Source organism: Megascapheus bottae, chromosome X, assembly GCF_031878675.1.
Source record: "Megascapheus bottae isolate mThoBot1 chromosome X, mThoBot2.hap1, whole genome shotgun sequence".
NCBI lineage: Eukaryota > Metazoa > Chordata > Mammalia > Rodentia > Geomyidae > Megascapheus > Megascapheus bottae.
In genome coordinates this window covers 105,693,624-105,837,240 of record NC_143547.1, presented here as the reverse complement: position 1 = coordinate 105,837,240, position 143,617 = coordinate 105,693,624, and the positions used below count along the sequence as shown (strand labels likewise).

The following is a 143,617-nucleotide window of genomic DNA, read 5'->3' as shown; positions in this document are numbered from 1 at the left end:
CATTTATGAGAAAAGAATTTAGATACCTGCATTTTCTATATCTAGTTAGCCATAATCTATCCACTGATATTTTTAAAGATCTTCACTTTTGTACTTTATCTTCTTTAGTCCTATGGCAAACCACTGCAATATTGAATAGCATGGAATGCATCAAGATCTTTTGCCCTTTACTTGGGTTTCCAGAATGCATAATGTTTGAGTTAAACTATGCCTGATGTTACAAATGATGTAGGTAGACTCACAATCTCAGGCTACCATTTGAAATTATTCCTATTCCATCTACCTGGGTACTGTGGCTCACGCCTGTCATCCTAACTACTCAGGAGGCTGAGATCTGAGGATCAAGGTTCAAAGCCAGCCTGGGCACAAAAGGACCTGAGACTCTTATCTCCAATTAACCCCTAGAAAACAGGAAGTGGGGCTTGGCTCAAGGGTAGGACGGTAGCCTTGAGCTGCAGAGCTCAGGTTGTTGCCCAGGCTCAGGGGTAGGGTGGTAGCCTTGAGCTGAAGAGCTCAAGGACAGCACCTAGGCCAAATTCAAGCCCCATGACCCACATAAAAAGGAAATTATTCCATCTAAATCATAATAATATATTTTGTTAACTGAATATATAGAGATATATACATACATCTATTTCTGAAATCATGAAATCAGACTGAATATCAGAGAGGCAAATCCTAAAATGATTAGAGATTAAGAACAACATTCAATGCTTTAAAATATGGTTACATCATAGTTAGAGATGATAGTATTGACTTTCTGACAGAATTATATTGTTAGTAAGTATTCATAATATAAAAGCCAAAATTAGAAGCAAATGCACAGCAAAGCTGTAAAATCAATTGGATCTTTACTCATAGAATAAGAAGGAAACGGTGTTAGCTAATCAAAAGATCTTATTGCTGCCTATGAAATTAGAAGGTACTGAACCCTGGGATTTACAGCATGCTCAGAAAGTTTTCCATAGAATTAAAAGTACACCATATGTATTGGGATCCATGGATGTACTATATGTACCCTCAAAGCACTCAAAACTAAAAACAAAGGTTGAAATTGCTTTTGCTCCTTCAAAGGAGAAACCTACAAGGCAGCTTCAAAAAAAACCCCACAGGTTTAAATCAGGGTGGAATTTAAGTTTAGATCAAATTTAAATGAAACAATTGTGGGGGGTTTTTTTGTTTGTTTTTGTTTGTTTGTTTTTTGGTTTTTTGCCAGTCCTGGGCTTGGGCTCAGAGCCTGAGCACTGTCCTTGGACTTTCTCAAGGCTTAGCACTCTACCACTTGAGCCTCAGCACCACTTCCAGCTTTTTTTGTATGTATGTGGTACCGAGGAATCGAACCCGGGTCTTTGTGCATGCTAGGCAAGCACTCTACCACTAGGCCAAACTCCCGGCCCAAATGAAACAATGTTTTAATAGATTGACAGAAAAGACAATGAATAAAGAGTTAATATCAAGCGTAGGCATACAAATAGCCCTTGAATTATGAATATGAAATGTGGGTGTCTAATTTCATATTCCTATGTACTGTAATACCCTGATCTGACAGATTGCATCTGGTCTCGATGCTGGTGTCATAGCTTCTCTAAACAGCTCAACTCTGTATCTTCATTGATAAGATTTGCAAAAGCAAAATTGTTTAAGATCTATAATTTTAAAGTACAAAATTTCTTAGTAATATGACCCAGATGCTGGTGTCATAGCTTCTCTAAACAGCTCAACTCTGTATCTTCATTAATATGATTCGCAAAAGTAAAATTGTTTAAGATTTATAATTTTAAAGTACAAAATTTCTTAGTAATATGATGCAATTTTTATTCCAGTCCTAGGGCTTGAACTCAGGGCCTAAGCACTGTCCTTGGACTTTCTCAAGGATAGAGCTCTACCACTTGAGCCACTATACCACTTCTGGATTTTTCTATGTATGTGGTACCGAGGAATCGAACCTGGGTCTTCATGCATACTAGGCAAGTACCCTACCATTAGGCCACACTCTCTGCCCCATAACCCAAAATTTATAAACCAAAACACCAGCATGTGACAAGATAGGCATTTATGAGGAGTAGGTGATTACCCAATTTCACATGTATTAACTGAGAATTATCTTTAAAAAATAATTATCTTTTTTGAGTCTGAATGTGGCTGCTAGGGACAGAGGAAAGAAACCATAGGAGTATCTCAGTCTCACTTCATATTACCTTCTTGGCTAACATTATTGCAGTTCAATTTAGTAGCTACTTATTGAAATGCTATATCACTTATTAATTACTATTTGGTCATTTAATTGTTACAACTCTATTAAGTACTAATAACAATTCTGTTTTTACTTATTTATGTATTTACTACATTATGCTATTATTTTATTTTTAAATTAGTATATAATAATTGCATAAGAGAATGTTTTCATTATGATACTTTCATATACATATATATATATATATAATGTATGCTGATTCATTCACATTCATCTTCCCATTACCTCCCTTGTCCTGCCTCATCTTCCTATTGGTCCTCTTTCTTTCCAAATGGTACTTTCCCAGTACATGCTGTTGGAAATGTAGCTCTTGCTGGTTAATTGAAGATGGAGTCTCATGGACCATTCTACCTGAGATAGCTTCAAACATTGATCCTCTGATTTCAACCTATGTAGCTAAGATTTAGGCATAAGCCACCAGTACCAGGATAGGCTTAGTTTTTTTTCAGAGACATTGGAATTACAAGTCTGAAACTTATTTTTTGCTTTTGTTTAATTGTAAAGGGAGAGCACCTTATACTGATGAGCAAATTTCAAATTGGTCACAGTACTTGCCAAAGGAAACATAGATACAAACATGTTGCACTACATTTTCCAAAGATGAAAAACTAATGATTTCTTAGCTCAGATTTTAACCTTTAGAATATTTGACATGAAGATTTATTGATCATAGAAGGTCTAACTTCCTCAGTCATTGTTGATTACAGTGTGGCTAATAAACTCATTAAAAAGATACTCCTAGAGCCTGGTAGTAATTCATGCATGTAATCTTAGTTACTCAGGGGATTGAGTTCCAGATGATTGTAATTTAAAGCCAACCCTGGCAGGAAAAAAAAACACTTTAAGACTCCATCTCCAAAATAACATGCAAAAAGGGGGGAAAAAAACCAAGGTGTGGCTCAAGTGGTGGAATACCAGCCAAGCAAGCAAGCTGAGCAAGTGCAAGAACCTAATACCAGAAAAAAATGTATTCTTAGAATGCATGGTCCATGTCTGTGAAGGAAAAGAATATACAAAGTACAGGTTCAGTATTCCAAGAATATTTACTGAATAAGTGAATGAATGGATGGATGGATGGACGGAAAACATAGAATAATAGTCTTAATAAATGGGATATGACTTATTTAATAAAATATAGAACAGCTGGTTATCTATCTGAAAAATAATGTTATACTCCCTTCTCACAAAAAATGAAAAAATAAAATATATGGGTTAACTATAAAAAGCATATCCACAAGTAAAGGAAATAAAAATACTTTTATTCAAATAAAGTAGAATTAGGTCTGAGGATGTCGATCAGTGGTAGGGTTTGCCTAGCATGCATGAAGCCTTAGCTTCCATCTCAGGACCACTAGAAAAAAAGAAAAGAGAAGGAAAGGAATAAATTAAGAAAAGAAGCAAAGGAAGGACAGAAAAAAGAGAGGAATGAAAGAAGGAAAGGGAAAGGAAGGGGAGAAAAGGAAAGAAAAGAAACGAGTTAGCAAATTCTTCCTCAGCAAGTAAAATTGGAACGATAAAAAGAAGATTAGCATGCCCCTTCATGCAAATTTCTGAAGTGTTCCATATTTTTTAGAAAGATGACTAAATAAAATATAATTCACAGTAAAAAAAGGGGAGAAGCATAAAGCTCACATTTAGCTAAGAAAACTTTAAAGGTTTTGGTTATATTTAAACAAACCATTACTGAAAGGTTTTTTTTAAAGCTGAATTATAAAGAAAATATTTGAGGCCCATGGAACACACAAATGGCAAGTCTTCTCTTGTGTGCACAGGACTAGAGCAAGGTAAACTTCTAGCAGAACAGCAGAATCACTTTGTTGACCTATCACTCTATTGAAACTGATGAAAATTACCTTTAAAAATAACCATTTGCCCAGGGAGTGGTGGCTCACACCTATAATCCTAGCTACTCAGAAGGATGAAATCTGAGGATCAGGTTCAAAGCCAGCCAGGCACTAAAGTCCATGAGACTCTTATCTCCAATTAATCACTAGAAAACCAGAAGTGACATTGTGACTCAAGGGGTAGGATGGTAGCCTCGAGCCAAAGAGCTCAAGAACAGCAGCCAGAATTTGATTGGAAGCCCCAGGACTCACACACACAAACACACACACACACACACACACACACACACACACACACACACACACACGACAAACACCCACAACAGCAAAAACAAAAACATTTAGCAGTATTTAACTCTCATTTTCTGTATGGGGAGAAGAAAAATGTTTCTTTCTTCTCCATTTTTCCCTACCTTAAACTTATTATAATAAAAATAAATTTTTAAGTAGTGGGGGTGCGGGGGAGGGAAATGGGGACCATGACATGAGAAAGGGTATCAATGTATGTGAATTAATGCACCTTCTATCTGGCAAATATAATGTAACCCTTCTATTAATTACAATAAAATATATGAAAAAAATAAAAAAAATTACTGATTTTTGTTTGGTTTTGGTATTGGAGCTTAAACTCAGGGCCTGGGGTGTTGTCCCTGAGCTTCTTTTGCTCAAAGCTAGTGCTCTACCTTTCGAGCCACACATCTGGCTTTTGTTTTTTAAGTAGTTTATTGAAGCCTCACAACTTTCCTGCCTGGGGCTGGCTTCAAACAGCAATTCTTCATATCTCAGTCTCCTGAGTAAATAGGATTATAGGTTTGAGACATATGTCTGGCTTCAAGTGCATTACATGAGATCAGAATTACCTAGGCAATAAAACCAATAACATCATAATATAAGAAAACTACAGGGGCTGGGAGTTTGGCCTGGGGTTAGAGTGCTTACCCAAAATGCACAAAGACTGGGTTTTGATTCCTCGGTACCAAATACATAGAAGAACCTGGAAGTGGTGCTGTGGCTCAAGTGGTAGAGCTGTAGTCTTGAGGAAAAGCCCAAGGACAATGTTCAGGCCCTGAGTTCAAGCCCTAGGACCGGCAAAAAAAGAAAAAAACTACAGAGTAATGAATCTTTTTATGTAGAAGTAGAAATTATAAAAAACAAATCTAAATCAGAAACATTATATAGCATGACCAAGTGAGATTTATCCTACTAAAGGCTGTTTCAATATTTAAAAATCAAGTAATATAAATGTCACATTAATATAATGAAAAACAAACTAAAGTACATAATATTCACAGTATATCCAGGAAAGTATTTTTACAAAACCATAAAGAATATACACAAAAACTATTAGGCTAAATTAACAAGTTAAGCAGTGTTGGAGGATATATAGACACAGTACACAAAGTCAGTTGCATTTAGATGCTTGCATTTTGCTAGCTCTGAAAAACACCAGAATTCAGTTTGCAGCATGGATTCTATTAAAGGTGGATTGCTTTTGCATCATCAATATGAAAACTGTAAATTGTGCCATTGTGAAATTGAAAACCATATGTAGATAAATTGTACTTCATTAAAATTCAAAACTTTGGAATTCAAAAGATAGCTTCAAGGGGCCAGGAGGCCTTGTGGTAGAGTGCTTGCCTAGCATGCATGAAGACCAGGGTTCGATTCCTCAGTACTACATGCATAGAAAAAGCCAGAAGTGGTGCTGTGGCTCTAGTGGTAGAGCTCTAGCTTTGAGAAAGCCCAAGGATAGTGCTCAGGCCCTGAGTTCAAGTCCCAGAACTGGAAAAAATGCTTGCCTAGAATATAGAAAGAGCTTACAACTCAGTAATATACAGACTAATAATCTACAAACAAGCAAATAATGTAGGTCAATATATCTGTAAGGAAAAAGTATAAATGCCCAATAAGAATTGAAAACATGCTTGACATTATCAATCATTAGGGAAATGTAAATCAAACTAGAATTAGATTCTAATTCTAGCCACTAAGATGAATAGATTCAGTCAGATAATAAAAATTCAAAAATCAGATGTAATACATATATAATATTTCAGAAGAAATTACAGCCCTCATATAACTGCAAGTGGGAATTCAAAATAGCAAAACCACTGTGGAAAACAGTCCAGGATTTCCTCAGCATCCAAAAGAAATTAGAACAGATGTTCAAAACAAAACTTGTGCATGAATGGACATAGCAGACCTATTTACAAAAACCATGAGGTGGAAAAATTCAAATACTCATTGATGAAAAATTAAAAATGATGTCTATCTGGATTTTTCAGCCATATAAATAATGAAGTACCATTCATTTGCCGGAGGGATTAGCTCCAGAGTCCCCTTCAAATGCTATCATCAGTGATAGTATTTTATACTCATTTGTATGGGTATTGTCATGTCTACAATATGTTTAATGCCTAATACAATATAAATGCTAGGTAGTTTGTTATACTATATTGAAAAGGGAATAATAATAAGAAAAAAAGTCTTTCCAAAAATGATGCAGTATTTTTCAAGTGTTTTTGCATGCTGCAATATATTTGTACCTGCTACAAGATACATAGACTTGGAAATATTATACTAAGCAGTTAATCACAAAATACACGCATTTTATATTCTTACCTACACAAAATGGTTGCAAAAGCTGGAAAGATTTAGGGGGAGGAGATGGAGAGAGAGGGGATGATGATGATAGTCAACCGATAAGGATTGTATGCACATGTAACTATAGTAAACCCACTGAGCTGTTATATGAGCAAATAGTGTGGTATTTGAATTTGTATGGTAAGAAAGCTATTTCTAGAAAATAAAAAAATTGAATGAAACAAAGAGGAAATATCAAATATAAAAAATTATGAAGGGTAGGGCGGGGAGTTTGGCCTAGTGGTAGAGTGCTTGCCTAGCATGCAGGAAGACCCAGGTTCGATTCCTCAGTACCACATACATAGAAAAAAGCCGAAAGTGGTGCTGAGGCTCAAGTGGTAGAGCTCTAGCCTTGAGAAAGTCCAAGGACAGTGCTCAGGCCCTGAGCTCAAGCCCAGGACTGGCAAAAAAAATTATGAAGGGTAAAACCAAGCACTGCTGCTGCTGTCTAAAATCCTACTTACTCAAGAGGGTGAGATGGGAAGACCTTGTTTCAAAGACAGCTTGGGCAGTCTGCCAGACTCCCTGTGCATTTACCTGTAAGATGCAGGCTGGAGGTGCGGCTCAGGTGGTAGAGTGTCAGGCACGAAAGGGAAGTGCTGACTTGAAAAGGCGGAATGAAGAACAAAACAAAACAAAGGAAAAGACGTCAGCACGAGGAAATACCAATAATACCTGTAATCCTAACTACTCAGAAGGTTGAGGTCTGAGGGTCACCTTTAAGAGCCCACCCAGGTAGGAAAATTTGTGAGACTCTTATCTCCATTTTTAAAAGAGCCAGAAGTGGCACTGTGGCTGAAGTGGTGGAGCAGTAGCCTTGAGCAAAAAAGCTCAGAGACAGTGCCCAGACCCTGAGTTCAAGCCCCAGAACTGTCATGAAACCAACCAAGAATGTAAGTATCAGGAAAGAGAGAAAGAAAGAAAGAAAGAAAGAAAGAAACAAAGAAAGAAACAAAGAAAGAAACAAAGAAAGAAACAAAGAAAGAAACAAAGAAAGAAACAAAGAGAGAGAGAGAGAAACAAGAGAAGGAAGGAAGAAGGGGAAGGGGAGGGAAGGAAGAAAGAAAGGAGAATGATGGAAAGAAAGAAGAAAAGATAAAACAATGAACTGAAATAGTCTTTTGTGAATTTCTGGCTGGAATTTAAGGTAAATATGTTTGGAAAACATAGTATCTATGTCTATTAAGATTATCTCATATTTTGATTTTCTAGCCTCTATTGTAAGAATGTAGCTGATAGAAAATACGAGTGGCTGCACTGAAAGAATCTTTATTGTGGGTGGGGGGAGGGAAATGGGGACAAAAACAGAGAAGAGTATCATGTGTGAGAAGTATTGCAAGTATTACCTGATGAATGTAACTGCTACCCCTGTAAACATTACTGTCACAATAAAAAAAGAAAGAAATTTTTATACATTCAATTTCTTGCCCTTAAATTCAACTTTGTAGTTAGTGTGAACAATGTAGCTTTGTTTCTATTACTAATATTTATCATATACTAATATTGCCTAATCTGAATTTTCAATGTTTCCCCCCCCCCAGTCCTGGGGCTTGAGCTCAGGGCCTGGGCACTGTCCTTGGACTTTCTCAAGGCTAGAACTCCACCGCTTGAGCCACAGCACCACTTCTGCCTTTTTTGTATGTATGTAGTACCAAGGACTCGAACCCGGGTCTTCGGTGCATGCTAGGCAACCACTCTACCACTAGGCCAAACTCCTAGCCTCAATCTCTTCTTAATATCATAAACACTTTCATAAACAATGGGAGCTTAGTTCTAACAATATATATTACTCTTTAAACTGTAACCTTGAACCATTTAAATCTGACCCTATAAAAGTATTGTCAACATTTTCGTTCCGTTATGTTCTTGGAATATTCTGATTTCTCACTTGTGCATTCTTTCTTTTGTACTTACAATCTCAATAACGTATATTTGGTTTGTGTTAAAAAAAAAGAATGTATTGTAATATGGTTATGGAAAAAAGAAAAATGTTTGGAAATGGAGATATGACTATGAAGCTTTCATTGCAAGAAGCAACTTTCAAATCAGAGTCTGGTTTGAAGCAATTTTCATAGAAACAAACAGCAATGAATGCATATGGGTATGCATAGATGATCTTTGCACGTTTATGCGAGTATGGAAACACATCACATGTAAACAAATGTGCACTTTATGGAGCTTTTGCATATATTCTCTGATTTTAATGAAAAGGAATTTTATTTGCAGTTTCAACAACAGAACAAAATTTAAGTGCATGGGTGAGTTGAGGTGATTAGGAAGCCCGGGTCTCCCATTCTTTTCGTGTGCGCTACTCTTAGAGACAGTGTGGTGCCACCCCCAGGGTCGCTTCTAAGCAGAGAATTACAGTAACCCGGTTTTCAGTGATGAGTCAGAGTGCGTGGTGCTGAAGCTGCTGCCATTTCATCACCTTTGCGAGCACAGCATCCCTCCCTTACCGCTCCCAGCGCCTGGGCCTACCTTGCTTAGTGGTCCCAGGACAGTGATGCACCCTCGGCCGAGCTAGATTAGGGCTAAGCCACGCTCTCCTAGGCCTTGTTGGGGCGCCCCCTCCCGCCTCCCCAGACGTGGGCCAAGGAGACTTGTCTAGCTGCGGCCATGGAAGCCATCTGGCTGTACCAGTTCCGGCTCATTGTCATCGGGGATTCCACGGTGGGCAAGTCCTGCCTGATCCGCCGCTTCACAGAGGGCCGCTTTGCTCCGGTTTCAGACCCCACCGTGGGGGTAGATTTTTTCTCCCGCTTGGTGGAGATCGAGCCAGGAAAACGCATCAAGCTCCAGATCTGGGATACTGCGGGTCAAGAGAGGTTCAGGTGGGAGCGCAGCCCGGGCCCGAGAGCAGCGGGAGGGTCCTTCGGGGTGTGCACAGCCCCTGCAAATCCCTGGGGAAAGAGTACTTTTTGGTTCCAATCGCATTACGGGGGTGACCACCAAGGGTCTGGGCTTCTGCTCAAGCTCACATTGAGTTTAGTGTAGGGGAAGAAGCGCCCTGTCAGGGAAGGCCATTAATGAACACACATTGCCTGCACTACAACTCCATCAACCCGACCATACAGGAAGAATAAACTAACTAGAACTGATTGCTGCACAATTCATCTATCTCAGACCCTGTGTTACATACTTTCCAAAACCCTTCCGAGCTGTCCCAACATAACCGACAGCCAGAGATAGGTCGGTAGGCAGGCAGGTCAGTGGGTAGTATATTGTCATTTCTGTATCTTCCTGTATATGTGTTCTAGCATAAAAGAGCTAGTCAGATAGTGAAAAATAAATGGATTCCTTCTTCTAATCACCATTATCTTCAGTGGTTATCTTCTATGTACCAGACACTGAACTTGTTTCTGGGTACAGTGACAAGACATATACAAGAGAATGCCTTGTAATCAAATAAGAGTCCCTCTCCTCTTGGAACTCTGGCATGGGGGAATCAATATAATGACACCAGACTGTCGTGTTTGTATTTGTATGCCACTCCCTGCTGTGACACTTGCCACATAATGGGTAGTCAATAATATGTATTTTTTTCTGACAACCCTTTCCTTTGTAGCATGTTTTGCTTGGAATTTCATGTGTGAATAGGAAGGAGGACAGAGGTTTAACTGGACAGAGACCCAAGCAAAGACAGGAAATATCTCCATCTAGGCAGAAAACTTTCCATACAGCAATCTGAACTAATGTCAGATCAGCAAGAACTATATCAAAAGGACTCAATGTCCTTTTAGGATGCTTATGATAATTTACCCACTTATTTATTGAACACTAGTTCAGTGAGTAATAGAACAGTAGTAGGAAGAAGAGATAATAACAAACAAGTTTTCTACAGACAAAGTTTCATCACTTATCTTTGTGCTAACATTCAATACGATCTTGGAATTGCACAAGTGAACAAAGGAATCTGTGCACATTTGTTAGAATCGGTATGAATATCCTCTTCATACTCATTATCATATTTATTATGCAATGTTGATTTGTAAGACTTGCTTACACATTAAGAATATTGACCACATCACTAGGCAGAGTAACACATACCTCCCAGTACTCAATACAAAAGGGACAAGCAAAAATAGAATGTAAACCTTCTTCTGACTGTATGTTCTATGATATTTTCCCAGTTTGTCATGTAGCTATTCACTTTAAAATTTATTTAAGGAAAATAAGTTTTCATAGCATTATTTTTACTTTAAAAATTATTTATGCCAGTACTATGACTTTGAACTTATGGCCTGTGTGCTGTCCCTTAGCTTTTTCATTGATAAATCTGTACTTTTATACAGATTAATTTTTGTACTTAGAAAGGGCTTTGAAAAATACAAACCACTGGTGCAATAATTTATTCAACATCTATAGCTTGCTCAATTGATTTCTTGAATCATTTTTAATTACTTGAGTAAAGGGGGTAGATCCTGTAATCTCAGTTATTTAAGAGTTAGAGGTAGACAGGATCACAGTATGAAGCCAGGCCAGCAAAAACCTAGTGAGAAACCATGGCAACGAATCAATTGGCATAGTGTTTTCAGATCTGTCTTCCCAGCTACATAAAAGAATTGAAGTCCAAGTTGGCCTCGGCAAAACCTCAAGACCCTATTCAAAAAAAATAACTAAAGCACAAAAGGTCAAATAGTGGCAAAGTACTAGCAATGTGCATTTCTTTGATCTTCAATCAGTACCCCACATACACACACACACACACACACACACACACACACACACACACACACACACACACACACACACAAACATTTTCATGGGCCAGGAATATGGCTTAGTGGTAGACTACTTGCCTAGCATGCATGAAGCCCTGGGTTCAATTCCTCAGTACCACAAAAACAGAAAATAGCACAAATGGTGCTGTGGTTCAGGTGGTAGAGTGCTAGCTTTGACCAAAAGAAGCTCAGAGACAGCATTCAGGCCCTGAGTTCAAGCCCCAGGATTGGCAAAAAAAATTCCACAAGTCAGAATCTTTGTTCATGTTTAATTTTCTGTTACACCTCCACAATTTTCCATTCCCTAGGGCTGATTTGTCTTGTTCTTGAGATTTAGACTCATTTGTAAAGTCTGCCCTTACCATCACCTAGCATGAACTACAATTCTCTGTAGAATGATTTTCTATTAACATTTGAGCATTTTTCCTACGTCATTCATCATCTTATTCATCTAAGACAGATGTGTATTCTAAAAAATACACATAACTAAGAAATAGAATAGGCTAAAAGAAAACAATTACAGAGTCATTTTGTGGTATACTTGTAATAAGCTCTTATACTCTGAGCAAACAGGAAGCTGATAGGTGAGGTTTTTTCTATTTGAGAAGTACAAAACTTATACATATGTGTGTGTGTGTGTGTGTATATATAAAGACAAAAAAGTATATTTCTCTTTATGAAAAGATTAACAATCAAGGCCGGGAGTTTGGCCTAGTGGTTAAAGTGCTTGCCTAGCATGCACTAAGACCCGGGTTTGATTCCTCGGTACCACATACATAGAAAAAAGCCGGAAGTGGTGCTGAGGCTCAAGTGGTAGAGCTCTAGCCTTGAGAAAGTCCAAGGACAGTGCTCAGGCCCTGAGCTTAAGACCAGGACTGGCAAAAAAAAAAAAAGAAAAGATTAACAATCATTGTTAGATAATAAATAGAAGCAAAGGCATAGGGTAATGAAAAACAAAGTATGTTGCATGATACCTATATAGGTATCAATAGTTTAACTATCCAATTCATTTATTTATGAAATATTGTTTCAACTACTAGCATTTGTAATGAATTTTCCATGTCATAGAACACTTTAGCACCTGTTATTTCATTTTACTTCATGACAACTGTTGTGACTTAGGTATGTAATTTTGAAGAAGAGGAATCCTGTCAGTTTTTTTTAGATTTGGGAATGGAAGAGTAAGTTCTGATTCTGCCTTAAAGCAGGAAATAGAACACAGTCATCTCCCAGGATCGCTGTCCAATGCTGAATCAAACAGAAATGCCTGAAGGTTCATAAAAAATCATTTCTACAAAGTGCTATCTCAAAATTTTACTTAATGGAAAACTCATACATCCTCATTATTATTGAATGGCATGTGTACTCTCTTCTTTAAACAGAAAACAGTTTTGTTCCAGGACTGTATCACTAACCAAGAACTCTAGAATACACTGGATTCATTGGTGCACAGAAGTTTGGGCATGACCTTTATTCTTTACTTTTTTCTTGTGTTTTAGATCCATCACTCGCGCCTACTACAGGAACTCAGTAGGTGGTCTTCTCCTATTTGACATTACCAACCGCAGGTCCTTCCAGAATGTCCATGAATGGTTAGAAGAGACCAAAGTACATGTTCAGCCCTACCAAATTGTATTTGTTCTGGTGGGTCACAAGTGTGACCTGGATACACAGAGGCAAGTGACTCGCCACGAGGCCGAGAAACTGGCTGCTGCATATGGCATGAAGTACATTGAGACGTCAGCCCGAGATGCCATAAATGTGGAGAAAGCTTTCACAGATCTGACGAGAGACATATATGAGCTGGTTAAAAGGGGGGAGATTACCATCCAGGAGGGCTGGGAAGGCGTCAAGAGTGGATTTGTACCAAACGTGGTTCACTCTTCAGAAGAGGTTGTCAAATCAGAGAGGAGATGTTTGTGCTAGTCAGCCCTTTTATTTCAAAAACACGCTCTCCCACTTACACTTCAACGTTCCCGAAACAAATAGAACCCTTATGTGACTGAAGAGAACTCAACCTGTGGATATCAAGTGAGTCTCCTTCCTGGGGTGGGGTGGGGGGCTGGCTCTGACAGGCTCAGGTGCAGGTGGAAGGGGGAGACTGGGTACTGTGACTAGGGAACTGAATTGCTGGCATGAAGTGGATCAGACACTGTTTTGCAGCCCAGGCGTGGCAGAGGCTGCTCCATGTACCCTTTATGGACTACATGTTAATGGTCTGGTGTTTGAGAAGCTAGGTTCCAGGAAAACATACCTACAAATAGGACAACTGTTCCCTGGTATTTCAGATTACTCGGGTCATGAACATAGACAAATGTATAACGGGGGATAAGTACCTTACTGGGAAAACTACCAGTACTAAAAAGAAAAGGAGATCAACATATTTAATGACCATGTCCTAAGAAGTTAAATGTTTGGCCCCTAACAGCTCACCTGTAAACAAGGGGCATGCTCAGCTAGCTCCTAAAGCTCTCTCCAGGTCACAATGTGAAAATGGGAGGACATTCCCACACTGTTCTCACATTTGAAAGTATACGCCTTTATGAAAGAGCTGCCAGCTGCAAGGAAGAAATTATCCCATGCAAATTACCATAGGAATAGAAGAAACAGTGTAACCCAAATGCTAAACCCTTTTCCCTTTGACTATCCCTGGGGTTTCTCTGCCTCTGGAAGTAAGCATCATGCCTGTTCATTGACAATAGAGACAGGGATTGTTTCTGAAAACAGTCCTGTGAAAAACCCTTGCTCATCTGTCCTGTATTCATTGTTTGCCCACCAGGAGGCACTGTGACCCTTAAAAACACATCCCACTTGCTTGCTCTACTTATCTGATCATATTTATTAGGCCTGTGAAGTTTTTGTCTTTATTTTACAGACTAGTAAACTAAAAGCCAGGACACTCATTTGGTCAAGGTCAAGGATTCCTGCCTGATTATGAGTTCTTGTCACCGTGTCATCATGCTGTCAGATCAGTAAACTATTTTGTTAATATTGGAAGTCACATGCCCATAAATAAATGTTCTTTACATGCTAGGATATGCTTTCTTTATTGATTATAAGTCCACTATAATCCTGAAGGAACTTGAGGATGAATCAAACGAAGAACTTATTCAGGTATTACTGACAAAAGGGCGTCACACAGGCGATTCATCACACAACTAAAAACACATTAAAATTGTGTGAGCTCTACGAGTTCTTATCACTGAAATGCAATGGACATTTTTATTGAAACGAACTAAATTGTAGAAATGGGAATAGAATACAAACACCACGATGACCTTGGCCACTTTTCTGCCATGTACCAAACCCTAGGTTCCTGTCTACCCTAGAGAGTCAGCTCTTAATTCTCAGGTGAACAGGCAGCTAACCAAGTACAAGAAAATTGAAATGACTGGCTCAAAGGTTCTACTATCTTCTTAAAGAGAAGAGATGCTTAAAACTAATTTTTTGGACTGCAGCCAGGTCATTTAGGCAAAAGCCATACTTTTCACAGTAAGAAAATACTCTGATTTAGTCAGATTTGTCATATCCATTGAGGTAAGATAACGTGCCAGACTTCAGCATCAATGTGACTAAATCTGCCTCGACCAGAATAAGAAAGCAAAATAACAAAAATATGAAGGACTATTCTGCCACCTGTGTCCCAGACTGGATGAGCAAACCACCTTGGACCAATTTATAGCATCAACTACAAATGATCTGATCACTTTCTCTATATTCACTTCCCACAACCTGGCTTGGGTGAAATAATTAAATTGCCAGCCGCTTGTTTATAAAAGGTAAATATAAAATGGTTAATTGCGTCAACACAAACTTTCAACTAGAATAATTGTAGAAGATTTTCGAAGCAGGATTAGTATATAAATGAAAGTTGAGTAGATTCTTATCCATTAAAAAAAGACAGACACAAAATCTCTATAGTTTTCTTGATTAAAATACATTATATACTTTCCTATTTCTGGCATTTTTAAAGCAGGTTTAAAACTATTTCAGCAAAGATACAGCAGAGGTGGCTGAACTTAATTGTTTGAATAAATTCTACAAATTTTAAGTCATTTTAGTAGAATTCAGTGACGTCACTGCATTAAGTGGGTTTTAGAAAATAAGTGAAAAAATCAGGTATTAATACTAAGGATAAAATTTAGAAGTTATTTTACTACCTAGGTAAAGAAAAGATTAACTTGTAACAAAGACCACAACTGCATGGATTAGATTGTCTTATCTTCCTGAACAAACTGTACTATATACTTTTCCTCATTGTCATGCACTGTAATGAAATGTGAAAATTCTTTATTTAGTTGTATGTGAATGAAAATATGCTTGTATTTAGTAAAATGGTTGATTATGTGGACTGTGATACTCAGTGTGTGTTGTAGCTATTTTCAGAATCTACCCTTTCTGGCACTGGTTATTTCTGAGATGAGGTGCCTGTGTATTAATCCATCTATTTTAGGTTTCCTGCCACAGCAAAGATGACAGGTGTTTGCTGCCACATCCAGCTTCTATTGATTAGACTCCTGAGGACTTTTCTGCCAAGGCTGGCCTGGAATTGCAGTCCTCCCAATTGCAGGCTACCAAGTAGCTAGTATGGCATGTGTGACCCACAGGTGCCAGGGGTCAAGTTAAGTGTCACAATTTAACATATCCCAGATCAAACTCCCATTTTTTCTCTCCAGTCTGTTCCTCCTATAGCCCATCTTTCCCACTAAATTACAACTTTATCATTCTATATATTTCTGCCAAAACACTTGCATTCTTCATCCTTGACTATCTTTTATAGTCCACATATAATCTGAATATATGCTGAAGTCACCTTAAAAGTATAATCAAAACCTGAATTTTTCCACATTCTCACTGTAAATACACCAGTGTTGGCTACCTATCACTTGTTACTGGATTATTTGATAGCTAATGTCCCTGCAGCTGCTCTGATGCACCTACCTCCCTATCAGTCTGTTCTCCATCCAGCAGCCTGAAAGAGCTCAATAAAGCATTAGTTATATGCAATTATCTACTCACAGTTCTCCAGGCTAAAACACGAAGTCCTTCTAGTGGACACTGCTTCATTTCATCACCTCTATAACTTAATTTGTTACTACTAACCACTTGTTCATTTTACTCCAGCTATAGTTTCCTTTCCTATTTTTCAAATACATCAAGCATGTTCTCACTTCTGGGTCTTGATACTTGCTCTTCCCACTGTCTATTATACTTTTGTGATAGCTGCATGGATGGTTTCTTCACATCCATTAAGTTCTACGGCCAACATTCAAACTCTGTGAGCAGCTTCTAGATACTAGAAAAGAAATGGTCCTAGAAGTCATGGCTGGCAGATTAACAGAGTCTTCTTGAGTCTTTACTGAGAAACAATGAAGTTTGCAGCACACAATAAAGGGAAAAGTAAATCTTAGGAGGGAATAGGAATTCTGGAGAGTAGCTTCACAAAAGGAAGTGAGCGGCTGTATCACATTGCTACAGTGAGTTCAGATTTATTGGTGAAGTATTTCTGTCACTAATCCTATCAGACAGTTGACACTCCTGGTTCTGTTTACAGAACTCTTATCATTTGCTCTGCTTCATTACCCCTTGTCTGAACAATCTCACGTAATCCATGACTTCAGTTACTGCAAGGACTTCAGTCCACTCTTCTGAGCATAATATCAATACAACCAATGTCTGCAACATACAACCACAAATTTTCCAATACTAAAATTATCAGCTATCAAATGTGCTCCATCCAATGCAATCTTACTCTCAAGTTCTTTCTTCCACCACCCACAGCCTTGCTTTAACAGAAATGTACAAGTTATACTTAATTCCTTACTTCTTCTCATTCTTCATCTCAAGTTCATTAAGAACTGTTAGTTAACTCTATCTTCAAAATCTGTCTACAATTTTTCTCCATCTTCATTGCTATCACTTTTGTCAGTCACTGTCAATTCTTATCCAAACTACTTCAACACTTTACTAACCCATCTCCTATTTCTGCTCAACCCTATATTCATGAAAAATTCCAAACATAATATCCAATAGGATCCTTTCACAATATATCAAATAAAGTCAATACAACTCTTAAATTCCACCCATGGTTTCCTATAACATTTCTTTCGTTCTTTCTTTTGTGTGTGTCCTGGGGCTTGAACATGGCCTGAGCACTGTCCCTCATGTCTTCAGCTCAAGGCTACCGTCCTACCCCTGGGCCAAGCCCTGCTTCCTGTTTTCTAGAGGTTAATTGGAGATAAGAGTCTCCGGTCCTTTTGTGCCAGGGCTGGCTTTGAACCTTAATCCTTAGATCTCAGTCTCCTGAGTAGCTAGGATTACAGGTGTGAGCCACCCGCACCAGTTTTTCATAACATGTCTTAAGATTAAAAGGCCCTGAATAATCTGGTGTAATCTCTAATTTTGAGTTTTACAAAAGTATAAATTGTACTCATCTTATTCACAGTATTACTCCAATCTACATCACACACATGGGGCCTTAAATAACAGAAAAATGTTCAAATGAATGATTTTATGCCCTACTTTAATCTGAAAATCTGATTCTCAATTCAGTAAAATATATATTATCTTGAAGCACTACTATTTTTTTTTACTAATGTTTATAACAGGGTCTAGAATCCTGTGATTAAAAGAATTAGTTGTCTACATGAGTACCCATGGAAAGAGACATGAACCCTGTTTTAAACTTATATAGGAACAGTATGTAATCAACTACTGTCCAATTACAGTCCTATACAAACCCAGAATTTTATTTTGTCATCTTCCTTTCTTCTGGCTCTTGTTAAGGTTAACAGAATGAGAAAGAGTATGAATCTTGCCAGGCACTGGTGACTCATGACTGTAATCTTACATATTCAGGAGGCTAAGATTTGAGAATCACAGTTTGAAACTAGTCTGGGCAGGAAAATCTTTAAGACTTATCTCCAATTAACCAACAAAAAGCTAGAGGTGGAGGAGGTGTGGCTTGAATGATAGAGCAACAGCCTTGTTATGAACAGTGTCCAGGTCCCCAGCTGAAACCCCACTACCAGCACAGATAAAAAGTGTATGAATCTTGGAGTAAGATACAAACAGGTTCAAATGCTGACTATATAAGTAGTTTTATAGATTCAATGCCTATGAGAACTTTTTTATCTAGATATAAAATTGGATAGTATTTAACTCACAGGGTTATTATGAGGATGAAATAAAACATAAAAGGCATTTGGTCAAAATACTCACAAAATATTGTCAGCAGGTGTATTGTCTCACACCTGTAATCCTAGCTACTCAGGAGGCTGAGATCTGAGGCTCAAGATTCAAAGCCAGGCAGAGCACAAAAGAACCAGAGACTCTTATCTCCAATTAACATCTAGAAAAGTGGGAAGTGGGGCTTGGCTCAAGGGTAGGGCAGTAGCCTGGAACTGAAGAGCTCAGGGACAATGCCCAGGCCCAGATATAGGGCGGTAGCCTCGAGTTGAAGAGCTCAGGGACAGTGCCCAGGCCAAGTTCAACTCCCATGACCCACAAAAAAAAATGTCATGTTATGTGTGCACTGAAATCAAAATTTCATAAATAGGGGCCCAGAGTTTGACCTAGTGGTAGAGTGCTTGCCTAGTATGCACGAAGACACGGGTTCGATTCCTGGAACATAGAAAAAAGCTGGAAGTGGTGCTGAGGCTCAAGTGGTAGAGCTCTGGCCTTGAGAAAGTCCAAGGACAGCGCTCAGCCCTCAGCTCAAGCCCAGGACTGGCAAAAAAAATTTCCTAAATAATATCATGTACATGATACTGGAGCAGTCTAAGCTACATAGAAACACCATGTCTCAAAAAAACAAGGGCTGCCAAGCACAGGTGGCTCACATCTTCAATCCTAGCTATTGAGGAGATCGGAGGCTCACAGTTTGAAGCCAGCCTTGGCAAGAAAGCATGTAAAATTCTCATCTCCAATTAACCACAAAAAAGGTGCAAGTAGAGCATAAAAGCTTAGGGACAGAGTCCAGGCCCTGGGTTCAAACTCCAATACTGGCAAAACTGAGTGTCACAGCCAGGCATGGTGGCTCACGCCAATAATCCTAGCTATACAGGAGGCTGAGATCTGAGGATTGTGGTTCAAATCCAGCCCAGGGATAGGAGTTTGGCTTAGTGGTAGAGTGCTTGCCTGGCATGCACAAAGACCTGGGTTCTATCCCTCGGTGCCACATACACAGAGAAAGCCAGAAGTTGTACTGAGGCTCAAGTGGTACCTCACTAGCCTTGAGAAAGCCCAAGGATAGTGCTCAGGCCCTAAGTTTAAGTCCCAGGACTGGCCAAAAAGAAAAAGCCAGCCCAGGTATTCAAGTCTGTGAGATTCTTATCTTCAATTAACCACTAGAAAACCAGAAGTGGCGCTGTGGCTCAAGGGGTAGGGCAGTAGGCTTGAGCTGAAGAGCTCAGGGATAGTGCCCAGGCCCAACGTTCAAGCCCAACCACCACCACCACTAACAACAACAAAAAATGAGTGTCATGGACTTTACTGCCCAGGGTGGCTTCAAACCATGACCTCAGATCTCAGCACCCAGAATAGCTAGGATTAAAGGCATAAGCCATTGGCACCAAGAAGATCTGAAATTCTAAGGTATGTAAGTTTAAGCTGGACACAAAAATTTGGGACTCATAAGTGACGTGAAATTGCGTGTGCTCTTCAAATATACAAAGTAGTCGAATGAACTATAAGGATCAGCAGAATTTAGAAGAATGAAGACGACTCAGCTGGGAGTATAGCCTAATGGTAGAGTGCTTGTCTCGCATGCCTGAAGCCCTGATTCCATTCCTGTGGCTGAAGTGGTAGAGCACTAACCTTGAGAAAGCTCAAGGGCAGTGCCCAGGCCCTGAGTTCAAGCCTCAGGACTGGCAAAAAAAAAAAGAATGCAGAACACACAGAACACACATGTAAAGCTGATGAACAGACAAGGTGCTGAAAGGAAAACCAGCTAAATATTGCAGTCAATAAAGGAGGAAGAGGAGGAGGAGGAGGAAGATGACAACATGTGTGGCCTACTGGTAGAGTGCTTGACTAGTATGTACAAAGCCCTGGGTTCCATTCCTAGGCACCAAACACATAGAAAAAAGCTTGAAGTGGTACTGTGGTTCAAATGGTAGAGTAGCTAGCCTTGAGCAAAAAAGCCTAAGGACAGCACCCAGGCCCTGAGTTCAAGTCCAAGGATTAACACCCCCTGCCAAAAAAAAGATGAAAGCTTATGTCAAATGTTACTGATAAAATAATCAAATGTAACATAAAATAAAAATGAAGACTTGTCCATTGGTTCTTACAACACATACATCTGAAGACTCTGACCAAAGTGTTAACATTAAAAATCTGATTAAGGGCCAGGAGTTTGGCCTTGTGGCAGAGTGCTTGCCTAGCACGAACCTGGGTTCGATTCCTCGGTACCACATACATAGAAAAAAGCCAGAAATGGTGCTGAGGCTCAAGTGCTGGAGCTCTAGCCTTGAGAAAGTCCAAGGACAGTGCTCAGGTCCTGAGCTCAAGTCTATGACTGACAAAAAAAATCTGATAAAATACAAGGAAAAATAATTGTACAAGTAACACTTTCAATAAATTTTCTCTGAAAAAGAGAAATGAGAATGACAACCCAACAAAATGTCAGAATATATATATATATGTATATATACATACGGGTATATATATATATACATATACACATACATACACATTCACATTCATCCCACCTCTAATGATCTACTCACTTTGTACTAGAGGATATTTCTTTTTTTTTTGGTTGGTGGGGGGGGGGGAGGTATGAGTCTTGAACTATGCCTGGGCATGTCCCTGAGCTCTTCAGCTCAAGGCTACCACCCTACCCCTGGGCCTGGGTGTTGTCCTTGAGCTGCTTCACACTACACCCGGGTAGAGGGTACTCCTTAAAAGATCTGTTACTTCTCATACTTCTCAGCACTATCATACTGAGCACCAAACATCTAACGTATGGGAACACACTCATATCACGGCATTCCAAAAGGCAGAATTGTCACACACAAGAATGTAATGTTCAAAAATCATGGATAAGAGGCATAATCTTTTACAAATTGCTAAATACACCACATACACCAGGTCTATCCTTGTTTGTTAATACCGATATAACAAATGTAAAAAGTCCCAGATGACATAAATTTTTTTAAAAAATGTTCTCTAATTGAATTTTAGAGCACAATCTATGGTTTGTTTTTTGTGGTACTGAGATTTGAAAACTTAATGTTTGCTAGACAGGCACTTCACCACCATGCCTAGGGTCTCACTTCCTGTACAGAAACTTAGACTGTAGTCCACCTATTTTAGGATTTCTGTCATAATTGAAATAACAGGCACATACCACCATGTCCAGCTTCTTTCTATTGGGATAGAGTCTCACGGACTTTTCTGCATAAATTGGCCTAGAACTATGATTCTTCTAATCTCAGCTGTCCATTAGTATGACAGGCTTATATTATCAAACCTACTTTTCTGTTGAGAAGTGTGCTCACAAATTTTGCTACTGAAGCTGGCCTCAAATCGGCATTCATACTGATAAAAAGCTTTGTTTCTTCACATGTTTTACATTACCTAAAAATTCATATTTAAATCTCTGTGGTAAAACTAGATATTCAATGAAGAGAAAAATCATTCCTGCTCAAATACTACTAACAAGGATATTTTGTACCAATATGTTTGCCAAAATATGCAAAAACTAGAATACTTCAAAATGCTTAAAACCCTTAAATTCTAAAAATACTGGCATCGGGACCTTTACAATATAGATGGACTATGCCCTCATGAATGGGATTTGTGTCCTTATAAAAGAGGCCCAAGGATGTTTCCTCATCCCCTTCAACTCATATGAGCATAGAGTGCTAGAAGTAGCCTTCCCCAAGTACGGAATCTGCCTAGCACCTGCTCATAGGACTTCTCAGCCTCCAAAACTATGACAAATATCTACTATTTATAAGCCATGTCTATGGCATTCTGTCACAGCATCCCAAACAGATTAAAGACAAACACAAAGAATAACATGAAAGTGTCATACCACAGTTTCAATACCATTGCTTTAATAACAGGAAATACAAGTACAAAAATATTGTACTAGTATACTTTTTATTACATGGAGATGTAATAAACACATTTGTGTTTTCACTATAACTGATATCATCTAATACTTTTGCCACAGTATCAAGTTTTTTCACAGAATTTTTATTCCTATGCAGTTTTATGAATGAAAAAGCTCAAAATGTTTTAACCATTTCAGATTTACATTTATCCAAATATTCCTGTTCAAGATGCTTTGTAGAACTGTTTTTATGTAAATACAGAATCAGCTATGCATTTCAAATGTGTAATATTATCTCCCATTGGCCAAGATCTCCTTTATATTGGCATCACAAAGACATTATGAACTTATATGGGGTTAAAAGTGTCTCAATAGTACAGAACAATAGTAGTTATTATTAGGTGGTAACTCATGAAACCCCATTTATAAAATTGACACCACAACAGAGAGCAGCATAATGGTCCTATAAGTATTAAAGAAAAACAAGTTTACAAATAACGAAACTGTACTTCTTAATGCTAAAATAGCTAACCATATCAAATGAGAGTTAACACAAACTATTAAAGAAAGAGTAAACCGCTAGTGCCCGGCATTCAGACTTCCATAGCATACTTCACAGTTCCGGCCATTTCAGTTGAGTTGTCGTTTGATTGACCAAAAAAAAAAAAGATAAAAAACAGCATTAATTTTGTTGGCAAGTATGAAATAATTTTCTGTAGTATTTGAAAGAAATGTCTTTAGAAATAAATAAAATGGATGTTTATCTTAAATTTTAATCATTCTTATTAAAAAATAAAACTGTCGACCTTTAAAAGGAAAACACTGGTATATTTAAAATAACATGTTTGGAAAACTGAATCACATTTTTCGTTGTCAGCTTTATGCTTTGCTCTTGGTAGAATCATCTTTGTTTCTTCTTTTTACATCCCAATTATAAACCCTGGCCATATCTGTAAGAATTGTCAAAGGAAACACAAATGTAATTCTCAGAGTAATAAATGAAATGATTGTTTATTATACCATTTGTTTACTGAATCAAAGATACAGAAAACACACATATACAAATACAGGCAAAAAAACCTAAAAAACAAAAAACTAGTGTTAACAGCCACACTGCTATACTACTGTATTAATTGCTATGAAAATATATGAATTATAATGTGATTGTTTTTCTTAATCTACTATGTTATTTCTCACCTCTTTTGTTGTCCCTTGGTTATCTCATATTGTTACAGTATCTTACCTTATTATCTGGTATACTGTATACATATTTATTTATCTGAAATAGGATAGGGAAGGGGGAAAACAAGATGAGGGGAGGGATGGGAGGAGGGAAATGGGGACAAAAACATGAGAAGGGGTATCAATTCTTGTGAAGTAATGCACATTCTATCTGGCAAATAGAATGTAACCCTTCTATTAATTACAATAAAAAAGAATATTAAAAAATAAATCAATAAATAAAGAAAATATATGAATTAAATTCTACCAAAACCAAGACAAGACCTCTAATCCACAGTTGATTATCATATCTAGTCAACTAGAGTATTATTACATCTAATAAATGTCTTAGATACTGTCAACATTCTTTAGTATCAGAATCTTACTCTGCTGTCTAGACTTGCCTTGTATTCCTGGACTCAAGTGATCCTCCTGTCTCAGCTTCCTAACTAGCTAGAACTACAGGTTTATGCCACTGTGCTAAGCAAAGTTTTAAAGAATAGGTACTCATCCAAGAAATCGATACCTCAACTAACATACTGCAATATAATATTTAAATTAGTATATCAATAATTTTATCTCTTATCCTCCCTTTCTACAAAGCTTTAAGACAAGTATGGTCTTCATGTAACTTAGATTACAGAACTCCCTCCCCCATGTCTGTACACCAGCCTACCTTTCCTATCACTAATAATGAATGGCATTTCTCTAAGCTTGGAGAATTCAGATGGTTTCTTTTCTTTGGGTTCTTATAACTAAGTCACTGGATTTTGTTTTTCTCTCATATTTAGCATCTTTTGCTTTCCATAAGTAACAGTCTTTCTAAATCTTTGTCATTTCACAGCTGAATAAAGTCACCAATTAACAGACCTGCTTGCCTTCCCTCATTCAAACACTAGCCATGTCATGGAGAAAAGTACAGCTCCTATACTTAAAGAGCTCACAGTTGGGGGAAAAATACAACGTACTTTGTTTAAGAGCAGTAAGTACAGAGAAACAAAGTACCCTGAAAGGATCAGAAACTTTAAACTGCCTGGTGTTGTATACATAAACATACTATTTGGTATAGAGTTATCATTTAGCTGTTTTACTTGTATACCTGTAACAGAGAAACACTTGGCCATTCTTTTTCCTCTCTTTAATTTACATACCTCATATGCAGGAATAAAAAAGACTCAATAAATGCTGTGAAATTAAATGAATTAGCTATACAAGAGTCTTGGGAAAATATTTGAAAAAACCACTTCATTACCAATGTGAAAATGTAGTTTCTATATCTCTGCATTTCAAATTCATTAATCTATCCATAAACCACTTAAGTACTTCTTTCAAATATTTATTAACCAATGCACACTGGTATACTCCATACTCTGAGTACTCAGGAGCACTGAGGCATGAGGATTGCAAGTTCAAGGGCAAAATAGTAAGTAAGTTCTTGGCCAGCTATGGCACAAAGTAACAAACCTTCTCTCAAAAAATATTATTTAACATCTTATAAAACTTATGAAGCCAGGCATGATGGCTCATGCCTGTAATCCTAGCTATTCAGGAGGGTGAGATCTGAGGATCATGGTTCAAAGCCAGCCCAGGCACAAAAAGTCCACGAGACCCTTATCTCCAATTAACCAGCAGAAAACTAGAAATGGCACTGTGGTTCAAGGGGTAGGCCAGTAGCCTTGAGCTGATGAGCTCAGGAACAATTCCCAGGCCCAGAGTTCAAGATCCACAACTGACAAAAAAAAACACTTATGAAACCGAAGAGTAAAAGTAAAGTCCTTCTTTCCATTAGACAATAAAATCTCTTAGGCTTAAAAATATTTCTCCTCTCTTCTTTTTTTGTTTTTAAAGGATACTGACTTCGGTAGTAGTAAACTGATCTCGAAGAAAGTCAAGGTCTTCCTCAAGAGAATCAAGATTCTTTGTAGCAGTAGATAAATTCTTTTCCAACAATGCCTGAGCTTCATCAATATCATATTCAAGCATTACATTAGCCTGAAGAAGAGAGAAAGTCATGAGAATTACTCATTTAGACAGTGCTTTATAAGTTACAAAGTGTCTACAAACTACAGCCCTCAGGATAAATCCAGCCTTCTGCTTTATTCTTTCCTGATACAGTGACAAGAGAAGATAGGTGGAAAAAATACCACATGGTCTGCAAAATGAAAAATAGTTACTATTTGGCCTTTTACAGAAAATTTGCTGCCTCCTAGGTCAGAGATATAATATGTACATTACATATAATTTAATCCTCCTAATAACCCTAGAAAGTCAAAAGTTACCTTCTTTACAGTTAAGAGAACAGAGATGAGGTTGCCTATACTCATACAGCTGGAAAATAAATTAAAGAATCAGACAAAAATAAGAAATTAGATAAACAATATGTGTAAACCCTACTTTTCTACTATAACCATCATACTACATAGTATACATGAATGAACTTAATTATTTCTGAGCTTTAGATACATTATTAATTTTTAAAACTTTTAAGATATTTTTATTATATATATATATATTATTAGGTAAAAAAGAAAAAATAGTTAACTTACTCCTTTTACTACATTCCACAGGGGCAAAGACAAGGTGATATGTGTGGAATTCTAAAGATTTGCAGTTAATAGCCTATATTCAGGGATGGAGAAAAAAACAGACCAACAATACCAGGCACAAAGGGAGTGCCAAATAAATATTTGCTGACTGAATTACCTAATCTGTAATAAATAGAAAGCCAAATAAAAGTTCAGATAGGACAAAAATTAGTCAAAAATATATGTCTGTCCAATTCTGGGCCCCCAATCACATTCCTGGGATCAATTGTTGTTGTTTTTTATGATTTATTTTCCAGACATTTCTCTACACTTTGGATAGTTTTACAAGTAAAATACAGAATACACTTAAAGATATTTCATTGATGATGAATTCTAAATTGATGATATTAACATAAAAAGAATGACATCAGCAAAATACTGGGCCAAGGCACAAATCAATTACTTTGTAACACTGGAATAAAAATGATTTTTCTAGAACATAAATCCCTGAACAAAGTTAGAAGATAAACTATGATTAGGAAAAATGAAATTACTTTCCATAATATGTAAAACACCACAAAATTTTAAGCAAAAGGCCAGTAGTCTGTATTCCAGTAGAAAACTAAGCACAGGGTATGAGCGGAGTTGACAGTGAAGAAATGTAAGGTCTAAGAATGTGGCTCAGTGGTGGAACACTTGCCTAGCACATTCACAACCCCAGGTTCCATTCGTACAAAGGGAAACACAAATAGTTCACAAGCATTAGAAAATGTTTACCTTCAGTCACAAAGTAATAACACAAATTGAAAATAAAAAAACATATGACATATGATTAAAAAATACATTATCGTGCCATGTTCCTGAGTAACTAGGATTACAGGCATGAGCCACAAGTACTGGATCATTCTATACCTTTTTTTTTTTTTTTTTTTTTTGCCCCCTTCTCTTTCTGGCCATGCTCGCTCCGGCCCCGCTCGCTCCGACCCCGCTCGCTCCGGCCCCGCTCGCTCCGGCCCCGCTCGCTCCGGCCCCGCTCGCTCCGGCCCCGCTCGCATTCTATACCTTTTTAATTACACAGATATGTGTTCTCTCGGGGCTGGGAGTTTGACTAATGGTACAATGCTTGCCTAGCATACATGAAGGTTGGATTCTTGGTACCACATACATAGAAAAAGCCAAGAGTGGTGCTCTGGCTCAAATGGTAGAACTCTAGCCTTGAGAAAGCCCAAGGACAGTGCCCCGGGAATGGCAAAAAATAGGAAAGAAAGAAGAAAGAGAGAAAGAGGGAAAGGGGGAAAGGGGGAAAGGGGGGAAGGAAAAGGAAAAGGAAAAGGAAAGGAAAGGAGAAAATGTGTTCGCTAGTCAAAAAGATGTATTAACTCAGCACTAAGGAGGCTGTGGCAAAAATAATACAGGTTCAAGGCTGACCTCAGCTACACAGTGAGACTTTGTCTCAATCAAGGGCTGGGAACATACAGCAGTGGTATATATGCAAGGATCAGAGTTCCATTCCCATCACCACTAAAAAAAAAAAGCAAAACAAAAATATCAACCAAAAAATTCATTAAAGACAATAACAAAAACATGACATATTCTATTCCCAAGAAGAAAACAGCTAATCTAAAGGTGATTTATCCAACCACATATATACTATATATAGCACTCAAAATTGTATATAAAACCAGCTAAAGTTCCTGACAGTCTTTTCTAAAACCCTTCATAAGACTACTGTATTTATCATTAAACCCTAATTCCACTAGTATCACTCACTTTTTATTTTACTGTCTACCATTCTTAGCCTACATTGCAGTACCAAAACCACATTGAACTGGCCTTCTTTCCATTGCTTCAAGCTAGGTCTTTCTTCATGGGCCTAGAAAAGCATCTTGTATAAGCTGTTCCTTTGATCCCTGTGATATCAGTCAGGAATAGACAAAGACAAGGAAGGAAAAAAAGAGAACCCCAAACTGCGTCCAGACAGACAAGGAAACTCAATCTGTAAGGAAATGATGCTGGGACCACCTACTTGAGGAAAAAATCAACCTTCCTTCAGAGTGCTCATTAATTTCCAGATTAATTAGAGCTCTAAATTAAAATAAAACCAAGCAAAACTACAAGGTTGTAGGAAAATGTTGGCAGCAGTGGTATCTGGTTAATCTCAAATCACTCTTAAAAAAAACCCACAGAAACTAACACTAAAAATCACCATATAATGACTGGGGGCAGGTAGTCATACCTGTAATCCTATGTACTCAAGAGGCTGAGATCTGAGGATGGTGGTTCAAAGCCAGCCTGTGCAAGACAGTCTGAAAGATCATTAGCCCCAACCGCAAGAAAACTGGAAGTGATGATGTGGCTCAAGGTGGTAGTCTAGCTTTGAGCACTAAAACTGAGGGACATTGCTTGTACAGATTCCCAGAAAGAACACAGTCACAGACAGGCAAGTGCACATATGCAGGCAGGCGTGTGCGCGCGTGCGCAGGTGCACACATGCACACACGCACACACGCACACGCACACGCACACACACACACACACCCTAATTCTTGGGAAGCAGAGACAATAGGGTCTCACTTCACTTGTGGCCAGCCCAGGCAAAACAACTCAAGAAAATTCCACCTCAACCAATGACTGATTATGATGGCATGTGCCTCTCATGTCAGCAATGCAAGGAAGCTTAACTATGAAGATCATGGTCTAGGATGACTTGTGCATAAAGTGAGACTCTACCTGAAAACAACCAACAGTAAAAAGGGCCCAGTGCCTCAGGTGCAACTGGTGTAGAATATTTCTAACAAGTATGAAGCCCTGAGCTCAAACCCCAGTACTTAAAAAAACAAAAAACAGTAAACATATACCTGACATCTGTCTTAAAAACTTGGTGACAAACTGGGTATGGTGGCTCATGCCTGTAATCCTAGCTACTAGGAGGCTGAGATCTGAGGATTGCAGTGCAAAGCCAGCCCGGGCAGGAAAGTCCATGAGACTCTTATCTCCAATTAACTACCAGAAAACTAGAAGAGGTGCTGTGGCTACAGGGGTAGGGCAGTAGCCTTGACCTGAAGAGCTCAAGACAGCGCCAGACCCAGAGTTCAAGTCCCAATGACTAACCAAAAAAATACCCTTGGTCATCGCAATATGTTATTCACAGTAGCTAAAAGGTCAAAATACACTAAATATCTAACATGAATAAACAAAATGTGTTCATATATAAACGCAGTATTTGAGAGGCAATAAAGTAATGAAGCTGCATAAGCTATTATAACTTTCAAAATATTAGCTCAGTGAAAGAAATCAGACTACAAGATTAGATACTATATGATTAAACTCATATGAAATATCCAACACTGGTAAATCCATACAGAAAGAAACTAAATGAGTAGTTTGCAGAATATGTGAAGTAGGGACCGGGAGTTTGGCCTAGTGGTTAAAGTGCTTGCCTAGTATGCACGAAGACCCGGGTTCGATTCCTCGGTAACACATACACAGAAAAAAGCCAGAAGTGGTGCTGAGGCTCAAGTGGTAGAGCTCTAGCCTTGAGAAAGTCCAAGGATAGTGCTCAGGCCCTGAGCCGAAGCCCAGGACTGGCCAAAAAAAAAAAAAAAGAATATGTGAAGTAGGAGAAGGAATACAGTCAATACTAATGTGTGGGAAGTTTCTTGGGAGGAGTGACTAAAATGTTCTAAACTTAGAGGTAATGATTGTATAACTATGAATACACTAAAAACATGTACTGTATACTTTAAAATGATGAACGTTTATGGTATGTGAGTGTCTTAGTAAAAGCATTAAGAAGAAAAATAAGAAAACTAGACAATGTTTCCAAATGAATGACCAAGTTCTCTCTAAATACTGTAATATAAGCATGAGAAGACAGGCCACTGATAGCTTATAAGATCTGTATGGTAAAGCATTCGTGCAGATAAGCAGAAGGAAGCAATAAAGCATCCAGAAAACATGGAATTTCAAAGTAACCAAATGGTAGTTATATAAAATATCAATTCTGGGGCTAGGAGTGTGGCCTAGTGGTAGAGAGCTTGCCTAGCATGCATGAAGCCCCAGGTTCGATTCCTTAGTAACACATACACAGAAAAAGCCAGAAATGGTGCTGTGGATCAAGTGGTAGAACACTAGCCTTAAACAAAAACTGCACAAGGACAGTGCCCAGGCCCTGAGTTCAGGTCCCAGGACTGGCATAAAATATATATATATATATGTATATGTGTGTATGTGTGTATATATATATTCCAATAAACGTATATGTATATATGAAAATAAAACAGTGAAACCTGTTAAAATTATTTTTTGTTTTTTTTTTTTGCCAGTCCTGGGGCTTGAACTCAGGACCTGGGCACTGTCCTTGGGCTTTTTCAAAGTTAACACTCTACCACTTGAGTCACAATACCACTTCTGGCTTTTTCTATGTATGTGGTATCAAGGAATCAAACCCAGGGCTTCATGCATGCGAGGCAAGCAGTCTACCACTTGGCAATGCTCCCAGCCTAAAACTATTTTTTTAAAGGCAAGAAAAGAGGGATAAGAAAACCTAACAGAGGGGATGGACTTGGTAAAAAGTATATTGTATGTATGCATGAAAGTATCACAAGCTTCTTGGCATAACTCACATATATTAATACAAATGTCAAAAAAGATCAATAAGCTAATTAGATAACTAAAAGCTAACAATTTTAAGGCATGCACAGAAAAGACAATTTACAAGCATATTGTTTTCGATAAATGAACGCTAAAACAAAGTTGAATATAAATGTAGACTAGTTAATGAGGAAGGCTGTGACAAGGAAAAAAGGGAGGTGGGACCCTGAGTTTGGTACCAGAACTATAATAAAAATAATTACTATTATTAACTACTAATTACAACTTTAACAGGCTTAAAAGGGCTTGCATGTTCGCAGGGCAGATTGGTATAGGGTAAAGTCTGAAGAGATGGAGAAATCTAGTTATTATGAACTCTCAAACCAGCCTTAAAATTCCATATACATAGGGCCATATGCTAAAGAGAATATGCTGTGAATTGCATTAAAATAGAGGCAGAGACAGCAAGACAAAAATATTGAATACTGAATAATGACAGCAAGTAAGGGAGGGGGGCGGTCAAGGAGTGAACAATAACAAGGATCCCAGCTGCTGTGTTTTTAATACTTTCTATAAACCATAAAAAGGAACTTGAACCTCATTCCTACCTTCTAAAATGACAGGAAAAGTTAATTTTACATAAAAATGTTGACAGAAGGCCAGGAGTATAGCCTCGGGTCAGTTTCTATGTACCGCATACCCAGAAAAATCCAGAAGTGGTGCTGTGGCTCAAGTGGTAGAGAGCTAGCCTTAAGAAAGCCCAAGGACAGTGCTCAGGCCCTAGGACTGGCAAAAAAATGTCCATAGAAATGAATCAAAGTCAAATAGAATGTCAAGTTTTATAGCTCAGTGATAGAGTACTTCCTTAGCATAAAGCCCTAGGCACCACAAAAAAGAGAGGAAGAAAGAGGGGGAAAGGGCAGGAAAGAAGTGGAAAAGGGAAGGTGAAAGAGGAAGGAACAGAAAAACATCTATCTTTACAAACAAAACACATGCCAAAAGCCAAAAATAAAAGATAATTATGTTTTTCTAATACTAAAAATGATATAACATATGAAAGAACAAACATAAAACAAATTAAAATCCATATTCATAAAGGATGACAACTGGACACAGACAAGTAATTACAAACCATAATACCTTAAAATATACAGATTATGAGTACTTAATTATTGCCAGTCCTGGGGCTTGAACTGAGAGCTTATAACTGCCCTTGAGATTTCTCATGGATAGAACTCTACCACTTGAGCCACAGGACCACTTTCGGCTTTTTCTGTGTATGTAGTAACCAAGGAATCAAACCCTGGTCTTTGTACATGCTATGCAAGCACTCTACCAGTATGCCATGCTCCCATCCCAATTGTTTTTAAAATACAAAAAGAAATTCAGAAAAATGGATTAAGCAGAAAGTGATAAGCAACGAATAAAATAAGAATCCCCCATGGCCAGAATTTGGCCTAGTGGTAGAGTGCTTGCCTAGCATGCATGAAGACTCGGGTTCAATTCCTCAGTACCACATATATAGAAAAAGCTGGAAGCTGTGGCTCAAGTGGTAGAGCACCAGCGTTGAGAAATCCCAAGGACAGTGCTCAGGACCTGAGTTCAAGCCCCAGGAATATCAAAAAAAAAAAAAAAAAAGAATCCCCAAAAGGGGGAAAAAAAGCCAAAGCTAGAAATCAAAGAAATCTAACACTGTATACCTGAGGAAGTGAGCCCAGAAGTCTTTTGAGTATGGAGTAAAAAGAATAAGTCATTTATAAAGGAGAGAAAAATCAGTTAATCAGAGAAATATATAAAGTCCTGAAGGAAATAAATACAAGTTAGGGTTTTATATCCAGTAAACCATTTTTCAAGTATAAAGGCAATAGACAAGGTGTCAGAAACACCCAGAACTCATGGAATATTGTTTCTATAAATCCTAAATGAGCTGCTAGAGACAGAATACCAGATCATCAAAAGAAAAAGATACCAACAGGAAGACAGTGATGTGCTTTCAAATACCTCTTTACACAGAGAATAAGAATGAAGTGGGGCTGAGAGTTTTGTCTAGTGGTAGAGTGCTTGCCTGGCATGCACAAAGACTGTGGTTCGATTCCTTGGTACCACATACATAGAAAAAGCCAGAAGTGGTGCTGTGGCTCAAGTGGTAGAGCTCTAGCCTTGAGAAATCCCAAGGACAATGCTCAGACCCTGAGTTCAAGCCCCAGGACTGGCAAAAAAAAAAGAATGAAGTGTGAGCTAGGCACCAATTGCTCACATCTAATCCTAGCTACTCAGGAGGCTTTCACTGCAGTTCTAAGCCAGCCCAGGCCAGAAAGTCTATGAGACTCTCATTTCCAATTAACCACAAAAAAAATCCCGGAAGTGGAAATGTGGCTCAAGCGGTAGAACACTAGCCTTGAGCATAGAAGCTCAGAGACAGTATCTAGGATCTGAGTTCAAGTCCCAGGACTAGCACATGCACGCGCACACACGCGCACACACGCACTCGCACACACACAGACATATACACACACGCACACGCACACAAGCACACACACGAATAAAAATTGTACATGTGAGAAAGAGAACACAAACATGCTGACTTTGTGCCCCAACAATATCACCAAAACTTTGTTAAAGAATGGAAAAGAGGATGAATCTAGAGAGCAAATCATGTTGAGTGAGACAAGTCAAGACCAAAGGAACAAAAGGCGCATGGTATCCTTACTATGTGGCTATTAATTCCAAACAGTACAAGGGCAAGGACTCAATATTTACATACCCAATGTTATGGACATGGTATTGGAGATATAAACATAACTACATAGACATAAAAATCTATGAATCTATAGACATAATGCTTTATTTCACAAATTTATATGTATCTATGATATACAAACCCTTAACCTAATTTTGCTTATGTTCTAAAAACTAAGTGATTATATAGAGATTCCCTTCTTGAACACTTGTTTGTTAAACATGTCATTTGAAATATGATGTAAAAATCAATGTTAATAAATTAATAAAAAAAACTAAAGAAATGTAAAAAAAAAGAATGGAAAAGACAGAAAGAATATATTAAAAATGTCAGTGGAGCTGGGTGTGGTGGCTCCCACCATAATCCTAGCTACTCAGGAGGCTGAGATCTGAAGATTAAGATTCAAAGCCAGACCAGGCACAAAAGAACCAGAGACTCTTATCTTCAATTAACCTCTAAAAAATGGGAAGTGGGGCTTTGCTCAAGAGTAGGGACGTAGCCTTCAGCTGAAGAGCTCAGTGACAACGCCCAAGCCCAGGGGTAGGGTAGTAACCTTGAGCTAAAGAGCTCAGGAACAGCACCTATGCTGAGTTCAAGCCCGATGACACCCCCAAAAAAATGTCAGTGGATATACAAATGGGTACTGTCATTCTAAGAACATTTTATGTGTAATAAATGTGTAATAATTCCCGGGTTCAGGAATTTGGCCTAGTGGTAAAGTGTTTGCCTAGCATGTATGAAGACCTGGGTTCGATTCTTTGGTACCACATACACAGAAAAAAGCTGGAAGTGATGCTGTGACTCAAGTGATAGAGCACTAGCCTTGAGAAAGCCCAAGGACAATGCTTAGACCCTGAGTTCAAGCCCCAGGGGTGCCAAAATTTAAAAAAAAAAAGAAGAAATAAAGCAAATGAGTAATGCTGGCCAGTCTAATTCTATCTCTTCTGGTATCACATGGACCACTTAATGCTAACCCTTCATTCCTTTGACAGTCAAAGGAAGGTGAACATTTTATACATCTCAAGTAATACTAGTTGTTACATAAAATGTACTGGTTTAGAAGTATGCAAGCCGTGGCTACATATACTTACCCCCAACCACAGACACACTTTATCAGTAGGAGGAACCGAAGCTTTGCAGTACAGGTTATCTGCCAATAAAAATCTGGTCTCCATTGAGTTGGGGGACTCCTTTGAAAACAAAATGACAGTAATAAACCGGAAAAACGATATCCCACCGCTAAACCTAAGGCATTTAAAATTGTACCATCGTGTAAACTAAGTAGAGTTGTTCAAACAAATAGGGGCAGGTGCTGGTAGCTCTATAATCCTAGCTACTAAGGAGGCTGAGAATTACAGTTCAAAGCCAGCTACTTAACTGTGTAAAATCTGGCATCTCCCTTAATCTGTCTATAAAACAACATTCCTGCATCTGCAAAAAACAGGGTAAGTACCAAACATATAAACACACACACACACACACACACACACACACACACACACACACACAGAGTACTTGGTATTCAGTATGCTAAATACATATCACATAAGTGCTATATACAAATTAGTTATTATCATTTTTATTTAAATAATGCTTCATTTGTCCAATTTCTGAACTCTCTTAAAAGTTCACCACGTATGCTATACTCAAAGTATAAAATATACTTCCTGTAAAATAATAAATCCTGTGTGTATACAATCTTTTCAATATAATATACTTATGGAAGTTAATCTTTATAGACTTTTTATTTAATGCATACTAGACTAACACTAGACTAATACACAGCAGACTCAAATTTAGACCTTAATGTAAGTAACTATGTGACACTGGTTACATAACTTAATTGTGAATTGAAAAACTGAAAAAGGTAGTCACAAAGATTTTTTTCTAGTTGTATACATCTTAGTTTTACTCATTCTTAGTGATGACAGAAACAGAAAGAAATTTTTTTTATGCCTAAAACAATTTTTAATTGCATTTAAATTCTGCTAACACTACATATAAAGTAAGCCAAGTATGAGCCTTAAAATTAAACTGGATATTTAGGGAAAAGCCATAAAACCACATGCTTCATAAAAAGTATACCATCTATAATAGTTATAGAGAAAGCAGAGTAGATCCCATAGCAGAAATTAAATACCAGTGAACACGTACTCAGAAAAGACAGGCAGCGGCCAAAGCATCTTGGTTCCCTCATATTTACAAACAAAAATGTAACTTACTTTTTTCTTCTGCATGTATTTTAGAATTTCTAAAGTCTGCTTTATTTCAGGAATCTGACTTTTCAGTCTGTGGACAAGAATAAAGGTTAACTTAGTATTTTGCAGGTAAAAATAAACTATTAGCTTTACATTTTCTATTTTCCAATGTCAAAAATAATGGATACTCAAACATATTCTTAATTTGAAACCACTGCTCTCTATTCAATGCTACATACAACTGCTCCTGGTGAGTGTACTCAGTACACAAACATCATCGCTAAATGTCAGGTAAAGCACAGTGATATTTTCTCAGTATATACTTCTGTCACATTGTTAAAAAAAATAATATAAGATCATCTGCCTGTCCTCTGAATTGTCTTGGCTGAATCATTACCTACCCAAATAACGGTTACGAGGTAGAAAAAGAACAAAATTGACCAGAGTCAGGGAGAGAGCTGAGCTGTGAAAGTAAAAATAACAAGTACCGCCATAAATAACTTTCTTTACCCCACTGCCTGATGACAGTAAAGAGTCAAGAGTAGAGCAACGGAAAGAATCCCCCAAGTAAGAGTATATATTTGATTGCTATGTCCTAGACTATAAAACCAGCACAATTTCTCCACGCCTAGCCATTAGGAAGAACTTATGTCTCCAGGTATATTACTGGTCAAAGCATACAACATCCCTGAGGGAATATATGCTGATAGCGGGGGGCGGGGGGAGATAGTCTAATAAACTAAACTACAACCAAACAAGGGAAGCAAACTCAGCATCTCATATATCATGAAACAAAAAGAGAGGCTGATACAGGAGAATTCTGAGTTTGAGACCAACCTGGGCTACAAAAAGAGTTACACACCAGCTTAGCTTACATAGACCCTGTCTCTAAGTAAATGGCCCAACAATTTGCTTTTTCCAAGAAATGTACCTCCTGGTAAAGAAATGCAGACACAGACACTCATACACACAATAACACTCATCTCAAAAGATGCAAAGATAGCCTTCAGTAAAACACAACATACTGCTGATATACCCTATAGGTTCAACACTCAGAAAACTGAGATAGGAGGATCCTAAATTGGAGACCAGATTAGGTTACATAGTGAGACCTTGTCTCAAAAAAAAAAAAAAAAACAAACAATGTCTTCACACTAAAAGCTTTAAAAAAAAGTAGGCAAGGCTATACATAACAAATTATACATAACAAATTATAGCCAGCATAACACTGATGGGGAAGGGAAATATAAAACCATTTCCTCTAAAATCAGGAACAATACAAGGGTTTCAATTCTCATTGCTTTTACTCAATATAGTACTGAATAAGAGCAATTAACTGAGAAAGATAGCAGGGGAATCGAGGAGAAGGGAAAAAATAAAAGGGATTCAAATTGAAAAGAAACCAGTCATTCCTTTTTGAAGGTTATTTGATTCTATACCTAGAAAAATATTCTAAATACTCAAAGACTTAAGAAATGATCAATTTAGTCAAGTGCTGGGTGCTAGTAGTTCACGCCTGTAATCCTAGCTACTCAGAAGGCCAAGATCTGTGGATTGCAATTCAAAACCAGCATAAAAGTCCTTGAAACTCTTATCTCCAATTAATCACCAGAAAACCAGAAGTGGCTCTGTGCCTCAAAGTGGTAGAGCACTAGCCTTAACTGAACAGCTCAGGGACAGTGCCTAAGCCCAGAGTTCAAGTCCCACGACCAACAAAAAAAAATTAGTAGCAAGATAAAAAAAATCAACATGACATAATGAACTCACTCAGAAATAAATCATGAGTGAATCTAATTCACAATAACTGTAAAGAAATAAAAGTAGGAAAAAAAGGCAGATCAAGGAGGTTCAAGGCTTCTTAAATAAAAACTATAAAACACCGAAAGTGAAGAAAATTCTAGAAAATGAAAGGTCTCTCATCCCTTACATTTATGTACTGGCAGAATGTTAAAATGTTAATGTTCAAATAGTCAAGCCCTGAGATTGTCACGCACACACACAAAGAAATCCAAAACCCTAAGGTCAAAGCCCAATACCACCCAAATAAATAATAGTTTGTTTTTAATCTAAAAAAACTATAGAACAAATGAAATGAAATAGAACAAAAAGGCAACCTACAAGATAGAATAAAATCTTTGCCAGTTATTAATTAAACAAGGGATTACTATCCAGACTATACACAAATGATTAAAAATATTAGACCAAACAAGTTAATCAATAAACGAGCCAATAGTATGAAAATACCTATCAAACCTAGTTCAAATGGCCAACAAGTTCAAGAACAAATGCCCAACTTCCATAGCCATCAAGGAAATGCAAATCAAAATAACACATTCTTATTCTTGTCAGAATGGCTATTATTAAAAAAACAATACTGTGAAACTGCCTTGTACTATTAATGTATACTAGTAAAAACAAAAGAAAAACTGAGCACTACTACCAAGAATGTGGGGATGTAGGACCCCTTATGCACTAGTGATAGGAGTGTAAATGAGTATATTAAACCTTAGTACAGAAAAATATAGTGTCTTCAGCAAAGTAAAAACAGAACTACCCCATGATTCACTGCTAAGTATATACCAGGAAGAAATGAAGTCAGTATACCCATTTCACTAATTTACTGATACACACAATACCATAGGTGACTTGCAAAGAATGTACCACAGAACAGAAGTTACTATGTGCTTCCATTTTTATAAAGTTCAAGAACAGACAAAAACAATTTATAATGAAAAAAAGCTGTTGTCTTTTGTTTTAATAACTAGGAAGTAACTCAAGTTGAGTTCCTGGGATGAAAGAATATACAGAACTGGGAAAGAACCAATTCTGGGTAGACTTAAGATATCTTTTTCAAATTCATAAAACTGAGTACCTGCCACTAGGACATTTTTATTATATGTAAATTATATCTAAACATAAAAAATGTGGGCCGGGCCAGGCCAGGCGTGGTAGCTCACGCCTATAATCCTAGCTACTCAGAAGGATGAGATCTGAGGATCAAGGTTCAAAGCCAGCCCAGGCTCAAAAGGACCAGAGACTCTTATCTCAAACTAACCTCTAGAAAATGGAAAGTGAGGCTTGGCTCAAGGGTAGGGCGGCAGTCCTGAGCAGAAGAGCTCAAGAACAATGCCCAGGCTTCAAGTCCCATGACCTGCAAAAAAAAGATGTGGGCCAGGGGAGCTGGGAACTTGGCCTAGTGGTAGAGTGCTTGCTTAGCATGTACGAAGAACAGGGTTCGATTCCTGACATAGAAAAATGTCAGAAGTAGTGCTGTGGCTCAAATGGTAGAGCTCTAGCCTTGAAAGCCCAAGGACAGTGCTCAGGCCTTGAGTTCAAGCCCCAGGACTGGCAAAAAAAGGTTCAAGCCATTTAAGATTTTTAACTTAGAAATTTTTATTTACCTTCTTTTCTTTTGAGCAAGGTTGAGTTCCATAAATTTATACTTCTGATATTGTTCATCCAGCTTCTTAAGTACTGTATCTGCAGTCTCATTCCCAGGCTGTTTCATGAAGGAATCTACATCTTCCTTAATAATCAAAAATAAATAACAGATTACAAAGTTTAAAATTCATACCACAAATATGATTTTTTTATCTTTTCTTTTTTGGTACTGGGGACTGAACTCAGGATGTTGCTCTTGTTAGGCAAGCATTTTACCATTGAGCTATATCCCAGCACCACAAATATGATTTACTTTTATCACTTTAAAGCCTAAAAGAAAAATGCTAAGCCAGGTACCAGTGGCTCATACCTGTAATCCTAGCTACTCAACTGGCTAACATGCCAGGATCATTGAAGCCAGCCTAGAAGCAAATTCTGTGAGATGCATCTTCAATTAACCATCAAAAAAGCCAGAAATGAACTGTGGCTCAAGTAGAGCACTAGCCTTGAACACAAAAGCTCAGGAACAGTGCCTAGGCCCTGAGTTCAAGCTCCAGGACCAGAAACTCCTTCCCCCCCACACACACATGGAAAACAAGTGCTAGATTTTCAAACAAAAAGATCATTTGAAAAGTTACAGATCATTTCCGACAGTACACATGGTATTTAACTATTTTCTTTTTTCTCTTACTTTCCTATAAATGCTTTATCCATGCCCTACATGGTCCCAGTAGTAAATATGAAAATTACCAGACTCAATCACATTGCCTAATCATATGCCCCGGTCACAGAACAATTCAACAAGTTGCCAAAACTATCAGTTTCATTTCTAAACTTTCAAATTTAACAAATTCTGCCACAGAAAATGGATGGGGAAAATTAGGGCTCCTAGGCTTTATAAAGCCAGAAAAATCATCTGGTACATAACTGATCAGACTCAGGCTACTTTCCTTGGCTTCCTGGGCAATCTACCTGAAAGGATAATTTTGTATGGCCCATGAATGACGTTATAAATATCCAAATGGCCCTTAGCAGATAAAAGGTTCCTCACCTCTTCTATACGATCTTTAGATCCCCAACATAAACAACAAAAACTTCCAGTAATTGAAATAAAGTAAATCCAAAACACCAACACGATCATTTTTTTAAACAAACTGAAGAAAAGCAGTAACAGTGGCTAAATGTAGTGGCATTGTAATCTTAGCACTTGGGAGGTTGGGGCAGGACAAATGTGAGCAGGTCAGCCTGGGTTACATAGTGAGACCCTATCTCAGAAAGAAAAAAAAAAGTACTGCAGTCTGGTGAAGAGATACCACCTTCAGAGAAAGGACAATGCATGGATGAGAATGAACTCAGTTTCTAGTACATGGTACAGGTTATTAGGAGGAAGTCCAATGGAATTAATTACAGCAGCATAGGATGTTGCTAAAAAGACAAGATCTGCCAAGTTTCAATACTAGCTTCACTACATAGATTGGTCTGAGGAAAGTTATTAATCTCTCTTTGTCTCAATTTCCTCATCTTAAAATGAAGTAAATGTGCCTTTTCTCACAGGAAATCATGAAGTTAGTATGTGTGAAATGCTTAGAAAAATGTGTACCACCTATTAAGTGTTCAGACATAACAATGTGCTGTGGGGATACAGATAAATGTGCCAAGAATTTTGTTCTCTGGTAGAGGTCAAGAAAAATTACAAGGGAGTAATATGTGAACCAGCTGTTAAAGCTAAAGATGACAACAGACAAGGCTGAAAGCAGAGAAACAGAAAAAGAAGAAAAGATTTCTGAACCTATGGGGGGGGTGGAAAAAATACCAGGTCTGAGTTCTAAACACCATAGTACACTACCTCCTATTATTTCAGAAACTAGCATTTACTAAGTGCCTACTATATTGGCATATTGACAGCATGTTTTGTTTCTCATAAGTTCTCTAAGTACTGTCATGCCTAATTAGGAGAAAAAACAGGCTGAAATCACAAGTCAAGGGTAAGCAGCAATTGGAGAGCAAAAGCAGGTTTCATACACCCAACTACTTAGAATCTTCCTACAATATGATGTGAGTCCGTTTGGAAACAAAAAATTTTAGGGGAAAAACATTTTTAAGACTTTTATGAAGCCATAATGTACCAAATTTATCTTTCTGAATTAGATCTCATGACATTCATATATGGATGCTATAGTTAATGCACTATAGAAATCAGTTATGGGGGCCTAGTGGTAGAGTGTTTGCATGGCATATACAAAGTCTGGATTTGATAACTCAGACCACATACATAGAAAAAGCGGGAAGTGGTGCAGTGGCTCAAGTGGTAGAGCTCTAGCCTTCAGAAAGCCAAAGAGCAGTGCTCAGTCATGGAGTTCATGCCCCAAGACTTGAAAGAAAAAAATAAATCAATTATGCACTTATGTATCAAGCACTGTGCTAGGACCAGGAGAAATAGCACAGAGGAGAAGTATCTTACTTTGCTCCCAAGTAGCAGAGCCAAGAGGGGTTAAGCATAGATTTGAAGCCCTACAGATTGTCCAAGTTCAAATTCTGGCTATCTCATTTATATTCTGACCACAGACAAACTACTCAAGGGTACTGTTTAGTTTCATCATCAGTAAAATGAGAATGACAATAGTAATTACCCTGTGGAGTTTTGTAAAATCCTTAAATTAGTAATAAAATAAGGTCTGAATAACTGAAAATTTCATTTCTGTAAAAAAAAATCACTTGAGAAATAAATGGAATAACTCAGAGAGAAAACAAGAAATAAGGAAAACAATCACTTGGTACAATTATGAAATGCAAATATAATGTACAGTCTATAAACATGGTCTTTTGAAGGATGGGCTACATATCAAAAAGATGGGGTATGCCTTTTGGCTCAAAACTATATTAACAGTCTATAGTAGCTCAACACAGTTAAATAAGGAATGACAAACGATGCTGACCTGGAAGGCCACAACGAAAGTTTTGGCCCATTATTCAAATGGTTTTTCCGAATGATTTCTGGAATAGCTTCATAAACGGATGGGGGCTGATAGCTTCTACCCGGTTCTCTGTGACCTTAGTTTGCTCTCCCTGTTCTATGAAAACTCTGAATTGAATTCCTGCCTCGTCAGTCAAGTGCATACAACTCATTCTCAATTAAGCTGTTAGAATGATGCTCGTAAAACCAAGTGTGGTTGCACAGTGACATCCTGTAGCCAGCTCTGCCCACTGCAGAATCTCCAATCCTTCCAAGCCTCCCACGACTTCCCACTCAAGTCTATGAGGCGGTTTTCCCCTCAGTGCTTTTGCACTCACTTCCCAGCAAACAGAGCACTGCACTCCTCAAGCTGACCGACCAGGTGTCACTCCGCATTCACACTTGCCACCAGCCGCACGGCGTACTCCTGCTAGTCCTCTAAGTGCCCACATCTATCTTCCCAGCACAGGCGGAGTCGCCAGCTCCTCCAAGCCTCTCGTGGCTGGCGACCGCTGAGGGCCGGAGAAGAAATCCGGCGGTGCCGGGGCGGGACGCGCCGCCAACTCGCGCCCCGGAACTCTCCCTCCTCACCTCATCCCTTCTAAGACCCTTTCACGCTGCGTTTCTTCAAGGCAATACACCCGGCAGGCCAGTCTGCCCACAGACGGAGGCTGACGGACGGACGGGAGCGAAGCGGACCGACCGCTCCCCTCCCGGAACCTTTTTACCTCAGCCCCGACTCCCAAGAACCCACACTGAGGTGGTTCTCCACCTGGAGCCAAGAACCCAGAAAACAACGCAACACTTACCACAAACACGGCTTCAGGAATCCCCAAGTGAAGCCGCCGCCCGGCCACTGGAGCCACTTCTTCAACGGCACCACCGTCCTTAGCAGCCGCCATCTTAGGAAAGCGAGCTCGCGATTAACTGCTTCCAGAGCCGTTGGTACCTGGAGTCAGTGATTGGCTCCCTTGACCCGAGGGCCCGCCCCTTTCCTCTAGACGGTGATTGGCTAGGAGCAAGTGAGTGACAAACGTACTAGGAACTTACCGGGGATAGCGGGAGCGGCTCGGAAGACTAAGTAGGCTCCATGGAAATAAGAACGAGGAGGGTCCGCACATCTAAAGCCCTGGGAATTTGAGCCACGCCAGACCCCAACCCAACCCAACAACACTCCAGTCTCCTCTAGCATTCCAGCAAATCTGGCATATACATAACGGGGTGGGGGAGGGCGCTCCACCTTTTCAGTCCAGCCATTCAGGGGAATTTCTTACCCCTTGAAAGGGAAATTGTTTTGTGCATGTTTCCTGTGGAGCCACTACACTGTTCTAAGAAATACCCAGCTCTAAGTACCAACCTTTCTCAACCTCAGCCCTAAAAATTCCAAAACATTCAAAATTGTAAAATTCTGCCTAAGCAAAATAATTTCCCAATATTAGCCTCCGTTACACTTTAAAAGCAACTTGAAGCCAGGCATGGTGGTTCACGCCTGTAATCCTAGCTACTCAGGAAGCTGAGATCGGACGATCAAGGTTCAAAGCCAGCCTGGGCACAAAAGGACCTGAGACTCTTACCTCCAATTAACCTCTAGAAAATGGGAAGTGGGGCTGTGGGTCAAGGGTAAGGCGGTAGCCTGGAGCTGAAGACCTCAGGGACAGCACCCAGGCCCAGAGTTCAAGCCCCAGGACCGACAAAAAAAATAAAAAAAGAAAGAAAACAAAAACAAATTGAAGTCCTGGCACTGGTGATTGACACCTATAATCTTACCTATCTCAGAAGTACACATATGAGGATCCCATTGAAAGCCAGCCAGGGCAGGAAACTAACTCTCTGAATCTGTTACCCTCAACTAACCACCAAAAAGCCACAAATGCAAGCATGGATCAAATGGTAGGGTACGAAGAGCAAAAGCTACACAACAGTGCACCAAAGCCCTGAGTTTAAGCCCTAATACCTGCATACACACAATAAAAAGAGTGCCCATAGCTTCCAAAATTCCAAATCTCAACAGTATGGAATGCCAAAGTCACTATTTTATTTTGAAGATGTGGATGGTTCAGTTCAGCGTGCAGGAAGATCACCAACGTTTTCGACCTCTGAATCTGAATCCTTTTGCTCTTGTACTTCTACTCAGACTGCATCTGAGTGAAAGAAAGATAATTATGTATCAAGATTTTGCTCTATTGCAGATCTCTGCTAGTAGAGCCCAAGGTTTCTACTGATTATGACAAATGAGGGAAACCATTGAGCCTAAGTACCTTTGAGTCTGGCTTACTTCACTTAATATGATTTTTTCTAAGTCTTTCCATTTCCTAACAAATGGGGTGATGTCATTCTTTCTGACAGCAGCATAGAATTCCATTGTGTACAAATACCACAACTTGTTGATCCACTCATATTGTTATAGTATCTCACTTTGTTATCTGATATATTGAATTTATTTGTATTTGGTTATTTGAAATTTGATAGGGAAGGGGGGAAAACCAAGACGGGTGGGGGGTGTGGGGGGGAGGGTAATGGGTACCAAGACATGTGAAAGGGTATCAATGTATGTGAATTAATGCACCTTCTATCTGGCAAATATCATGTAACCCTTTTACTAATTACAATAAAAAATAAAATAAAATTAAAAAAAGATAATTATATAAATATTTAATCATTTTTAAATATTTTTTTCTTTGGGGTTATAAAATTATGAATCTTTTCATATAGAACTCTGGTCACTTTTCTTACTATCTAATATATGAAGACTTACTCCTTCTAAAAGAGATTTCAGGAACCTGAGAACTCAACACGTCAATTGCAGAAAACAATATTCTAAAGCAAGGAATATTGCCTGTAATGCTAAATTTCCATGCATTATACATTAAATACTGGAAAGCCCCACCATCCAATATTTACTGAACAGAAACCTTACATCTCCAAATGTACTATTCCCTCCCTTGAGTGCCTGTGGTGCTTTATCCTCATCTAATTTATCATTTACATATTTATCTGAAACATTCAATCCCCATTCGTGATTGGCTGTCTACCTTTACCATTCAAACTGAGCTACCAGTTTTCTGGGGAGTCTTCTCCAAAATGTCCAGATTGAACTAATAACCTTCTACAATAATTAAATTTAGAATTATTCGATAAAAAATGAATTAATAAAAAGGACTGCTGAATCCAGTTGAGTTTAGCAATACAAACTTTTAAACGTCTCTACCAGGTCTACATAGTCCTGTGTCACTCCTGGGGCTTGAACTCAGAGCCTAGACACTGTCCCTGAGCTTCTTTTGATCAAGGCTACTGTTCTACCACTTGAGCCATAGTGCCACTTCCTGCTTTTTCTGAGTGTTTATAGGAGTTGAGTGTCAGGTGCGCTGGGAGTTTGGCCTAGTAATAGACTGCTTGCTTGCCTAGCATGCACAAAGCCCTGGGTTTGATTCCTTAATACCACAGACATAGACAAAGCCAGAAGTGGTGCTGAGGCTCAAGTGGAAGATCTCTAGCCTTGAGAAAGCAAAGAACAGTGCTCAAGCCCTGAATTCAAGCCCAGGGACCACATAAACAAACAAAAGAGTGTCAGGACCTTCTCTGCCCAAGCTGTCTTCAAACTGCAGTCCTCCCATCTCAGCCTCCTGAGTAGCGACAATTACAGGCATGAACCACCAGCACCTGGCCTCTGTCATTTTTGATGCACTAAATGCTTTCACTAGGTTTTCTTCTATGAAAGACCAACATTATACAAAAGATGTATATGTTCTAAAACTTCATTACAACATTAGGTCCTATCTTCAAGGACTTTTCTTATCTATCAAGGCCCTAAGCAATAACAGGTCACATACCTGAGGTCCTGGGGATGAGATGGAAAGACTACTGGAATTTAAGCCTTGTTGGGTATAAACCATGGGTTGAGATACTATTAGGGATGGAGATCCCATGGGAGTTTGAACCTATGTATTTGAATAGAAAAGAGAAAAGTAAAAATGCAATTAGTTTTGGAAGTGGCGCTGTGGCTCAAAGGGTAGGGTGGTAGACTTGAGCTGAAGAGTTGCTTTCCTAGTAATCATAATGAGAGGACTTTTCCTCTGTAGAGTGAATATTACATTTAATGATTATCACCTGAAAGAAATGTTAAATATAAAGTACAAAGGAAAAGGGAAAAATACATCTAAGAAGGAGCTAGAAGTAATGAAGTGTAAAGGGAAAGATCTAAGGAATATTTCTTAAAATTTAAGTATGAATTAACTACAAAGTAGCCCCTAAAAACAAACCTTTACAAAGGACTTTTCATGCCGAACGTTATATGGACACTGGTGGCTCATGCCTGCAACACTAGTTCCTCAGGCGGCTGAGGTCTGAAGAACACGGTTGGAAGCCAGTCCAGGCAGGAATGTCTGTGAGACTTTTATCTCCAATGCACTACTCAGAAAACTGGACATGGCTCTATGGCTCAAGTGGTAGTGTGCTAGTCTTGAGCACAAAGAGGCTTGCAACAGTACCTAGGACCTGAGTTCAAGCCCCAAGAATAGGAAAAAAAAAGAAGGAAGGAAGGAAGGAAAGAAAAAGGACTTTTTATTTCAGGCCTGTGATGGTTTCAAACCGCAGTCGTCACATCTCAGCCTCCTGAGTAGCTACAATTACAGATGTCAACCATCAATGCCTAGCCTGTGTCTTTTTATGATATACATACTGTGTGTGTATGTGTGTGTGATGAAATGTTTTAGTATATGACTTGATAGAGCCAATTAAATGTTAAATATGAAGGATGTATAGTATTTGTGAAGTGAAAAGAGTAAGAAATGGGCAGACCCCTCACGTGAAATACAGTTAGGTCTGAAAATTAGTGCCTAACAATTCTTACTTTGACATCTATTATTTGTATCACCAGAGGATTATTGAACTCAGATTTTACAATACATCCACAAAATGAAAGGATATTTAATGAAGCAAACATAAAAAGATAGACTCATTAATAAAAGACTGACCGTTAAATGGATTATTACTGAGTATGTAATCTCTAGGTATGGTTTACCAAGCCCACTGCTATCTTTTCATCTATAGACATTTTTTTGTTGAAGCAATATGGGCTTACTCAAGATCTAGATAAATAAGAAAAACAATCAAATTGACTCATAAACAAAGTTCATGACCTGCAAGGCAGTGTCTGGTGATATACTGCAAGGCTATATTCTTGGTGTTCTGTTTTAAGTCCAAGAGGTTGAGAAAGGGTCTCGTTATGAGCCCAGGCTGGCCTCAGACTTGTGATATTCCTGCCTCAGACTCCTGAGAGCTTGTAATACAAGCTACAAATGAAAATGGTGTAAAGTGCATGTTCATTGAACATGTCAATAACATATTTACATATTGGAAAAGATAATAAATTAAGGGGCCGGAAGTTTGGCCTAGTGGTACAGTGCTTGCCTAGCATTCATGAAGACCCAGGTTCAATTGCTCAGTACCACATACATACAAAAAGCCAGAAGTGGTCCTGTGAATCAAGTGGTAGAGTGCTAGCCTTGAAAAAGCCCAAGGACAGGGGGAGGGAGATGGGGACAAAAACACAAGAGAGGTATCAATGTGTGAGAAGTAATGCACTTACTACCTGATGAATATAACTGTAACCCTTCTATACATTATCCCAACAATTGAAAAAAGTAAGACCTGTAAACAAAAAAAAGAAAGAAAAGAAAAAGCCCCAAAACAGTGCTCAGGCCCTGTGCTCAAGCCCCAGGACTGGCAAAAAAAATAAAGATAACACATTAAATATAATCAGTAACATTGTTCTTGATAATCGAAGAATAGGATCCCAATTGAATAATAAGAATAGTAGCAGAGTCTTAAAAATACACACGGTATGTAGAATTGTGGACAAGGATGCTATATAGAGAATCTAGGTATATATATCTCACTCAATCCTTCTAGGTCTATAGTTATTTTTGACTAAGGACTGGGATTTCTGTAGCTTAGCCAGTGCTGGAACCTACTTTGTGCCTGGTTCCTATCAGCTCCATTCACCATTCATGCTTACTTGGGAAAACATTCTGGGAAATAATCTGGCTTTCATCTGGCCTTTCACAGTTTTCATTCTTCAATCCATACTTTTTTTGCCTCAAACTCTGTTATTCTAATGTAGGTGTTGGATTACTGATGGCTAACTTGAAATCTGCCACCCTCCTTTTGGCACTTGGACCCTGACCAGCTATCAGCATAAATCATAAAGAGTTTTAACCATATTTCATACCTTGATATCTTAGGGATTTTTTTGCTGGTCCTGGGCCTTGAACTCAGGGCCTGAGCACTGTTCTTGGGCTTTCTCAAGGCTACAGCCCTACCACTTGTGCCACAGCACCACTTCCAGATTTTTCTATGTATGTGGTACTGAGGAATTGAACCCTGGTCTGTGTGCATGCTAGGCAAGCACTCTACCATTAGGCCAAACTCCCGGACCTTCTTAAAAGGTTTTTAAAAATATTTTATTCTGGGCCAGGAGGTTAGCTTAGTGGTAGAGTGTTTGCCTAGCAAACACGAAGACCTGGGTTCAATTCCTTGGTACCACATACATAGAAAAAGCCAGGTCCTGAGTACATGCTCCAGGACTGGTAAAACTACATATATATATATATATATATATATATATATATATATATATATATATATTTCTCCGTTTTCCCTTCCCTTCCTTTCTTTCCTCTTCCTCCTTCTCTTCCTTCCTCCGTCCATTCCTTTCCCCTTCTTCTACTTCTATCTTGGAGGTTTTAAGCCACTCCCTTGAAGTCCCCAAATAAGGCACTAGAAGTAGTATCTTGAAGCACAGTCCCAATTATTATATAGCATAACTTCTGCTAGTATCTAATGAGAATTATACTACACACTGGATCATGACATTCATTCAGTGAAGGACTAAATCTACAATAGGGGTCAAGCCCACAAGATTATCTTATTTAGTGACATCACAATTACTTCATTTTGTGTAAGTATACCTATTCTAGGATGTCTAGTGCCATGTTTTTCAAAGTCACAGAACTGAGTCCTTTACAGTCAAGTTAATAATCTTTCCTTGCATGTGGAAGGCTTAAACTATTTAAAGAGTTTGAGCGGCCGGGAGTTTGGCCTAGTGGTAGAGTGCTTCCCAAGCATGAACAAAGACCTGAGTTCAGTTTCTTAATACTACATACATAGAAAAAGCCAGAAGTGGGCTACGGCTCAAGTCGTTGAGCTCTAGCCTTGAGAACAGCCCAAGTACAGTGCTCAGGCCCTGAGTTCAAGCACTAGGACTGGCAAAAAAAAGTGAGTTGTTGGTATATTGTCTTAGATGCCAAAGCATATAGTTCATATTAGATTTTTCTGAGAAATAGAAATCTGCTTGGGAAATATTCCACATACAGGAAAAATGTGAGTTTAGCTAAGAAAGAGCTCTGAGCCTTCATTTTATAGTGTAAATATAAAATAATAGGTAGATTAAAGAAAAATTTGAGCCCTGATATGACTACCTCCAGCAAATAAATCTTAATTTTTTAGTCTTTAGTTACAACTTTTAGATCTGTGTGACAGTGAAACGTTTCACAAGGTAATTTGCCTTGTACCATGGCAGGCAAAAGTCAGTAATATGAAAATAACATCAAATTATTTGTGGCTCAACTATGATTTAGTACTCTTACCAATACTAGTCAAAACGTCAATCCCTGCCTTAGTTTCACTGTTACATTCACTATTAGGCAATATAACATGAGATACAACAGCTTCTGATATGTGACATACCCTACCATATGAAGGATTGACCAGACACACTTGAATATGGAGGCAAATGTACGGTTTCTCTGACTTACTCAAAGTATTGCTATTCTTACACTCTTAACTTCACTGTTCACAGTTTCTTCAGTCCTGACATGTGTTGTTGGAGACAAAATTGAATATGGGGCTGGGAGTTTGGCCTAGTGGTAGAGTACTTGCCTAGCATACACGAAGACCCACGTTCAATTCCTCAGTACCACATACATAGAAAAAAGCTGGAAGTGGTGCTGTGGCTCAGGTGGTAGAGCTCTAGTCCTGAGAAAGCCCAAGGACAGTGCCCAGGCCCTGAGCTCAAGGACCATGACTGGCAAATAAAATTGAATAGATAGTGTCTATTTTTTATGTTGGTCCTCTATGACTATTACCAACTACTTTTCATTAGGCTTTGCTAGTCAAATTCTGATACATAGACCAAAAGCACTAAAATCACCTGAAGGGTTTATAGAAATGTAGATTCTGAACCCATAACCAGCATCTGCTGAATTTTTTCTTTTGCCAATCCGGGCAAAATTTTTTTCATTCCCAGGCAAATTGTGTTTTTGCCAGTCAAAGCCTAGGCACTGTCCTAGAGCCACAGCAGCACTTCTGGCTTTTTTCTATGTATGTGGTGCTGAGGAATTGAACCCACATCTTCATGCATGCTAGGCAAGCACTCTATCACTAGGCCACACTCCCAGGCCCAGCATCTGCTGAATTTTAACCGATGAATCATGCAAATTAAAGCTCAACATATTAAAGCAATGTGAAGCTCTAGAAAATTCTATAATGCCCCATGTGTTCATAATATTCCTAGAATATTTTCATCGTTGTTACCTGGGGCGATTCTCATTCTCCTTGCTTTCTTATATCTACAATCTTACCTGAGAGTTGAGGAGATTCAATTTAATGGTTCATGTCTCACATACTAGTAGGTAAGAGTACTGTGACAAAAAATTGCTATCATCTAGCATTATCATTATCACCACCATCACTACATTACTAGTTAATATTTAAAGTACTTCTGTGACCAAGAAACTATTCTGAGTATTTTACCTACATTATTTTATTTAATCCTTATAATAACTCTCCATAAGTGCTATTTTATCCTTATCTTACAGGTAAAAAAACCCTGAGACATGGGGAGTTCCAAACCTTACTCAAGGACATACAGATATTAAAGAGATTCACCTAGTTTCAAACTCAAGCTGTCTAGCACAATAGCCTATACTCGGTTATTTTTTGTGTGTCAGCCTTGGGGCTTGAACTCAGGCCTGGGTGATATTCCTGAGCTTTTCTGCTCAAGATTAGCAATTTACCAGATGCGCCACAACTCCACTTCTGGCTTTTTTGATGGTTGATTGAAGATAAGAGTTTCCAGGATGTTCCTGCTCAGGCTGGCTTCGAATCATGATCCTTAGTATCTTGAGTATAGCTAGGGTTATAGGCATGAGCACAGGCATCCAGCTCACACAGCCTGTACACTCAAGCATTATATACAACATGACATAAATTACTCCTGGTCTCAGGTCTCCAGCCAGTGTACTATTAATACATCTTCCTACAGTGCTAAATAACAGATTTTAAAAATATTTTCATCACAAAAAATCAAGGAGATGAGGTAACAGATATAGTAGCCTTATTTTTAGTCTTTTTATAGTACATTGTACTTCATAAAAATGGTACAATTATTATTTGTCCATTAAATAGTTGTTTTGTTTTTGTTGTTGTTTTTGAAAGTGCTGGGCATGGACTCAGAGCCTGAGCACTGTCCTTGAGCTTTCTCAAGGCTAGGGTTCTACCACTTGAGCCACAGCACCACTTCTGGCTTTTTCTATGTATGTGGTACCAAGGAATCGACCCCGGTCTTCATGCATGCTAGGCAAGCACTCTACCACTAGGCCACATTCCTGGCTCCAAATGGATGAATAGTTTTAAAGGAGGAATTATGTTCTGACACATGTTGTAAAATGGGTAAACCTTAAAGATATTGTATTGAGTAAAATAAACAAGACAAAAAGTACAAATATTTTTATATGAGCTATATATCTAAGAGAGAAGTGTTTCTTTTACTTTTTCATTAGGTACGGGTACAGGTCCCATGAAAACAGGGACACCAAAAAAAGGGGACACTGTTTCTTTTCACTTGTTCTTTTTTCTTTTCCTTCCTTCCTTCCTTCTTTCCTCCCTTCCTTCCTCCCACCCTCTCTTTCTTTTTGCCAGTCCTGGGGTTTGAACTCAGTGCCTGAGCACCGTTCTTGAGCTTTCTCAAGGCTTGCACTCTACCACTTGAGCCACAGCCCCACTTTTTCTGTGTATGTGATACTGAGGAATTGAACTAAGGTCTTTGTGCATGTTAGGCAAGCACTCTTCCACTAGGCCACATCCCCAGACCAAAGGTTTTCTATTAAATTTTATTTTATCATCATTTAAGATCTTGACCTATCAGTCACAGAATTGATGGTGTAAAGTTATGGCCAGGAAACTGGAAAACACCAGAGGGAACATATTTATGAGTTTCTTACTTGACTTACTAGGTATAACAGGGCATAGACTAAACAATCTAATATAGAAGGTAAACCAAAGGAAATTATCTAGTATGAAGAACAGAAAAATAAAAATAGTTTTAAGAATCAAAAAGGCTCAAGAATCAGTGGGGCAATGTTTAATGATGTGATGTTTGAATTATTGAACTAGAGAGAATAAGTATAATTTTTAAAGCATTTGAAGTATAATTTTAAAGCATTTGAAGAAATATTGGCAGGAAATTTCCCTAATCATTCTCAAGTTAGGCATAAAACATAGATTTGATGAATGAACCCAAAACAGGATAAACGCCCCCCCAATTTATTCTAAGGTATATCACAATCAAACTCTCATAAGTGTAAAATACAGAAAAATATCTTTTTTACCAAAAAGTTAAGATATATTTACATATTCTTTTTTCCATATATTTTTATTGCAATTAATAGAAGGGTTACATTACCTTCATAAGATAGAAGGTGCATTACTTGGCAAACGTTGATACCCTTTCTCATGTCTTGGTGCCCAGACACAGGAGAATAACACAATGCCACTTTGGGAATAATGATTCAAATGACAATACATTTCATCAAAAACCAAAAGGCCAGAATGAATTGGCACATTTTATAGGTGCTGATTAAAGGAAAGCTAATATGGAATTCTATATTGAGAGAAAATTTACTTTAGAATCTAGGGGAAAGAAAGCCGTTCTCAAATGAAAAAAAAAAGCCAGGTGCTGATGGCTCACACCTGTAATCCTAACTACTCAGGAGGCTGAGATCTGAGGATTGCAGTTTAACGTCAGCCCGGGCACTGAAGTTCGTGAGACTCTTATTTCCAATTAACTACCAGAGAACAGGACGTGGAGCTGTGGCTCAAGGGGTAGGGCAGTAGCCTTGGGCTGAAGAGCTCAGGGACAGGGCCCAGGCCCAGAGTTCAAGCCTTACAACCGACAAAAAGTTATATATATAATTTCTATATCACGTTTTAAAAAATGAAAGCAAGTGTACAGCCTATGTTTTTTTACCATGCTAGGAGCAGAAATGGAATCCCAGATGTTTGATGTGCATGTGCAGGGGTTTAACTGCCAGATCATCCCATCACTCGTTTCCTTCTCTGAAGCCTGATGCTGATTCATGTCACTTCTAACAGAAAAGGAAAAAAGTTTTAATAAATGATGTTGGGGACTGGGAGCCTGGCCTAGTGGTAGGCCAAGCACGCCTAGCATACACGAAGCCCTGGGCTTGATTCCTTGGTACCACATACATAGAAAAAGCCAGAAGTGGTGCTGAGGCTCAAGTGGTAGAGCTCTAGCCTTGAGAAAGCCCAAAGACAGTGCTCAGGCCCTGAGTTCAAGCCTCAGGACTGGCAAAAACAAAGTACATAAATTATGTTGGTAAAACTAGATATTCAAATGCCAAAAAAAACCCAAAACACTAAATTTAGACCTGGCTCTCACAACTCAAAAGGCGTAAACTCAAAATGAATTAGACTTAAATGTAAGACTTACAGTATTATAAAATTACTAATTGGTCAGGCACCAGTGGTTCGCACCTGTAATTCTAGCTACTCAGAAGCCTGAGATACAAGGATCCTGGTTCAAGCCAGACCAGGCAAGAAAATCTGAGACTCACTTCCAATTAACTACAAAAAACAAACAAACAAAAACTGGAAGTAGAGCTGTAGCCCAAGTGGTAGAACGGTAGGCCTTGACCACAAAAGCTCACAGACAGCTCACAGGCCCTCAGTTCAAGCCCCAGGACCAGCCACATACAAGCATACACACACACACACACACACACACACACACACCACACACACACACACACACACACACACACACACAACTACTACTACTACTACATGTATGTATTTTGGATTATTTTTTGTCAGTTGTGGAGCTTGAACTCTGGGCCTGGGCACTGTCCCTGAGCTTTTCAACTCAAGGCTACTGCCCTACTCATAATCCCAGCCCCAGATCCCCTTTTCTAGACTTTAATTGGAAATAAGAGTCTCAGGTCCTTTTGTGCCCCAGACGGCTTTGAACCTTGATCCTCAGATCTCAGCCTCCTGAGTAGCTAGGATTACGGGCATGAGCCACCATGCCCAGCAAAAAGTATCTGTTCTTTAAGGATTAAAATATTTAATCATGAGCATGTTTGGTCTTTAATTATCTTTTCAAAGCTTTATGTAGTAATTGGTCCATACCTGCTTCTCTCTCTACTTGGATAGATTTTAGTTGATATAACATTTGCTTGGAAATCATCTTTTTCCTTTAGATTCAGATATCTTATTGCCAAGGACTTACCTAGATGATTTAACTCATTTTAATGTTCGTTGCATTTCTGATTATGCCGGCTATTTTATTCCTAATCTTGCATCTGTTTTTATTCTCTAGTCAAAGATATTACCTTATTAGATTTTACAGAAAATAACATTTTTGTGTATTTTTAAATTTTCAATTTCATTTATTTAAGCTTTTTTCATTTATATAAAAATTGGAGGAGGGGGCGGGAGTTTGGCCTACTGGTAAAGTGCTTACCTAGCATGTATGAAGACCCAGGTTCAATTCCTCAGTACCACATACATAGAAAAAAGCTGGAAGTGGCACTGTGTAGTAGAGATCTAGTCTTGAGAAAGTCCAAGGACAGTGCTCAGGCCCTGAGTTCAAGCCCCAGGACTGGCAAAAAAGAAAATTGGGAGGGGGAGTCAGGCGCGATGGCTCACATGTATAATCCTAGTTTCTTGAGCAGTACAAAAGAGAATCATGGTTCAAGGCCACTTGAGACAAAGATGTTTAAAAAAAAAACTCTTATCTTCAAATAAATAGCATGATGTTGTATCTGTCATCCAAGCTAACAGCTACATGGAAAACATAAATAGGAGGACTGTGGTCCAGACGGATGTGGGTATAATGCAAAAAGTAGCCAAAGCAAAATGATTGGGTGCATGGCTCCAGCACTAATTTGAATTCCCAGGTACAAATCCTAGTATCCACAGAGAACACTTTGAGGGAAGATGGGTCTCAATGTCGCATTCAAGATGGTCTGGAACTCACCTATAATTCATGCTAGCCTCAAACCCACAAAAATCATCCTGTTTCTTCCTAAGTATTGGGATAATAAGCATGTGCCACCATTCCTGGCTGCAAATTTTATCTTCTAAATATGTTTTGGTAATTTCCTATTTTTCCATTTAAGTATATTTTATTTACTTTTTTTTGCCAGTCCTGGCTTGACCTCAGGCCCTGAGCACTGTCCTTGGACTTTCTCAAGGCTAGAGCCCTACCACTTGAGCCTCAGCACCACTTCCAGCTTTTTTTTCTATGTATGAGGAATCGAACCTGTGTTGTCGTGCATGCTAGGCAAGCACTCTACCACTAGGACAAACTCCCGGCCCCCAGTATATTTTATTTTTATTTTTGAATTATTCTGAGCTTTTTGAAGTCAAAATTGTAAACAAAATTACATGTAAAATTAAGACAAAAACACTTACAGAAAACAATTTTCACAGTATTAAGTCCAAATAAGTTCACCACTAAGAAACTAAAACATGCAGCCGGGTGCAGTGGCTCATGCCTGTAATCCTAGCTCCTCAAGAGACTGAGATCTGAGGATTGAGATTCAAAGCCAGCTGGTGTACTAAAGACTGTGAGACTTTTATCTCCAGTTAACTATCAGAAAACCAGAGGTGGCTGTGGCTCAAGGGGTGGGACAGTATCCTTGAGCTGAAGCGGTGAAGGACAGTAACCAGGCCCAGAGTTCAAACCCCATGATCCACAAAAAAAAGAAAGAAATTAAAACATGCAAATGTTCAATAAATAAGTAGAATTCTACTTAATTTTTAATTGTCTTCAGATAAAAATAGTATTCTTTTTTTTTTTTTTTTGGTGCCACAGTGCCACTTCTGGTTTTCTGATGGTTAATTGAAAGTAAGAGTCTCAGAGAAAGAAAAGAGACTCAGAGACTTTAGTGCCTGGGCTGGCTTTGAACCTTGATCCTCAGATCTCAGCCTCCTGAGTAGCTAGGATTACAGGTGTGAGCCACGGCACCTGGAGACTTTTATCTTCTTATACAGCAAAATGATCAAAGCTATAACTTGTCCTCTAATTTTCTTTTTTCAAGTCCTGGGGCTTGAACTTAGGGCCTGCACTGTCCTTGGGCTTTCCCAAAGCTAGAGCTCTACTACTTGAGCCACAGCACCACTTCCTGCCTTTTCTATATATGTAATACCAAGGAATCTGAACCTGAGTCTTCACATATGCCAGGCAAGCACTATACCACTAGGCCAAACTCCCGGCCCCATAATATAGTATATTTTAACAAAGAATTTTAGTTTAAGGAGACAATATATAACAAATTTTGCACTTTAAATAAAAATCCACATATTATAAATTTATAAGAAGTAATTACTATACCAAATTTAGAATTATTTTCTAGTTGTAACTCTTATGAGTTCCTTCCTCTGATACAAATCTGGTATCTTTTTTAAGAAAGAAAAATAACTGCTGGGCATGGTGGCTCACACCTGTAATCCTAGCTACTCAGGAGGCTGAGTTCTGATTATCATGTTCAAAACCAGCCCAGGGGGCAGGGAGTTTGGCCTAGGGTAGAGTGCATGCCTAACATGCATGAAGACCCAGGTTTGATTCAGAGAGAGAGAGAGAGAGAGAGAGAGAGAGAGAGAGAGAGAGAGAGAGAGAGAGAGAAAAGATGAACTTACTCATTTACAGGGCTTTCTCCAAAGTTAAGATCTGTTTCAAAAAACAAACACAAAGTTTATGTTATTTTTATGCTAATACTGTTGCTTTTCAAATATGTCTAAAAGACTGATTGCAAAAGTAGATGATTACTTTCTGTGAGGACAGCAAGTGAGTCATCCAAATTTCTTATTCTGCTTGTTTCCACTTGTCTGTCTCCAAGAGATTCATGAGCTAGAGAAGATAATGCCACGTAGCATGTAGGAGAAATTAATCTGTAAACAGAGAATGAAATAAAAACATAAGCCAAATCTATATAAATACCTACTCATATCAAACTAATAGGAGTTCAAATGATTAGCTAAAAGAGTATAGAATGTTAAGTTAGTCATTCAGTTTTAATTGAGCATTTTTCATGAACCAGATAATTATACACAGTACTAAAGTTTGGGCACTTATTGACATGGCAGGAAGCAAAAAAAAGATTTTAAAAAATCTGTGTCTTTCTGTGTTTATATCCTATTGGAAACAGCAAATGACCAAGAAAAATAAGTTTTAGAATCTGTTTACAATATGTTAGCTCTACTACTTACATCAACGTCTTGGCTAAGAATACAGCATATACCACCATGCTCAGTTTTAAGGTCTTATAATCTTTTGCCCAGGCTACCTCATACCATGCTCCTCCCAATCTCTGCCTCCAAAGCAGCTGAGATTACAAATGTGAGCCACGATACCTGTGTGTGTGTGTGTGTGTGTGTGTGTGTGTGTGTGTGTGTGTGTGTGTGTGCTGAAACAAGGCATCTAGCACAATATCAGCCCGAGCTTTAAGTTTTTGTGCAAGCTATACTAGCTTAGTATCTGTAATCTTCTCTCAGCTTCCCGAGTGCTGGAATTATAGACAAGTACAATTATGAATTTTCACAGACGTTAAATAAATTAATATGCATTGTGCCAGGCGTGGTGGAACACACCTGTAATCCTAGCTACTCAGGAGGCTGAAGTCTAAGGATCAAGGTTCAAAATCAGCCAGGGCATAAAAGGCACTGAGACTTATTTGCAATTAAGCACTAGAAAACGGGAAGTGGGGCTTGGCTCAAGGGTAGGGCGGTAGCCTTGAGCTGAAGAGCTCAGGGACAGTGTCCAGGCCGAGTTCAACTCCATGATCCCCACACAAAAAATAAAAATATGCATTGCCAATTTTAACAGATGTCTATTCCAGGAAAGGCACTTAATGATTAGAATATAATATTATATCATGTTTCAAAACTTATTTTTTTTGAATTTGAGTCCCAAACCATAAATAAAGATTCAAAAAAGTGGCAGTGATCGGTTTGTTTTCTTTTCTTTTCTTTTGTTTTTAGAAATTACTTATAGGATTTATACTCATCATAGTTTTGGTCAGACTCACCCATTAAAAACGCAGAAGATATATCCATTGAAATACATACATATATACAAAAGAAAAATAAGAACAAAATACAGTTAAAATGCACGCAGTTAAAGTCAAAGTTAAATTGGAAACAAAATTTAATTTAAATATGTATATAAATCATGACATTAGAGCTCATTAATACATGGATCTGGGTAGTAATGAGTAAAGAATCATCTAACATCAAAGACACAGAATAACATGTTGAATGAAAACAAATATGCCTGTCTGAGAGAAACCACCTGCCAGTAAATGTAGAACAGCTCTCTAAATAAAAAGAATTCTGATTTCTGAGGTTTGCTCATTTCTTTTCTTTTTCTTTCTTCCTTTCTTTTCTTTTTTATTTATTTATTTTTTGTCTGTTACAGGATTTAAACTCAGCTTGGGCGCTGTCCTTGAGCTGTTGTGCTCTGCCACTTCGAGCTACAGGATAACTTCCAGGTTTTGCTACTATCATGGCCAATTGAGAACTACCAACATGACATCAATCACTAAGCAAATTTTTTTTAAAAGTACTGGCTCATGTAAGCTTGTATGAACCCAATGTATGAATCTCAAACACTCCGAAATGTCATCCTTTACGCATGTGGATATTTTCTTCATAAAACATACAGATTAACAGGTATTCCCAAGGTATGAAATTCATGTATACTATACAGTGAACACACTCTATCTCTTTTATGAATAATCAGATATTTCTGGGAGCCAACTCATTTTAACTTATGCTTATATATCTCTCTAGAAGTGTGTGTGTGTGTGTGTGTGCTTATGTGTGTTTCTGTCTGATAAAAACAAAGATGGTAGCATACTATAATTTGTAAAACTTGCTCATTTGTCACTGAACAATACATGTACAAAACCAAGAACTTCATAAGTATAAATATATGCTTCAGGAAAAGATAAAGAATGGAAGAAACAACTATTCTAGTCCTCTCTCTAATGATTACTGATGCAATTTTGAAATAATGTCATATTACCTGAAAACAAAGCTCTGCTTGCTGAAATTTCCACAACTGGACTCTTTGGGATGAGTGGGATTAACGTATGCTGGAGGCTAAAGAGAGGGATGAGGCACAAAAGAAGTAAAGTAGAAACACATATATCCTCCTATAACCGCCCCAAAGAGAATAAATAGGCACACTCCTTCACGTAGGCAATTCATAGTATTAAGCATTTAAAGTGAGAGAAAAAATTGTCTCTATTGACACATTCATGAACTTACCTATAAGGAGGTAGCATGTCATTTTTGTCTTCCAAGGAAGCCAAATGCTGTTTTAGTGCTTCAATTAAACTGTGAGGTGCCTAAAAATTTATTTTTTAAAAAATTAATCTTTGATAGGTTTAGAAAACTCATAATCCCTTATATTATTTCTTTTTGCCAGTCTTGGAGCTTGAACTCAGGGCCTGAGCACTGTCCTTGGGTTTTCTCAAGGCTAGAGCTCTACCACTTGAGCCTCAGCACTACTTCCAGGTTTTTCTATGTATGTGGTACTTGAGGAATTGAACCCAGGTCTTTATGCATGCTAGGTGAGCACTCTACCACTAGGCCAAACTCCCAGCCCCAATCCCTACATCTTTTTTTTTTTTTGCCAGTCCTGGGCTTGAGCTCAGGGCCTCAGCCCTGTCCTTGGACTTTCTCAAGGCTAGAGCTCTACCACTTGAGCCTCAGCACCACTTCCGGCTTTTTTCTATGTATGTGGTACCAAGGAATCGAACCCGGGTCTTCATGCATGCTAGGCAAGCACTTTAACCACTAGGCCAAACTCCCAGCCCCCAATCCCTACATCTTTGTAGGCCACCAAACCATGATTCCTTTACATCTATAAGCATCCCCTATTCCTGCTCCTACATCCTCTTATTTGTGAACTCTACTTCTACTTGTTCTAGGAACTATAACCTCCCTTTTCCTAAGGGACTACACTCAATCTCCTATCATTCTCCCCTCTCACACCGACACCTTCTCTTTACACAAGCTTTTCTCATACCCCAAACTGCCACCCGAGTCAGACACTGAGCATTCCACCTGTGTTGTCTCCAGCAGCTTTTCATTCTTCCAGTCCTATGCAAGAAAAGCCTTACTATATGGGATGGGAACGCCTGCCCCACTGTTCCTCAACTCATCTTAATGGTCAGCTGGGATTGGAGTGTTGTTTATGCCTGTAACTCTAGGAGAATTAAGTTCTAGGCTAGTCCAGGCTATAGAGTGAGGTCCCTGACAACCCAGGCAACTTAGTGAAAACAAAGACTGCTCACCTACCATGCATAAGTCCTTGTTTCAAAGATCAGCTGATGTTCTGTCTTTGAAACAGCCCTCTCCTTAAGCAAAGAAATAGCCTCCCAGGAGGACAGTAGAAATTAGTGACTATTTAAACACATATAAAGGATACAGGATCCATCACGCTAAGTTTTGGGAGAAGGAAAAGTGAGTTCATTTGATCCTTTTAATGCTGTTACATATGCTTTTACAGCTGTAAATGTGAGGAACAGAGTTGGTTGCTAGTGGTTCATGCCAAAAAGCCTAGCTTCACAAGAGAGTGAGATCTGCCGATCCTGATTCGAAAAGGCAGAAAACACTGCAAGATTCTAAACTCCAATTAACTAGCAAATGCTGGAGTGGAGGTATGATTCAAGTGGTAGAACACTGGCCTTGAGCAAAATAGCCAAGTGAAGGCACAAGGCCCTGAGTTCAAACTCCAGTATCAGCACCAAAATAAAAGAAGAAAGAAAGAAAGAAAGACAGAAAGACAGAAAGACAGAAAGAAAGAAAGAAAGAAAGAAAGAAAGAAAGAAAGAAAGAGGAAGGAGGGAGGGAGGGAGGGAAGGAGGAAGGAGGGACAGAGAGAGGGAGGAATGGAAAAAGAAAAAGGAGAACAGAGAGTAAAAAATAGTTGCTTGAAGACACAAACCTAATATGTGGCTAAAACAGTCCTTAACCAAAATGCATTATTCAAAATACTCTGCTGTTTTCACTGATGAGTTGTTTCTTTTAAAACACATAATACACCATGTGTGGGGGGGAGGCAGGCATGTAAGTATAAACAAAAGATGGAATATCAAATGATGCTTAATATAGTAAACCTACAAATAGGCATACAAATACAATATACAACGCTAAACATATAAATGGGCAAAAAAATACTTAAATACATAAGACACTGACCTGAGTAAGATATGGAATGTTGCTCTGATGAATTCCAATTTCCTGAATTCACAAAAAAGAGGGGGAAAATACACATTACAGCAAGCAATGGCAACTAAAATTAAGAGATCATAGTATACAAAAGAGAAAGTATACCAACAACATGACATCTTAGCTTCAGACAAGGAAAAACATGTCAGGCAAAAATATATTTTGTACCTTTGAGCACTATTTTTGATTTAGCCCAAGAATATATTCTAAAAGACCTGTCAAGTATAAAGTCTTTGCCAATTTAGGAAGAGATATATAAGCTGTATTTCAGCCCTCAAACAAATGTATACTTTTTTTTTCTGTGTTGGTTGTGAGGCTTGAACTCTGGGCTTGGACAGTGTCCTTAAGCTTTTTTTGTTCAAGGCCAGTTCCTTACCACTGGAGCAATGGCATCATTTTTTGTTTTTTTGATCATTAAGTGGAGGTAAACAGTTTCATGGTGCCGGGCGTGGTGGCTCACACCTGTAATCCTAGCTATTCAGGAAGGTGAGAACTGAGGATCAAGGTTCAAAGCCAGCCCAGGAAAAAAGGACCTGAGACTCTTATCTCCAGTTAACCTCTAGAAAATGGGAAGTGGGGCTGTGCCTCAGGAGTTGGGTGGTAACCTGGAGCTGAAGAGCTCAGGGACCGCGCCCAGTCCAAGTTCAAGCCCCATGACCCTGCCCCCCCCAAAAAAAAGAGTCTCATGGACTTTCTTGCCAAGGCTACCTTTGAATTGGTAGCTAGGATTATAGGTGTGAGACACCAGCACCTGGCCACAAGTCTGTAAGTTTTCATATATCAGGAGTTGGTTGTTATTCATATTGTTGTTTTGCTGAATGAAATGTGTTTATTATTCTCTTTGGATTTTACAAGTCTCACTATCATTGTCTAGGAGTGGTTCTTTTCATATTTATCATGTTTGTGTCCCTCTAAACATGAGGAAAACATCAGGTCACTTCAGGTATTTCTATCACTAAGAAAGATTTCTTGTAGCTATTGTTCACTTCCTAAAAAGACTACGCCATGGACATTTTGGTTCAATTTTATAGTCATTCTGCTGGTAGGGTAAAAAGCTCAATACTACTGTAATGCACAAAAGAGAAAAAAAAATTCCACTGACAGAAACTAGCTTCTGTACCTCAGCAACCTTCAGGAACTCTGCCAATTTGGTTGTTCTACCAAGGAACTTGATGTAAATATCCAAACTTTGATTGCACTGGTTCTTCCTCATGTCAAAATACTTGCCTAACAAATAGAAAAAAATAGAAAAGTCATAACAGTATTATCTGACTTTGGTGGATCTAGGCTTTATTGTGTAGAAATATAGTACCCCTGTTTCTTCTCTGGTAATTCCCCAGAAATATTCTTTAGTATTTACATAAAAATGGAAAAGTTTGGGCCAGGAGCGTAGCCTAGTGGTAGAGTGTTTGCCTAGCATGCACAAAGACCCGGGTTTGATTCCTCTGTACCACATACATAGAAAAAGCCAGAAGTGGTGCTGTGGCTCAAGTGGTAGAGCTCTATCCTTGAAAAAAAAAGTGTCCAAGGACAGCTCCAAGGCTCTGAGTTCAAGCCCCAGGACCAGAAAAAATAAATGGAAAAGTCTGTGCCTAATTAAACAAATAATTTTATTTTTTATTGTTGGGGTAATGTATAGAGGGTTTACAGTTACATTTGTCAGGTGCATTACCTCTCATACATTGATACCCCCTCTCTCAAGTTTTTGTCCCCATTTCACTCCCCTACCCCCTCCCAATCATCTTGTTTTCCCTCTTCCCTTTCCTATTTCAAGTAAACAAATAAACGTATATACAATATACCAAGTAACAAAGTCAGATACAGTAACAATATGAGATTAACCATAAGGGCAACAAAAGAGAAGACAAATAACATAGTACATTAAGAACAACAATCACACAAGCTAAAGCTCTTGTTTCATATCCTAGAGATCCTTTCATTTACTCTCATCCTATATGACCTTATATTCCTATAACCAAATAATTTTTAACTAAAACACACTGTATCTCATTACTAAAATTCTTTGTGATTCTGCAATGAGCTTCAATTTTGAACCTATAGCAAATGTGAAAATCTGAATGTAGAAATAAATGATTTTTACAAGCTGGGCAGCAACGAGTGCCTCCTGCCTGCAATCATAGCTACTTAACAGGTTGAGCTCATGCTTCAAGGCCAGCCCAGGCATAAAATTCCCCATTAGATACTTATGTCCAGGTAACCATCAGAAAGCTGGATGTAGTGTTGGGGCTCAGTGTGGTAGAGCACTAGACTTGAATGAAAATGGCTCAAGGACAGTGCCCAGGCCCTGAGTTCAAGCCCCAGGGACGACTTAAACAACACCAGCAAAACAACTACCTTTTTTTAAAAAAAAAAACAATTTTACTCAAAGTTCTCTTTTGAAAAGTAATGTTTTACATTACCTAGTAGATTAAGGATTCCTTCATTGTAGGCTGCAAAGAGGCGAAGACAATCTTTAAAGAGGAGCATGAAAGAAGCACGTACTATTCCATTACTAATTTCATCAGGACTTGCCTGAAAAATTAAACAGTAATTCAATTATCACTAAGGAAAAAATAACTCCTTTTTCTACATGTAGTTAAATTGTTTCATTAATATTTTAAGAGAATTTTAAGACTTACATTAAAATTAAGAAGAGCATCAAACTGGGTTTGAATAACTGGAAGTATGTTTAGCAGTGCTTTCGTGTTCATAGTCCTCATCACCCCATCTGTCCTATAAAAGTCAAAGAAATTCAGAAACACCAGTCACTAGGAGTTTACCCCAGTCACTAGCAGCGTTATGACATTAGTGTCTTGTAATAAAACTATGTTTTTAACAAATTACGAAGTACTTCAGTTTTTACTTACAAACTAATGCTATTTACTGACCCTCTCTTGGTTTTTGTGATGTCATATGCAATCAGTCTATATACGAGCGACTTTTCATTCAAGTATCTGCTGTATCGTCGGATGAAGGTTGACATAGTTGGACCTAAAAATTTGATGTGTTGATTATTTCCAATTCAACCAATATGATTTACAATATATTGAGATGCCCAAATGTATCAGTTCACATTCTACTGTATACCTCAAAGTCTCTAAAGCAGAAACAGTTCCCTTAGCAATCATCTAGCTTGACTTTCTGTTCAAGAGAGTTTTAATTTCCTTATCGTCTTGATATCCATTTATCATGTGGTGAGATGGTTACATTTCTGAACAGAGGAAGTAATTGAACTTTATCAGCCCTTTTGATATTTCCGACAATTTTAAATATTTAACATATTCCTTGCTGTTCCCACGATTTATTTTCCAACTTCTTTTATTATTTTATTTTTTGCCAGTCCTGGGGCTTGAACTCAGGGCCTGGGAAATACCCTTTGGCTTTCTCAAGGCTAACATTCTACCCTTGAGCCACAGCACCACTTTCAGCTTTTTTTGTATATGTGGTACCAAGGACTCGACCCCAGGGCTTTGTGCAAGCTAGCCTGGCCCTTTCCAACTTCTATTCAGCAAATGATATTGCCGCGCATCTCATAGAGAAACTAGAGAGAAGCCATGACTTTTCCCTACTCAATCTTTGAATGTATCTTGACTTATTTATTTGGTTAATCCATTCACTGGATGCTCATTTTTGATAGGCTGAACAAGGTCTCACTGAGTAGAGACATGTAGGTATCATTAATGTTCATGTATTTAAAACAGAATATTATGTTATTCATAGTAAGCAATTAACAAATTTAGGGATCATTTACTTTCATAAAATGTACAACAAAATATACAATTCATAATTTAGAAACATTTCTTAGCTTCAGTTGTATTTCAAGTGTTTTCCCTCCTCAGAAATATTTCCATCAGGAGCTGGGAGTTTGGCCTAGTGGTAGAGTGCTTGCCTAGCATGCACGAAGACCTGGGTTTGATTCGTTGGTACCACATACATAGAAAAAAGCTGGAAGTGGTGCTGGGGCTCAAGTCATAGAGTTCTAGCCTTGAGAAAGTCCGAGGACAGTGCTTAGACCATGAGCTTAGGCCCAGGACTGGCAAAAAAAAAAAAAAAGAAATATTTCCATCAAAGACTTAGCCTACCTTCTGGGACACTTTTATCCAGGAAGTTGTGTAAAGTAAACAAAGAATTTCGAGATGCAACATGACGGATAAAACGCTGTCAAACAAATGTGTAAAGTTATAAAAATTAGTTTCTGTATACAGAGCGCTCATAAATACTTTTTTTATTATGAACATTCATTTAATATAATTCTATCACAGTTTCTATTTCAAGAGAATTACCTTGAACTTTATATATAATGATTTGAACTATCATCAGTTCTTTTCAACTTATGTAAGAAATAATAATAAAGGCTATAATAATTAGCAAGAATAGTAGAGGTTGAACACTTTCCCCAAGACTTTCTGTATATCCATCCCCTACTTTTAACTTTTTGATGAGACAATACAAAGAAAAAAAATTTTTTGCCAGTCCTGGGCTTGATCTCAGGGACTGAGCACTGTCCTTGGACTTTCTCAAGGCTAGAGCTCTACCACTTGAGCCTCAGCACCACTTCCAGCTTTTTTTTCTATGTATGTGGTAGCGAGGAATTGAACCCGGGTCTTTGTGTATGCTAGGCAAGCATGCTACCACTAGGCCAAACTCCCGGCCCTACAAAGAAAAATTTTATGTATCTAGATTTTCACTATGTAGAAATGATAGCATCAAGGTTTTGCCATATCTACCTTGAAGAATATTTTCATACTAAGAAGACAAAAGCATTAGTATATTTTTTCCATGGACAAATAGATATTGTGTGTGTGTGTGTGTGTGTGTGCAAGTACACACTACTGTATTTTAAATTCCATTCTAATGGTGGAAACAAGTTGTTGAATGAAATCCAGCCTTGTTGATATACATGTTGCTTAAGAGTAAAGGTGTCTCAATGTACTCTTCTCAAGAGCAATAAAGTATGGTAGCTGCTAATCCACACCCCATTCAGAGTATGTGAGCTTTCCCTCCATTAAATTCTTTTTTAATTCTTTACACTATCAGACTATTTAAAAATTTGCCAATTTGGGTATGCTCTCAGTCATTTGGTCTTTTTCATGAACTCTCTATTACTTTTACTCATGTTTTTGCATTTTTCTTACATTTATGTATTATTATTTATTAGTCTCTAGTTTGTTATTTATGCTGTAAATATATCCTTAAATCTTTTAAAGGTACTTTTTATTATAGAGGTGATGTACATATATATACATGTATATATATATATATATATATTTGTCAGTCATGGGGCCTGGGCACTGTCCCTGAACTCTTCAGCTCAAGGCTACTGCCCTACCCCTCGAGCCACAGTGCCACTTCCAGTTTTCTGGTGGTAAACTGGAGATAAGAGTCTCACAGACATTCATGCCCAGGCTGGCTTTAAACCTCGATCCTCAGATCTCAGCCTCCTGAGTAGCTAGGGTTACAAGCGTGAGCCACTGCACCCGGCTTTACTGTTTTTCCAGTCCTGGGCTTTAACTTAGGGCTTGAGCACTGTCCTTGGGCTTTCTCAAGGCTAGAGCTCTACCACTTGAGCCACTGCAGCACTTTCAGGTTTTTCTGTGTACATGGTACCAAGGATTCAAACTCAGGGATTTGTGCGTGCTAAAGAAGCACTGTATCACTAGACCACAATCCTGATCCCAGGTACACCATTTGTGCTAATAGATTTTAAATTCTTTCCCCTAGTTTGGGAATGGGGGGCTCATACCTGTGATCCTAGCTACCAATGAAGATAAGATCTAGAGGATTGTGGTTTGAAACTAGTCCAAGTAGAAATGTCTGCAGAGCTCCATCCCCAAGTAACTGGCAAACAAGCAGGGTAGAGGAATGGCTCTAGTGGTAGAGTGCCAGCAAAGTATGCAAATCTAGCAGGTTCAAATCTCTGAGTGCTAGCCCCAGAACTCAGAAAAATAGTTGTTTTCATGTTTTAGGATCACCAAGCTCCCTTATAAGAATTCCTCTATTTTTCTTATTTATCTACTATGTTCTGTTAACATATGTGAAATACAAACAGTAGATGTGTGGGGAGAGGCTGACAGGAAACAATGTGACACACTGTAGAATGTCAACCACTGCCATTGTTTTTGTTTGACTTATCTAAGGTACATGAACACATGCACTCTGCTGTGTTATATCCAGTGAGTACTTTAGCAGCAGGTAAATGGTATATTTCAAACCATATTGATTCATTAATAAAGGCAGGAAATAAAACGTTTCAACAAATACTGCTGTTTCGTCCCCATTTGTCATTAATGGAGGGAAGACTTTAAGAAATAAAGAACAGTTTTTCAATTTTGTACTTAGTTATTTGTAGTTGAAGGAACACAGTCATTGCTTTAGGTGTACACGCTGCACGTACGTACCTCGTTTCCATGAATCATGAGGTGATGTACTGTAATTAGTGCCTTGAATACCACTACCCAGCTGCTGTTCCCAGTTTTTTCCAGAAGAACACTAAATGGACGTTCCACATTCATATTTGTTCCATTTATGTACTTTACTAGACCTAATGTAGAAACAATGGTATTAAAATACAAAAGCTAACTTTGGTCATTTCATTTCCCCATTCAAATATGTAATGATCCTCTACTAATAATTCCAAACTCTTTTTGCTTTCAAAATGAAGACTCCCATTACAACGTAAGAGAGTCTGCAGCACTCATTAAGGAACGGTACCAGGATAGGTGCTAAACACAAGTGTTTACCAAATAGACGAAGACTTTACAGTAGTAGGCTGATCCTGACTGTACACACATTGATGTATTAGTATGTACTCCAGCTGCTGTAGCACATTTAAAGTTATACAGAATACCATTCTTTCCTTTCTGTTAAGTATTAAGTGTGCAGCATTCTCCTTTCTGTACAGTATCCTTCAAGGTTTCCTTTTTCTCCATTATGTGCATTTGTATGTGTCTTTGGGGAACAAAGTACAAAGTAACAGGTCAGTTTTCTCCTTTCCTGTCTCTTCCACACAGTTAACTGCTGTTCACTTTGGGGTGCACATATTACTTAACCACTCAGGGCAGGATAATATATATTTTCTCAAAACATTATTACATTGTTTGTCCAGAACAATGTTTTGCAGAGTTTGAAAAAATATATAACTGAACTTATCTATTTAATGTAGTAAATAGCTACAACAACATATTTCATGACAACAGGAAGATACAAGTTCAGAAAGCCAATATAGATGGAATCATTGTATGACTTCACTATAAAATATCAAATTTGAAAGGTGGTCAGCAGAGGTACTTGGAGATTATAAAGCTACTATTGATTAGGAGCTGAAAAAATAGGCGTTTCAAGAATTAAAACATTAGAGGGTGCTGGTGGCTAACACTAGCTACTCGGGGCTGAGATGTGAGGATCAAGTTCAAAGCCAGCCGAGAAACTAAAGACTGTGAGACTCTTATCTCTAATTAACCTGTAGAAAACCAGAAGTGGGGCTGTGGCTCAAGGGGTGAAGCAGTAAGCTTAAGCTGAAGAGCTCAGGGACAGCGCCCAGGCCCAGAGTTCAGGCCCTATAAGTGGGATAAAGGGTTTTCCCTTGGGACAGACTAAATCCACTAGCACAATGATGTTCATTGCAGCACTATTTACCATAGCAAAGATATGGAACCAACCCAGATGTCCCTCAGTTGATGAGTAGATCAACAAGATGTGGTATTTGTACACAATGGAATTCTGTGCTGCTGTCAGAAAGAATGACATCACCCCATTTGTTAGGAAATGGAAAGACTTAGAAAAAACCATATTAAGTGAAGTAAGCCAGACTCAAAGGAACTTAGGCTCAATGGTTTCCCTCATTTGTCATAATCAGTAGAAACCTTGGGCTCTCCTAGCAGAAGTTCACAATAGGGCAAAACCTAGATACATAAGGCTGTATAGTATGACGCTAAATCACAATAAAAATATATGAAAAAAAGGTTTTCCCTTGGAAATATACACAAAGGCAGGAATATTTTGCTGTGGACACTCTATAGTCTACCCATGAACCTTCTTGGGAATACTTTTGGGACACGTAGTCGATGTCCTGCTTTGTGAGATGTGGGGTAGACATGGGAAATACGAATATCCTAGGAAGCATCACTTGTTATCCCGCCACTGGTCATTCTTATATAAGTGATTGCAATACTACTCGTTTACAATTTGGCATTAAAACGCAGTGGTTCCCCTCTATGCTCAGCGAATAATTAGCAGAAACATTTGAGCATCTTGCTCCGTAGGGTCCTGGAGAAGAACACACAGTTAAGCCGCACGCGCTGTGTTACTCACTGGAGAGGTGTTTTAGCTCTGGTTCCATGGGTTCCGCGGTGGTAGCCCCAAGGGCGGCCTTGGAAGCAGACAATCCCATGTGCTCATCCCAGGCATACGCTACCAGCCAGGAAGTTAAAAGCTGGAGGTGGAGTCCAGTCCCTCCTCTTCCTACCAGCGGGGACAAGCCCCCCGCGTGGCGCAGGACGAGGGGTCTCAGATGTTGGGGAATGGTCTGGCCCTAAGTGACTGGTACCATGTAACTTTCTTTGTGCAGGATGACACGTAGCTCCCACATTATGAGGTAGCATTTGAAGTCACAAAGCCCCAGGCTTGGCAGGATTGCCGGGAGGGCTGGCAGAGGGGTGGGGATGGGGTTAGATCACAATCTCTGGGGATGTGCCACAGCCTCTGAACTTGGGGCTAGGCTCTCCAAAGGAGTGTGGAGAGATTCTCAACACAACACAGGATCCAGGACAGAATAAGCAATAACAGTTTAACGAGAATTAATAATCTCATTTTTTTCCTTCGGGCTCTACTCCCCATCCACATGTGACATTTCTAAATTTCTATTAAGTCTCATTTGTTTCCTTTACTATTTTATTTTTTTAAACTTTTTTTTGCCAGCTCTGGACCTTGAACTCAGGGCCTGAGCACTGTCCTTGGGCTTTCTCAAGGCTAGAGCTCTACCACTTGAGCCACCACTTCTGGCTCTTTTTTTCTATGTATGTGGTACTGAGGAAGTGAACCCAGGTCTTTGTGCATGCTAGGCAAGCACTCTACCACTAGGCCAAACTCCTGGCCCTCCCTGACCATTTTTGCTCAAGACCAGTGCTCTACCACTTTGAGCTACAGCATAATTTCCAGGATTTATTTTTCCTTGGTATTTAGCTGTATGTAAGAGTCACATGGACTTTCCTGTCAAAGCTATCCTCAGATCTTACCCTATGGAGTAGTTTGGATTTACAGGCATGAACTATCAATGCTTGCCCAGGACATTATTTTTTCAATATCTCTCCTTCTCTCCTTTTCTCCCTTTCTAGTCCCTCCCCACATCTTATTTCCATGGTACAACTTGAACTCAAGGTTTCACTTTCTAGGCAGGCACTTTACCACTTGATTCATATCTGCAGTCCTTCTTACTCTGGTTTTTTTGAAATGTGGTCTCCCTTGAAAAAACTTGGAGCTAGACTATGATCCTATTTATATTTCCTCCTCTAGCTGAGATGACAGATGTGCAACATCATGACCTGCTATTTCTGTTGATATACCATCTGACAAAGTTGTCTTACCCAGACTGGCCTTCAAAAGTAATTCCTACCAGGAGAGGCTCCCAAGTAGCTGGGATTCCAGGCTTTAGCAATACTATTCTTCATACAAAACAATAGGTCCACAGAATGTTTGGTTTTTTTTTTTGTCGTGTGTGCGTGTGTGCGTGCGTGCGTGCGTGCGTGCGTGCGTGCGCACGCCAGTCCTAGGGCTTCCATTTGGGGCCTAGGTACTATCACCCGAGCTTCTTTGTTCAAGGTTACCACTCTACTACTTGTACCACAGCTCTATTTCCAGCTTTTGGTGACCAATTAGGGATGAGTCTTACAGACTTTCCTGCTTAGGCTGGCTTCAAATCATAGTCTTCAGATCTCAGCCTCCCACGTAGCTAGGATTCCAGGCAATTTTGTTTTTTTTGGTATGGTTTTGTTTTTGTTTTTTTGTCAGTTGTGGAGCTTGAACTCAGAGCCTGGGCACCACCTCTGAGCTCTTTTGTTCAAGGCTAGCACTCTATCACTTTGAGTTGTAATGCCACTTCCTTGCTGTGTATTTTAATCATCATCCATATATGCTCTTCCTTCTGATGTGCAGTAAGCATGGAACCACTGCCTGTCTCTATGGATTTCATATAAATACGAGATATATTATGTGGCCTTCTGTGTCTGGATACTTTCATAAGCATGTGTTGAAGATTTATCCATTTTGTGGCAGTTACATCAATTCTTAATTTTGACTTATGTGAGAATAATATTCATGGTGTGAGGATAACGTATTTCACATCTCTATTCATCAGTTGATGCACATTGAGTTGTTTCTACCTTTTGGCCATTGTGAATTGTTCTGCTATGAATACTCATGCACAAATTTGAGTTTTAATACCTGTTTTCTGAGATTTATATCTAGGAGTGCAATTGCTTTCATGCTTAATTTCAGGAGAAACTGTCAGATAAACTGACTACATTAATTTACATTCCCACTTGGACTACACAAATTCTAATTTCTCCATATTGTCACCATTATTATCTTTTTTCTTTTACTTAATCCCTGAGGCTCAGACTGCCCTACTACCTCAGTTTCTCAAATAGCTGGAACTAAACCTGTGTGCTAGGCATACATTTTTATTCTAAGTAGGCAAGGATATTTCATTGTTTTGGTTTATATTTATCTGCTGATGTTAAGCATCTGTTCATATGCTTCCTGTCAAGCTGTGTAGATTTCTTGGAGAAATGTATAGTTAGATTCTGTGTTCGCTTTTAAAAATTTAATTAGCATACACTTATTGCACAAAAGGGTTTCACTATATTCCATCTACTTCTCTCTTCCTCCCACTCCGGCTTCTTAAAATAATTACAACAGGTTTTCATACATGCAAATAAGCCACATCAATCATATTCATTTTTATTCATCTTCATTAGCACCCTCGACACCCACAGTCTCCCATCTGAACCTATTTTACTTTCCTCCAATTAATTTCTTCTCTTCTTTAGAACTAACTAGGGTTAATTGCACCAAGTTTTCTATGGTATTGCAGAAGTACATATGTATTTTCTCACAATAACACTATTGCTTTCTCTTCCCCAACCCTCCCAACCTCCTATTCTATGCCATTTTTGAACCACGTTATTTGGTGATGGATGAATTTGTAAATGTATTTTGGATATTAGTGTCCTAGATGCATGGTTTGCAGACATTGTCTCCCATTATGAGTTGTGTTTTGATGTCAATACACAAAAATTAAACTTTTGTGAAGTCTAATGTATCTATTTTTGCTATTTATATTTTTGGTGTCATAACTATGAATTTATCACCAAAAGCAAGAAAAGATATTTTGTATTCTGCAGGCATCTACTGCCAGACAGTTTGAGAGTAAGCTAACCTGATGGCAGACAAACATGAGAGGTGGTTATGGAGATGAGGAGAGTCTGCTATGGATCCACCAAAAAGTTTAAACAGTTGGAAGCCCAGGCAGGGACAAACATAGTTATCTGTGTCCCCAGTCTGCAAGATAATTCTCAGTGCAGGGCCAAGTCTGTGGGTTGGCTGAATGTTCTCTCCTCTTTTATGCAATATAGTGCTGGAATTCCTAGCCAGAGCAACAAGGCAAGAGAAAGGAATAAAGTCAAATTATCCCTACATGCAGATGATATTTCACCTCCCTCAAAAGACTCCAGTAAAATTGCTTTTAGATATGAGAAATACTTTTTGGCAAACTAGCAGTATATAACATCAACATAAAAATATGTAGCTTTTCTTTATAATAAACAATCTAAGAAATTAGAAATATAATACCAATCACAATGGCTTCAAAAAATAAACATCTAGTAATAAACTAAAAAAGGATCTCAAAGTATCTGCTATAAAACTAAAACCCTAAAAAACTGAAGACATAGGAAGATGGAAGGACCTCCCATGTTTATGGACTGGAGGAATACTGTACAGTTTATAGATTCAATACAAACTTTCATCAAAATGCCAGGATCGTTCTTCATAGAAATATAAAACTCAATCCAAAAATTCATATGGAAGCACAGAGGGCTCCTAATAGTCAAAGCAATTTGGGGCAAAATAACTCAAACTATAATACAAAGCCATGCTAACAAGCATAGCGCAGTGGTGACACCAAACAGATAGAGCAATGGAATAGAATGCCCAGAAGAATGCAACCACATACATCCATTCAATTTTATAAAAAGGTGTCAGAAACATATATTGGATAAAAGCTTCTTCAATAAATGCTGGGAAAACTATACCCACATGTAAAAAAACAAGACTAGAGCGTTATCCCTGTTGTAAAAATTAATTCAGCAAGGTGCTGGTGGCTCACTACTTAGCTCAAAGTCAGCATGGGCAGGAAAGTTCCTGAGCCCTTTGTTGTTGTTGCTGGTTGTGGGGCTTGAACTCTGGGCCTAGGCATTGTCCCTGAGCTCTGCAGCTCAAGGCTACTGCCCTACTCCTTGAGCCACAGCCCCACATCCCATTTTCTAGAGGTTAATTGGGAATAAGAGTCTCACGTTCTCTTGGTTCTTTTGTGCCAGGCTGGCTTTGAACCATGATCCTCAGATCTTGTCCCCCTGAGAAGTTTGGATTGTAGGTGTGAGTGACTAGTACCTGGCTTCTTGAGACTCTTATGTCCAAAAAGTGGGAAGTGGAGCTGTGGCTCAGTTGGTAGAATGCTAACCTTGAGCAAAAATACTCAGAGATAGTACCCAGGGCCTGAATTAAAACCCCCAGGATTCACATTTAAAAAAATCTAAAAATGGAACTACCATATGTCCCTGCTACATCACTCCTGGCATATATCCAAAAAAATGCACATCCACATACAAGATAGATACTTGTATACTCATGTTTACAGCAGCACTATTCACACTAGCCAAGCTACAGAAAGTGCCCAGCAAATGATGAAAATGATGAATACACAATACAAATAATACAACTGTCAGTTGTAGGAATTGAATGGATCTGTAGATTGTCATGTTGAAATAAGGAAGGACAGAAAGGCAGCATATTTCATGTTTTCACTTATACAAGAAACCTAGACAAAAAAGTGCCATGTGTGTAAGGGTAGAGATCATCTGCAGGAGCAGGGGAGGACAGGGTGAAGCAGAGGGTAAACAAATGGAAGGAATATAGTTTTTAAAATATATTGTTACTGGGCCTGGAGTTTGGCCTAGGGGTAGAGTGCTTGCCTAACATGCACAAAGATCTCGGTTCGATTCCTGGGCACCCCATACATAGAAAAAAGCTGGAAGTGATGCTGTAGCTCAAGTGGTAGAGCTCTAGCCTTGAGAAAGCCCAAGGACAGTGCCCAGACCAAACTCAAGCCCAATGACGTACAACAACAACAACAACAACAACATATATATATATACATATATATATATATAGTTACAAAACCTACATATTAGTGAAGCTCACTAAAAGTTTAAAAGAGGGGGATGGAGGAGGCTAAGGAAGAGAACAAAAGTTTTGTTCAAAGTACATTGTATTCATACATATAAATATAAATCTCTTCTGTATAATTAATTCATGCTAAGAGAATTTTTTTTTATTTTTGCCAGTCCTGGGCTTGAACTCAGGGCCTGAGCACTGTCCTTGGACTTTCTTAAGGCTAGAGCTCTATCATTTGAGCCTCAGCACCACTTCTGGCTTTTTTCAATCATGAGGTACAAAGGAATTGAACCCCGGTCATGGTACATGCTAGGTAAGCCCTCTACCACTAGGCCAAACCCCCAGCCCCTGGAATTAAAAATGATAGGATGTCATGTATGCTTTTTTATAGCTGTAGGCCCTCATATTTAAGTGTGATACATCTCGAGTTAATGTTCATATATGATGTGGGGTAGTGTTCCAATTTCATTCTTTTGCATGTAGATATTTGTTCAAAGACTACTCTTACTCTAACCAATATTTTTGGCTAATTTGTTAAAAATCATCTGAGTACATTTGCGATTTATTTCTGGACTAGCATTTCTATCCCAATTTTCATAGAAAATAGTACATGATAGCCACCGTCTTGGTAGTATGGGTGCTCATGATAATGGATGGATGTCACTTTTAATTCCTCTTAAGGAACATACACACTTTTTTTGGCCAGTCCTGGACCTTGAACTCAGGGCCTGAGCGCTGTCCTTGGGCTTTCTGAAGGCTAGAGCTCTACCACTAGATCCTCAGCACCACTTCTGGCTTTTTTCTATGTATGTGGTACAATACTTTCAATTTCTGTTCAACATCACAAGGTTCATTCTATCCTGCTTCCTTTCTTCAGGTTTGTAAATGATATCTGTAACACTGACAAACAAAGCTCCTATTTTCTTCATGAACACTTTGGCTTTTTTAAAATTTTGTAGTAACTGTAGACTTAAAGAATGTTGCAAAAATAGTACATGTTACAATACCACTAAGTATACTACAGACTATTGTCACCAGGCTGTACATGCATTTATTTGTGCATATATAGATTTATACAATTTTAACACAGGTATAAATTCACACACTCAACACTACAATCAAGATACAAAAGTATTCCATCACCACAATGGAACTCCTTGTGTACTCCTAGAAAGTCATACATGTCATACCTCATCCAGTCCTTGACTTCAGAAACCACTAATCCAGTCTTCATTCCTGGAATTTTGACATTTCAGTAATATGTGCAATCACACAATATGTGATGTTGGCACATATTGTGAGATCGGCTTTTTCATATAAATTCTATGTGGTTAGAAGCCTGTGTTTTTTCCATTAAAAAGCAGTATTCCATAGTAGAGATTTGTTTAGTCATTTATCTATTGTAGACTATTTCGGTTGTTTTGATTTCTGGTTAATACAAATAAAGCTGCTTTAAAAATTTTTGACAATAGAAGTTTCCATTTCTGTGATACAAATGAGCAGGAGTACAACTGTTAGGTCATGGGTTAAGTGCATGTGTAACTTCCTAAGAAATTTCCAAAGTCTTTTCCAGCGTGGACATAACTATTTTACATTCCTGTCATCACTGACTGAAAAGCTAATTAATTTGTATTCTTGATAATGTGGATATTTTCATTATTTTTCTCCAGTCCTTCTGATAAGTGCAAGTACCTTCTTTCACTGTGGCATGACTTGCTATCTGCATATCACACATTTTGGTAAAATGTCTATTCAAGTCTTTCACTCACTTTTTAGATATTTTTTTTTTCTTGAGCAGTGTTTTTCACATCTATTAGATATTAATAATTTCTTTCAATATGTAACTTGTTCTTCTTACTTTGAGTACAAGGATTTAATTTTGATGAAATCCACTGTTAGAACTTTTTTTTCTTTATGGGCTGTGCTTCTGACTTGTCTAAGAATTTGTCTCCTAAGGATTTTTTTTCTTATGGTATTTTTTCTAAACTTTTATAGCTTTACCATTTACATTTAAATCTGTGATACATTTTGAGGTAACTTTTATACAAGATGTTAGTTTTAGGTCGAAGTTCATGTTTTGCTTGTAGGTAGTTAGTTACTTTAGCATGACTTATTGAAAAGATTTTCCGTTCTCCACTGAATCACGTTTGTACTTGATCAGACTTATTTGAGCCTATGCGGGTTGTGTTGCACTGATCCACGGACTCCTCTGCCAGTGTCACACCGTCCAGATTACTGTAGCTTCACAATAAGTCTTGAACTTTTGGTTCATCAGAATTGATTTAGCTTAATTTCTTTTAAGTTTAATTATTCTCTGGGTATTTTCACCTGCCCTACAGGAAAAAAAAGAATAGATAAAGAATAGAGAACTGTGGTGAGGAGAACTAGAGAAAACATAGCATCTATATTCCATATAAGTTTCAGAGTAGCGGTTCTGAATCAAGTCCTTCTAGAATTCTGATAATCTAGGGAAGAAACAAGAATGCCTAAACCAAAACCAAAACAAAACAACTTGTAGCACTGATTTAAGAGACTGAATCTCTTCTTTTTTTTAACCTTCTCCAATCTCTGCTTAAATTCTCAATATATAAGAAGCATAACTCTCTTTTGAAGACACATTATTGTTTGTGGCTACATTTGACAAGAATAGTGTAATCAAACTTGTGTACCAGTACTGGGACTTGAATTCAGAGCCTCATACTCTCACTTGGATTTTCCCTCATGTCTGGCACTTCATCACTTGAGCCACACCTCTACTTCAGGGCTTTTGTTTGTCAACTGGAAGATTTGTTTTCCTGGGTTGGTTCTGAACCACGATCCTCAGACCTGGCCACTTGAATAACTAAGATTACAGGCATAAGCCAGAATCAAAAAACTTTTTTTCCTTTATTCCTTTTTTTTGGTTGGCTGTGGGACTTGAACTCTGGTACTAGGCATTGTCCCTGAGCTCTTCAGCTCAAGAGTTAGAATCAAACTTTGTGGGGGGGGGGCATGGGGCTTGAACTCTGGGTCTGGGCACTGTCCCTGAGCTCTTCAGCTCAAGTCTACTGCCCTACCCCTTGAACCACAGCCCCACTTTCCATTTTCTAGTGATTCATTGGAGATAAGAGTCTCAAGGATTTAGTGCCCAGTCTGTCTTTGAACCCTGATCCTCATATCTCAGCATCCTGAGTAGATAAGATTACAGGCATGAGCCACCATGCCTGGCAGAATCAAACTTTTTTTTGCCAGTCCTGGGCCTTGAACTCAGGGCCTGGGTGCTGTCCTTGGGCTTTCTCAAGGCTAGAGCTCTACCACTTGAGCCACAGCACCACTTCTGGCTTTCTTCTATGTATGTGGTACTGAGGAATCGAACCTGGATCTTCGTGCTTGCTAGGCAAGCACTCTACCACTAGGCCAAACTTCCAGCCACAGAATTAAACTTTTTAAAGCATTATTTTTATTACGTCCCAAGTTCTAAATGTTTCTAGAAAAATAAATTTAAATTACAGTGAAAATTCCTGCTCAGGAGAGACTTGTTTCACAGTCATACATGCTAGAACTCATTTAGTTGATAAAAAAGGACACCCATATAGATTCAAAATTTGGTATCTTAGAATACCTATTTTAGAGAAGGAAGACATGTCTCTCAAAGAAAGTAATCCTGGTGAATTTAGTATTTACTTGTCCCCAAGAATCATCAGAAATACAAAATCAAAACATAAAGAACTTTTTCCTGTAGCTTATTATAGGGAATAGGTATAGCTGAAAACAAAAATAAATACTTCCAAGTTTGAAAAGAGAAAAATAAATATTTTTAATTTACTCCCAGATATCCCTTGCCAATTTATTTCCTATGGCCTTACAAAATAAGGCTCTTACATTCTTTGTAGGCCAATTATAGTTGGAATGATTCAGAAAGCTGTAGTGAAAATCTCAGGAAGATATCTTATGTTTATTGCATGCATAAAACTTACTGGATGGGGGGGAGGGTAATGGGTACCAAGACATGTGAAAGGGTATCAATGTATGTGAATTAATGCACCTTCTATCTGGCAAATATCATGTAACCCTTTTACTAATTACAATAAAAAAATAAATATAAAAAATAAATAAAACTTACTGGAATAGAAAAAGAACTGTTCCACTTACCTATTAGAATAGAAAAAGACCTGTTCCACTTTCTGATAACCTGGGAATTATGTATGGTTTCCACAAGATTTCAGTGCACAAACTTACCCCATTTTGTATTCTGCTTTATTCTAGGGAAGAAAGTTCTTCTATAAGCTTTTCCTTTTCTTGTTGCAACTCCTGCAAATGCTGTTGGTTTTGTTCCAGTCTGTCCTCCAACCACTGCAGGAGAGGCCCACTGACTGCTGACATCTGACTACACAGATTCTTGGTAAACACTTTGGGAAAAACACAGATGAGCTAACTATGGAAAAGCTTTGTTCATAGCACGTTCCCACATCACCACCACTAGCTCCTCAGTCATGAATACAGAAAAAGGATAAAGAAATATAAATAGTGCAATAAATAGGGCTGGTAAACTATATTCTCTAACAGAGGAGCTGGGTAAAGAAAATACCAGTTTCAGAGGCCACACTGAACACCCTACATTCACAACCCAGGGAGAAGCCTGGCTATGCTGAAAGCAGAAAGATGGCCAAATCTATTCCTTGAGGCAGAAGAACTAAGAAAGCACAGAAATCTCCTTTCCTCAGCCTTTCCCATACTACAAATGGCTATCAAGGAGCTAGCAATTTGCCTATCAAATGTTATGTGTATAATTGAAGAAATAAATACATTAATTCAAGCCACCTGAGAGGACCTCTTTCAAAATGAGAAAACAAGAAGGATAAGGATAAGGGAGACAACCTGGGCACTGGTAGCTCACGCTTGTCATCCTAGCTACTCAAGAGGCTGAGATATGAGGATTGCCGTTCAAAGCCAGCCCGAGCACAAAAGTCCATGAGACACTTATTGCTAATTAACAACCAGAAAAATGCAAGTGGCATTGTGGCTCAAGTGGTAGAGTGCTAGCCTTGAGCTGAAGAAGGATAGTGCTCAGAGTTCAAGTCCCACGACTGACAAAATTAAAAAAAAAAGAATAAGGAAATTATCTTTTATGTCTTACTATAAATTTTCAGCTTCATGGTGAGACAAACATTCTATAACATGCAATGTGTGTGTGTGTGTGTGTGTGTGTTAGGGAGAGAGAGAGAATGTGTGTGTGCCCATTCTGGAGCTTAAACTCAGTACCCGGTGTTGTCCATGAAATTTTTTTTTTGTTCAGGACTAGTGCTCTGCCACCTGAACCACAATTCTAGCTTTTTTTCTTGTTGGGAGGGGGAGGGGAAAGGGCTAATTGGACTTAAGAGTCTCACATTTTTTCCTACCTGGGCTGGTTTGAATTACAATCCTCGGATCTCACACTTCTATTCAGCTAAGATTATAGGTATGAGCCACCAATACTTGGCTTACAGATGCCAAATCAAATCTGCCTAATAGAAATACTTATCTCATAATTCATGATTTACTGAAAAGAACACTACAATACAAATCTTTCTAGATACCTTTGTGTATGAACATACTCTTGAAAAAATATGCATTATTTTGGGTGTTACTTTCCCCAATATAGCAATATGTCATAGTATCTTTCTTTTTTTTTGCCAGTCCTGGGCTTAAGCTCAGGGCCTGAGCACTGTCCTTGGACTTTCTCAAGGCCAGAGCTCTACCACTTGAGCCTCAGCACCACTTCCGGCTTTTTTTCTATATGTGGTACCGAGGAATCGAACCCAGGCCTTCATGCATGCTAGGTAAGCACTTTAACCACTAGGCCAAACTCCTAGTCCCGTCATAGTATCTTTCAATAAAAAATTAAAAATCTAGCTTTTTTTAAGAGCTACATAATACTCATCTTAGTAGATACATTAAATTAATAAGTCCTGTATTGACAGAGAAGTGGCATCCAATTTCTTCTTTCTGATTAAGTGGAATTGTTATCTCTAATTTCATGTATACTTTTAAACTGATAAGCTACTTTTTAATTGATTATACTATAACTTCAGGAACAGGAAGATTTTTACTCCTCCCACATCTTCATCTACTCATCTCTCTATTTAATCTTTCCCAATGGGTGCGATATGATAATTAGCATTTAAACTCACTGTAGGAGCCAAAGAAAGTGTTCAATTTTTATTTAATCAATCTTTTATAAGTACAGGGTTTCAGATTATACTTAGGCTACAACGGCCCTAGAATTTGAAAAGAATTCTTTTGTATATTTTTATGGATCATGGAGCTTGAACTTGGCCTGGGCGCTGTCCCCGAGCTCTTCAGCTCAAGGCTATCACCCTACCCTTGAGCCAAGCCCCATTTCCGGTTTTCTGGAGGCTAATTAGAGATAAGAGTCTCACAGACTTTCATGCCCGGCTGGCTTTGAAATGGGATCCTCAGATCTCAGCCTCCTGAGTGGCTAGGATTACAGGTGTGAGCCACTGCACCCGGCACTTGTGGCTTCTTCTATATATGTAATACTGAGGAATTGAACCTGGGTCTTTGTGCATGCTAGGCAAAGATTCTACCACTAGGCCAAACTCTCAGCCCAGTATTATACTTTAGGCACTTCTGGCTTCTTCTATATATGTAATACTGAGGAATTGAAGCTGGGTCTTCGTGCATGCTAGGCAAAAATTCTACCACTAGGCCAAACTCCCAGCCCAGTATTATACTTAAAAAAATGAATTCATGTATAATAATTACAGGCACAATGTCTCCCTTTCCCCCTACCCAGGCAGCAGCAGGAGTGGTGCAGGAGGTGGGGCATTTGCCCCCAGCAGCGAGGACAGCATGCCCAGCAGTGATTTTCAGAAAATAAAAAAGGCCCCCAGGGGGAGGTGGTGGGGCCCCCCCCATGACAAATCAAATTTCAAGACTTTATATATAATATATCTCTAGCATTATACTTTTTTTTTCCAGTCTTGGGGCTTGAACTCAGGGCCCGGGCACTGTCCTTGGACACTTTTTGCTCAAGGCTAGCACTCTGCCACTTGAGCCACAGCGCCATATCCAGCTTTTTCTGTGTATATGGCTTTGGGGAATCAGACCCAGGACTTTGTGCATGCTAGGGCTTTGAGCACACTACCACTAGGCCAAACTCCTGGCCCTCCAGCATTATACTTGCTAAATTACTATTTTTATCCAACATTATCCCTTTGCCATTGAAATGATGAGACAGATGGACCAAGCCATGTCTCCCTTTCTTTATAAAGTAATTGGCTGTCACATTTGAAAGTGTTTATTCCTTGTCACTCATCACTTTGCCAAAAAATGGGGAAGACCTTACAGAATCGCTAGGGCATCAGGGTTACTTAAAGAAGTTATTATAGCCCTAGAATTGTGGATATTGGCTAAAAGGGTCTTTGTACATTGTATTGGGCTTTTTGCTCTTTAGCAATAAACTGGATTTCTTTTCTCTGTTAACATGAAAAAATCTTCCCTTCTCTTGTGCCTTTCATATTATCTGTCTATTGGCTGGTGTTACTGTGCTGAACCAGCTCATGACAATGAGTTATATTTGAGTTGCCATGCTAGTGTTATATCATGGAAACTCGTAAACACAGTGAATCAAAACTCTCTTTACTCCCAGAGAGATAGTTATTAGACATATGCCAATATACCACTGAGTTAGTCTATCATGAATAAATCTCTTTCAGTCTTTCCTCTTGTCTTACTGTTAGTTGCATTTTACAGTTATCTGGGGTTCAAAAGAAATGTTGGGGCTCACGCCTGTAATCCTAGCTACTGAGGAGGCTGAGATCTGAGGATCATGGCTCAAAGCCAGCCCAGGCAGGAAAGTCCCCACAAGACCCTTCTTTCCAATTAACCACTCAACAAACCAGAATTGAAGCTGTGGCTCAAAGTGGTACAGCACTAGCCTTGAGCATGAACAGGCTCAGGTACAGTGCTCAGGCAGAGTTCAAGCCCCAGGACTGGGAAAAAAGAGAAATGTTGGGAGAAAAATCAGCAAAGTTCTTGAGAAAGGAAAATAAAAGATAGCTGGTATTCATGACTTTCATCACTTAAATTTGCTTCTGTCAGGTAAGTATTACAGAGATCACTCTAGTCAAGAATGAAGGAAACAAACATTACCTGAGCCATTATGTATCTTGGTTACTGAGTCCAGATGTGTAAGACTAAAGGAATAAAATAACTTTATGTTAGTAACAAAGTAACATGAAAACAAATGGTCATGGTCTGTAACAAAAACTACTCCAGAACTTTGCCAAATGAGTTAGAGGAATATTAATTATGATTTATGTTTCAATTGCTGTTACTTTACAATTATTTTTCTGTTTTGATAAATTCTTTTTTTGTCAGTCCTGGGGCTTGAACTCGGGGCCTAACCACTGTCCTTGGGCTTTCTCAAGGCTAGAGCTCTATCACTTGAACCACAGCACCACTTCTGGCTATGTGGTACCAAGGAATTGAACCCAAAGCTTTGTGTATGCTAGGCAAGCACTCTACCCCTGGGCCACACTGCTGGCCAATTTCTGAATTATTGTAGGGACAAGACTTTATTTACAAACTTGAAAAATGCTAAAGAGAAAACTTTGAGCCTGGATATAATATACACTGAGGAAATCTAGTAGAAACAGGGTTACTAAGATGTCATTTATCTTGTTTTCACAAATAAAATGAAAATATACTTTTCCTTAAAGGACCCAAATATATCAGAAGAGAAAGATATGTTAAAGAGACTGTTAAAATATAATACAATTCTAGACCTCATGTTCTTATTGAGATATATAACAAAAACATTTTGGTGCTGGAACAAAAATAGGCCCAGAGATCAACGAACAGACTAGAAAACCTCAAAATAGTTATGATAGTTATACATAGTTATCTGATATTTGACAAGGGAGCTAAAAATGCACAGTAGACTAAAACCTCTTCAGTAATTGGTGTTGGGAAAACTAGACATCCATATGTAGAAAACTAAAACTGGATTCCTGTTTGTCACCATGTACAAACATCAACTGGAAGTGCAGCAAAGACCTCAATATCCAACCTGAAGCACAAACTATTGAAAGATGGAGGAGAAACATTAGGACTTATAGGCATATGTAGGGAGCTCTACAAAGGGTCCTAGGGCATAGCAGATAGGAGAGAGACTTGACAAATGGGGTTACACCAAAATAAAAAGTTTCTGTACAGTAAACATTACTCAGCTAGAAAGAAAGCCAACATAGCTGGGCGCAGTAACTCACACCTGTAATCCCAGCTACTCAGGAGGCTGAGATCTGAGGATCAAGGTTCAAAGCCATACCTGGCACAAAAGGACCTGAGACTCTTATCTCCAGATAACCTCTAGAAAATGGGAAGTGGGATTGGCTCAAGGGTAGGGCAGTAGTCTTGAGCTGAAGAGCTCAGGGAAAACGCCTAGGCCCAGAGTTCAAGTCGTATGAACCCACAAAAAAGAAAGACAGCCAAAAGAGTAGGAGAAGGTCTTTACCAGTAATATATCAAACAAAGGCCAAATATCCAAAATATATAGGGACCTCAAAAAACTAACTGCTGGGCCGGGAGTTTGGCCTAGTGGTAGAGTGTTTGCCTAGCATGCACAAAGACCCGGGTTCAATTCCTTGCTATCACATGCATAGAAAAAAAGCTGGAAGTGGTGCTGAGGCTCAAGTGGTAGAGCTGTAATCTTGAGAAAGTCCAAGGATAGTGCTCAGGCCCTGAGCTAAAGCCCAAGACTGGCAAAAAAAAAAAAACCCACAAAAAACGAACTGCTCTAAAACTAACAAACCAGTCAACAGATGGGCAATGGAGATAAAGAGAAATTCTCAGAATGGCAAAGGAACACACGGGGAAATATGCAACATCCCTGCCCATAAGAGAAATGTATATGAAACGAACATTGAGATTCCATTTCATCCCAGTTAGATTTGCCAGCAACAAGAATTCAAACAACAGCAACAAATGCTGGCAGGGAAGTGGGACAAAGGAACTCTATTGCACTGTTGGTGGGAATATAAACTAGTACAAACACTGGAAAGTCATCCAGAGGTTCCTCTAAAACCTAAACACAGACCCTACCTATGACCCAACCATACTACTGGGACATCTACTCAAAATGTTACAAGTCACGGTACCATAAAGACACTTGCACATCCATGTTTATTGCTGCACTATTCATAATAGCCAAATCTTAGAACAGCCCAGATGCTCTAAAACTTATGAGTGCATGAAAAAATGTGGTCCCTATAAACAATGGAATTTTACTCATCCATTAGAAAGAATATGAGTATGTGATTTTTCAGGGAAATGAATGGAACTAGAACAAACCATGTTAAGTGTGGTAAGCCAAACTCAGAGACGAACAGCTCGTGTTGTCTTTTATATATGGAAGCTATATCTAAAATACAACTTGACATGGTAACTTCTACAGTAGGACTGTAGGTATTCACACACAACCAGTAAGACCAAAGGAGGATACTAACTAGGGGAGGAACCCAAAGGCGTAATTTTCCTGAACATTTAAAATACTATGTATTGAAGCAAATTCCAGGAAAGATAAACATGGGTTATTTTTGATATTGGTGGTGATAGCGGTAGTGTGTGCTTTCTTTCTCTCTCTTGCTTTGTCTCTCTCTCATGCTTTATCTCTGTCTCTGTCTCTGTCTCTTTCCCCTTCTTGGGGAAGGCAAAGGGGAGGGGGTCGAAAGGGAGGGAAGAAGGATGAACAAGTATAATCATGGTATTCAGTTTACACTATGTGGAAAATGAACGACACAATTAAGGGCCGAGACAGGAGAGGAAAATAGGTTAGTGAAAAAGGGATGATACTGTTCAAAAGAGAATTGCACATATCGCCTGAATTGTGCAACACCTTAATAATAACAATAACATTTTATTAAAAACACAGTGTGAGAAATGTGATTAAAACAGTAAAAGGCTCAAGAGTTGAGTCATTACAGATAAAAGAAGTAGGAAAGAGGCACACCCATGTGTACCTGTGAATCCTCCTATATGCATCCTGCTCTTCCTGGCACAGGATCTTGGGCAGCTCTACTGCTGATTCGAGGCACACTTTCCCAATGGTGACATGTGGTACAATATGGATTGGGATTTCAATTCTCTCATACCTGCAAGACAATCAATTCAGAGCAGTTTTTAAACCTTTATTACAATATGTTTTCTGTAGTTTTGACATCTGGGGATAAGGCATGCTTCAGAGATTAAACATTGCAATAATTCATTAAGTGGCTTAATTTCAAAGTGGAAAGATTTCAAACTGGTTCATCTGGGGGAACCAATGAGGAGTCAATATTCTCTGATCCTGGGCCGGGAGTTTGGCCTAGTGGTTAAAGTGCTTGCCTAGTGTTGGGAGCCAGAGTGGAATCAAACTGTACCTTGATTTGCATCAGACAATGGCTTTATTGTCTTATTGTTTTCTGGCCTTATTCTGTTTAAATGACCTGAGATTTACCATATGAATGTAACACCTGGAAGTTCCCTGGGTCTGAAGAAGGGAAGAAGCTGGAGTGGAAAATAAACGGAGCAGTCTTTACCTGGACTGCAGACATCTGGGACCCGGTGTGTCTGTCTCTCTTCTATTTCTTCCTAGTCCTTGCCCCCTATTTCAGGAACCCCAATCTGCGAACCCTGGTTTGATGCATGCATGAAGACCCGGGTTCGATTCCTTGGTACCACATACATAGAAAAAAGCCAGAAGTGGTGCTGAGGCTCAAGCGGTAGAGCTCTAGCCTTGAGAAAGTCCAAGGACAGTGCTCAGGCCCTGAGCTCAAGCCCAGGACTGGCAAAAAAAATATTCTCTGATCCTATAAATAATCAGAAGCCTTTGGGAGCTCAAGGTCCCCTAGACAAGGGAAAGAGCTGATGAAGATGAACTAATTGATCATAAAGCCTGGGGAAGAAAATCTGAAGACTCTTCAATGTCTCCATTAAGCTTATGTTCCAGATGGAATTATTCACATTCTGGTTTGCTCTAATTCTGTTTACCACCAACCCTTACTTCTCACTCTTTCATTTGGGGTAAAATAGGTAACAAGTACACATATATTTGCATTTTCATGATATTGTAAAAGACAAAGATATGCTTGTTGCTACTGTCAATCAATCTCTATATTCTTCATGTTCCCAATATATCTAAACTCCTAATTGTTTGTTCAGTGGAGAATCCGGGTTGGGACCTTGGCATACCTAAGCTCCTTGACACAGGGTAGTAAAACAGAATAATGTCTAATTCTCTGCTATCCTTTCCCAATAGCAAAGTATGTTTTGTATCATGCCACAACCTGGATGAAATTAAATGATGGGGAACTGTGATCACTCCTCTCCTCCTTACACTTAAAAAGTCAGGGGAAAAATGTGAAGAAACTATACTATAGCTGGTAATTGCCTCGAAGAAGGCCCTTTCAAGTAATACCCAGTGATATCATTACTGATCCTTCCAGAACCAAGACTGCTATCCATTCAGTTAACAAGGTTTCCAAGTAAGTCTGACAACAATCCCAGGCAGAAATGGTTTCAACAGTTTATTTAGTTTAGACACATATTTTCCACAAACTCCTAGAGGAAATTGCTAAAGGTTCTTCACGTTATTGAAAACTACAATCCTATACTAAAACAGGCAAAAATCTAAAATTTAGGACAGAGAAGTGGCTGAAGTGGATAAAACAGCATCTGTTTGGAAGTCATTGGTAAGCTATACCAAGGCAACAAATAAAACAGAAAGAAAATGAGCCTGGGGGCCAGGAGTTTGGCCTAGAGGAAAAGTGCTTGCCTAGCATGCACGAAGACCTGGGTTTGATTCCTTGGTACCACATACATAGAAAAAAAAAGCCGGAAGTGGTGCTGAGGCTCAAGTGGTAGAGCTCTAGGCTTGAGAAAGTCTAAGGACGGTGCTCAGGCCCTGAGTTCAAGCCCCAGGACTACTGGGAAAAAAATGAGCCTGACAGGAATAGTTTTCCTGGAAGGATATTTTCTGACTCCAAGGCGGAAAATTTAGAATAAGGTGAAAACATTTTTCAAAAAGTTTTGTAGGTCCTGGGTTCAACCTGAAAAGTCAGTAAAGTAATACCCATAATCGAATAGGTAATACAGATACAGGAATTAGTAGATTGGTAAGGAGCTTTACAATAACTATTAAAAATGTGTTGAAGGAAATAGGAGGAAAAGGTGAGTAAAACAAATATATGAAATGGATAATTACCACTATTAGAGCAATACATAGCCTAAAATGAGCCAAATATGGTAATATGAGGAAGCTGATAGTTAACACCGCCAGACAGACTGGAATACCTTTAGAAACTCTAGAGACAAGTTGAAGCCAGGTCGTGGTGGTTCTCCCCTGTAATCCTAACTAGTCAGGAGGCTGAGAACTGAGGATCAAGGTTCAAAGCCAGATGAGGCACAAAAGGACCTGAGACCCTTATCTCCACTTAACCTCTAGAAAATGGGAAGTAGGGCCTGGCTCAAGGGTAGGGTGGTAGCCTTGAGCTGAAGAGCTCAGGGACAGTGTCCAGGCTAAGTTCAAGCCCCACCACCCACAAAAAAAGGAAGTGTGAAACCTTGAGTTCAAGCCATAGTACCAAAGAAATAGGTAAGCATAGGAAGAGGAAAGAAACAAAATACAGGAAAATAAGAAACTGACAAGAATGTAACACATCTCTATAACAACATTAACCCACTAACCATTAACAGACTCAAACAGGATATATCCTTTTGTTAAGTCTCTAAGAGATTCAGCTCACAGCCAAAGATAAAAACTCAGTGAAGGGATAGAAATAGATCTTCCATGTAAATGTACCCAGCAAGAAAGCAGGACTAGCCATATTTATATCTGATAGAATAGACATCTTATTAAAATCAGTACAAACAGACAAGTAATAAAGGGAATGATCCATGAAGAGGAAATCTCAGTGGTCAATATCTATGCACCTAAATATGTTAAACAAATACCCTTGGTCTTACAGAACAAGATAGACCCAAACACAACAATAGTGGGAGATTTTAACACCCACTCTCACCATAGGACATGAACTCAATGACACCATAACCCAAATGGACTTAACAGACATTTACAGACTTTTCCACAGAACAGTGACCCAATATACATTCTTCTCGGCAGCCTATAGAACATTCTCCAAACAGATCATATGATAGTATACACAAAGAACCTAAGCAAATAGTTGGCATAATCCCTACCCTATCCAACTATAGTGGAATCAAACTAGTTCTCAACAACAAAACATACACAGGAATTACTCAAATACATGGAGTCTGAACAACACACTACTAAATAACATTTGGTCACAAAAGAAATTAAGGAAGAAATTGGAAAGTTCTTACAATGCAATGAAAATGCAAACACATCACAATGGAAGTGCTGAGATATAGCAAAAGCAGTCCTGAGGGGAAAGTCCATAGCCTTAAGCACATACATAAAGAACCGAAACAAGCCCGGAGTGTGGCCTACTGGTAGAGTACTTGTCTACCATGCATGAAGACCTGGGTTAGAGTCCTCAGTACCACAATACATAGAAAAGGCCAGAAGTGATGCTGTGGCTCAAGTGGTAGAGCTCTAGCCTTGAGAAAGGCCAAGGACAGTGCTCAGGCCCTGAGTTCAGTCCTTTGAACCAGCACCTTAAAAAAGCTGCAGTTGTGGCTCATGTGGTAAAAGCACTAACCTTGAGAAAACTCAGTGTCCATGACCTGAGCTCATGGCCCAAGACTGGTGAAAGAAAGAAAGAGAGAGAGAGAGAGAGAGAGAGAGAGAGAGAGAGAGAGAGAGAGAGAGGGAGGGAGGGAGGGAGGGAGGGAGGGAGGGAGGGAGGGAGGGAGGGAGGAAGGAAGAAAATAATGCTTTGTGCTATTCTTATAAGTTATCTGTTAAGGCTGAAATTAATTTAAAACATTATGTTAAAAATATAAGACTAACTAAAAGAAGATGAGTAACAGTAGCTCATGCCTGTAACCCTAGCCACCAGGAGGCTGAATCTGAGGATTGGATTCAAAGCCAGCCCAGGCACAAAAGTCTGTGACACTTGTTGGGTTTTTTTGTTTTTTGTTTTATTTGCCAGTTCCAGGCTTGAGCTCAGGGCCTGAGCACTGTCCTTGGGCTTTCTCAAGGCTAGAGCTCTACCACTTGAGCCACAGCACCACTCGCAGCCTTTTCTATGTATGTGATACAGTAGAATCACATACGGGGCTTCATGTATACAAGGCGAGCAGTCTACCACTAGGCCAAACTCCTGGCCTCCCATGAGAGTCTTATCTCCCTCCAATTAATCACCAAAAAACCAGAAGTGGTGTTGTGGCTCAAGTGGTAGACTATAGCTTTTAAGCTGAAGAGCTCAGAGACAGTGCACAGGCCGAGAGTTCAAGTACCACAACCGACCAAAAAAAAAACAACCCACCAAAACAGAACAATTTCTTACTGAAAAGATAAAGAAAACAGCCAAGCTGGTGGCTCACGCCTGTAATCCTAAATACTCAGGAGGCTGAAATCTAAGGATCAAGGTTCAAAGCCAGCCCAGGCACAAAAAGACCCGAGACTCTTCAATTAACCACTAGAAAACAAGAAGTGATGCTGTGGCTTAAGGGTAGGGCAGTAGCCTTGAGCTGAGGAGCTCAAGTCCCACAACTGACCAAAAAAAAAGAAACAAAGAAAAGAGATATCAGAAAAGCCACCCTAGTCCCAAAAGTAGCTGGGGAAAAAAAAGCATGACATGAGAGGAAGAAAGAGAGAGGGAGAGGGAAAGGAAGAGGGGAAGGGGGAGGCGTAGGGGCAGGAAGCTGAAACAATCAATTCCGTGGACTGGAGATGAGCCTATATATGTCTTTGTTGTACTTACTCAGAACTCTTTTGGGCCTGTATGGATTGGAAGCAAGTGTAGAGTACTCGGCCAGTCTATTTAAAAAGAAAGAAATCAAACATCAGGTATTTTTTTGTTTTATTATTTATTTGTACATCATTGTAGAATACATTATAGCAATTTAATATATGCGCACAATGTATGGTTATCAAACCAACGAAATGAACATTATCATCTCTTCAATCACCAATCATTTTTCTGTTAGTAAGTTCACAGCAACTAGTAGACTCTAACATAAATCACAAAGGACCCTGGGAGTGGAAAGATTCAAGAAAGCCCAAGACAGGCACAGTGGCTCAGGCCTATAATTCTAGCTATGCAGGAGGCTGAGATCTGAGGATGAAGGTTCAAAGCCAGTCAGGACACTAAAGTCTATGGGACTCTTATCGCCAATTAACCACTAGAAAACTGGAAGTAGAGGTGTAGCTCAAGTGGTAGAGTGATAGCCTTGAGCTGAAGAGCTCAGGAACAGAGCCCAGGCCCACAGTTCAAGCCCCACAACTGACCAAAAAACAACAAAAAAAGAAAGCCCAAATGTGGGCCATAAATGAATTTCTCTAAGAAGGAACATACACTCAGTCTGGTCACAACCAAATATTGCTAATAAATGTAAGATCCAATAGAGTAAAAACCAGAACATTCAGCCCGGTGCAGTGGCTCACACCTATATTCCTAGCTACTCAGTAGGCTAAGATCTGAGGATCACAGTTCAAAGCCAGCCAGGGCAATACAAAGCCGTGAGACTCTTCTCTCCAAGTGGAGTTGTGGCTCCAGGAACAGAGCAGTAGCCTTGACCTGAAGAGTTCAGGGACAATGCACCAGCCAGAGTTCAAGCCCCAAGACCACCCCCCACCAAAAAAAGAAAAAAAGAACATTCAAATTTCTCTATTAAAAACTGATAAAAAGCATTCCACAACTATTTATGATTACACAGATAAATTTCGGATCAAAAGACAAAAGCATTTCATAGTTTAACTGAACTGCTATGTTTCTGGAAAAAAAGTATTTTTATGACTTTACAAGATTGGACTCAGGATATTCAGGAACTCATTTGGTAATGAATGAGTTTTCCCTTAAATGGAGGTACTTTTGAAAGGGAAAGAAACTAAATAGGACACTCTTTAGTAAGGTCTCTGAGGCAAACTGGGATGAACGACCACGATCTTCCTTACTCTGCTATGCCAATTCTTTCAATATTCCCCGAATATGCCATGCTCACCTTACAGTCTTTGCACTGCTTACTTCATCTGCCCAGAAAATCCACAACTTGCTCTCTTGCCTCTGGATCCTGACCCAATAAACCTTTTTCATTGAAACCTTCCTTAGATATTCTATTACAATTCCAAAAAGACTTTGCTCTATGCTTAAATACACACCACACCACACACACACACACACACACACACACACACACACACACACACACACACACATTACCTTTGTGTTTTTATCCTCTATGAAACAGGAAAAAATAAGGCCTACAAAGCCTTGATCCATCATCTGATACATAGCTTGTGTACGAACATCTGGAAATGAAAACAAAATATTCCTTCAACATGTTATTCCACTTTGAAGTTTAGTTCCCTCATCAGTTAAATGTGGGTTAGCATCAATCCTTTTCTCACAGGACTGATGCTCTATTTAAAATGGAAAAAAAATCAGTAAAATGCCTAGCACATCAAAGGTACTTTGTAAGCATTCTCATTGTTTCAACCACAACCACCGAGAACAATTACTTATCTCTAACATGTTACCCAGTAATGATCTCTTGTACGTTCTTCATTTGCTTTTCTCTCAACTGTCACTCCTCCCTGAAATAGTGACTTTAGTTGGCCTTATACACTCATATACTTTGTCTACAGCTTAAGTTTCTGGCTGATTTTTCCAAGTTTTTTTTCGGAATTCTTCTCTTTCTACTAGATGTCCAGGAGTTGGTCTGCAGTCCTTGTATCTATCTACCCTCACTCCCTGAATCTTTTTTTTTTTTGCTAAAATTATGGGACTGAAATTAACCCACCCTGAATCATTTTATTTAGGTCATGACTTCATATTTATCTCTTCATTTGCCACTCATAATCCATGTCCAACAAACTCTAAAAATTGACAATCATACATTTAGTGTTCTGACACACAGATTTGGTTGACTTAAAACAAAACATAAGCTGAACTAAACATGTGCTTAGTGCCAGGTTCTAATTACATTTCCACCTCTTATTTTAATGTTCTGAACCTTATTTATATTCTGTATAATGGAGAATGATCTCTAACCCAAAGATTACTATGAAGGCTAGAAAAAGCATTTGTAAACCATTATCAAGTAGTTAATTAGTAGTGCTCATAAATGTTAATTCACTCTAAGTTTGTGTACTTCATAGAGAGAAAGGTAGAGAAAAAAATCAATCATTATTTTCAAAAAGAATAAAAAAGAAAAACAGCAATTTAGTTACATTATACTGATTAGAGAAATTAGGATATGAACAGGAAGCCCTACAGCTAAAATGGATTATGTATAAAGAGATTATAAATAGCAATTTTGCAAATTTCACCTTTGTTAACAATAAAACTTCAGAATGGGAATGGTACTTACAAATTAGCAATGTTCAGTTTTTCAGTTACACTTTTAATTGGGGGGAGGGGGAATTATTAGCTGTTAGGCTTTAGCAGTCCTGATTTCCCAGGTCCAGTTAAAATTGGAGGCCAAAATTTGTCTCTTTCTAGTAAAAAAAATATGGTATGGCAAAATAGATCAAAATAATGACATCTGCTTAAGAATAGTCAAATTTGGAGTTAAAATAACCTTGGCCTACGTAATGGAGAAAGAAAAATATCCATTTCTAAAGACAGTAAACAATGCTACTTACCAACATGTGAAGGCCAAACAGTTATATGAGGATGGGAATGATACCAGCCCACAACTCTCATGGGGCGGCCTGTTAGTTCAGCTAACCTGTGTGTTTGTCAAGGTATCTGCAAAATGTGACATTCAAGGTTGCAACCTAAGGCTCCAAGAAGCTTTTCTTTTCATTCATTTATTTTCTCTCTGACAAGTTATTAATGTTAACATTAGCAAACAGGGTGGTTTCAAAAACCATAAGGCTGAGGGTGTAGAGCACTTGTCTAGCATACACAAGGCCTGAGTTCCACCCCTAGCCCTACAGAGCTAAACAACAAACTAAACACGCTAGGCACCAGTAGCTCATGCTCATAATCCTAGCTACTGAAATGATTTTCATCCAGAGAAGTGTAGTTCAAAGCAAGCCTAGGCAGAAAAGTCTAGGAAAATCAGTCTCCAAAATAGCAAAGTGAGGTTATAAGCATAACTCAGGTGGTGGAGCACAGATAAATAAACAAAGATAGCAGTTTGGGCTTCCATTTGTTGAGCTCCATCTGAAGAACACTTTTTATTCTGTAGCTGTACAAATAAAATCTTTCAGACAGGGTATGGTGGCTCACATGTGTAATCTTACTCAGGAGATTGTCACAGTTTGAGGGCAGTCTAGATCCTATCTAAAAAAAAAACTTAAGACCCTTATTTGAAAAGAAAAAAAAAGCTAAATAAAAAAGTGTAGAGATATGGCAAAGCACCTGCCTAGCAACTGCAAGGCCTGAATATTAGATAACACTGTTGCTCTTCTATAAAATATTGATCAATATTTCTAAAAATTACTTGTACTGAATCACAATAACTCTTTTTGTACAACTAAGTCTGAAAACATTTTTAAAAATTTTATTATAAAAAGAGATAGTCTTAGCCGTATCAATGTTCAAGAAGTAACATACCCACTACCTGACGAGTGTAACTGTAACCCTTTATACTTTACCCCTACAATAGAAAAAAAATTGTACTTAACAAATGGCATATGTAAAATACAGTAATGCATTTACCCATCACACCATTTTAGAAATAGTGTTAGTATGAGATTGCAATATGGAATCTCAATAGTAAACTTAGTTTTATATTCATCTGGGCCTGAAAACACTGAGATCTGATTTTGGGTGGTTGTGTGTTTTCTGAATTATGATTGAGTGTCAAGTCCAGATATTCTAAATTGCAAAACTGCCCACAGCCTCCTCCTCCACACTGGGAGGCAAATTTGTATGGAATCAGTAAGCACTGAGAACAAGCATACCCTGGGTCTATCATTTTCTACAAGTTTGTGCAGAGATTATTCTTGTTTGCTCTCCTACTCTTTGAGGGCCACTTTGAGGTTTGGATGCTTGTTTCCTATGGGGATACAACCTGGCTCAAGTGTAAACAAATGGGCATGTGCCCAGACCACAGGCTAAAGCTCTTCCCAGCAAACAGTAGCTCTCAGTACACAACTGGAAAAGACTATACGGACTCCAGTTAGTTTACCTCCAGATGACCAGTGCTCATGCCCTGAGAATGGAGCAAATGCCTGGTGACTGAGCCACACAGAGTTAGTCCATTGGGGAGAAACAGCACCCTGACCTGGACACTACACAGTCCTCCTGAATACCAAGATTACTTTAGTGGAAAGACTACAAGGCAATTAAAGCTTCTAAACAATGACTTGGCCTCAGATGTATAAATACTAATGGAGAAACACACGTAATATGAACAAACAAGGTAGCACTATCTTCTAAGCTCAGCCATTCCAGTAGAAGACTTGAACAACAGCAAAGATGAAACTTTAAGCAATGAACTCAAAAGAACAGTAAAAATGATGGGTGAAATTAAAGCCTACATGTATAAGCGGCTGAATGAATTCAGAGTATATGAAAAGCTAAATAAACTCTAAAAGAATTCAAATAGACATCTGAATGAACTCAAAGAAAGCAAAAATAAACAGCTGAATGAAATAAGGAAGATAATGCAGGGAAACCTAATGTAGCAGTTTGGCTCAGGCACTATTCTGAGCCACCCAAGGCCTAGGTGTTAATGAGAATTTATCATAACAACAAACCATGGAAACATGCCTTAGAAGTATAGTGCATGCCTTGGGGCCAGGAGTTTGGCCTAGGGGTAGAGTGCTTGCCTAGCATGCAAGACGCCCCGGGGTTCAATTCCTTGGTACCACATACATGGAAAAAAAAGCTGGTGCTGTGGCTCAAGTGGTAGGGCTCTAGCCTTAAGAAAGCCCCAGGACAGTGCTCAGGCCCTGAGGCCAAGCCCAGGACTGGCAACAACAACAACAACAAAAGAAGTATAGTACATGCCTACCAAGTACAAGGACCTGAGTTAAACCCTAGTACTATCAAGAAAGAAGGACGAGGGAGGGAGGGAGGGAAGGAAAGGGAGGAAGGAAGGGAAACAGGGAGAGAGGCAGGGAGGGAGGGAGGAACAAAAGGTCAGGAAAATACTCCCATTCACAATAGACTAAAAAAATACCTCGAAACAAACTTAGCTCATAATGTGAAAAGGCAAACTATAAAGAAGAAACTGAAGGACACATCAGACAATAAAAGACAAGACTTCTCTTGTTCATCTATTAGCACAATTAATAATAAAGATTGCTATATTACTAAATACAATCAACAGATTCAAGCAATTCCCATCAAATTCCCAATGTCATTATTCATATAAACAGAAAATTCACTGCTAACAAAAACAGCATGGCACTGACACAAAAACATACAAGATTAAGAGAACACTTGAAAATAAATCAATAAAGCTACAGCCATCTTAGTTTTGAAAAGGGAGTCAGAAAACATTGGAAAACGAATGATGCTGGGGAAAATGGTTCTCTACAGTCAGAAGACTGAAACTAGGCCCCTATCTCTCAAACTATATAAAAATCAGTTTAAAGTGGATCAAAGATCTCAATGTTACGATCTACACTTTGACTGGGAGAGAGTGAATGAAGGGAAGACACTGTAAAAAGGAAATATACTCATTATCTGATTCATGTAATCCCTCTATACATCATGTATGAAATAAAAATAAAGTAAAATTTTTTTAAAAGAAAAAAATGATCTGAAACTTTGAGGCCTCTATAGGAAAACATTGGAAGATATGAACATAGGTAATTAATTTCTGAAAGGACATCAATTTCCCTGGAAATCTAATTAAAAATCTGCACACTGGGTGCTATTGACTCAGGGCTATAATCCTAGCTACACAAGAGGCTGAGATCTGAGAATTGTGGTTTGAAGCCAGCCTCGACAAAGTCTGCGACACTTTTATCTCCAATTAACCACCAAAGTTCAGCCAGAAGTGGAGCTGGGGCTCAAATGGCAGAGAACTAATCGTGGGCAACAATGCTCATGCTCTAGGACCTGCACACACATACACAAAACAATTATCAGAATTAAGTCAATCCAAAGGGCTGGTAGTTTGGCCTAGTGGTAGAGTGCTTGCCTAGCATGCACAAAGACTAGGGTTCGATGACCTCAGTACCACATACATAGAAAAAAGCCAGAAGTGGTGCTGTGGTTCAAGTAGTAGAATACTAGGCCTTGAGAAAGCTCAAGGACAGCACTCAGGCCTTGAGCTCAAGCCTAGGTCTGACAAAAAAGAAAAAATGAGAAAAAATCTTCTGCTAGCTATTTAAGGAGGAAGGGCAATTTCCAGAATACACAAAGTGCTCAAAAAGTAAATAGAAGATATGTACAATTAATCTAACTAGTAAGTAGTAAAAGAATTATGGAGATAGCTAGGCTGGGGACACATGCCTGTAATCCTAGCTTCTCAGGAGGCTGAGATCTGAGGATTAAGCTTCAAAGCCAGCCTAGTCACTAAAGTGTATGCGACTCTTATGTCCAATTAATCACTAAAAAATGGGAAGTGGAGCTTGGCTCAAGGGTAGGGTGGTAGCCTTGAGCTAAAGAGCTCAGGGACAGTGCCCAGGCCCAGGGTTAGGGCAGTAGCCTTGAGCTGAAGAGCTCAGGGATGGCACCCAGTCCCAGAGTTCAAGTCCCATGACCCACACACAAAAAAAGAATTACACAGACAAGTCTTAAAAGTACAAATGGCAGATAAGTATATGAAGACATGTTTAACATTCTTACTCATAAAGGAAATGCAGATCAAAAAATCTTTAGAAGGTTAAGTTTCGATCTAGTCCTATACCCCCACAATCAAAATGGCAATCATCAACAAAATAATAAATGCTTGGGAGATTATAGAGGCTAGGAAATATATTCCTGGCAGGAACGCAAACTAGTGTGATCATTATGAAAGTCAGTATGGATGGTTGTTAAGAAACTATAAATAGACCTTCCTCATGACCCTACTATACAACTTCTGGATATATCTAGGAAGGAAAGCAAATTAACACGAGAGAGCTACGACTTATATACATATATTTATGTTGGCACTATGGACAATAGCCTAGGTGGCCAACAACACCAACAACAGATAAGCGGATTTAAAAAATGTCACTTGCAAGAAAGTGGACAGAACTGGGTCTCATCATATTGAACAAGATTACTCAAGCTCCAAAATATTTGCCTATCACATGTTTTTGCTCATATGTGGAATCTAGGCCTAAAGTGACAGTGATTATGGGAATTAACTGGAGGGAAGAGGAAGAGAAAGTATGGAGGGTAACATTATGTGTGTATACACTAAGGAATATAAAAGCAGAAGTACACTTATTTGAGGTGCACTGTATACATCTATGGAATTGGCCCAGTGAAAAACACACCAATGAATGGGCTTTCTGTCTCTGGCCAAGACAAAAAACAGAAATTGAACAACATATATGAAGCAACAATCTTCCAAACAATAGTCATTCAAAGAAAGCCAATAGGTGTGAGTCCTGCAGAGGACATCCATACCTTAGATGACTGGTAAGAGGAAACTGAAGTGGAGCCAGCCAGACCACCCAACAGTTCAGATAGGTTACTGAAGCCAGATTTGCTGGTGTTTTGAGGCACAGGCCCAGGACAGCTGCAAAGGTTGAGGTAAACCTTGGACATTCGCACTGGCTCCCTATGGAGACTACTTTTGTCACCAGACTACTGATGAATGCAAGCATGCAAGGGAATAACTGCCAGTCTACAAACAGGACAGAAACCAGCAACAGTCAGCCAGGAAAGAAAATCTCACAAAATGGGGGATTTTGCCAGTGCTCCAAAGAGTGTCTCAGTAGTGTAGAAAACCTACACTAACAGCTCATCCTCAAAGTCAACCCAAAAAGCATGGATCGTGTTTCCAACGCAACAGCATCCCAGAACACAGCTGTTGGTTCCAACTCAGAATACAAATATACCTAAGGGCAAAAACATGCAAACAAAAAAAAATCTATCACGGATACTAGGCAGCAAAGACATCTGATCTATCTTTCTTTCTTTCTTTCTTTTTTTGTGGGTCATGGAGATTGAACTCGGCCTGGGCGCTGTCCTTGAGCTCTTTAGCTCAAGGCTACTGCTCTAACCCTGGGCTTGGGTGTTGTCCTTTAGCTCTTCTGCTCAAGGCTACCCCTTGAGCTAAGCCCTACTTCCCAATTTCTAGTGGTTAATTGGAGATAAGTCACACAGACTTTAGTGCCTGGGCTGGCTTTGAACCTCGATCCTCAGATCTCAGCCTCCTGAGTAGCTAGGATTACAGGAGTGAGCAACCGCTGCCCAGCAAAATCTGAACTTTTTAAGGAGATGAACAGGTTAGTGGTTGCCAGGAAGTAAAGGTTGTTGACAAGTAGGTATGACAAGGAAAAGGAAGTAGAAAGGTGACTTTTCAGTAATGGAACAATTTTGTACTTTAAATGTGAGGGTAGTTCATGCACCTACACTTGACAATATGGCACAGAACTACACATACTCTGTGTCAACTGCCTCATTTCCTAATTGTTACCATAATTATATAACAGGCAAGCTTCAGGTAAAACTGGATTAAGGCTAGAGACTTCTGTGTTTTAATTATCTCAAAGTAAAAACAGTTAAAAAAAAACAAGCTATAAAATGTATACCTCATATATCATGGATATATAACCAATAAACTATATTTATAGTAATTGTTTAAAAGAATGTATACGTAAAGATTCCATCTTTCTCTAATTTCAAAGTAAAGACTATAAAGTTTCTTATGACGAAATATTTTTTTGCCAGTCCTGGAGCTTGAACTCAGGGCCTGGGCACTGTCCTTAAGCTTTCTCAGGACTAGAACTCTACCACTTGAGCCACAACGCTGCTTCTGTTTTTTCTGTGTATGTGATACTAAGGAATCAAACCTGGCTCTTCGTGTATGCTTAGGCAAGCACTCTACTACTAGGCCAAACTCTCAGCCCCTAGAGAAAATATTCTTAACAGACACGAATGAGAAGAAATACTCCGTGTATTAAGAATTCAACTTATAAATTCTAAAATCAAGGATTCAAAAAATGAAAATAACATTAATTCTGCATTTCTACATCTGATTGGAAATTTGTGTTCTGATGATTAAAAAATAATAGATGTCACTGTCTAGTATATATGCTACTGTTTTGTGTATGTATACTGATCCTGGGTCTTGAACTCAGGGCCTGGATGCTGCCTGTGAGTTTTTGTGTTCAAGGGTAGCACACCAGCCCTTGAGCCATAGCACTACTTGAGGGTCTTTAGTTTGTGGGTGTGCTTGATTATAGAGTTAAAGTAAGTCTCACAGGCCTTACTTTCCAGGCTGGGTTTGAACCATGAGCGTTAGATCTTAGTCTCCTGAGTAGGCTTTCACAAGGCTAAGGCTCTACCACTTGAGCCACAGCACCACTTTGGGCCTTTTCTATGTATGTGGACTTCTTGCATGCTAGGCAAGCACTATACCACTAAACCAAACTCCACGCCCCTGCGTTACTGCTTTTTAACAACAAATTGTCAACAACCAAATGTTAAGTTCAATTTAGGAATTTATGGTAAAATAGACATATAGATGCCTAAAAAGTAATTTTTAGAAATAGGCAGTAAATAGGCATTAATAGCAGCACAAACTTCAAAAAGTACAAAAGATTAACTAAAAGCACTGATGCAAATTAACTTGAACTGGATGAGGTATGAAGTCCTGAGTAGTGGAAACATGTCAATCATTATTTGATTATATTTACTATAGAATATTGCATTCAGTTCTCAGCATTGTATTTTTAAACTTTTTGAGGGTCCTGGGGCTTGAACTCTGGGACTGGTTGCTGTCTCTGAGGTCTTCAGCCCAAGGCTTGTGCTCTACCACAATGAGCCACAGCACTACTACAGCACTGTGTTTTTTTTTTTGGTCGGTTATGGAACTTGAACTCTGGGTCTGGGCACTGTCCCTGAGGTCTTCAGCTCCAGGCTATCACCCTATCTCTTAAGCCACAGCATGACTTCTGGTTTTCTTGAGATTAATTGGAGTTAAGAGTCTCATGGACTTTAGTGCCTGGGCTGGGTTTGAACTGGGCTGCCTCAGATTTCAGCCTCCTGAGTAGCTAAGATTACAGGTGTGAACCATGGAGCCTGGCAGCACTGTATTTTTTTTGGCACTGGGGATCGAACCCAGGACGTTGCACTTGCTAGGAAAGCGCTTTGCCACTGAGCTACATCCCAGCCCAGCAGCACTGTATTTTTAAAGGTCTAAAAAACAAATCTCTTAAAAAACCAATATAGTGAATGACCTAGAAATTAGGAAACCTAGGAAATTAGGAACAGAAAATGGTGAGGGGAGGAACAAGGAATACAGAGTAAGGTTAATGTGACTCTTGACAGAGTTCATTTTCACTGTACTTGACAGGGGAACTATAGCGGGTTCAAGCAAGGAGACATGGTACATTCCTATAGGAAGCAGTTTATGGTGCTAGCACAGACTCAGCAGACTCATGTCCTCCAAAAACCCAGTGCTGAGAACAAAGAGCTCTGTCTTTTAGACCTCCTCTGCCTCCTTATCATCTAGTACATGTTTACACAGTATTTCATTCACTAACTTTCAAGGATGCACACTTTTCCCAGACATTGTGTACATGCTGCTTTTTGTGCAGGGCACAGTCTCCTCCACAAAGTTTCAGTCCAGCTCCTCTCCATCCTTGACACCAGAACCTCTTAAGGTTTAAGGAGCATGTGTAAACATTAATAATGCTCCCGATAAAATCTACTGGAAAAGACAGTGAGAAACTGAATAATCAAACAACTGGATGTAAGCGGTAAATATGAAAATTATGAAAGAAGCATCTGGAAGAAAATATGTGAAAGAGTGACTGATAAAAGTCACTGTAAAGAGAGTGACCATGTGAAGCACATATTGATTGACAAGGATATCTCCGCCTCTGTTGAGGCTGCAGACAGCTGCTCTGGAGAAATTTCTACGCGATCCTTCCTCTTATCAGAACGTCGTAAGATGATGACAGAATGAATATGTACAATTCGGACGGTGTCAACCTAAAAAAAAATCCATAAAAATGGTTACTCCTATTTCCAGCTAAAAATACTTCTCTCTCCGAGTTTCTGTTTATTATAAGATTATATTTTACTACAGTATCACGTTAAAGATCACATTTTAGAAAACTGATTTTTGTCATAAATAATGAAGTATTTCAAGTAAAAGTCATCCAACTTCTCTGTCATATATGCAAATGTATAAAAAACAAAAATATACATACTAATAGTGCAAAGAAGTACTATTTGAATGATCATGTGTAGAAATTAATTGATTAACCATGTGTAAAATACACAAAGGATTATAATGAGTGCAGACAACATGTTCAAAATGCTAACAGGAGTGAGGTGCAAACATCATACAAGAAGCTACACTGAAACACTGGTCTGCAATTCAAGAGGCTGAGATCGAGAGGATCAAAGTTTGAGGCAACTCTGGGTAGAAAGTCTACTAGACTTCATGTTTAAAATAACCAGTAAAAGTCAAGTGCCAGTGGCTCATGCCTGTAATCCTAGCTATTCAGGAGGCTGAGATTTGAAGACTGTAATTCAAAGGTAGCCCCAGTAGCAAATCTTTGACAGTCTTATCTCCAACTCACACCAAAAAGGCTGAAGTAAAGTTGTAGGTGAAATGGTAGAGTGCCAGCCTAGAGTGAAAAAGCTAAAGGACAGCGCCCAGGCCCTAAGGTCAAGTACTAGGACTAGCTCAGACTCAGAGATATACACACCAAAGCCAAAAACAATAGCTACGGTAAATTGTTCACATTTGTAGGTTATATTGCTTCATGACAGAACAAAGATTTTGAGCTAGGTGCGGTGGCGCATGCTGCAATCCTAGCTATTCAGGAGGCTGAGATCTGAGGATGGAGGTTCAAAGCTAGTACTGGCATGAAAATCCGTGAGACACATCTCCAACCAACCACCAGAAAACTGGAAGTAGTGCTGTGGTCAAATGAAGGGGCAGAGCAATAGCTGTGAGCTAAGGAGATCAGGGACAGCACCCAGGCCCAGAGTTCAATCCCCACAACTGCCCAAAAAAAAAAAGTTTAGCTATCAAGGATAGTAGTAGTGATTACAGGAAAATACAGGATTGAGTACTTTTTTTCTGTGAAAGAGACTAACTTAAGCACAGGTGACAGTACATGATCGAAGAATCCACAAGATTTTTAAATGAGCTACATCTCTGGATAGGAAGATGTCTTTTTTTTATAAAGGAAATATGGTTATTTTTGTCAACTAGATTGAGAGACACTAAGGAGATTTCAAGAATACCTCAGAGTGTGTCTGAGGTATTCAAACTGTCCAAAGACACTATGAATATACAACAGAGGCTAAGAGGAAAAGACCCAGCCTGAATGTGGATAGCATCACCTACAAAGTAGGCTGGGAACCTGGATGAAATACAGGTGTAAGGAAGAAGCCAGCCAGTGCATGCAAGTTCCATTCTTCCTAAACACATGTGTCTATTGTTACTGTCATCACCCATGGCTATAAGACTCCAGCTCTTCAATATGGAATTACCAGTAACTCTCCAGGAAGTTTCCAGGCAGTTAGCCTTTGGATTAGGGCTGTATCATTGCTTCTCATTTGGGCTGAACACTTTATGCCTTTAGACTGAGCAGCTACCAGGTTCTCTGGTCAGTGTTGGGACTAGACAGTCTCTAATGTTTAAGCCAATTAATTGTGGATATGTTTGTATCTGTGTTTGTATGTATGGGTGCATGTACATGTATATTCTCTTGGTTCTATTCCTGCAGAGAACATTAATACACGAAGAAAAAAGACTATGCTAAGTGAAGAAATCTGTGCACAGCAGAGTTTTGCCTCATAGCTTTGCGAAAAGGGAGGAAGTAAGTTGTTTTTATCTATTTTATGAGAATACTGGGCTGAACCAGGTACCAGTAGCTGATACCTTACATAACCCTAGTTATTCAAGACGGTGAGATAGGGCCAAGAGTGTTGTCTAGTGGTAGAGTGCTTGCCTAGCATGCACAAAGACTCGGCTTCCATTCCTTGGTACTACATATATAGAAAAACGCCAGAAGTGGTGCTGAGGCTCAAGTGGTAGAGCTCTAGCCTTGAGAAAGACCAAGGACAGTGTTCAGGCCCTGAGCTCAAGCCCAGGACTGGCAAAAAAAAAAAGAAGCAGCAGCTGAGATCTGAGAACTATGGTTTGGAGCCAGAGTGGGCAGACAAATCTGAGAGATTTATCTGCAATGAACCAGCAAAAAGCCAGAAGTGGTGGTGTGGGTCAAGTGGTAAAGCATTAGCCATGAGAGAAAAAAGGTTGAATGAGAGTGTAAAGCCCTGAGTTCAAGCCACAGTAGTGCAACAAAACAAAAAAGCAATGATATGTGAGGAAAAATTAACTGGCATTATATATAAGTAGGATGAAGCATGCCAGAAAAGGTGGAGTGTGGCTGTAGACAGATGGAAAAAAACCAAGTAGAATACTAAGTAGGATAACATGAATAGTTTGACTGTAACAAGAAATGAGGTTACTGAGGTTATACTTGGGTCTGGAATTAAAGGGTAACACTGATAACAAACACATGCTAACAGGCAGTGATAGGAGGATGAGGAAATGCAGTTTGTCCATTTATAGTCAGAAGTAATTGTCTGTCATGGAGCTGTATAGGAGCACATGACCTAATGTCCATGTAATCAGCATTCCAACAGTCAAATAGATTATAATGGTTCTAATATAATGATTCATTTTGATGAAGCATTATAAACTGTTACAAAGAATAGAAAATTAGTTCACATTTCTAGTGAGTAGATTTTTCATCAGATTTTTAGTAGAAATAAGAGTCTACTCATTGAAAAACTGACTTAATTCTCTGGCTGAAGTCATCAAAATGCAGCAATCTCTTCCAGTGTTAATTTCTGTCATGCAGAATTCAAACACACATACCTTTTCAGCAACTGTGCGTGTTTCAGATCCAGTACATAGAAATTTGGAGTCATTCCTATTGGGGAGAGAGTAGGGGAAATAAGGGGAGGGGGTAACGAGTATGGAATAGAAAAAGGAGCTCAAGCTAATTAACAGGATTAACAATTTTTACAATGGCAATATATTAATGGTAATATAAAATAAAATTGGACTTCTGGGTGTAAAGGGGGTGTGCTTAAGAATTACAGTAAGGTATGCTTTGGAGTTTAAATGAAGTTTAAACAAAAAGTTTTAACATGTCAAGCACTGAATCTACTGGGGATGTCTGGAATTGCTGTGGAGTCCTCCAAGATGGGAGGGAGAATTTAGACAGGAATAGATCAACAGGGAGAAAGCATGTGAATGTGTATACTGTCTGCCAGAAAAACATGAGCTATATCTCACAGACATTTGAAGGGAGAGATAGTATAAAATATGTAGAGCAAGGAAATGAAATATCACTATGTGTAAATGTCATATGACATGTTTCAACTAGCAAAAATCATATGTATTAGAGCTTTCACAGGTTTGTCTCTGTGTTGGTCCTTTATAAAATTTTTGTATATAGCAGCATATATGTGTGTATATACAAATACATGTACGCATATAAGTGCAGATTCATGTATGACAATTCTGTTAAGAAGCCAGGAAAGGATCTTTGAGCTTGGCATGAAACACATTTTGTTTGACTCTTATTGGTACTATAAGATGCAAGGTGGCATAACGTGTTACCAGGGTTTTAATTTTTTGTCAACGATGACTTAGAGACCATAAGAGGAGTAAATAATCTTACCTCGTGTCATCATTCAACTAGAGTGGGAAAAAGCAGAAAACATTATTTAACACATTATGCTTATTGGATTACCGGGATGCAGATTACATGAACATTAGATGATGTGTTCCTATACGCTGGCGTGAAAGAAAGTGACTTCTGATTGTAAACGGCCAAACTTCATTTCCTCATCCTCTTTAGCCCCTTTTCAATATTAACACAGCGAAACCATCTGCGTCCATTAAGAAACCCTTCTGCCTTGTTTCTAGCTTTCTAAAGCTGTAGCGATCCTTATGCTTCCCCAAAGGGAGGCCTACTATGGAGACAGGAGGGTCTAAGCATGCCCTGCTGCTTCCCAAAGCCCCGGCGTCTGCAATGCGAGGAGTTTCTGGCAGGATTTGCAACTCGGGTCAACGGGGTGGCACCGTCAGCAGCCTCTCAGCAGCATCTCTTCCGCCGCGGCGCTTACGTAGAGCGCTACGGCTCTCGTCGGAAGAAAAGATCCCCAGCTACAGAGCCCTCTAAAGATCGTCCAAAGACTTCAGACTAAGCTCCCGGTGGCCTCCCCGCCGCCCCTGGGATCCCGAAACTGCTCCGAAGGTTTCCAATCAAGCCTACTGAACTACTCACCTCCCCTATACATAGCCCCATCACCTCCTCCTTTTCTGTGCTCAGAGCGTGGTTCAGACACACTAGGAAAGCATCAGACTCCAGATGAACCGCCTGCACCGCCTGCACCACCTGCCCCGCCATCTTGGTCCGCTCTCTTCACATCCGCCTAGGGCCCGGTGTAGTCAGGGCTCCCGCGCAGCCTCCCCCACACTCGGAGCTCGGCGCTCCGCCCAGGCCAGGCTTCCGCGAGCCCGCGGGGGCGGAGCTTGGGCAGGCGCGGGGGCGGGGCCCGCCCGGCAGCACCTGAGAAGCGACCGCGCCATTTGGGGCGGGCGTGGCCTTGGGACAGCCGAGGGGGGGGGTCGAGCGAAGTTGGGGTTTTCCGCGGGGGCGTGGGGACGCACTTGGGAGAGTGCGCTCTCGGGCCTGTGGGGGACTTGGTCTGTGCGCGGCGTCCGGGGCGCCCGGGCTGACTAGTCGAGAGCGCCGGCGCCCATTTTGCTGGCCCGCCGACGCACAGCTTGCGCGGCCTACACGCTTCGGGGACAGCCTTGGCGGCGACATCGCCGCGGACGCCAGCGTCTCGAGCCTGAGGGACGCACTTTTGAAACTCGGTCCTAGAACAGTTAAGGGTTTGTTTTATTTATTTATTATTATTATTTTTTTTAATTTCCGAGTCAGCCACTAAATCTCCTAGAAGTCTCTCAGGACCATTTCCGGTTGCCGGCCCAAAGTCCCCTAACTTCGCTTCTGGCAACCTCGACCCGGGATGTCCCTCCGCTGGCTCTGGCCCCGGGCTCACGCCGCAACCTCCGCTTGAGCGGCCCGGGTGGGGGACCTGGAAGTTTTAGCCTAGCTGGTCTGGAGGCGGAATAACTAGCCAAAGAAACGTTATATTCATGTGAGTAACCTTTTATAGAAACAGTGCTAATCACTCTCCAGCTTGGCGACTGCTGCTTCCTACCAAGGCTTTCTTACATATCTAGTTGAGGCAGGGAAGGGGAATTGAAGGACTTTAAATTCAAGTTCGAAACTGCCTAGCTACATATTAAAACGTTTCCTCAGCTCCTATCTTCATGGTGAAATTACACGTCAAAGAAATTGTATTTGGGGTTATATCAAGCAACGTCGGAAGACTTAAAAGTTCCCATCTTCCAATTTACAACTTGACTAATTACATGAGGATTGTAGGAGCAATTCCAAATCAAAGAAAAAATGTTTGCCATGCTACCAGTCATGTACCTTTGTTTCTTTGATTTGTTTTTCTGATCCCTGTGTAGTTCTGCAAACCAGACACATGGGGCAGTATATTCTTAAGGGAACACTTTTAAGGTGCTACTTGAAGAAGGTGTGGATGCTTTGCTCTTTTCTCCCAAATCAGTTCCAACTCGACTTCCCGCAAACGAGGTCCCAAATCCAGTAGCACAATACCAGCAGCCTCCGTTTTTACCTAATGCAGACTTCCTTGATTAAGTCTGATACGTACCCAACTTGGGGAAATGAAAGTGTACAATTACATTGGCCCTATTTACCTTCTTAACTTGATTTCATGTGTTTATTTTCAGTTAATTTGTCATAGCTAGTATGTCTTGTTCCGAAGCAAACAGTAAGGACTGTTCATCTTTCCAGATGATCCTGATACACACTTTGAAAAGAAAATCGCCTTTAGTTTGTTGTGGTTAGTCAAACTCATATTCCAGAATAGCATTTACTAACTTTTTAAATGCTCATAGATATCTTATACTGCCCCAACCACATAATTTGAGTACAAAAAAACCCTTATTAACATTTATACCAAGTTTATTATGTGCAACATACTCTGCTAAATATTTCTATACCTACTATATGTAAACTACCTGAGTTGGATCTAGGCCCTACCTGTGTTTCAGCTTGTACCATCATATGTATGTAAAATATAAACAACTGCTAACTAAGTACTATTATAATTAATGGGTTCTTTAGTTCTCAGGAAAGTGAGGTAGCAAGATATTAACTTACCCAAGAGTACAAAGCTTTTAAGTGGCAAAATCAGAATTCATTCACAGGCCAGGCTTATTTGGGGATCTCTGTTCTTGGCAATATCACCTACCGAAATTAGATAAGTTTATTTGATAACTTAAAATAAGTGTACTCACCAGTGTTTAAAACCTGTTTATACACCTGAAAATAAAAGTAAATTATAATTTTTAAGAGGACACAAAATTCATTCTATAAAGGAAAATGATCAGAAGACTTTCTATGATTCATTTCATGCATTTAGAACCTAATTTACCAAATGCCAAAAAGTACTCTATCTAGGACAAAATTGTCTCTAGTGTCAAGGTGACACCTTGGGGACAGTCTCTTTTAGGGATAATGTAAAATTACCTAAACATATTCTGGAATCCATTTGCATTTACAACTAGTACTATTTCTTGCGTTTAGTTACATAGGTGTATGTACCTTGTACCTAAGTGAATCTTGAGATTTTTAAGAGATCCATTCTTGTTCAAAGAGTTCTGAATTTTGTGAACAAGTGTTATGTACAAAAATGATCTCTACTCAAATAAACTTGGGAAATGTTAAACAATGCAAAGTTTCTTTACTGCATAACTTGCTGGATCTTTTACTATTCAGGTGTGTATTATGACTCCCAAACTTACTTAACCCCCCAGAAAAATGTTGGGAGCAAATGTTCTAAGAATCACAGCACATATGAATGGTGTTCCATTCATTTAACCTGTGTTTTTTTATAGTCTTGGATCTCAGCATTTGCATTTCTCCACAGAGGAGGATGTTTATGATTCATGCTCATATAGTGACTTCTCTGTCCCTTGATCACTGCATCTGTCGGTATCTGGGCCTTCATGCTCTGAAGGTAGCACATGTAGATCCACACTAATGTGCTAAGTATTGTTCCCAGGCTCATCTGCATTATGCAGCATGTTAACCTTTTAGTGTGCTGCCTTTCTTCTAAGGATATTTTGTACAGAGTCATAGGCGCACTTTGTTGTGACTTAATGATTCAGAATACCTGCAATCTCTTTGCCCTATGATCTCTTAGAATTTTTTCCTTTCAATCTTGGCATAATGAGTAAGGTTTTTCTTTTCATTCAAAAGAAATTTAAATGTTAACATGTTGGTTGTTACCAAGACATGTCAATGAAGTTGATATGGTTCTGAAATCTTTAACCTTGCTTTCTACTTTATAAAAAAATTGACCACAACTATATCTTTTGTGTTAAAAGAAACAATCATTTTGATATTAGCATTTGCTAAAGCTCTGGAGAGAAGAGACAGAACAATTGTACCTGCTAAGGAGAGAGTGCTTAGAAAAATACACCTAGAGAATTATGAATGTTAGAGTAGTAGAAAGGAAAGGATATGGAGCTTGAAATAATCCTGGTATCTAGGGGAAAGTAGCAACTAAAAAAGAAATCCAAGAAAACTTACATTTTCATTGTACACAAGACATGGTGTTATCATTGAGAGAAATTGAGATTTGGTTAAGGAGAAAAGATTTCATCTTAGATGAATCTGAACAAAAAAGAGATATCCATGTGAAAACAGAAATGCATGCAAGCTCACAGTCAGATCTACTCAGGTTATAATGGGTAAAGCACCTATGATACTCTCAAAATTATTCACAAAGACTAGACCATTTCATAAGTTCATAAAAGTCCTTTTGTACTTTCCTTTTAGGAAAAACTCCAATTGTTCAAAAAAAAGGCGGATTCAGAATGTTATACTTGAAAAAGAATTATTAGTGTAGCTTAATACTTTATTTTTTTCATCTAATGTATCATACGTTGTAGCATTTGGTTTGTTCTGGACAATTTTGCTGTGGATATGCTGCATTTTATTTTCCCATTAATGGGAATAGGAGGCCTTTTATCATGAGACAGATGCCTCAGTGTCATATCTCCTGTGTTTCTTATCAGCTTTGTGAGAGGTTGATGTGAAAACTGCACCATGATGTTAAGAAATTAAGCCATAAAAAAACCCACAAAAGTAGACACATGGCTCAAGTGGTAGAGCACCAGTCTTCAGCAAAAATGTGGAAGGCCCTGAGTTGAATCCTCATTACTGGCACACCCAAAATAATGCATGTAAAATCATTATAAGGTCTTCAAATGAGATCTAGGACTAGAGATGGCATCCACTCCTGTAAGTGTGCTTCCTTTCTACTTCTCAAAGTGCAAAGGGGCTTCTGTGTATTTCTAGCATGGGGACTCAAAACTTACGCTTCTGGAAAACTGAGCTCCTGTAGCATATTAAAATGAAGCAAGCATCATACACATCATTGATAATCTTACCGGTTTTTTAAATGGAAGCTGCTTAGAAGTGGTTTTACCGAGGGAGTATGGTAAGCATGTGCATATAGCCTTTCTTCCAGAAACCTCATTTGGCCTTAGGCAACCTATTGTGCATTTTACCTATTCTGGACTACATTTTGCTAGGCACTACTTTGTGAATGCAGAGAATGAGATCAAGGCCCAGCCACCTGTTGTTCTTTTCCTACATTAACACAGAACCTACTTAGAAGGTGGATCAAGAGTTTACAGTACCTAAGACTCTGCCCAAGTGTCACTTCAATGTCACTGTCAATCTTTCAGAAAACTTCAGGCACTAGTTCTATTTAAGCTGTACAAACAGATGGATGAGGTTTGGTTCTGGTTAGTGGTTGCTAATCACTGGTCACCTTGCTCATGGGTGAGTTTATTCCAACTCCAAAGTCACACCTGTGTCCTGTGCGCGGGTGCTGCAGGCTGAGGTGGAGAAAAGCAGGGATAGACTTGGAACCCAAAGCCCAGAATGGCAAGAGAGGATGTGGGGGCTCCACCCGATCACCTCTGGGTTCACCAAGAGGGTATCTACCGAGACGAATACCAGCGCACATGGGTGGCTGTCGTGGAAGAGGTAACTTTTCATTTTGCTTATTTCATTTTACTTTCAAATAACTTGGTTTCTGTCTAGTCTCAATATCCTGAAGTCTACGGTTTTGTTTTTGATCATTCCCATTAGGAGACGAGTTTCCTAAGGGCACGAGTGCAACAAGTTCAGGTTCCTTTAGGTGACCCAGCTAGGCCAAGTCATCTTCTTACCTCCCAACTACCTCTCATGTGGCAACTCTACCCAGAGGAGCGCTACATGGATAACAACTCTCGCTTGTGGCAAATACAGCATCATTTAATGGTATACATGTTGCTTAATCATTTTCCATTGCATTGGAACTCTTATAATAGATTACTCTATAATTTTTTTTTCTTTTCTGACAGGTCAGGGGAGTACAGGAACTGTTGCTTAAGCTTTTGCCTGATGATTAACCTGGTAAGTCTTTCTCTTTCTCCTTCTTCCTCCCCTTCCTCCTTTTCACTCTATTCAGTTATGGTGACTTTAATGATTTTTTTTTCCAGGTGCTGGGATTCTAGGAAGATATGCTCCTCTGTTCAGTTCATTATATGGCAATCACTTCATCCACCACCGCAGTGCACCCACCCTTGGGCCTGGGGGAGGGAGTGGGTTGAAAAACTGCACAAGGACACATAAGTTTAGGAAGGGTCATGAAGAACACTGCAAATGACACTGCAGAGAGAGGGTAACTGAGGCAAAAAGTGAATCAAAGTGCATAGTGATCACACATAACTTGAAATTGACTTCTTTGGAAATTGCCATAGAACCTTTAATGGACATCATCTGCTGGAACTGGGATCTCATGAATCCCACAAAATCAGCTTGTGCTACCGAACAGATGCCCTGATCACCAAGGACTTGGTACTGATTTAGAGGGAAAAGAGCAGCATCAACATCCATTTGTCATTTATTTGCCCTGCAGCAAATTCACCTGCCTTTCCTCCTCCTATCCTGTAAATATCCTAAGTTTTGTTCTGCTATTTCCCACTCTAATACTACCTAACTGACATGTTGGAGGGAGGAGATTATTTGCATTGATTAGCTTCAAAAGCTTCTATAATTTATTCGTTCAGAAATTGTTTTCAAATTGTGAAAAAAGGTGCTGGTCAAGAGTAGGAGCATTTAAATTCCTTCTCTTGTTACAGATATTTTGAATAAGCTGGTTTTCATGAGGGCTCTCAAAGAAATCATGTTAGCTACTTAACTGACACTTTGCTCAGGAAATAATAGCACCAAATAGCGCTGAGTTCCAGGGAGGCATGCACTGCCTGTAAGGAATCTCCTGAGTGAAACTAGTCATATAGTTTATATACATTGAGTTTTTACTTTTTAAAACAAGTCTTGCACCAGAAGAACTGGTAAACATCTATGGCCCCATCTACTGGGGAGGCAGAGAAAGGAAGATTGCTTCAGCCCAGGAGTTCAAGGACAGCATAGACAGCATAGCAACAGCACTCTTAACAAAAAATGAGGAAGATAAAAAATGGTACCTGGGAGTAAATGGCTACCATATAGTGCAGGCACTATCCAGGCTATTTTATATATTTTGTCACATTTAGTCCTTCCATCAGTGCTTTGAGGTAGGTATGATTCCCATCCACATAAGCAGTGAAGAAAAGTGCTTGAGTTAAACCTTTTGTCAAGAGTGTCTTCTGTGAATCAGAGCACTGGGCAAGACTTCCAAGCTCCAGTGTCAATGCAACATTGATATATAATATTCAAAATGAGCTTGAATTTTCATGTAAAGCCGTTTCTATTTTCTAAAATCAATAAATATTATAAAATATAGTTAACTCATCCTATGAATGAGAAGAGTACTTTTAGTGTAAATACATGTACAGGACTGTAAAACTCTTTATGGTTAGAGAGAAAGGGAAGCAAAATTAAAATTACTTTTCTTGTTTTAGTTTTCTGAATATGCTGCCGAAGGATCCATGCCAGAAACAAGCCTGTGAAATACAGAAATGTTTACAAGGTAGTATGTAAAATGTTTTTAAAATATTTTTTGACTATGTGAACTGTAATAGACCACTTTTTTTATTAGCAACTTATTGATGACTAGGGTAAAATGGAATGGCACTGTTTTTAGATGTTATTTCTGCTTATACTGGGACTTGAAGTCATGGTCTCTCACTCTTGCTTGACCTTTTCACTAAGGCTACAGATGTAACTTTTGAGCCTCAATTTCTGCTTTTCTCCTGGTTACTAGTGATAAAAGCCTCCGTTTCTTCCTCTGTGTGAGCCTTTATATCCCTTTAAAAAACTAAAAGCCATTTTTACCTCCCCAGTGTAAAAATGAGTGCAGTTTGCCATATCCTAATGCGCAGGCTTCATAGAAACCAGCTTAAGCTGTATGGATAATGGGGCTCTTTCTGAGTGTGTGCTTGTTTGTGTTTTCATTCCTCAATCATGAAGCCCTAGAAAGATACACACTACCATAACAGAAAAGGAAAATACATTTTTTGCCAGTCCTGGGCTTGAGCTCAGTGCCTGAGCACTGTCCTTGGACTTTCTCAAGGCTAGAGCTATATACCACTTGAGCCTCAGAATCACTTCCGGCTTTTTCTATGTATGTGGTACCAAGGAATTGAACCCGGGTCTTCGTGCATGCTAGGCAGGCACTCTACCAGTAGGCCAAACTCCCGGCCCCAGGAAAATACATTTTAACATAGCTTCCAACTACTTCATAAGTCATATTTTTCTTCCTAACTGGCCTTGTGATGGGGCTGTAAATCAGAAAGAGATCAGTGGACTTGAGAATATATCCTCTCTTCCATTTACACATCTACTGGAAGTCAAAAGGGGTGAGAAATGCTGATCTAAATCTCCTTGAGTCTTAGTCCTGTGAGGTCATGACTAGAATGTGCCTATTTTTCCAGCCAACAACTACAATGAACTGAAGTGTCAGGCTGTCATCCAAGAACTACGTAAGTGTTGTGCTCGATACCACAAGGGAAGATCTGTCGTCTGTTCGGGATTTGAGAAAGAAGAAGAAAATTTGACACTGAAGTCTGGATCAAAGTAAAGTTCTGCTGGAAAAGAAATGCTGCTCCATGTTTCCACCAAGCACATTTTATTTAAACTTCTGACTTTCTTCAGGCCAAGTAGCAGCAAATATCAAATGAAATTATAAGAGTAAATACATATGCCACCTACACAGGGGCAGGAATATAAATAAATATGTTAAAAGACATGTAGAATGTAATAAAATTGAGCTGCTAAAATGAAACTGTTATAAGTGAAATTTTTTTTGTCAGTCCTAAGGCTTGAACTCCGGGCCTGGGCACTGTCCCTGAGCTGCTTTTGCTCAAGGCTAGCGCCACTCTACCACTTGAGCCATAGCTCCATTCCAGCTTTTTCTGTGTATGTGGTACCAAGGAATCGAATTCATGGCTTCATGCATGCTAGACAAGCACTCTACCACTAGGCCACACTCCCAGCCCCAAGTTTAAAAAAAATGTTTTTTGTCACTCCCGAGGCTTGAACTCGGGACCTGAGCACCTTGGACTTTCTCAAGGCTAGAGCTGTACCACTTGAGCCACAGCATCACTTCCAACTTTTTTCTATGTATGTGGTGCTGAGGAATCGATCCCCAGTCTTGGTGCTTTCTAGGCAAGCACTCTACCACTAGGCGACATTCCCAGCCCCCAAGTAAAATTTTTGTATGACTAAATGTATTTTAACACTTAGACATGGATATTAATAAACTGCCTTTGATACTTGAGTTCAGACCATGTTGCCATTCACAAAACTGAAGTCACATGAGGCATGGTAAATGAAAGGATTCCTGCATCATAGCCTCCTGAGTAGGATTAGAGGTGTGAACCACTGGCACCCTGCTCCCGAAGTTATTTTGAGGAACTGAAGAAAAAATATAATTGGAAATCAGGCAAATAGCAACAATATTAACATATTATGTGTTTTACCCTTTTTTTGTTGTTTGTATCAAGGCAAAATTTATTTCTGTGCAGAAGGTGACCTATTATTCTTGATATCTTTTTAAAATATTTTTTATGGGTCATAGGGCTTGAACTCTGGGCCTGGACCCCATCCCTGAGCTCTTCAGCTCAAAGCTACTGCCCTACTCTTGAGCCAAGCCCCACTTCCTGTTTTCTAGAGGTTAATTGGAGATAAGAGTCTTATGTCCTTTTGTGCCCGGCTGGCTTTGAACTTTGATCCTCAGATCTCAGCCTCCTGAGTAGCTAGGATTTCAGGCGTGAGCCACCCCCAGATAGTGATTAACACCGATTAACACCACCCACACCGTGCCTGGCTTATTCTTGAAATCTTTATAATCAAAGCCAGTTAAAGTAGACCACAATGATATTAACACAAATCTGCTAAAGGAAGCTGTTGATAGTTGGCAGCTATTTTGTAGTGACTAGCTTTTCTCAATTCTGGAACTGCCAGTGTCTCTCTCTCCTCAAAAGAAAAAGTGCTGGAACTGGTACTTCATGCTTGTAATCCTAGCTACTCAGGAGGCTGAGATCTAAGGGTCATACTTCAAGGACAGCCCAGGTAAGCAGGAACGTTTGTGAGACTTTCCAATAAACTAACAAAAAATCTAGAAATTAAGCTATGGTCCGCGTGGTAGAATGCTAGCCTTAAGCACAGAAGCTCAGGGATGGTGCCCAGAACCTGAGTTCAAGCCCCAGGACTGGCAAAAAAAAGAAGAAACAAACAAAAATTGCTGAGTAAGCAGAAAATTATGACAGGCCCTTGATGTTCAAATACCACTATTGTTTGAGGTCAACTGTTTTTTGTTTGTTTTTTTTTTGCCAGTTGTGGGGCTTGAACTCAAGGCCTGAGCACTGTCTTGGGCTTTCTCAAGGGTAGAGCTCTACCACTTGAGCCACAGCACCACTTATGGCTTTTTTCTATATATGTTGTATGGAGTAACCAAACCCTGGTCTTCATGTATGCTAGGCAAGCACTCTACCACTAGGCCAATCTCCCATCCCAAAATGTTTTCTCTAAAGCAATATACTCTGAAATTTGTCCTAGGAAATTGTAACAAGGAAATAAAAGAGTTTTGAAGAATATTGGGTAAGACACAAGTAAACAGGTTTCTTTCCTATCAGACTTTAGAGTCATATACTAATTAAGATATGCTTCTTTAGGAATGGTTTTCTTTGGATCACTGTTGTTGCCTTAGAGACATTTATTACACAAGCTGTGGAAATAGTGTTAAATTTGCAGGAAATCAATGAGCTATTATTAACAGTAAAACAATTTCATAATGTATTTTATAATTGTGAAGTTTGTATCAGGGAATTATATTTAAAGTCAATTGATAATACAATTCACATTAAGACTTATAAAAACATCCATTTTTGTTACAAAATTATTGAACTAGTAAAGTTTCAAAAGATTTTAATTGCTTTTTTTTAAATGTAAAATACTTCCTGTAAAGTGTCGAAAACTTCAAAATTGTTCCTTCTTTTAAACTGTCTGGGATGAGTTTGTCAACCGATCTACTAGAAGACATCAACTTAGATTTCCCCCTTTAGCTATTATAACATACAGGAAAAAATAGCTAGCAGAGAAGGCTCAACATGTACATAGTGCTTTTTGTGATAAAAAATTGTGATAAAAAATTAATGTTAGCACTGAAACTCAGTTTTTGAGTTCATTATTATTTTAGAGATAAAGTCTGTAGCTGTTAGTGATGCTAAGGTTTTTTGTTGTTTTGTTTTTGTTTGTTGTTTGTTTTGTTTTGGTGTGTTATGGGGCTTGAACTCGAGCCTCGGCACAGAACCTGAGCTGTTCAGCTCAAGGCTACTGCCCTACCCCTGGGCCTGGGCGCTGTCCCTGAGATCTTCAGTTCAAGGCTACCACCTGGTTACTAAGTTTAACCATAGTGATTAGCAGACCTCTTGCTGGAAAGGTGGTTTTTCTTTTTGAGTGGGTAAATCACTGTGGGGCCTTTATCACTATATGAATATTTCATTACCCTACAACATTTCACTGGAGAGTTTTAGCAGCCTCTGATGACAAACGCCCCTGCTCCCATTTTGCCACAGTGCAAATCCCTCTCTCGATCTGTAAGTTAATGAACTAGTATCAAACTTCTGTTCAGAACTCAGAAGACATCACCAGTTGTATGGCACTTACTTTAAAAAGACCATAAAGTCCTGTTAGGTACTTACTTGTTACCCATAGAAGCATAATTTTATTAGCACCAGCTTCCAACTCTGCTTCTCAGATTCCAAGTCCATCTTTCTCTTGCTTTCTCATTAGAAATATTCGAGACATTTTCAAACCTCAGGCTGTTCTAAGCAACACTATTTAAAATACGATGTAATTTTCATGTGTAAACATGAATGAGAACCACTTTTCTCAGTAGTCGTGTCATTTCTTAACACTTTAATATTGGAAATGGTAGACAGCTTTTGTAAGTCAAAAGTGTAAAAATGCAACACTTTTTGCAGAAAAATACTTTGGGGGGGTCAGGGGGGCCTTGATACAATTGTCTGCAGTCACAGCACTGGAGGCTGAGGCAAGAAAATTAGACACATTAAGGACATCAATTACAGGCATTGAAAACAAAAGGAAGTTAAAATCCAGGTCATGGAAAAATTCCATAGCTAAGGGCCAGAGCTAAGAATAAACATTGTTTCATTTGGTAACTTGAAGTCTCTCAACTCCCCTGCCCCCAAAGCACCACCACTAACACCAGTCAGGCTATAGCAACTCACCATGCTTTAACTTTACACTAATAATTTGCCTAGGGCACATGCTGGGTAAATAATAAGAAAAACATTTGGTAAAGCTCACCCTTAAACAAGTTATTCTCTTGTTAGAGAATATCCCCTAATAATGGGCTCTTCTGCTCTAAACAAGCATCTTTTATTTTTTCATCAGACCAACAGGCTTTATTTGGGAGTGAATCCCAGGAAGGGAGACCAAGTCAGCCTGGCTGAAGGGGAAATTGTGCACCAGCTTACAACTAGGGTGAGGTGGGGGGAGTTGGGGTCCACATGAAAGCAGTGTGAGATGGAGGTGGAGGGATGGGCAATGTTACTTGGACAGTTTCAAGGTCTTAATGGCATCTGTGCCCACCAGGGGGCATCAGCATCAGATGTGGCCTTGGTCTCGGGCTCTCTTCCGAAACTGCTATGTATTTGTTCAAGGGGAAGGGTGGGGGGAGATGATTTAGAGGGGCTGGCAGCAAGGACAGCTCTCCGATATGGCTTTCAAGGCAACAAACATCTTCTAATTGGGCAGACCCCCAAACATATGCCCCCTATGTGAACTTGTCAACTGAAGAGACTTGGTGTTTGGAAATCTCAATTTTCCCGCCAAAGCTTATGCTACAATTAGAGGAATGTTGGTAGACTGCAAAATTAACCACTGTAGAAAGCACACATTCTGGGGCTGGGATTTTGGCGTAGTGGTAGAGTGCTGGCCTAGCATGCATGAAGACCCAGGTTCAATTCTTCAGTACCACATACATAGAAAAAAGCCAGAAGTGGTGTTATGGCTCAAGTGGTAGAGAAAGTCCAAGGACAGTGTTCAGGCACTGAGTTCAAGCCCCAGGACTGACCAAAAAAAGCACACATCCCTTTTCCAAAATTAAGTAGAATGTATGACACAATTTTTCTAGCCTTGCTCTATATGAATTACGTATCTAACATGTGCTTGACATTTAATCAAGAGTACCGAGAAGAGTCATGCATAACAGGCACCCATGTGTCATTTAATTAGTAACTTCACATCAAATTCACCATCTTCATGCTTAGGTGATAGCATCAAAATTTCAAAACAGAAAGATGATTTAGATAGTACCAGGTGCTGAGCATGTGTTTATTTGGAATAAAATTGTTGGAAACTTGCTTTGACTCAGATAAGTCTTATGAATATGGCTTAATGTGTCCACATCTCCAGTGTACTGGTGGCTTGCATTGTTTTCCTTCCTTGTCAAATATAATTTATATAAAATCCTCAGCTAACCAGTTTCATCCTTGTTTTCTGTGATGATGTCATGGAGTTGGCACTCTTTGTCACAAGCTTGTGAGTTTGAGTCCATCCTAAGCTACAAAGGAAAACACTATCTAAAGTGAGAGAAAGCAAGACAAAGAGAGAAAGAAAAAAACCAAAAAGAACAGAAAGAAAGAATAAGAAGGGGAAGGAAAAATTGAGGACAAGGGGAAAAGGAATAACTCAGTTTGAGTCCATCCTGACAAGGGAAACCCTATCTCAGAAATAAACAAGAACAAGGAGGAGGAAGAAGAGGAGGAGGAGGAGGAGGAGGAGGAGGAGGAGGAGGAGGAGGAGGGGAGGAGAAAGAAGAGAAGGAGGAAGAGGAGGAAGAGGAGGAGGAAAAAGAAAGAAGGAGGAGGAGGGAAGGGAGAACAAGAAGAATGAAAAGGCGAAGGAGATGGGGAAGCGGAACAGGAAGAAGAGGAAGAAAGGAAAAAAGAAGAGGAAGAAGGGGAAGGAGGGAGAGAGGGAGGAAAGAGAAAGTAGAGAAAAAGGAGGGAAGGGGAAGAGTAAGGTGAATGAAAAGAAAGTAAGCAAAGCAAAAGCAAAATAATTAAGAAAATTCATGATCCATCAAGAAAACAAATGCATATAAGCCACACTATGTGGTTTCTGAGAAATCGGGTCCAGGTATAAAATGGATTTTCTATCCTCTCCTCCAAGTGTTAATACTAACATTGTATAAGTAATTAACTGATCATCAAACCTATTTTAACTGACTCTGGTTTCCCAGAAATCTTGCTACATGTTATGACTGAGAAATGAAACATCTGGTTGAAAAGGTAGAAAAAGACAGCACTCTTTCCTATGGGGTAAGGGGCTGGAAGAAAGTTTCTCTCAGATCATCCTATTTAAAGATGCTTAGAAACTTGTTTCATTTATCCCTATACCATATATTTTTCCAAGCAGAGAATATGGTATTTTCAACAAGTGTACAAAGATAGAGGTTTCAAATAAGAGATCAATTAGTGGCTGTGCCCATCTTTCTGGAAAATATTTTAAAAGATGGTGAAGAAGACATTCTTGGGCACCCACATTAATATGAGCTCATCCCTTATAGTCTAGCAGAACCCAGGACACTGCATCTGCCAGATCTAGCAGCAGGGGCTCTCATCCAAGTGGTAGGCTGGTCAACTACGTAAGAGGTGGGGCAACAAGAGGCCATTTGGGTGAAGTTCTGTTAGCATGTTATCAGAATGTCAGGGACACTTGTGTGCTGGGACTGCTCTGGCAAGGGATTCCCTGGGCTTCCAGTTAGCAAAGCGATCACAGAAGCTTGACACTGAAAACTTGGAGGCTACCTGTTGAGCTTCAGCGGGCAGTTGTAGTAAAGTTTCTTTGACCCTTCCTCTTGCTTTCTAGCCTGGGGATGGGGCAGAACTTCTAGGTAGCAGACCTCAAGGCCCTGCTTACTCTGTCCCATATGGTAAAGGTGAAATGGCTCCTGGGAGGATCCAGGGCAGAGCTGTAGTGGCTTAGAAACCTGCTAGATGGGGAGAAGACATTAACAACCTGGTTGTGGGAGGGCGGAGAGTGGGGGCGAATGGCAGTAGCTATAGCTACCTAGATCCACAAGTTGGAGTTCCAAGTGTGGTGATACCACATCAATGCCAGCAGAGAGCGCCAAAACCCAAACATATAGAAAGCCAAATTTCTCTGAACCATACACTCTGACATGACTCAATCCATCCTTCTGGGAAGAAATTATGTTTCAGCTTTATAATACAAGTAATAAACCTACCTGTCACTGGGCTCTTGCTACTGGAGGATGCATTTTCCTCACTCAGTAGACATAAATCAAATGGAAATAAGTGCACTCAGTGCAGCTATCTTGCCCTTTCATCCTCATCGCACTTTTGTAGACTGGCAGCTGTTCTTCGGTAGATACCTTCCCACTTCAGCTGAAGCAATGCTGTGACACAATGAGGCTTCTGTCTATAGGTTTTTAGTTTCTTTTTTGCTAAGCGTCACTTCTGGCTTTTTCTGTGTATGTGGTCTTCATGTGTGCCAGGAAGACCACTAGGCCACACTCCCGGCCCCCATTCAGTTTTTCTAAATGCCCATGCATACTTCAGTAGCAGTTCAGCTAAATGGGAACAAGAGGAGTAGTGACAGATCAATCTCTGCATCACCTGTGCACGATTACAAATGATTGTGAGGACCTCACTCTGAGCAGAACTCAAGGCCATTCGTCTTGCTCTCACAGTACCCGGATAAAGCAAGACATGCACTATTGTCTTCAACCATGTCACTCAAGGTCCCTGAAGCAGCCACCTAGAAATAGAAGCATCAAGACATACCTATACATCTTATTTCAGAGAACTAGGAGTTGTGAGGTTGGACTATTCTAAACTTCCCAAGGATTCTCAACCTCCTCATCTTTGCTGTCCTCACCAATAATCACAGGGAAAAAAGATATCCCAAGAGCAACAACCACTTCATTGGCAAGACATTGGTGGCCACTTTCCCCTATACGCAACCCAAAGAGGTGCTTTGACTATTTTCTGTAGTCACCATTCCACTGGTATTAGTTACAGAACTTAAATGGATGCAGCCAAGATCAAAAGGCATAATCCAGAATGGCATCAGAAGGACGTAAGGGGCTATGTTGCCTTAAGAGTGACCCATACAGATACTGCAGGTCAAACAACAACTATAATAACAAAAAGCAACTGTAGCATTGACTCACGTCATACAAATGCAATAGACCTTGTTTGGATTTTGATTCAAACTAAATGCACAAGAAATATTGGGCAGGGGGCAGAGCCTAGTGGTGGAAGGCTCACCTAGCATCCATGAAGCCCTGGGTTCAACGCTTCAGTATCACATACTCAGAAAAAGCCAGAACTGGTGCTGTGGCTCAAGTGATAGAGAGCTAGCCTTGAGCAAAAAGTGTCCAAGGATAGTGCCCAGGCCCTGAGACCAAGCTCCAGGACTGGCAAAAAAGAAGAGAGAAATAAGAAATGTTAAGGGGCTGGGAATTTGGCCTATTGGTAGAGTGCCTGCCTAGCATGCATGAAGACCTGGGTTCCATTCCTCAGTACCATATACACAGATAAAATCGGAAGTGGTGCTGTGGCTCAACTGGTAGAGTGCTAGCCTTGAGAAAGCCCAAGGATAGTCCTGGGCCCTGAGTTCAAGTCCCAGGACTGGCATAAAAAGTTGAGCCAGGCACTGGAAGCTCATGCCTAAAATGCTAACTACTCAAGGAAGCTGATACGTGGAGGATCGTGGTTCCTGGTGAGAGAAGTCCATGAGACTCCACTTTGAAAATCAGAAGTGAAAAGCTTTGTTGGAGGTGCGTTTCAAGCGGAGCAAGGAAACTGAGAAACTGCAAGGCCTGCAGTTCAAACCCCAGAGCCAGAAACACAAAAATAACTCTCAAATACTGATGGAATATTGCTGAGGTGGGCACAGTGGCTCACATCTGTAATCCTAGCTATGCAGGAGGCTGAGATCTGAGGATGTTGGTTCAACGCCAGCCCAGGCAGAAAAGCTTGTGACACTCTTACCTCCAATTAACCACCAAAAACTGAAAGTAATGCTGTGGCTCAAGTGGTAAAGTGCTAGCTTTGAGCACAAAAGCTTAGGGACAGCCAGACGAGGTGGCTCGTGCCTGTAATCCTAGCTACTCAAGAGGCTGAGATCTGAGGACTGCAGTTCAAAGCCGGCCTGGGAACTAAAGAATGTGAGACTCATCTCCAATTAACTACCAGAAAACTGGAAGTGGTGCTGTGACTCAAGGTGTAGGGTGGTAGCCTTGAGCTTTCTCTCACAATTGTGAATTCGTAGAATGCTGCCTCATTAAAATTCTCATTCAAATGTTGGATTTCACACCAACTGAATAAAGCAACAGGACTTCCACAGAACAAGTATGGCTGACCTTAGCATTTTGCCTAGGCCCAGAGTCCAAGCCCCATGACCACCCCCTACATACACACACAAAGAAAAGCTCAGGGACAGCACCTAGGCCCCGAGTTCAAGCCTCAAGACCGGCAAGCACACAAAATGACAAAAATAGTAGTGCTTGCCTTTCAGCAAGCATTTCTTTCACAGTAAGTGTTAAGTATGTTGCAAGCTATGGATTCTTGGACAATTCTTCTTACCATATTCTCTACTCTTTTTTTTCTCTCTCAATCATGGGACTTGAACTCAGTGCCTTGGCACTGTCCTTGAGCTTTTTTGTGCTCTAGGCTAGCGCTCTACCACTTGAGCCACAGTGCCACTTCTGGTTTTTGAGTGATTAACTGGAAATAAGAGTCTCATGGGGACTTTTATGCCTGGGCTTGCCACCATCCACGATCTTCAGATCTCAGTAACTAGGATTACAGGCGAGTGCCACCGCATCCAGCCATATTCTCTTTTATATCTGAAATTTCCATAAAATTAAAAAAAAAAGCTGGGTACAAGTAGCTCACACTTGTAATCCTAGCCAGTTGAAAGGCTGGAGTACAGGAAGTCTGTACTTCCAGCCCAGGCAGGAGAATTCCCTAGGCTCCCTTTTCAACTAATAGCTAGTGTGGAAGCCCACGCCTGCCATTCTAATCTATGTAGGAGACTACCATGGGGAGGATCACACTTCCAGGCCACCTTAGTCAGAAAAGTCCATGACACTCCATCCCAGCAGAAAGGTGGCATGGTTTGGCACATCTCTTGTCCCAGCTACAATGGGAAGCTTAAAATAGATCACAGTCCATGCACACAGGATGGGCAAGAAGAGAGACCCTAGGTCTCAGAAATAACCAGCACAAAAAAAGGGCTGGAGGCATGTCACAGTTCAAAATCATTTCCAACACTTAAGGAACATACGAACCTAGCTTAAACCACTGTGCTTTACAGGTGATTCATACATATTGAAAGCAATATGAAGGAAGCAGTATGTAAGCAATATGAAGTTGTGGGGCTTGAACTCTGGGCCTGGGTGCTGTCCCTGAGTTCTTCAGCTCAAGGCTAGCATTGAGACACAGTGCCACTTCCACAACCTTTGCCTAAATACTATAATGTAATAAGGAAATGCAGATAAGTGAATTCTATAAAATTCTATGTATGCACTGGTAGTCAACTTAAACATACCATTCTCAATATAGGTTAAACATTTTAGATGACTTAGGAATGCATTATCTTTTACATGGGATGATCTATAAGAATTAAGTTGGATTACCTGTAAAATCATCATTAACATATTCAGTAGGTACTGGCCTCAACTGAGGTCATATATTATAGTTGGAGTTGCAGAGATGCTAACAGGCCATTAAACAAAACACGTTGGCTTCTGTGTATGTGTGCACAGCGGGTTGTTTATGGAAATTATTTCACGTGCCATCATTCTCTCTTGCAACTGTGAATTTGTAGAATGCTACCTCATTAAAATTCTCATTCAAATGTTGAATTTCACACAAACTGAATAAAGCAACAGGACTGACCTTAGCATTTTGACAGACATATTTCACACTTTGAAATATAAAATACTTTTACGAAATAAAAATCCAAAAGCTTCTTCCCTTCTAAACAACTTGGATATTAATGCTTTGCCTCATCTGACCTGCCAATGCAACAAGGTTCTTCTAGCAGCTCATTTTCCTAATCACCACCCTACTGAGCAAGATACCTTTAGCACATCATATACCTTTAATACAAGTTCATTTCCTAGATTTGTCTTCAGTGATTGTACTTAGGTTGCCAGTTTTGTGTGAATAATTACAGCAGGTAAAAACAGCCCTGTAATGTCAAAACTGAAAATAAGAAAGTACACACCAAGATACCAAAATCTTTTATGCTTAAAGGCCAATGTATTCAGTTCCTTTGCACACAGCACATACATTCACTATGAGCTTCTTTTCCAAAAGCACAGTTTGGAACAACCTTTCAGGATTCAGTCATGTTCTCCAGTGAACCATCTTGTAACACGCTCTGGTATGAATACTACATAGAGGAAAAAGGAACCATCTTGTTGGTCTATAGACTGGCCAAGTATGGAGTACACTAGGAGGAAAGCTAACATCTACTGGTCTCTTCCGTTGCCGCCGAGCTCATGTAGGTGTTGTATTAACTTGTACCAACAGCTTGCCTATAGAAGCCATCCAGATAGATTTGCTACCGCAGGGAAGAAGGCACGGAAGAAGAGAAGGAAGAGAACAGACTTGATGTACTATGATGGAGTGTAGAGGCTGCTGGGAAAAACCGGAACACGGGAAGCTGCATTCCTTAGGATGCCATGCCGAGCAGAAAACCTCCCAAAAATCCTCCAGTTACTAAAACATTCTTCTTCACAAATGACACAACCTGAGAACAGAAGATTTAACAGAATGCATTAAGCTTGCTAAGAATGTTAAAAATCAGGAACCAATTGTTACTGATAAGTAATAGACGAGGTCCTTATTTCCTTAAACTCCATATTCTCATCTCCCCTTCACTTCTATAGAAGTTTCCACTCACGTAAGGCTTAGGGCATGCTCTCTAGCACCCTTTACGGCCTAATTATTTACTGAACTCAATGAAACTTTTATCTCTTGCCTTGACATTCCCGCTTCGCTCTGCCAGCCCATCCTGCTATAAGCAGCCTCTAAATCCTGTGTCCCCCCACTTGAGCCACAGCACCACTTCCAGCTTTTTTCTATGTATGCATAGGAGACCCGAGGAATCGAACCCGGGTCTTCATGCATGCTAGACAAGCACTCTACCACTAGGCCAAACTCCTGGCCCCTCATCTCCGTTCTTGCCCCTAACTCTCGACATTCAATTTCCTGAAATATATTCACTCATTTTTTATTTCCATACTTCCCACTTGTTCTTCAGCTTGATAGTATCAACTATACCACTAAAATAAGACTTTTCTCACTGAAGTCATTGCTAAATAGTGAACCTACTTAACATCTTCATCCCATTAAAAAAAACAACATGTGGGGCCGGGAGTTTGGCCTAGTGGTAGAGTGCTTGCCTAGCATGCCTGAAGACCCGAGTTTGATTCCTCGGTACCACATACATAGAAAAAAGCCGGAAGTGGTGCTGAGGCTCAAGTGGTAGAGCTCTAACCTTGAGAAAGTCCAAGGACAGTGCTCAGACCATGAGCTCAAGCCCAGGATTGGCAAAAAAAACCAAACCATGATTCAATAATCTGCCATAGATACCCAACTTTGCCACCTTCTCATTCTGGGTAAAAATATCAATTTGCCAGGCACCAGTGGCTCATGCCTATAATCTCAGCTACTCAGGAGGCTGAGATTTCAGGATTGCAGTTCAAAGCCAGACCGGACAGAAAGGTTTCCATGAGACTGTTAGCTCCAATTACCCACTCCAAAACTAGAAGTGGAGCTGTAGCTCCAAGTGATAGAGCACGCCTTAAGCAAAAGAGAGAGGGCCCAGGCCCTGAGTTCAAGCCCCATGACCAACCAAAACAATAACAACAACAACAATAAAAAACAGCTTTAGGCAGACAGCCACTATATACAGTCTGTCATCCATTATGTACTTGGCAATGTAAGTTCACTATTGTGGCAATGAAGGTTCTGTGTTCAATATTTTTCTACTGTTAAGTTATTTACCATTCAACTATCTCCTTTCCAATTTCCAGAATTTTCCAACTGCTGTTCTCTAGTTCTGTTGGGCCTTAGAGGCTTAAGTTACTTATTTTGTTAATTATTTAGAAATATTTCAGAAGGCTGAAGAGCTCAGGGGCAGTGCCCAGGCCCATAGTTCAAGCCCCATGACCAGCCCCCCCAAAAGGAAATATTTCAGAAGGAAGTAGAGAAAAATGTATGTTACCTAAGTACTTCATATCCTACTTAAGACTTTTTCTCTGCTACTGCTACGTGAGTATGAATATCTCCAAGACAAGGAATGCCTCCACTCACACTAAATACCACTCAGTACATGAGAACCCTGAGAGAGATACAGGGTATCCTTCCCTTCTGCACTCAATTTTTCCTTTTTATTGTGAATCTCAGGTCAGCTAACAGTAGAATTTCACTCCAGGTTACACAAAGTATCAATCAACATCTTAACACCACTGGTTTATTTCTCCCCAGGTCACTGAGTTTATTTCTTTGGGACTTCTGACATATTTCCCTTCTGTTCCAGCCACTATAACTCCATTGTATTACAGCTCATAGGTCAATTCTAACCTGGTGCCTTATTTGTTTGTTTTGAGTGCTGGTACTGAGACATGAACTCAGTAACTTGCATTCTCTTTGCTTTTTTTCTCTCAAGGCTGGTTTACTATTTAAGCCACATTTCCAATTCTGGTTCTTTGCAGGTTAACTGAAGATAAGAGTCTCATGGACTTTTCTGCCCAAACTGGCTTCAAACCATGAGCCTCAGATTTCAGCTTTCTTCACAGCTACAATTATAGGTGTGAGTCACCAGCACCCAGCTCTGATGCAAGGTTTTGTTATTTGTCAGTTGTGGGACTTGACCTCTGGGCTTGGGCTCCATTCTTGAAATTTTCTGCTCAAGGATAGTGCTCTACCACTTTGAGACACAGTTCTACTTCTGTTTTTTGGTGGTTAATTGGAGACAAGAGTTTCATAGACCTTCCTACCCAGACTGGCTTTCAATCACGATCCCCACATCTCAGCCTCCTGAATAGCTAGGATTACAGGCATGAGCTACCAACACCTGGCTTCTGATTCCTGCTTTAAAACAACAGAGGCACATCCACTTGATTACATATAATAAAATGGCTATTTTCACTCAGTATGGTATAGTTTAGCAGTTGCGGCCAAAACAATTTACATGACTCACAAAACTGAAAATATTTATCATCTAGTCCTTTGCAGAAAAGGCTGACAACCTCTCAGCTAGACATTCCTACCCGCTGTGTATATGACAAGCAGGGGATGGATCTTTGAAGTCAAGAACATACAGGAGCCAGGCGCGGTGGCTCACACCTGCAATCCTAGCTCCTCAGGAGGCTGAGATCTGAGGATCAAGGTTCAAAGCCTGCCCAGGCACTAGAGACGGTGAGACTTTTATCTCCAAGTAATCACTAGAAAAGGAGAAGTGGGGTTGTGGCTCAAGGGGTAGGGCGGCAGCCTTGAGCTGAAGAGCCCAGAGTTCAAGTCCCATGACTGACAAAAAAAAAGAAGATATGGGAATAAAACGTAGCTCACAATAATCACATTGGCAATATATCCTTTATAAGCACTATGATGCCCGTTCCTACAAGAACTAGTTAATTACTATCATTCTTTACTCTTACTGAAAAAAGATCAAATAATCGCTCGGCTTTAATAAAATGTGTGTATAAGCTGGGCATGGTGGTATGGATCTGTAATCCCAACATTTAGGGAACTGAGGCAAGGAAGATCTTGAGATCAAGGTCAGTCTGGGGTATCTAACAATACCCTGTCTAAAAAAAAACAATGCCTCAGGGCCGGGAGCGTGACCTATTGGTAGAGTGCTTGCCTAGCATGCATCCACACTCAGGTTCAATTCCTTGGTACCACATACATAGAAAAAGCCGGAAGTGGCACTGTGGTTCAGATGGTCGAGCTCTAGCTTTGAGAGAGCCCAAGGACAGTGCTCAAGCCTTGAGGTCAAGGCCCAGGACTAGAAAAAAAAACATAATGCCTCTGTAATAATGATATTTCAACTAAGGCTGGCCTATAGAAAGTAGTTTTTGTCTCATTACTCAAATTTTTTCATAATCTTTACACCTTCTCCATTGCTGAGATATTGGTGCATCTCACACCTTCATTTTGTACACAGAAAATTGTCTAATCTTTACACATTTCATATGAGTATACCAAGTCTTACCTCCTCAGCTTTGCTCTTCACTTCTGTTGGAATTTGGTTGCTCTTACGAATCTTCAACTGTTCTTTGGCTTTTTTCATGTCCTTCTCTACACGCTGCCAGTCAACTTTAATGTATCCAGTATGATTTGCAATCTACATTTATAATAACAATGAGAGAAATGAGAAAGTAAGCTTGTTATTTTTGTATCAGGATAAATTACAAAGTTGTGAATCGAAGACCTCTTCAGAAACATCAGTTAAGAAGCCAAAGTAGGGCCGGGAGTTTGGCCTAGTGGTTAAAGTGCTTGCCTAGCATGCATTGGTTAAAGTGCTTGCCTAGCATGCATGAAGACCTGGGTTCGATTCCTCGGTACTACATATAGAAAAAAGCCGGAAGTGGTGCTGAGGCTCAAGTGGTAGAGCTCTAGCCTTGAGAAAGTCCAAGGACAGTGCTCAGGCCCTGAGCTCAAGCCCAGGACTGGCAAAAAAAAAAGAAGCTAAAGCAGAAACCCAGAAGAGAAATGGTGGTAGATTTACTTTAAAGATAGAGTGGCTACACAGAATAAGACAAGATTCTGTCCTAAATGACAGTGAGTAGCATTTTTTTTTTTTGGCCGGGCCAGGGGCTTGAACTCAAGGCCTGCCCCTGAGCTTCTTTTGTTCAAGACTAGCACTCTACCACTTGAGCTACAGCACCACTTCTGGTTTTTTTCTGTTTATTTGGTGTTGTGGAATAGAACCTAGGGCTTCATGCATGCTAGGCAAGCACTCTACCACTAAGCCACATTCCCAGCCAAGCACCATTTTTTACAACATAAAAATAAGAAACAGAAAAAGATGAGGAATGTAGTAAAAAGAAAAATGATATTTTGAAAATGCTTTCTGAATTGTCCATATTATACTTCAGTGACTATATCTAGTAACAAATTTACTATTTTATTTATTATCTATTCTGTGGTTCTGTGTATGCTTATGACATTCAACATCTGCTTGACACACAGCCTAAATGCAAGGTCTTATGATACCACCACCAATTAGTTATCCTAAAAGCCTGAAGAATGTATATGTACTGAACAGTAATATTCATTTTTTAAAAAATGAACTTCCTAGCCTAGTGCTAGTGGCTTGAAGCTAGTCTGTGCAGAAAAACTGATGAGACTATTTTGGGGAGGAGGAGTAACCATGGGGCTTGAATTCCGGTTTTCTGGTGGTTAATTGGAGGTAAAAGAATCTCATGGACTTTCCTGCCTGGGCTGGCTTGGAACCACAATCCTCAGATCTCAGCCCCTGCGGAGCTAGCATTGCAGGTGTGAGCCACTGGCGATGAGCTCGATGACACTTTATCTCCAATAAAATACTCAGAAAAAGCTGCAAGTGGCACTGTGGCTCAAGTGGTAGGGCACTAGCCTTGAGCAAAAGAGGCTAAGGGACAGTAGCACCAAGGACCAGAGTTCGAGCCCAGAACTGACTCCCCTCCCCTGCCCCAAAAGTGAACTTCTTAGAGCAATAAGGGAGAAAAAAAACCTCTGAAAACTGGACAAAGGCAATTCACAGAATAAACTTGCCAAAACAGGAGAAAGTATAAATTTACAAGTAACAGGGAAATGTATATTAGAACAATGTGTCACAATGTTTTTATAGATTTAAGAAAATTAAAAGACAAAATAGCCAGGCGCAGTGGCTCACACCTACAATCCTAGCTACTCAGGAGGCTGAGATTTGAGCATTGAGGTTAAAAGCCAAACCTGGGCACTAAAGTCAGTGAGACTCTTATCTCCAATTAACCAACAGAAAACCAGAAGTGGCACTGTGGCTCCAGGGGTAGGGTGGTAGCCTTGAGCTGAAGAACTCAGGGACAATGCCCAGGCCCAGAGTTCAAATCCCACGACTGACCCCCCCCAAAAAAAAACAAGAAAAAGTATTGTGGAGGTGAGGAAAAAGACACTATACACTTCTACTGCATGTTAATTGGAGTCTGTTAAGGGAACAATTTGACATTATCTACTGAAAACAACCCAACAACTACCACTACACAATGATGAAAGAATAATTTCTGAGAATAAGGGAAAGATGTCTATACTTCTCAATGCCTATTCAACAATGTGCTAGAAGAGAAGTTGTATTCACTGCATGAAAAAGAAGTAGGCAAGCATCCAGATTGGAAAAGAACTCAAGCTGTAGTTTACATAGAGAATCTTAAAGAATGTAACGAAAACAAATAACACCTAGACTTAAAAAGTGAATTTAGTGGGGCTGGGAGCTTGCCCTAGTGGTAAGGTGCTTGCCTAGTATGCACGAAGACCCAGGTTCGATTCCTTGGTACCACATACATAGAAAAAGCCAGAAGTGGTGCTGTGGCTCAAGTGACAGAATGCTAGCCTTGATGAAAAAGCCCAAGGACAGTGCTCAGGCCCTGAGTTCAAGCCCCAGGACTGGCAAAAAAAAGTGAATTTAGCAAGGTCACAGGATACAAGATCAACAAATAAAACCAACTGAATTTCCATATGCTAGTAATATGAACAACTAGAAATTCACATTTAAAAATGGTCATTTCCCCATCATCCATAGTCATAAATGAAATGCAAATAAAAACAACCCTGAGATACCAAATTACCCCAATCAGAATGACCAATATTCTGAATTCAGACAGCAACAAATGCTGGTGGGGATGTGGAGAAAAAGGAACCCTACTGCACTGCTGGTGGGATTGTAAACTAGTTCAGCCACTCTGGAAGGCAGTTTGGAGGTTTCTTAAAGAACTGAAAATAGACCTTCCCTACGATCCCGTTATACCACTCCTGGGCATCTACCCTAAACATCATAATCCAGGATATGATAAGGACACCTGCTCAGCTATGTTCATCTTTGCACTATTCACAATAGCCAAGTGATGGAAACAATCCAGATGCCCTACTGCAGATGAATGGATACAGAAAATGTGGTATATATATTCAATAGAATTCTACGTAGCCAACAGACAATATAAAATAATGGCATTCACTGGGAAGTAGATGAAGCTAGAGCAAATCACGTTGAGTGAGACAAGTCAAGACCAAAGGAACAAAAGGCACATGGTATCCTTAATATGTGGATATTAGATCCAAACAGTACAAGAGCGATGACTCAATATTTAGGTGCCCAATGTTATGGACATGATCTTGGAGATATAAACATAACTATATAGACATAAAAATCTATGATGGGCTATATACTCTATAGACATAATGTTTTATTACATAGATTAATGCTTAATTTTAATTATGTTCTAAAACCTAAGTTCTAGTGATTGTACAGAGATTCTCTTCTTCAATATTTGTTTGTTAAACATGACATTTGAAATGTGATGTAAAAATCAATGTTAATAAATGTTTTAATAATAAATAAAAATTAAGTCACAAAAAGTTCATTTGCTATAAAATTAAATACTAATTGCAAATATAAAATACAGAATCTGTATGCTGATAAGTACAAAATGTCAAAGAAAAATATCAAAGACAACCTAAATATGTGGAGAGGTTGACTGGGCCTATGGAATGAAGGGCACAACATAGAAATGGCATGATGAACATAATGTCACCAAAATTTTAGTAGATAAACAAATGGTTACAGCATTTATATAAAAAAATCAAAGGAGGAAGTGGTATTGTGGCTCAAGTGGCTCAGTGTTAGCCTTGAGCACAGAGAGGCTCAGGGACAGAGCCCAGGCCATAAGTTCAAGCTCCAAGACTGGCAAAAAAATAAAAAATTCAAAAGACCTGGGTGCTGGTGGCTCCTGCCTGTCATCCTAGCTACTCAGGAGGCTGAGATCTGAGGATCAAGGTTCAGAGCCAGCCTGGGCACAAAAGACCAAGAGACTCTTATCTCCAATTAACCACCAGAAAACCGGAAGGGGCACCTTGGCTCAAATGGTAGAGTGCTAACCTTGAGCTGAAGACCTCAGGAACAGCACCCAGGCCCAGATTTCAAGCTCTAGGATGAGCAAAAAGAACAACAAAAAAGAGGGTTGGGAATGTAGCTTAGTAGTAGAATGCTTGCTTAGCATCAATGAAGCCCTGGATTCCACTCCTCAGTACTGCATACACAGAAAATGCCAGGAGTGGCACTGTGGCTCAAGTGGTAGAGTGCTAGTCTTGGGCAAAAGAAGCTCAAGGACAGTGCCCAGGGCCTAAGTTCAAGCCCCACATCCGACCAAAAAAACAAAAACAAAAACCAAATCTACAGAACAGACCAATTTCTTCAATGTAAAAGCTGAATACATTAACACTTAGAAAAAACTGTATCACAGGACACTTGAGATGATGTGTAATATTTTTTATTTTATTGCTTAACATTTCAGCTGTTATTAAGGGAGATCTGAGAAGGAATGTGGTACTTTTCATGTAAATGAGGAAATAGAATGTGACTAATAATTGATAAAATATCATTCAAATGGTTACTAACACCTAAAATACTACATCAAAACAATGGAGTCAGGTCTAGGTACTCAGGAGGCTGAGATCTGAAGATTAGAGTTCCAAGTCAACCAGGGCAGTTAATTACAGAAAAAGTTGGAAGTAGAGCTGTGGCTCATGTTGTAGGGTGCTAGCCTTGGGAGAAAAAAAATAGCCAGGCACAATGGCTCACACCTGTAATCCTAGCTACTCAGGAGGCTACGATCTGAGCATCGAGGTTCAAAGCCAACCTGGGCACTAAAGTCCATGAGACACTTATCTCCAATTTACCACCAGAAAACCAGAAGTGGTGCTGTGGCTCAAGGGGTAAGGTGGTAACCTTCAGCCAAAAAGCTTAGGGACAGTGCCCAGGCCCAGAGTTCAAGTCCCACGATAAACAAAAAAAAATGAAAAAAAAAAAGAGCGCAGAGTCAATGCACAAGCCCAGAGTTCAAGCCCAAGGAGTAGCAAAATGAAAAGAAAAAAACAGTGGAAAAGCTATTCTAGTACAATATAGCCAGGGTGACAATTCCTTATTATAAAATGCTAATGAGCAAGTACAATTCCTAAATATCTAGGAATACTTCATATACAGACCTGAAGGAGAAAAAATCCTCCACCCACAGCTGTGGCAGCCAATTTCCCAACCTTCTGGAATATGAAGCCAGTACACCTACAAAACCAAAATCAACATCAGATAAGATGCGCACCACCAACATGCATTTGTGACAATGGTCATGCCCCACTACATGGGGGATCTAACCCCTCCTCATCCTCTGCACAAACATAAAAATACCAAATCTTAGCTCTACCATTTAGCATTTTTTTTGGTCTAGGGCAAGTACTTTAAAATTCTCAGATTATATTTTTAAGAGATGACTGAATGGCCAGTTGCCAGGTACCAATGGTTCATGCCTGCAATCCTCGTTATTCAGGAAACCAAAGATCTCAGTGTGGACCCAGCCCAGAAGGTACTTATCTCTAGGCATAAGTAAAAATGTTGGAATGAGTTTAAGCACTGGTAAAAAAAAAAAGACTGAGTGAAGGATGAAAGTAGACTCTAGTGAGGAGGCTAAAACGTGATTATTTGATTTTTTTTCTTTTTTTTCCCCTTGCCATTCTTGGGGCTTGAACTCAGGGTCTGGGCACTGTCTTGAGCCTCTCTGTGATCAAAGCTAGCACTCTACCATCTGAGCCATAGAACCACTTCTAGGTTTTTGTTTGTTTGTTTTCCCAGTCCTGGGCTTGAGCCAGGGCCTGGGCACTGTCTTTGGACTTTCTCAAGGCTAGAGCTCTACCACTTGAGTCTCAGCACCACTTCTGGCTTCTTTTTTTATGTATGTGGTACTGAGGAATCGAATCCAGGTCTTAGTGCATGCTAGGCAAGCACTCTACCACTAGGCCAAACTCCCAGTCCCGCTTCTGAGTTTTTTTAGTAGTTTATTGGAGATTAGAGTCTCAGAGCCTTTCTTGCCCTGGCTGACTGTGAACCACGATTCTGAGATCTCAGCCTCCTGAGTAGCAAGTATTACAGGTAAAAGCTACTGGCACCTGGATTGGTTTGTTTCTTTTTATCTATCTTCCCAATATTTTATACTAAAATGTAATCTCCATGGCGGCCAAATTTTTTTTGTTTGTTTTGGTCAGTTATGGTACTTAAACTCTGTGCCTGAGCTCTGTCCCTAAACTCTTCAGCTCAAGGCTAGCACTCTACCACTGAGCTACAGCATCACTTCTGGTTTTCTGGTGGTTAACTGGAACCACCATGAACTTTAGTGCCTGGGCTGGCTTTGAACCTCGATGCTCAGATCTCAGCCTCCTGAGTAGCTAGGATTACAGGCGTGAGACTCTGGTGTCCAGCAAAATTTTATTCATTGTTGTACATGAGTATGCTGTACTTTTTAACCACTGATAAGAAAACTTCTCTACACCTTACTTTTCCAGACACCTTCCCTTTACTCAGTCTCTCTTTACTGGACTGCCTATACCTTCTGCTTCTGCTGTTTTCTCTGTCAATTCTCTCAAACTCAGTCCGGCAGGCTTTTCTACTACCATGTGAAATACAACCACTTTTTTGGAGGGGGAGGGGCTTAATAGGGCTTGAACTAAGGGCCTGGGTGTTGTCCCTTAGCCTTATCCCTCAAGGCTGGTGTTCTACCACTTGAGCCACAGCTCCATTTCCAGCATTTTTGGGGTTAACTGGAGATAGAAGAACCTCATGGACTTTTCTGCCCAGACTGACTCTGAACCATGATTCTTAGAGTTCAGACTTCTGAGTAGTTAGCACCCTGCTGAAACCGTTCTTACCAAGGTTTCTTCTCATGTTCACCTTTGCCAAATATTAGTGGTAACTTCTCAGTCTTCATTTCATTTGAACTTCATTCCATTTGAACTTCTCAGCCTTCATTTCATTTGAATCAGTAATTATTGATACAATTATTATTCTTTCTTTTAAACAGGTAACTAGATTTGCATATACATGAGATACATACACACAGTAAAATGTTGACTATAGTGAAGCAGATTAGCATAGCCATCATTTCATAATTATGTTCTGGTTATAAGAACAGCTAAAATTTATGTACTTAACCAAATCCTGAACACTTTTTTTTTCAGTCATTGGGCTTGAACTTAGGGCCTGAGCACTGTCCTTGAGCTTTTGTGCTCAAGGCTAGCACTCTACCACTTTGGGCCACAGCACCACTTCCAGTTTTCTGGTGGCTAATTGGAGATAAGAGTCTCACAGACGTTTGTGCCTGGGCTAGCTTTGATCTGCAATTCTCAGATCTCAGCCTCCTGACTAGCTAGGATTACAGGTGTGAGCCACTGTGCCTGGCCTAACTACCTTCTTATTATCTATAGACATTATAGTGCATGAATTGTTCATCATATATGTTTCCTATTCTATTCTATTCTATTCTTGGTCTTGTATTTCCTCTTCTGTACACCAACCATGGTAATCACTTTTTTATCTCTTCTCTCTTCCCACTAAATATATTTGACATGGTTTTAGATTTCACAGTGAGATCATGCACTATTTTGTGTGGGTGTCTGGCTTACTTGACATAGTGACTTCTAATTACATCCATGCTATCACCAAAAATAGGATTTTATTCTTTTTTATGGTGAGTAGCATTTCACTGAATATATAGACCATATTTTTTGTTTCATCCATCAGTTGACAGATCCTTATTATTTCCACTTCTTGGTTATTATAAATAATGCATCAATAAACAAGAGAATGCAGATGTCTCTCATATACTGACTTCATTTCCTTTGGCTATACACCCACTAGTGGGACTGCTGGGCCATTATGGTAGTTATAGTTTTAGTTTAAGGAACCTCAATAGTGTTTGCAGAATGGCTATAGTGTTTCCATGCCAACCAACAGCACAAAAGGTGCCTGTTTCTCCACATCCTCGGCAGCAACTGCTATTGTTAGTCATTTTGACATGGGCTATTCTTTCTGGTTTTGTGTTGCATCTCCCAGATGATTACTGACAATGTCTTGTGTGCTTACTTTCTAGGTGCTCTCAAACAGTTCCACGGATTTTTTGTTGGTTTGTTTTTTGTTTTGGTTGTGTGGCTTCAACTCTGGGCCTGGGCGCTGTCTCTGAGCTCTTCAGCTCCAGGCTACCCCTTGAGCCACAGCACCACTTCCGGTTTTCTGGTGATTAATTAGAGAAGAGTCTCATGGACTTTCATGCTGGGCTGGCTTTGAACCGTGATCCTCAGATCTCAGCCTCCTGAGTAGCTAGGATTACAGGCATGAGCTACCAGCACCTGGCCAGTTCAGTGTCTTTAAATATGATCTGTCTGGCTTATGCCAAGATCTCTGATATAGATTATTATTATAGCTCCCCACCTGGTCTCCAGATGTCTGACTTTGCTCCCTAGAATCTAATGTCAACAGATCATGCTGGACAGTCTTTCTAAAATAGAAATAACCACATGTTGGCCTTCCTAAGCCAAATCCAGACCATTGGTTAGGTCCTAATATAGCCTACAGAAACTGAAATAAGTATGTGAGACAGACACCTGCCCTTCAATGTTTTTTCCAATTATTTACAAGCCAAAGTATGAAATTCCTTACATGTTTATCTATGGTTGAATAGAGAAAATGTAACAGATACACACATTAGAGTACTTCTCAGCTGTTTTTTTAAAGGGAATACTGTTATATGCAACTGTATAGATGAAACTGGAGAGCACTGTGCAAAGTGAAGTAGGCCAGGCACATAAAGACAAATAGCATATGGAGCCGGAGTTTGGCCTAGTGGTAGAGTGCTTGCCTAGCATACATGAAGACCCAGGTTCTTTGGCACCACATACATAGAAAAAAGCCAGGAGTGGTGCTGTGGCTCAAGCGGTGGAGCTCTAGCCTTGAGAAAGTTCAAGGACAGTGCTCAGGCCTTGAGGACTGGCCCCAGGACTGACAAAAAATTTCATATAATGGAATTCTAAGTAAGATGAAAATGAACAAATTACAGCTATATACTACATAGTTAATTATGTAAAAGATCAGCTTGAATCCCCCAAAAACCTAAAGGAAGAATCAAAAGAATGCATATTGACCACATTTCTTTAAAGTTTAATCTAGGTAAACTACAGAATATTGTTCAGTGATATAATTAGGATTGAAACTACAAAGAAGAGCAAGACGACAACAACTTTGAGAGTTTTGGAGTGTAGGGCATATTTTTTAACTTGTATAGCTATTACATTATTAGTTTACTCTATTCCTCATAGTTTTCGCCATTTTCTATATTTGAGTTATGTTGTACAGTAAGTTTCTTACATGCATAGAGTTACTGACTTGGATTGGATATTCACTTACTAAGTTTGCAATGCACATTTTTAACCTACCACAGCTAAAACAAAAAGCTGTCTTATATGAACAATTGACACAGCTAATCAGGGCAAGCTTCTTATTCTATTATTCTTCTTATTCTATGTGGTCTTGGACAAATAATCTTTCTGAGTCTCAGTTTCTATAAAATAAGTACAGATAATAACAGTACCAGTGTCAGATTTGTTATGACTAGAAAATGAGATATGCAAATAACCACCCAAAATAGTGTCTACCATGTAGTAAATATTATTTGCAGTAAAGCCCATGAGATATCATTATATCAAATAGTAATTTTAACTTATTTTTACATAAATGATACATATTAAGTGACTGATTTCACCAAAAACAATGTGTTTTCATTAATTTAAAGAGAAAATACCTATAATCACAATATTAAGTCATGCAAAAAAATCCACTGGGCATCATTCACATCACTTACCATCCAGTCACACCACCAATTAACAGCTGAGTTGCCACGCTATACTTTTCAACTGATGGTCCCGAATCCTGTCCAAACAGCTTGCGCCACCAGGGTTGCTTTCTGGCGAATTCTGCAAGGTCCAAGGATTCAAATTTTCCCTCAAAGTTTCCTAACAGAATTAAGATACTAAATAAGAAAATATCTACTTTTATAATAACAAGTCATTACCTTGTCTAGATCGAAGGTTTTGGTGTCCACGTGTGCTGGTCCTGTGGCTTGAACTCAGAGCTCGGGTGATGTCCTAAGTATTTTTTTTCTTTTTGCCAGTCCTGGGGCTTGATGTCAGGGCCTGAGCACTGTCCTTGGGCTTTCTCAAGGATAGAACTCTACCACTTGAGCCACAGCATCATTTCTGGCTTTTTTTTTAATGTATGTGGTACCCAGGGATTGAACCCAGGTCTTAAGAGTACATGGTAGGAAAGCACTCTACCACTAGGCCAAAGTCCCAGCTCCTGTCCTGAGTATTTTTGCTGAAGGCTAGCCCTCTACCACTTGAGCAACAGCTCCACTTCTTGGTGGTTAACTGGAGATCAGAGTCTCGTGGACTTTCCTGCCCAATCTGGCTTCAAACCCCAGTCCTCATATCTCAGCCTCTTGAGTAGCTAGGAGTATAGTTACGAACCACTGGCATTGAGCTCAAGTTTGGGAATTTTGAAAAGGAATTTATAATAGAGAATATTCAAATATCATTCTATTTTTAAATAGTAAATTAACTGAAATATGATGTGAAATTTCAGAAAATTAAACTAAAACACAATCATGTCTGTATTAGAAACATTTTCAAATTCTCCAAACTCTAGAATTAGTCCTCTAGTGCACTCTCTCAAATTTACTCAGGAGCTGGATGCTGGTGGCTTGCACCTGTGTTCATAGCTTCTCTGGAATCTGAGATATGAAGATTGTTCTAGGCCAGTCTGTAAGACTCATCTCCAATTAACTACCAAAACTTGAATGTGGCGCTGTAGCTCTAGTGGTACAGTGTTAGCTTTGAACAAAAAAGGAAAGGAAGGGGCTGGGAGTTTGGCGTAGTGGTAGAATGCTTGCCTAGCATTCACGAAGACATGGTTCGATTCCTCAGTACTACATACACAGAAAAGGCCAGAAGTGGCAATTTTTTTGAAGTCCATTTCTTAGTAAGTGGATCCAGTCAAAAGGGAGCTTACTTAAGCTGAGTGTAATGGCATGTACCTATAATCTCAGAACTTGGGAGTCGGGGTAAGAGAATTAAAGTTGAATGTAAAACTACACAGTGTCACTGAATTAAAATAGGAGAGGGAGGGAGTGTTAAATCAGAGAGCCATTAGGGTTCACCTACCCAATTTCATTCAGTCATTTCTGGAACATGTCTAAAAACTATGAAGAACGTTTGGCCAGGCTCACACTTCTACTCCTAGTTACTTGGGAGGTTGAAATCTGTAAGATTATGGTTCAAGGTCAATGAAGACAGATATGCCCATGAGATTTCCTCTCCAAAATGAGTAGCAAAAAGCAAGGCTGAGCGTGGCTCAAGTGGTAAATTTGCCAGTGCCAGAAGAGAAAGCAGTAGACATTGGAGTGAAGCCCCACAAAAGAACCAAATAAGTCAAGTAAAGTAAGTTACTAGTCAATAAGTACATCCAAACAAATAAATGATTAGTTAGAAGGATTGAAATTCCTGGCCGCCTCAAAAAAATGTCAGAACCCCCTGGTACAGTTATGTGACCAAGTTATGTATCTTAAGTGAATGAGAGTAGTATGCTCTACAAACAAGCAGTGATTACATTAAAAATTCATATCCTTAAGAGGCATGTCAAGTAGTTTGGATGAAGTATATGCCAATTTTCAGTGCAATCATGGAAGCTGAATGTTACATTGGTGAATTGTGACATCACCTGAAACCAGACATGAGAAGAAATGCACAGACATGGTATTTCTTCCATACACAGAACAGGAGTCAATAATCTTAAAAGAGTTGGAAGTGGTGAGTTTTGAGTGGTTTTTTTGTTTGTTTGTTTTACTGCTTTTGTTCTAACACAGTTTGGTTAATATCAAGTGTATATAATTGTTAAATTTTGTTTTTGTTTGGTCGTGGTGTTGAATTCAGGGCCTATGTGCTATTTTTGAACTTTTGTGCTCAAGGTTAGCGTCATTTTTCAGTCACAGCTCCAGGTCCAGTTTTGGCTTTTTAATTGGAGGTAAGACTGATATGAACATTCCTGCATAGGCTAGCTTCAAATTGCCATTCTCAGGTGTCTGCCTCTCAAGTAGCTAGGATCACAGCTGTGTGCAACCAGCCCTGGCTATAAATGAATTTTTGATGATGGCTCTGTTTAGTATGTGAATTCTGTGGCTACTAGTGAATAAAATATAGCTAAGTAGGGTAGAAGCATAGAAAAAATCGGGTGCCAACGTCTCGAGTCTATAATTCTAGCTACTCAGAAGGTTTAGATCTGCGGCTTGCAGTTTAAAAGCGGCCATGGCAGGAAAGTCAGTGAGACTGTTCTGTCCAGTTAACCAACAGAAAAGCAGAAGTAGTGCTGTGGCTCTAAGTGGTAGAGCCCAGACCCAGAGTTCAGGTCCCACGATGCACAAAAATAAAAGCGAAAGCACCTGCACGTTAGGGATGCTTAGACACGTGGGCATTTTTGCAGGGCTGTGAGCATACAAGCTAAGGGACATTACTCGGGCCGTGAATTCAAGTCTCAGGGCAGGTACAAAACAAGTAAAGAAAGCATGAAAAAAGTGGCCCCTGGTGGAATTAGCTGTAATACTGTTTGGGGGAAGCCGACAAAACAGAAAACGGGCTATTTCAAAGTGTCCTACGATTTGTGGTAATGTTTTAAAATTCGTCAATGCCAATGAGTCTTCCGGCCTGCCAAGGCGTCTGAGATGAACTTCCAAAGGGACAAACAAGCTTGTCTCAGGAGCCGGAAGGGTTCCGGGAACAGGGACGGCGTGTCTCCAGGCGGGAGTCAACAGGCTGAGGCAGCCCCGCTCCACCCGGCGCGTGACCTTGGCAGAAGCCCGAGTGGAAGGTCAGGGACGAGCACTGGGGCGCCAGTCGGTCTGGAGGGGGGGAAGTTAGTGGAGACCCACAAGGTCGGGACCCCGCCTTCCCGGATCTCGGAAAGGCGCCTCCCCAGGAAACGTTTCGCGCAAGCCGCCAGCCTTACCTTGACTAGACGCCGCCATTTCGGCGAGTTCGTCTCGCGAGGACGCGCGCAGAGGCTCTGCGCGGTAGGAGGCCGAGTAGCGCGCCGTGGTGAAGGTGGTCAGGTGGCTTCCGGCACGTGAGACAGATGTTTCCTTTCCCACGGCGGCAGAGGAAGGCGGAGACTCAGGCCGGGCTACTTCCTGTCCAAAGCAGCTGCGTCACAAAGCCGGCGGCCACTATCACAGTCGACGTGGCCCCGCCCTACAAACGGGCTGCGGCCTGCCTTCCCCTTAAGAATGCCGCCTCGAACGCCAGGCTCGCGGTCCTGCTGTGAAGAGGAACATCTCCAACACTGGCTGAATGGAGGAAAACATGGGAAGGACACGCAGTCTCAATAACAATGTCTTCACCGTACTCCTACTCCGCTTTCTAACCGTCGTGCTCTGTGTTCCTAATGCCTAAAACCTTGAACTTTCACCTCAGATAGGTGAGGATTCAGGCAAACCAATTCACATCTCTGTGCCAATGACTTTATTTGCACCTGTGCTACATACAGAAGTGCTCTGCAGATTCAATCTCTATAAACTGCAGGCCCAGAATGTCTCCGTCACCCTCCATTGTAACTCCACCTTTCTGACTTCCCCTTTCAACAGCGACTCCCAGATGGCAGGAACGGTATCTTAACCATTTCTAAGATGTCTGCATATGCTACACGGGTTAGCAGATGCCTTCTGCCGCCTAATTATATATGTGCCAGGATGCTTGAAAGCCATGCGCCCACAAGCAACTCTACTAGTATCTCTGTACTTCAGATCCATTATCCCTAAAATCAACACAGAACACTTCCAACCAATTCTCCCACATAAAAACCATCAGCTATCATTTTTGCACCCAGGTATCTGGGTGCCTACCAGACAGCACGTCTCATCAGTCATTCCCTAAAACTTTCAACCATTCTCTTCTACTTACATCCTACACTCTGAGACCCTTGGCAAAACACTTCACACCTATAATAACCATTCACCTGACAAAGCCTCCCACATAAGCACATGGTTACAAGTGACACAAGGAGATACATTCTACATGAGAGCCATACATAACCAATCTTAAAAGGCATCACTTAATAATCACACAAAAATAATGTGCATTATTTTTAAGTGCTGTGAAGAAAAATGAAGCTCTAGGTGTTATCTAACTACACTGCCAGTACACTCCAGCATATAAAGGTGATGGTCTGTCTTAAACCTCTCTAAGAAGGCAAGATGTGGGCCACTACTTAAAGGAGGTGTGGGGATGGGACTCACTATACATATGGGAGGAAATATTGTTCAGATCCACTAACATGACTGTTAGAAAACTGAGTCATAGGGGTATTGCAATAAAGAAAGAACAGAAAATGAGCTCAACAGATCAATTTTAGTGGAAAATTGAAGACTGAGCCCATGGTGAC

The 143,617-nt window shown here is 39.6% G+C and overlaps 8 protein-coding genes and 1 pseudogene across 12 annotated transcripts in view; 5 read left to right on the top strand and 4 right to left on the bottom strand.

Moving 5' to 3' along the window:
* Positions 1 to 4,660, top strand: part of Clic2 (CLIC family member 2) — a 22,956-nt gene extending 18,296 nt beyond the window's left edge. For both annotated transcript variants that reach the window (XM_090326905.1, XM_090326906.1), the window contains one exon: positions 1 to 4,660. This exon is cut by the window's left edge and continues 262 nt beyond it. The gene's annotated coding sequence lies outside the window, so the exon portion shown is untranslated.
* On the top strand, positions 3,729 to 3,824 carry LOC150041783 (U6 spliceosomal RNA; annotated as a pseudogene).
* Positions 4,661 to 9,174: 4,514 nt separating the features above from the next.
* Rab39b (RAB39B, member RAS oncogene family) lies at positions 9,175 to 13,779 on the top strand. The gene is made up of 2 exons (XM_090326323.1): positions 9,175 to 9,572; positions 12,962 to 13,779. Exons 1-2 carry the CDS (start codon positions 9,358 to 9,360, stop codon positions 13,386 to 13,388), a joined length of 642 nt encoding a protein of 213 aa, XP_090182449.1. The 5' UTR covers positions 9,175 to 9,357; the 3' UTR covers positions 13,389 to 13,779.
* Positions 13,780 to 22,504: 8,725 nt separating this feature from the next.
* On the bottom strand, positions 22,505 to 43,078 carry Vbp1 (VHL binding protein 1). 2 transcript variants are annotated; one of them, XM_090326194.1, is made up of 7 exons: positions 42,945 to 43,078; positions 39,203 to 39,327; positions 35,826 to 35,892; positions 34,695 to 34,793; positions 25,599 to 25,737; positions 23,387 to 23,474; positions 22,505 to 23,135 (listed from the first exon to the last, which is right to left on the bottom strand). In XM_090326194.1, exons 1-6 carry the CDS (start codon positions 43,035 to 43,037, stop codon positions 23,404 to 23,406), a joined length of 594 nt encoding a protein of 197 aa, XP_090182320.1. In that variant the 5' UTR covers positions 43,038 to 43,078; the 3' UTR covers positions 22,505 to 23,135; positions 23,387 to 23,403. The 2 variants fall into 2 exon arrangements, with proteins under 2 accessions (XP_090182320.1, XP_090182321.1); XM_090326195.1 differs by having other exon boundaries at positions 39,203 to 39,323; positions 42,945 to 43,033.
* Positions 43,079 to 57,131: 14,053 nt separating this feature from the next.
* Positions 57,132 to 70,267, bottom strand: LOC150041779 (phosphatidylinositol-binding clathrin assembly protein-like). The gene is made up of 12 exons (XM_090327197.1): positions 70,045 to 70,267; positions 68,133 to 68,275; positions 65,817 to 65,892; positions 64,623 to 64,725; positions 64,374 to 64,467; positions 64,155 to 64,266; positions 62,855 to 62,961; positions 61,705 to 61,746; positions 59,767 to 59,846; positions 59,522 to 59,598; positions 57,266 to 57,346; positions 57,132 to 57,166 (listed from the first exon to the last, which is right to left on the bottom strand). Exons 1-12 carry the CDS (start codon positions 70,121 to 70,123, stop codon positions 57,132 to 57,134), a joined length of 1,029 nt encoding a protein of 342 aa, XP_090183323.1. The 5' UTR covers positions 70,124 to 70,267.
* A 7,174-nt stretch (positions 70,268 to 77,441) lies between these two features.
* On the bottom strand, positions 77,442 to 106,903 carry Brcc3 (BRCA1/BRCA2-containing complex subunit 3). 2 transcript variants are annotated; one of them, XM_090326636.1, is made up of 11 exons: positions 106,682 to 106,902; positions 106,073 to 106,089; positions 105,262 to 105,316; positions 102,231 to 102,350; positions 93,932 to 94,019; positions 92,508 to 92,596; positions 91,050 to 91,105; positions 86,184 to 86,315; positions 83,317 to 83,360; positions 79,402 to 79,571; positions 77,442 to 77,516 (listed from the first exon to the last, which is right to left on the bottom strand). In XM_090326636.1, exons 1-10 carry the CDS (start codon positions 106,802 to 106,804, stop codon positions 79,420 to 79,422), a joined length of 876 nt encoding a protein of 291 aa, XP_090182762.1. In that variant the 5' UTR covers positions 106,805 to 106,902; the 3' UTR covers positions 77,442 to 77,516; positions 79,402 to 79,419. The 2 variants fall into 2 exon arrangements, with proteins under 2 accessions (XP_090182762.1, XP_090182763.1); XM_090326637.1 differs by lacking the exons at positions 105,262 to 105,316; positions 106,073 to 106,089 and having other exon boundaries at positions 106,682 to 106,903.
* A 575-nt stretch (positions 106,904 to 107,478) lies between these two features.
* On the top strand, positions 107,479 to 112,149 carry Mtcp1 (mature T cell proliferation 1). Its single transcript, XM_090326638.1, has 5 exons — positions 107,479 to 107,564; positions 111,411 to 111,562; positions 111,668 to 111,838; positions 111,922 to 111,973; positions 112,060 to 112,149. The coding sequence occupies exons 2-4, from the start codon at positions 111,458 to 111,460 to the stop codon at positions 111,967 to 111,969; spliced, it is 324 nt and encodes a 107-aa protein (XP_090182764.1). The 5' UTR covers positions 107,479 to 107,564; positions 111,411 to 111,457; the 3' UTR covers positions 111,970 to 111,973; positions 112,060 to 112,149.
* A 1,320-nt stretch (positions 112,150 to 113,469) lies between these two features.
* Positions 113,470 to 114,770, top strand: Cmc4 (C-X9-C motif containing 4). Its single transcript, XM_090326639.1, has 2 exons — positions 113,470 to 113,531; positions 114,436 to 114,770. The coding sequence occupies exons 1-2, from the start codon at positions 113,474 to 113,476 to the stop codon at positions 114,579 to 114,581; spliced, it is 204 nt and encodes a 67-aa protein (XP_090182765.1). The 5' UTR covers positions 113,470 to 113,473; the 3' UTR covers positions 114,582 to 114,770.
* A 10,538-nt stretch (positions 114,771 to 125,308) lies between these two features.
* On the bottom strand, positions 125,309 to 142,359 carry Fundc2 (FUN14 domain containing 2). 2 transcript variants are annotated; one of them, XM_090326821.1, is made up of 5 exons: positions 142,187 to 142,359; positions 138,993 to 139,143; positions 134,299 to 134,374; positions 129,293 to 129,424; positions 125,309 to 125,821 (listed from the first exon to the last, which is right to left on the bottom strand). In XM_090326821.1, exons 1-5 carry the CDS (start codon positions 142,203 to 142,205, stop codon positions 125,744 to 125,746), a joined length of 456 nt encoding a protein of 151 aa, XP_090182947.1. In that variant the 5' UTR covers positions 142,206 to 142,359; the 3' UTR covers positions 125,309 to 125,743. The 2 variants fall into 2 exon arrangements, with proteins under 2 accessions (XP_090182947.1, XP_090182946.1); XM_090326820.1 differs by having other exon boundaries at positions 138,993 to 139,104; positions 142,187 to 142,300.
* Positions 142,360 to 143,617: the final 1,258 nt, after the last annotated feature.

What these genes read in the sequence shown, in the direction of transcription:
- Rab39b (XM_090326323.1), top strand. Translation starts at nt 9,358, where the DNA reads ATGGAAGCCATCTGGCTGTACCAGTTCCGGCTCATTGTCATCGGGGAT. An exon ending in GCGGGTCAAGAGAGGTTCAG is followed by an intron (nt 9,573 to 12,961) that starts GTGGGAGCGCAG and finishes CTTGTGTTTTAG; the next exon opens with ATCCATCACTCGCGCCTACT.
- Vbp1 (XM_090326194.1), bottom strand. Translation starts at nt 43,037, where the DNA reads ATGGCGGCTGCTAAGGACGGTGGTGCCGTTGAAGAAGTGGCTCCAGTG. An exon ending in TTCCTGAAGCCGTGTTTGTG is followed by an intron (nt 39,328 to 42,944) that starts GTAAGTGTTGCG and finishes TTGATTATTAAG; the next exon opens with GAAGATGTAGATTCCTTCAT. An exon ending in GTTTACTACTACCGAAGTCA is followed by an intron (nt 23,475 to 25,598) that starts GTATCCTTTAAA and finishes CAATTCTTACAG; the next exon opens with ATATGGCCAGGGTTTATAAT.
- LOC150041779 (XM_090327197.1), bottom strand. Translation starts at nt 70,123, where the DNA reads ATGGGATTGTCTGCTTCCAAGGCCGCCCTTGGGGCTACCACCGCGGAA. An exon ending in GACATGCTACCTCCTTATAG is followed by an intron (nt 59,599 to 59,766) that starts GTAAGTTCATGA and finishes CCCTCTCTTTAG; the next exon opens with CCTCCAGCATACGTTAATCC. An exon ending in ACTTGCTGTCCTCACAGAAA is followed by an intron (nt 57,167 to 57,265) that starts GTAATCATCTAC and finishes TTTTTGAAACAG; the next exon opens with ATCTTAACTTTGGAGAAAGC.
- Brcc3 (XM_090326636.1), bottom strand. Translation starts at nt 106,804, where the DNA reads ATGGCGGGGCAGGTGGTGCAGGCGGTGCAGGCGGTTCATCTGGAGTCT. An exon ending in GCATATAGGAGGATTCACAG is followed by an intron (nt 83,361 to 86,183) that starts GTACACATGGGT and finishes TTATTCCTTTAG; the next exon opens with TCTTACACATCTGGACTCAG. An exon ending in CAAGATACATAATGGCTCAG is followed by an intron (nt 79,572 to 83,316) that starts GTAATGTTTGTT and finishes TTTTTCCCAAAG; the next exon opens with TGTTTACCAAGAATCTGTGT.
- Mtcp1 (XM_090326638.1), top strand. Translation starts at nt 111,458, where the DNA reads ATGGCAAGAGAGGATGTGGGGGCTCCACCCGATCACCTCTGGGTTCAC. An exon ending in GGGTGGCTGTCGTGGAAGAG is followed by an intron (nt 111,563 to 111,667) that starts GTAACTTTTCAT and finishes CATTCCCATTAG; the next exon opens with GAGACGAGTTTCCTAAGGGC. An exon ending in AAATACAGCATCATTTAATG is followed by an intron (nt 111,839 to 111,921) that starts GTATACATGTTG and finishes CTTTTCTGACAG; the next exon opens with GTCAGGGGAGTACAGGAACT.
- Cmc4 (XM_090326639.1), top strand. Translation starts at nt 113,474, where the DNA reads ATGCTGCCGAAGGATCCATGCCAGAAACAAGCCTGTGAAATACAGAAA. An exon ending in AATACAGAAATGTTTACAAG is followed by an intron (nt 113,532 to 114,435) that starts GTAGTATGTAAA and finishes CTATTTTTCCAG; the next exon opens with CCAACAACTACAATGAACTG.
- Fundc2 (XM_090326821.1), bottom strand. An exon ending in ATTGGTGGTGTGACTGGATG is followed by an intron (nt 134,375 to 138,992) that starts GTAAGTGATGTG and finishes TTGGTTTTGTAG; the next exon opens with GTGTACTGGCTTCATATTCC. An exon ending in TGAAGAGCAAAGCTGAGGAG is followed by an intron (nt 125,822 to 129,292) that starts GTAAGACTTGGT and finishes TTCTGTTCTCAG; the next exon opens with GTTGTGTCATTTGTGAAGAA.